General features: G+C 43.3%; 1 protein-coding gene across 1 annotated transcript; it reads left to right on the top strand.

The window, feature by feature from the left end:
• The first annotated feature begins 37,258 nt into the window (after nucleotides 1-37,258).
• Nucleotides 37,259-118,947, top strand: KLF12 (Kruppel like factor 12). Its single transcript, XM_026044520.1, has 5 exons — nucleotides 37,259-37,270; nucleotides 42,882-43,431; nucleotides 55,643-55,778; nucleotides 102,209-102,366; nucleotides 118,756-118,947. The coding sequence occupies exons 1-5, from the start codon at nucleotides 37,259-37,261 to the stop codon at nucleotides 118,935-118,937; spliced, it is 1,038 nt and encodes a 345-aa protein (XP_025900305.1). The 3' UTR covers nucleotides 118,938-118,947.
• Nucleotides 118,948-144,179: the final 25,232 nt, after the last annotated feature.

Below are 144,179 nucleotides of genomic sequence, written 5' to 3'. Positions count from 1 at the left end.
AGTGTTTCCAACTGGGAGAGTGTGACCAAAGACTGAAGAATAAAACAGCAGGTTTATCCAAAAGTTTGCTATGTTTAAATAAATGGCTTGTGGAAAAGCACTCTTAACTTCTTAAACATTGACATGGGTAAGTTCTGGTCTGCAAACCTTAAGTTAAAATGAACAGTGCTCAGAATAAAATAAATCCAAGCTACAGTGGCGGAGTGTGAAATGCATCTGGTCCACAGTGGAGCCAGGCTGTGCACTTGGCTTTGAAAGGTACTGGATAATCAAAGTGCAGATCAGCAGAGAACAGAAGCACCTGCTTAATATTTAAGACCAGAAGGAGTGTTGTTACATAATTATGGCATCTGTCTGGTGCCAGAGCATCATCTAGGACTGGACCATAAATCTATACAAAGTGCTGCTATAATCTTGAGGGCTACTGAAGGGTATGGAAGTCTTTAAAGAATTGGAAGAAATCAACTAGATCAGGTTTTCTGGCTTTTTAAGGCAAAATATTGTAATACATATCAGATGTGATGTTTATCCTTGAATTTCTTTTAAATCTACTATTAAAACTTAATCTATTTCCCTTAAATCTTTATCAAGAGATTTCTGTGAAGGAGAGGAGAATTTTAAAAACACTCCATGGGCTAATTTTTAATCCTAGTGTTGAGAATGTTATGAAATGTGTATGAGTCAAGGTGTATCCTTGGCCCCGGACCATGACTTTTTAATCTTTCTTGATTCCATCTAAATGATATCTAGAATAGAAATAGAATCTCTAAAATATGACAGAATCTCTAAAAAACAGAGAGTGCAAGTTAGATCCCCCAATGTGCTTTATTGAAGCACATGCCCCGCTCAAGTTTAACTTTCTGTTGAAAAACTGTGCCTGTAATGGACTTGCCTTCTGTGTTGGTATTTAAAGAGGAGGAATGTCCTTCTCCAAGAGTTAGTTTTCACCTCAGAGTTGGATCTCCAGCACGCGGGCGCCAAACGCCCTGTAACAAAAACCTCGGATGAGGGACCGGGCAGTGGACGGTGATGGCGGGACGGGGTAGGGGGGATCCATGGCATTCCCAGGTTTCAGCACCTGACGGGAGGCTCACGGAGAGGTTGGAGTGGGAAGGTGCCTCCATGCCAATGGAGTAATCCTGCTAGCGGCAGGAAATGGGTGATGAATAACAGCTGAGTGGGAATTTTAAGGAAAAGAATATGCCCTGTGTAAAACATTAAAGGGTTACGTTGTTTTTAATGATGGACCATCCCTGTCTCCCTGTGAGTGTCGGTGCAGGGAATGTCACTGTGGGTGCATTCCACTCTCATTAACACATCCGGCTGTGTGCATCCTGGGAAGGGGTGTTGGGTGCCAGCACCCAATGCACAGAAACACCCGGATGAGAACGGGGCACCCACCCGCCGGGAGCGACCCGGGCAGGCCAGGCGAGAACGGCTCCTTTTCCCGCAATGAGCATTTGGAGCCTTCCCTTTAAACAAGCAACCAGCGTATTTGCTTTCCATCTTTCCTGTCTCTGCTAACACAGTGTGAAAGCACTGAGAAGACTTTTAACTCTGACACTGGTTACAACAAGGTCTTTCTAAACCCTGTTGAGCCGGGTGCCCTGCAAGCCGGGCTTTTGGGCTGTAGCTCTGTAAAACCTCCTACCTTAAAAAAATAAACAGCACAGCTTTATCTGAAATCCCGTATTTTTGCCTGCGGATTGCAGGAGGAATCAGCAGTGCGGGGCAGTCCCTCGCTCAACTGCTGTGTCCTGTGCTCCATTGGGACGCATGCATTTTCGGGAAGTGGCCCCGCTGCTGCGTGCGGGCCCTGCCTGGAGCTCCGTGCTCCTCTCACGCTCTCTCCTCAGCCTGGCCTGTTCCCTCTTCTCCTGCCCGGCCTGTTCCCTCTTCTCCGCCCGACCTGTTCCCTCCTCCCCAGGCCCGGCCTGTTCCCTCTTCTCCTGCCCAGCCTGTTCCCTCCTCCCCGGGCCCGGCCTGTTCCCTCTTCCCCTGCCCAGCCTGTTCCCTCTTCCCCCGTCCGCGCTGGAGGAAGGGCAACACGGGCGCTCACCCGGCGTTATAGCATTTAATGCTCCTCATGGTAACGATCTTGCAGTTAATTTTAGTGGAAGCTGGGTCACGCACGGAGCGACAAGGGTTGGAAAAGACTCTCCTGCTCTTTCCTTTCTTTTTCCCTCTGCCTTCCTGGCCTCCTTTAATGTCACCCCTGGCCTAGAACTGTCATTTGTGTGACTCCATTGGCGGAGTGGGAAGCTCATCCTGGCAGGGCTGAGCAAAAACAATGGCATGGGATTCACGGTGTTTATCCCGACGGCCAGCTGATTATCCTGGCACATTGCGGGAAGCCGAGGTTTTGGGAGCCTTTTGTTTTGCGTAGCTTCAAAGATGGGATGGAGGAGGGAGACTTAATCCACACCACGTTTCCTTCTTCAGGATACTCCAGCGATGGAATGCGTTCAGCTGGGAGGCAGGGAGACTGTTAGCAGGAATGGCTGCTCCTCCTCGTTCTTGTTTGCTGTTGTAAAACTGGGCAGTGTCCTTGATGAGATCGCTTGCAAGCTTACCCTGAAGAAGCATGATGACTGATTTTCTTCCTTACAAATGGGGAGAAAATTCAAACTCCAAACAATACATTCCTTTTCTTCAGAATGTAAAGAATCAGCTGTTACTGCTCTCTGCAGGAACAACAGGAGAATCTGGAGCTCAAGGTCTAGATGTGATTCAAGATGTAATATCACTTAGTCAATAGTGATTGACTAAGTCAATATATATCTGTCTCACAGTTCATTTTACATGTATGTACTTCATTATTAGTGAATAATATTGCAGTGTTAATATGATTTCAATGGGCACCTTAGGACCTTGAAAGGAATTTGAAGAAACTCGCTTTCTTTGTAGGAAGCTTGGTAACCTGGAAGTGATGCAGCAAGCACAAAATTATAGTGCATTAAAGCTGGTTAGAACCCAGCTGGGTGCCAGCAGTAAGGCTTAAAATTGGAGGTCATCAACTAATTGCAGGAGCAACTTGATCAGATCTGCTTTAAAAATTAATTATCAATTTGAATAAGGAAGTTACTAATTGACCATTGATACTGCTTCACACTACATAAATCCTGTGGGTTTTGAACATCTGAATTTGTTTAATCCGGAGTCCAGAGATGAGCTTCAATATGAATAAAAATACTGTTTCATTATGCATTCCTGTTCTCAGTGTTTTGTATATCTGTTGCACACTAGTGTTTTCGTATAGACATCTCCTCCAGACACATGGAGGAGAAGAAGGTGCTCAGGAGTAGCCAGCATGGATTCACCAAGGCGAAATCCTGCTTGACTACCCTGATCACCTTCTACGAAGGAATATCTAGCTGGATAGATGAGGGCAGAGCGGTAGATGTGGTTTATCTGGATTTGAGCAAGGCTTTTGACACTGTCCCTCACAGCATCCTCCTGGGCAAGCTCCAAAGGTGTGGGATAGATGTGTGGACAGGGAGGTGGATTAGGAATTGGCTCGATGGCAGGGTGCAGAGAGTGGTTGTCAATGGTGCAGAGTCCAGCTGGAGGCCTGTACTTAGTGGTGTCCCCCAGGGGTCAGTTCCCGGTCCGGTCCTGTTCAACTTATTCATTAACGACCTGGATGAAGGGCTGGAGTGCTCCCTCAGCAAGTTTGCTGACGATACCAAACTGGGTGGAGTAGCTGATAGCCCTGAGGGCTGTGCTGCCATCCAGAGGGACCTGGACAGACTGGAGGACTGGGCGGTGAGAAACCTCATGAGGTTCAACAGGGGCAAGTGCAGGGTCCTGCACTTGGGGAGGAATAACCCTGGACACCAGTACAGATTAGGGGTGGACCTGCTGGAGAGCAGTCCCGCAGAGAGGGACCTAGGTGTCATGGTGGACGACAAGTTGACCATGAGGCAGCAGTGTGCCCTGGTGGCCAAGAAGGCCAACGGGATCCTGGGGTGCATTAAGAAAAGCGTCTCCAGCAGGTCGAGGCAGGTGATCATCCCCCTCTACTCAGCCCTGGTGAGGCCACATCTGGAGCACTGCGTCCAGTTCTGGGCTCCCCAGTACAAGAGGGATGTGGAGCTGCTGGAGAGAGTCCAGCGCAGGGCTACCAGGATGATCAGAGGCCTGGAACATCTGCCCTATGAGCAAAGGCTGAGGGAGCTGGGTCTGTTCAGCCTGGAGAAGAGGAGGCTGAGGGGGGACCTGATCAGCGTGTATAAATACCTCAAGGGAGGCAGTGAGGAGGAGGGGGGCGGCCTCTTTTCAGTGGTGGGCAGGGATAGGACTAGAGGAAATGGCTTCAAACTGAAGCATCGGAAGTTCCATAGGAACTTAAGGAAGCATTTCTTCACTGTGCGGGTGACAAAGCACTGGAACAGGCTGCCCAGAGAGGTTGTGGAGTCTCCTTCTCTGGAGATCTTTAAAACCCGCTTGGACGCAGCCCTGTGCCACATGCTCTAGGTGACCCTGTGTGAGCAGGGGGGTTGGACTCGATGACCTCTGAGGTCCCTTCCAACCTTGGGCATTCTATGATTCTATGATTCTATGATCTTATAGAATTCACTTACGAGTTTGCCCTAGGGCAAGAAGTGTCCAATCTGAAGCTTTATAAAAGTCACCTGCCTGTGTGATATGGGTAAGTGTGTTCGCTATGATCCTGCTTCCGTTCAGGCTCAGTCTGATTTGGCATTCAGAATGTGTCTCCTCCCCAGTAAATGACTTTTTAGTTCGCTGTTACCTTGAGGGAATAAAAGAACTTTTTGTCACTGGAGCCTCCCTTGTGCTTGGCATGGGATTGGGCCCTGCCTGGTCCACGAAGATGCCCTGGTCACAAACACTCCCAACGCTTTAATCTCCTCAGCGTTCAGCTGGAAAACCTTATCTGAGTTCCATTGTCAAGGAGGAACACATGGAAGAAAGTGCATCGAGGTTAACCAGCCTGTGAGTCGACAGAGAGCTCATAGGCAGCAAACAACGGCTTCCATTGCACCCTCATAGGGACGCAAAGCAGTGTTCGAGTTAACTTTATGATCCTAATAGGAAAACTAGCTCTAAATCTAATCCTGTGGAGTCTTATTGTTACTGTGTTGCACTGCCTCTGTGCCTTGTTGCCTCCATCTGAAAATGAAAACTTGCTTAAGGCCCAGCCATCAACCCTGCAGACTTCAGCCCTGGTCTTAAATCCAGGTACAGTTCTTGCCTTTCAGTGCTCCAGCTCCGGAATAACAATTCTGCAAGGCTCTGTTATCATGAGGGTGCCCGAGTAGCTTCTCCAGCAGGTATCCGATCGCCTCAGGCCTGGACAGCCTCCAAATTCCTCTTATTTTTATTTAACATTGAATCCTAAGCCATCGAAAAGAGCCCTCCTTCAGCGTGTGGAGGCACAGAGAAGTGGCCCTTGCTCTCACAGTGCTGGGGAAAAACAGACAGCTGCACCAAGGAAAGAGCCTGCTGCATTCCCTACTTCTTTTATTTTTTCTTTATCTTTTTCTTCTTTATCTTTTATCTTATTTTATTCTTAATAAAACCATGCACATCCCTTGCATGGTTTTAATATCTGAAAAGATGGCAATGAGAATGCTTTGGTTAGATGCGCAGCCGAAAGGCATTTAACTGAATACCAGGTGTATTATTTAGTGATGCAACCCTCAGAATAACTAAATTCACACTTAACCAAAAAGAAAAAAAAGAAAACTTTGCATGTAGGTGTCGGAACAGTTTATGGTCCCCGGATGTCTCTAGGGAATGGGATGGGAGTTAGCCATTTAGTGCATAGCTGCTCTCTCGAGTCAAGCCAAAGGCCCTGCAGCCACATGCACCAATTGGAGGTCTCCAATAGGTGAGGAAAGGGAAGATTAAAAAAAACAACTGGCAAATGTTGTGTCATTCTTCCCTGGTTAAAACTTCGGTCAGTCAGCAGATTTTAGGTCATTTTTAAGTTCACTGTTGTATTTGGGCTATTGCATTTAATAGCCACAGATGAACCAGTGACCACCTGGTTAATCTGTTTTTGGCTTATACTTTGCATTTCCAGAATGGCTATTCCTATGGCAAGAAATTCAGTAGATGGAGATCTTACATAAAACCCCACTTGTTTTCCCTTACTTTACAGCTATTGTCTGCTATATGAACTCATTCCTAGGCGCTGAGAAACAGTTAACATCTCAGTCAGGGTTTTTATGACATTTATCATAAGGCCTCCGTCACCTTTTTTCCCAAGCTGAAGTGTATTTATGTAAATGCTTTATATCTCCTTGGATGGAAGCTGTTTATTTTTCAGATTATCCTTTCCACCTTTTGATTTCTTTTCACTTCTTCCATAACTTATAAAGTAACGGATGTGGGATTCCTCTTCACTAAAACAGCTATTTAAACGTGAGCTATCGAGGTCTGAACTAACGGCCCCATGTGTCTAAGACAGACAAAGACAAATTAGCAGCTGCTGCTCTGGTTTCCCTCTGTTGACAGGATGGGTGCACGGTGACCACCGCAGACTGAGGGTCAAGTGCGTAGCAGGAGTCAGAGGGGTTGGGTTCCTCAGAGGGAACGGGACCTACGTAGTGTGACTGGGACCTACTCAGTGTTTTCTGCTGTGTTCCTCTGTACTAATTCCCTGTGTGGTAACGCAGCCCAGCGTGGTTGAGCTGATGCTCTCAGACAGCTGCTCTCGGTGGTTTCAAGGTCTCTGCAGACATTACTGTTATCATCCATTATATATTTACAGTTTACAGGCTTTAAATTGCAGTTGGCTTAAAACAAAAGCGTTACCTAAAAACAACCAACTGCCTGCCCAGAATATGAAGACAACTTAATCAAAGTCCTCAGTGTAACTAAAATTCATTCTTGGCAAATAGACCAGCTCTTACCCTTTCTGACTTCCCCGTGTGTGACTCCTATTCAGTGTTTCAAAGAATGCGTTAACAAATTTTTCCCTATAACCCAGCATCTTCCTTTAAAGATGGGTTTGTTTTATTTTCTGAACAGAATGCTGGGATACAACCCATTGCCCCAGTATGGGCACCGGAACAGCCACATTTAGCCCTGGCACAGGCTGCCCAGGGAGGCTGTGGAGTCTCCTTCTCTGGAGATCTTCCCAACCCTCCTGGATGCCGCCCTGTGCCCCGTGCTCTGGGTGTCCCTGCTGGAGCAGGAGGGTTGGACTGGATGGTCTCTAGAGGTCCCTTCCAACCTCAACCCTTCTGGAATTCTAGGATTTATGTATGTGGCCAGTTTACAGGCCCCCGCCGTGCACGTACGGTAAGGATCAGTTTTACCACACGCATTACATGTTGTTGCCCTTTCACAGCACTGCAAAACCCTTCTGCAGCTCCTCGTGGACCAAAATCTGATGAAAAGAACAGAAGCAGAGTCTATGAAATTTTACTCAAAAAGTGCCATATGTTAAGTGTTCTTCAAAGGCCAAGAATATAGCATATTAAATAACGTGGCCTTTTGTGGCAATCTCTTGATTTAATTGCCATCAGTCTGCTCAATTACACCACTGTCAAGTGGCAGGCTCTTTTCCAGTGCAAAACTGTGGAATGTGGAGCTCTTGTGCCCAGGAAGCGGCGTTCTGTTAATGCAGTTTTTGTTGTGGTTATCTACTTCCACCTTTTCACCGCTTCAAGGCTTGATTAAATGGGAAGTATAATGCTTTAGAAATTCCTATGTGTGCTTTGAAATTAAAAAAATAAAACAAAAGATCCCCAAAAACTCACAAATCACAGGAATATATTTTTTATATGTGTAGTGCACCAGTGGGATTATGGATGGCTTCTTTAAAAAGGTGTGTTATTCTTGGCAAATGCAGTTGTTGTGAAGCCAGCAGTGCTATCAGAGATCATTTACTGTGCAGCTAAATGCTCCTAGATTGTTTGTCATTATCTCATTGATCGTAATGAGCTGCATTGAAGTTAAGATATGCAGAGATTTTTGTTTCCCTTTTTTAATTAAAAAATAGCGTTCCTTCTTCTAATCCGCTCATTGTGTCTGCTGTTCATCAGGCATCACCCTTATGTAACGCAGCTTAAATTAAACTTTGTGATTGACTTCCCCCCTCTTACAGAGTTGTTTGTCTTTAACGTCTTCAGCTTATGAAATGTGGAGGATGTTTACTGTTTATCTCCCTCTTCCTCCTTTTCTCCCACGCTGTTTACCAGGCATTATTGAAGAATCTGCTTTAATCCAAAACACTGACTTTGGGTCTACTTTGTTCAGTTTTTGCAATTCTTTTTCCTGTTTTTTCTTTCTTCCTCCCTCTATGGAGCCTCCCTCTTGGGACCCTTCCTTGCTGGAGAGGGTTTCTGGAGAGTGAGGCTGGAAGGAGAAATAGTCCGGATGCTCCGTGCGCTGCAGGGCACAGAAATGGAGCTCAGGAAGATGCAGTTGGTGGCGTCCCCGCTGCCCCCATCCTGCAGGGTCGCCACTTTGCAGAATCACAGAATGGTTGAGGTTGGAAGGGACCTCTAGAGATCATCTAGTCCAACCTCCGGCTCCAGCAGGGACACCCAGAGCACAGGGCACAGGGCGGCATCCAGGCGGGTTGGGAAGATCTCCAGAGAAGGAGACTCCACAGCCTCCCTGGGCAGCCTGTGCCAGGGCTCTGGCACCCTCACAGTGAAGAAGTTCTTCCTCAGCACCAGGGCTCACCTGGTGGGTCTAGAGATGGGGAATTCAGCCAAGCTTCAACTCGGATTGCGTTTTCCAGGGACAGAATGAGAGAGCTTTAATAGCGCACGGAGCGGCTGAATGGTGTTTTCTGGACACGGCAGAGCATCCAGAAGCCCAGCGTGAGGGCAGAATTACAAATATAGACCGTTAACGTGATCATATGAAACACAGAAAGAGCTCAGTGTTAGTGGGACAAGCTGCGAGGGCTTCAGGGCAGGACTGCTGCCGGGAAGCCCTGTCGTGGTTCTTCCGTCTTGCGTTACCTTGTGGGACCTTCTAGTGCCCTGTGAGAAGAACTGACGGGTGTTAAAAACACATAATGCCCTTGTGAGGGGAAGAAAGAGAGTTATGGTTGAGGGGAAGAAAGAGCGTTATGGTTGATTCTGCAGTCCCCTGGTGCATCTTCTACACCAGCATGAGGGGGAAGCCACTGGGATAAGGGAAACAGCCAAGACAGGTGGGACTGTGGCCCTTGTCCCTGCAAGAATTGCCGTGGTGATGATTTAATTCCTTATCTGAGACCTTGCATGTCTGCTATTGTTATTAGCCGGCCCACTCCTTGTTATGTTAAGATTTTCCTCCCACTGGCCTGTTTTCAGATATTTTTAGTCTTATGGTTAGTCAGCCTAAAACTGCATCCTTTTGCGTAGTGAGGGAGAGATTTTTTTTCTTCCAAGGGATAAGATGGAAAACAACATACAGACTGAAGGAAGGACATGAGCAAGAAGGAAAGGACTCCTGTCATTCTGAGAATGGAAGTTTTAAACTGTTGGTTGAATTTTGTTAGTCCTGAGCAAAAATCACACTTTTTTCCTGGGGCCTTTGAGTGGATTTCTGTGAGCTTTACTTGGGTCAGCATTTCAAAACTAGATCCTAAGTCTCTGCTCACACCCTGGGTAGTCTGGTGAAAAAATCTTTTTTTATGGCAGAATTATAAGGTATTAGAAAATGCTCTGTACCTATATACAGGTTTTTTTTTTTTTTAATTGTAGATAATGTTGTTACTGTTTTCTTTAACTGAGAAACTTCACTAACAGCCTTTTTGGTATCAGATGCAATTCTTAATAGGTATGCACCAGCAGCCTTATCTTAGTATGTCCTGGCATTCATTTCATAACTTCCTTCATATTAAGTCATTCAGTTTCTGATATGATGTTCCTTTGCCTTGTAGAGAGGCTTTAATGGTTGTATTTGAAAGTCCCTCATCAAATATTTGTTGGAAAAGATGTAAAGTGTTACAGTTCAAGCCACTAGGGAAAATTCTTCTGATTGATTTTCTATTTAAAAGTTATTGACAATGTAGGATATGCTTTTACCAAGGAACATTTTCAATTATGTCCTATTTGATTTTACAAAAGCAGTCAGAATGTCATGGTTAATTATGAGAAATCTCATTTTCAGACTTGAAACCCTCAATTTTCTTGAGACCAATAGTTCATATCCCAGCAGAGGTTAAATTCTTTCTTCATTAATATGAAATGAGTAAATGGAGTACCATGCACTTGCCTGTGTGGGTGTGTTTTGGACGAGATCAAAAGAAGGGAGATCCTGTTTATTCTGTGTGGGTGTTAAAGATCCTACGGTTATGCTATCTGATGCTTGCAAGTTGCTTAATGCTTTCTACCCTTTGAGATAACTACATTTCAATGGCAGTGCATATAGTTGCAAAATATTTTTTCAATGTCAGAATTAAAGGTTCTCAGTGCAAGACAGACTATCTCTTGTACGTAATTATTGTGCCTATCAGTCTTGTGATATTGTGCCTGTATTGGCTAAGCTCTAGGCCATTTATTATTGCTATTTATTGTGCTCATGATTATTACTATATTAATCTGGTAGTCTTGAAAGTGATCAGTGAATGCTGGAGGCCGGAAGGCATCTCTGGAGATCACCTAGTCCAACACCCTGCTCACGCAGGGTCACCCAGAGCACGGGGCGCAGTATCGTTTCCAGTAGGTTTGGGTATCCAGGGTAGGAAACTCCAGAGTCTCTCTGCACAACCTGATCCAGTGTTCTCTAACCGTCACAAAAAGTTGTTCCTGATGCTCAGATGGAGTGTCTTGTGTTTCAGTTTTTGCCCATTGCCTCTTGTCCTAGTGTTGAGCAACACTAAGGTTCTAAGCTCATCCTCTCTACCCTCTGCTGGAAGGCATCAATGTATACAAAGAGATCTCCTCTCAGACTTCTCTTCTCCAGGAGGCCAAAGTTTGCTCTCCTGAAGTCCAAAGTCATGATCCTTACATCCTGCCCTGTTACCTCCTCAAAGGGCTCTGAACTTCATCATCTCATGGGCACTGCAGCCAAAGCTGCCCCCATCCTTCACATATTTAACCAGCTCTTCTTGATTTGTTAGTATAAGGTCCAGTAGCACTCCTCTCTGTGTTGGCTTACCCACCACCACCTGTATCAAAAAGTTACCATCCATGCTCTTTGGGAAGCTCCGGGACTACTTGTGCCTCTCTGTGTTGTCTTCCCAGCGGACATCCAGGAGATTTCCCAGGAGGATTCAAGATGACCCTCCATGTTCACACCCTGTGTGTACTTCCCCAGCTGTACGTACCCGCTGGAGGCATCCCGACTCGAGCTGAGTTTTGGTGACTGCTCTGTCTTTAAATCCTTCTCCTTCTGCCATCCTTTGTAGTTTAAAGTCCTCCTTACCCGGCTGGGCAACCCGCTCTCAAAGACACATGTGCCCCTCTTAGTAAGGTGCATCCTGTATTTCCTCATCAGCTGTCAAACTTTCAAACACAGTCCCATAGTAGTGGGAACCAAAACCCTCTTGCCAACACCAGCAGTGCAGCCAGTTGTTGAACCTCTTCCTCAGGTACAAGTCTGCAGGAGGAGTGAGAGCCTTTCTGCACCCACGAGAAGCCAACAGTTTCCAGCCTCTTCCTGCAATTCGTGGTGAAGTTTCACACAGCGCAGAGCCCTCTGGCAGCTCCACCGCAGTGAGGGGCTGGGATTCCCAGAGCTGTGTGATCTTTGAGACCTGTTTATCTCGTGCTCCATGATCCACGATCCATGGATCTAGGAGAGCCTACTGCTAGGATTGAAACAAGATGCCTTCTTGGGCCCTTCTGCACAAGCTGCTGTGTCTGCGTGAGCTGTTGTGGCTCGGTTCAGTGCTGGGAGCCCAAACTTTCCAAGCTGGCAGTGGAAGCTGAAAATGTTCATAACCTCAGGGAGGAACGTCTCTGCAAGGTCAGGACAGCGTTCAGCTTGTCAGTAATTAAAGAAAGCCACTCAGTTGTGCAGCATTTGTTTCTTCTTATTCTTGCTTAAGAGTCAGACTTAATATTTATAAGAAACCGTTTGGGGTGGGTTAGTCCATTATTTCTATTAATATCCAAAGAAAAGCATAATAGTAGGTTAATATGAAGGTAATGTTTACAGCTGAAGACAGCTTGGCCTGAAGATATTTCCATGGCAACAGAAGGATCCCTACAGATGTCTTCCTTCCAAACTTGATGCTGTTTATTAAAGGCTGTCTGTAGTACAATCTGTAATTATCATTAGGTAAAGAAAGGTTGTGAACGTGGGTGGACTGCTTGGCTGGTGCTCTCTGACTGATTTGTTTAGTGCAGCTTTGAAATACAGTTGCAAAAGAGTATTAGGAACCTGAGATCATGTAGCTGTTTCTCTCAGTAAGCTCAGACTTAGTTCTAAAGCATTGGCTAATAAGACCAAAGGATCTGAACAACAGTATAGACATGGTGGGGGAAAAGGTTTTTAAATGTTTTCGGCATGGTGACTATTAAAGATAAGGATAAGGACTATTAAAGATGCTTAGCACAATTGCAGCTAACAGCCAAGTTCTAGGATCACAGGCAGAGAACAGGTTAAAAGGACTTTTTCTTAAGTTAGATGCATTCAAGTTAGCAGGCTTAGGATGGATTTTACTGAGGACTAACCAAGAAACTAATTGAAGCAGTATTGAAGCCAGGAGCAATCACGAAAAACTCGGAAGAGGTGACATCCTATCCCTTTGGAAGAGTATATAGAAACATATCTTACAGTGGAGGGACAAGAAGGATCATAAAATTGTAGACCAGGCAGCCTAATCTCGGCATCATGAAAGATGATCAAACACATAACTAACCAAAAGCAAGTGGCCATGGATGAGCGTAAGCTACAGTTTCTAAAACCATTTTGTAACAGAGCATGTTGTAGGTTTTAAGTCTTATGGTTAAAGTACTGAGGACAAAAACTATTTTAAAGATAGAGCTCCCTGAGTTTGTAAAAGGAACCTTATAAAACATTGTCTGACACAGAGTACCTTGGTGACCCTTGAAGGTTGGCTTCACGAAGGGGAACACTGTGAGTACTCTTCTTGACTTTAGTCATGCTTTGGCTGCAATCATATATGACATCTCAGAAACAGTCTGGAGATTTAGAGTGTATGTGAAACTATTACTGTGTAGGTGACTGCAAATGTACACCTGGAGCGTGATGGATAATGGTATGTCCTCTGGCAGAAGTGTACATATAGTTGGGATATCAGCTCTTGGATGATATCCCAAAGAATATCATCCACAGAGGGTATCCACAGAACCACAAAATGACAGAACATTTGACGTTGGATGGGGCCTCTGGAGATCATCTGGTTCAACCTTCTGCTCAGGCAGGTTGCTCAGGGCTCTGTCTGTTTGGGTTTTGAACATGTCAAAATGGTAATGGGACCCCAGAACCTCTCTGGGCAATTTGTTCCGGTGTTTGACCACCCTAAGAATTTTCTTTTCTTACGTTTAAATGGATTTCCTGTATTTCAATTGGTGTTCCTTGCCTCTTGTCCCCTCCCTGAGCTCTACTTAAAGTTTGACTTTTTCTTCTTCCTTCCTCCTTCCTTATCTTCTTCCTTCCTGCCTTCACCATCAGATATCAGATACATATTGATGAGCTCACACAACCCTTCTATTCTCCAGGCTAAAGAAAGCTTACAAATTCCAATTTTGTAAGCTTTCTGCAAGCAAAGTTCTGAGTGACTGCAAGCACTTCAGAAGACAGGATTAAAATCATTAAAATAGAAAGGAGATTCAGAATCATTAAGATGAAGATCAGTAAGTGAAAGTGACAATTTTAGGATAGAAAATCAAGGTAATGAAAGTTTGATATGAAATAACTGACAAGAACAAGCATTGAGAGATTAGCTCTTTGTCTAGAAAGGAAAATAGTGTTCAAATTCATAAACAATTGTTCTTCATATCACAGAGGCTATGATGAAAAATAATACCTTTGATGATAAGAAAAAAATTTACCTTTAGTTGTAGTTACCCATTTTAATAGGCCTCCTCCTGAGGTTATAAAACTCTAGTTAAAGAAGATGGGGCCAAACTCTTCTCAGTGTCTTACAGGACAAGGGGTAATGGGTACACACTGAAACACAGGCAGTTCCATCTCCATGTGAAGAAGAACTTCTTTCCTGTGAGGGTGACAGAGCTCTGGAACAGGCTGCCCAGGGAGGCTGTGGAGACTCCTTCTCTGGAGATCTTCCAGATCCTTCTCTGGAGATGTTCTGCCCTGTGCCCCATGCTCTAGGTGTCCCTGCTGGAGCAGGGGGTTGGACTAGATGATCTCTAGAGGTCCCTTCTGACCTCAACCATTCTGTAATTCTGTGTTTATTGAAGGCTGTAACAATAAGTTGGAAAAACATCCCCCAAATCTGTCTGATTACACTTTTAGATGAATAAGATGAGGTGACTTCTGTCTTATTACCATGTACAACTTTACATTTCTGCAGTTCCATGGTCTCCTGGAAAGGCCATTTTCTTCATCCAGGGAGATGACACATCCTTTGAAAATGCTTAGTGTTCCGTCATCGTTACGGAATATGTTTCTTTAATGTTGTGTTCCATTTTCAATTAAGAACTGCCACAAATGTGAAAACCTGCATCTGCTGGCAGAACCTGGGTGATCTGGTTACACTGCGTATTACAGCTCTGATTAGAGCCCCCTCTGTGTCACCACCAGAGCCAAAAGATTAGCAGCAGTCCCTTCTGCAGTGTTCATAAATGATGGGCTTGCGAGTTTTAGTCACTTATTTGCCTGGAACTGACATTTTAAATTGGATTTCAGTCAGAAGATGTGTGTTGATATTCTTGATTAGGTCCATCTCTGCATTTGAAAAACAGTGACTTAGGCAGCTTAGTAAAGAAAGAGCTACTAAGAGTGGAGGAAAAATGTAGCAAATGGACCTGGAAAAAATATTTTTCTTGATAATATACTGTATGAATAATGTGCTACAGTGCTCTTATGTTCATATTAGTAGTTAGGCATTGTGCATATCGCTGAGCTTTGCCAATCCTAACTAGTATATCTAAAAGTTCATGAAAATTAAAAAGCATCATTAACTTCTGCAGTATTTTATGTAAGTCTAAAAGGACATAGAAGGCAGGTAGAAAGTTCATGCAGATGAGACAATCCATAACTTTGGTTCCACATTTACCTAGGCACCCTTAAAGAGAGGAAAATCCCCCAACTCCTGCAACAAACTGGATTTTCTCACGGCTCACTGCCTTAAACAGATTTTTTTCTTAATTTGAAGGAATTTGATGGACCTTGCTAAGGAACTTCCCTATTGCTATCAGTTTTACTTGGAATGCATTCAGGGAACATGGTAAGATAAATAGCAAATATAAAACTCTGTGTTGCAGAGAAAGACACTGCTCAGTGAGAGTATGGCCAGTAGTTCTGAGCTTTGCTTGTGGCACGTTTCGTATTTGTGTTCATTTTGCATCCTCCAAAATTCAAAACAACAGACACGGAGATTTGGGACTTAGTTATTCATGCAGTGAAGACTGTAAACAACGCTTGGAAGAGCGTCACTGATAGCAGTCGCTGCTCTAAAGTTAATCCCTAAATGTATTTGGGTTAGTATCGAAGGAGAGAGGAGACATAAAGCAGAAAGTGGCCTTACAGCTGCTTGAGGTTGTTCTTGGAGCCCTTTCAACATATGCGTTTTATTGCATTGGGTATTGCTTTGCCCAAGAGTTACAAATGTGCTTTTGTGCTTCCCGGCAGCTTACGATAACTATAAGAAGATTCCTGGGAGTCTGTTTTATTTAAAGTAGACAGTGATGATTACCTATGCTAGGAACGGAAAAGATAGGTGCGGAGAAACCTGTTCAAGGCTGGTCAGTCTCCACCTGAGTGCTAAGCTTAGACATTTATTTTTTAATAGTGAATACACTTTATTAGTACTGTAAGAGCTGAGTCATTTGCTTTTTTTTTTTTCAAAGAGACTTGTTTGCAGAGTACACAGAGAAGGGAAAGGAAATCTCTATGCTGTAAGCATGTGTGAGTAAATAAAAGGTGCTGCTATAACTTCTGGCATCCCTAGGTGAGGTGAGTCCAGTCACTCATTCAATCCTTCTTCTCCCGCCGTTGTTCAAATTTCCTGTTGTATTTTCCTCCTGTAGATTAAAGAATGCAAAAACGTGCTTGTCCTCTTTGAGATTGTGCTTTGTACTTCACTCTCAAAAATGTTTGGACCTGTGTTTATTTATACTCCCCATAGCTACCCACCGTCAGGCAGAGAACAGTGTAGGGGAGCTTTCCTGAAAGACCCTGGTGTCTCGAAGTCAGTTGTGGCCAAAACAAAGCATCTAAATGCAATATCACCTTATATTCCTCCCTTGTCCACTTACATTTCCTGTTTTGAGAAATGCAATTGTTTTTAGTGCCTTATGAGTAGGTAATTCCAGACCAAAAGAAAACAAAGAGTAATGATACTGTCAGTGTACTTGTTAATGTCTGCGTCGACCTGTCAGCCCAGAGCTGTGTAGGAGTCACAAACAGGCAGTGCTGCTGCTGGAATGGTGATGAAATAAACTAGGAGAGCCCAGTGAATATTTGTGAGCACAGGAGGGTCTTCTTAGGGAGCGAAAATACTGAGAGGCTGCTGCTTTCACTGACCTTGTCCTGTCCTGTGCTCTGCTACTGTGTTGGAGATGCTGGAGCAATGTGAGCGCTGCAGGAGCCTCAAAAAGTACATTTTTCTTCCCGATCCCTTTTCTTGCCTTCAGTCTTTTCCTCCATCTCTGCCCCTGTCTGTGCATGCACAGTTCAGAGAGCTAAGACTTGAAATCTTCCTTTTTAGCTGGGTCAGTTAAGATAACTACTTGGCTTCAAGTGGTGCAAAGAAAATGAGCTTCGTGCACTCGTGTTTGAAAGCGTCCCTAGTTTCAAAGTCTGCTGGAAACTTGCGTTGCACTTGAAGATATTTTCTTGTAGTGTTATTACTCTACAACTCTGAACACGGTGTCAAGCTGTAAGGCTGAAAGATTTGTGTTTATTACTGCTGGAAAGCAGTAGTAAAAAGGACTTAACTCTGAAATGAAAACACAGGCTTAGTTTACAAAGCAACAGAGCTGGAAGCGCCTGAATGGTGACTGGTACTCTGGAAAAATGCAGTTCTTAAAAGAGATCCAGGGAGATAAGAGGAGAAAGATAACAGGTCAGCAGGCTCTGCTGTAACATGCTCTTGTGTAGGTAATCCACGTTTTGAAAGGATGCCAATCTCAAAAGCAGGAGGTATCAGTGTCAAAACTCAAATATACCTGTTTGCAGGATTATTGCCGTACTGTGATGAGTATTTGGTTTATTAGTAGTAAAAAAAATGGAATGAAAGGGAATGTTAGGGAAGCACTCAAACAGTATGCTTCACTTAAAGGGCAACTACCTGTGTAAGCTTGCGGTGCTGTGGCAGGGAAAAAGGTAAAAAAAGACTTAAGAGAATAAAACTAAGCAGCAAGTGGCATTGCATTTTATGTTGTGTTTCGCATTAGAAGGAACTGTGCTTGCTTGTATGTATGGACATTTTCTCTAGACATTTTTGTTCATTTGCTTGTTTCTTAATTCTTCTTCTTCCGGACAGTATCTCTTTTTCCAAACTTATCTCTACTCCTGAAGATGCTGTTACATGAAGTTCAGGGCTAGTCCAGGAACAGTTTTGGGTTGGGATTGTCTTTTCAGACAAGCTTTGAGTTTCTTGATGCCTAAGCTTGGTTGGATCCACCAGAAGATATCTGAAGACGTTGGTTGTTGATTGTTTTTTCTTTACCTTGTATATTTAAAAATTTAAATATGGGAATTCATTATGATAATCTCCTGACCATGGTCGATGACAGAGCATTTGATTTTGTATCCAAAATCCATCAAGAATGTGTCCTTTAGTTTTTGTAAAATTTTCCATTTCAAACTAACACTTATTTCTCTTAGCTGTGACTTTAGTTGAGATCAGATTGAAACTTTCTGGCCCATAGAACATTGGCAGTGACTGAGTAAAAACAGCTCCTATATCTTTTAAAGGTTTATTCTTTGTGGAGAAGTTCTGCTATCGAGTTTAATTTCCCTCTTGCTGTTCCAGTGATCAGACTAGCATGTCCGGGCAGAAAGTCAAAGTAAGTTTTGCACACATTGTATGACAGCATAAACCAGCAATTCCGTAAGAGGAGGTAATTGGAGAGGGAGGAGATGGGAAGTAACCAAAAGATACTTTTCTTTTACTGCTTTTTGATACAGAGCACAAAGGAGAGTTTGGGATGTGTCCCCTGGGCTCTGTGGGTGGCAGGAGATCATGTTCAATATGTGAGAATGGCTTTTAGGGACACTTTGTCAGCAGGCTCTCTAATTTAACAGGAAAAATGAGAGTGTAGTCCTCCAAGATACCTTGCAATAGTCTGTCATGCTTCAGAATGGTCCTCAGTTGTGCTTGAGGAGCAGCAAGGCTGCAGAGCAGCCTTTAGCTGCTGTTTTCAATGACGTATGCATTGTCACAGAGGTGCAGATCTCGTTACCTCTCTCCTCCCCATGGTCACTGTGTCCCCAGGTGCCTTTCTGCGTCCTGTCCTGGGAATGCAGAGCCCAGCCTCTCTTTAACTGCAAGCCAGAAGGAAGCAGCTGTTGGTCAAGGACGGGAACGATGCTTGCTCCTCAAGCCTTGTGTACCTTTCCTCAAAACAAATTAAATGCGGCACTTACTTCTGGAAATTTCAAATTAGATTTTTAGTATCAAGTTGGATAGTACAGAGGAACTGTAATGTCAATAAAATAGTCCATGTCATGAAATGCACAATTTGGATTAGGTCATTAAAAAGTAAAGACAGTGCAGGTCCCTGCAGAAGGACCTCTAAATTAGCGCTTAAAAATGAATGACAATTTACTAGAGAACCATGGTCCCAGTTCTTCTAAGTAGATGATGATTCTGCTAGATGACACAGCTGTGGACCCACCTTTTGGGAAGAGTATGTGAGTGTGCTCAGCTACATCAAACATCAAACAGACTTGCATTAGTTACTGACGCTTTCTTTCTGAAGAACACCAGCATAGCCAAGGAGCAAAGTCTTGCATGTTGCATGATATAAAATTCCTGTTGGCATTTAGCCATCCATTGCTAGTAAGAAAAGTGAGTCTTTTCCTGCTAGAACTGTAAACTCATTGAATTATGAATGATATCCTGCCCCAGGGAACAAATGTGAGCCTGTGGGCTCACATCAAGGAGCAACACAGCAGCAGTTATCTCACAGGAGACTTTGCCCTATCACACATTTGTTTGATGAATTTTAGGAAAACCCTGCGTGTATTGTCTTGCATGTGCATATTATAAGAAGAATGATTAAAGAAATTTGCAAGTATAGAGGTTTTTGCAAACCACCATGTTTTGTTCCAAGAGCTTTTTTTTTGCTTAAATCTTCAACTGCTCTGTTTTCACTGTGTGTTTCTAGGGGATAAATCAATGATGGAATCAAACCACTGAAAAATGGGATTAGTAATTTTTTGACCTGTCTTGAAGACTGAGACTACATACACCTTGTTAGGTTTCTTCTGTTTATACACATATCCCTATTACTGTTTTTGTACATAATATTTTTATTTTTTTAAATTTATTATGATAAATCTTGTGCCCAGAGGTCAGACAAGCTCTATAGGATGTGAGACTAGTTGCATGCTGTAGATTTAAGACTTCTCCCTGGAAATGCAGGCAATGGAAACCTCTGAAGATTTATCTAAGATGGACCTTGTTTCAACATAGAAGCTTGTCAAAAATACTTTTTTTTTGATTTCAGGTCTTTTGAGCCTTTGAGAAATCTGGGCAGGGATGTGCTCGGGGTTAGCTGGATGTGCAATGAGATTTTATGTGTGGAAATCAGAAGAATGGGAAACAGGGGCTTGGTTTGGGAGGAGCGGTTTTCCTTAATGAAAATTCTCTTGAACCTTATGGAGTCTGTGAATTCGGTCTGGGCCATGTGCACAGGTTCCAGCAAATACCTCTTTGCCCAAGCCAGTTAACTCATCCTCAGTGCAAACCATCTGCAAATGTTGCCTGGGAAGCGTGTGGGTCTGAATCTGTTTTTCCCCGCTCTGTAATTTATGCTGCAGCAGTTGGGAGGCTCAAGCAGTTCCCTAGTTAACTGACAGAGAAGAAAGAAATGGAAGGAACCATTATTTTCCTGTCAAGATTTCCCTGAAACAAAGAGGTGCAGAATTATGCATGCTGAGGGGTGTCTTTGCTCCTTTGATTAACAGCAGAGGCCCAATTTCGCCATCAAAAGCATTCTTAATTACAAGCCCTGTTGAAAAGGCTGCCTTGAATGCTGGAGAAATGATATTGCAGGGGCACGTCTCTCTCGGCTTAGGTGATCTGCAGACATTTCACAGAGATCTCTTTACTAATATAACTTAAAACCGTAATATCCAAGAAGATCTGAAGTGTGGTTTTTTTAATTGTTTCGGTTTAATAGCAATAAAAAGCACTGCCTCAAAATAACAAAAAAGCAACTCCGCATAGCCACCCATTGCCCACCTTAGTGAGCCCTGATCTCCCCTGCTGCAGCTGGTGACATAATGTGTATCACAAGGTCTTCTTCGCATAAAAGGCATCTGTCTTGGTTATTTTATGACTCTGCTGATTAAAGAGATTTTATTATAATCACTGTGACAAAAAGGCCACGCCAGGAGATGGAAATGTTAATTCCCAAGCTGCTTGCTGACCAAGTGTCGTGCGGCAATGGAGTGGGACCGACCGGCGTTTGCAAAGGGACCTGAGTTTTGGGAGCTGCTAATTGGGAGCAGCAGCTGAAGGGGCCGCGAGTCCGTTTGGAAAGGGGGGCCCTGGCTGCCGGGCCTGGCACTGTGGCCATTGCTCCCGTGACAGGTTGTGTGAGGAGAGGCCGTGTGTGCGTTTGGAAAGGGGGGCCCTGGCTGCCGGGCCTGGCGCTGTGGCCATTGCTCCCGTGACGGGTTGTGTGAGGAGAGGCTGCGAATGCGTTTGGAAAGGGAGGCCATGGCGTCCAGGCCTGGCGCTGTGGCCCTGGCTCCTGTCATGGGTTGTGTGAGGAGAGGCCGCGAGTGCGTTTGGAAAGGGAGGCCATGGCGGCCAGGCCTGGCGCTGTGGCCATTGCTCCCGTGACAGGTTGTGTGGGAGCAGTGGCCTTCGTTGCTGGACCCCGGCACCGCAGCCCTCACTCCTGTCACGGGTTCTGTGGGATCTGTCGCCTTTGCTGTCGCAATAGCGGCAAGGAGAGACGTGGTCAGGAAAGACCGGGAAGGAGCGGAGAGGCAGATGGATGGAACTTGAAGGCAAAGCTCCCCTTTGGACACCGCGGACTTCATTCCAGACCGCAACGGCACTGGTGTCTCTAATTTCCAATTAAATAAAGGGGATTTAGGCACCTAATAAGATACCTAGAGCTGTCTCAATAGCCCTCAGGCCACTGAGGACATGCATGCAGTCACAGATGTCGTTAATGCATAAAAACAAGCTTTACATTTCTCCGGAGGTAACCTTGGCCCTGCTCTTCCTTTCAGAGGGTTTACAGCCCAGGATGGAGAGTGTCAAGCACCTTCAGCAGTGGTGGCAACAGCCATGAAGGAGCTTCGCAGGTGTGGGTGCAGGAGCTGCAAGCACTAGTAGTGCTGACAGTCTGAAAGCGTTGAAAAGGGGACTTCATGTTTCTGTGGAAATCCTGAGAGTGTATTTAGTAGCAGAGAGAGAATTCCTTCTGAAATCCCCCATCTTTGAGTAAATGTCGCATTAAAAAGATTGTCTTTGAGCGTAGACTTTGAAAATAGCATCTGCAAACTTTTATTTCTCTTCTCATGCATGTTTCTAAAACCTCCTATATGAAATCATTTATATACAACACTGCTTAGACTTGTTAAGAGCTTTTGATAGGTCACAATGCAGAAACTCGACTTGTAACTGTCCTTAGCTAGCAGTAGTATAGGGAAAGAGAAATGATTGCCTCAAGTCTTCTTTGGAAAGTGATAATATTTTATTGAAACGATTGTTTGCAGTATGCAACTTCTGACTGGTTTTTATTCTGTATTGTGTCTTTGCAATAAGGATCTTCTGCATTAGCCATACTAAACACATCAGGGTACCTCGTCGCATCATGGAGAACATAGCTTTGAGTTTTTTGAAAAAAATACTAGTTATGTGCAATAAATTGGAGAAGAACTCAAATTCAGATTCATTATCATTAGAAAACAGACTACTGCGTAGACCTTATTGCTTTACAGGCAAGTCATGTATGACTAAATGCTGTGGTTTCCTTTAAATAATATCTGACTTACAGATGTTCAGTGACAGTTCTGCTCCAAAGGTGGCAATGGAAATGAGAGGTAGAAATAGCTTTGTGTCTTTATATCTGCTTTACCTACTGATGCCTTGCATGTTAGAAGTAACAGGTTTGTATGCACTATATATTAGACATCTTTTTCTGGACATTAGTAACAACAATATGTTGGATAGAAACTGTAAAAATATTTGTTGCTGAGTGACGCAAGTGACTATGAATTTCTGAATGAGAAGCCACAACTGATAAAGGGATTTTCATGGTTGGCCCCAGGGAATAAATTCACAAGCACTCCTTGAAATCTGATGGAAAATGCCGTGCAGTGAAATGTTGTTTTCATTAGGATTTTCCCTGTTTTCTTTAGATCTTTTGCAGTTGCAGTTGTTGTGATTGCAAATCAGCTCTAATAAGTAGAACTGAATTGGAAAATGCAAAAATAAAATGTTCATTAGGATATTGAGTGGAACTTAGTAAAAACTGAATGACTAAGAGGAGTGGCTGCATATATGCATGTACATATGTAGTTACATAGCTGTACCTTGGTTATTCCACTTTTCTTGATGCATCCCAAAATGAATGGATTTGGGGTGGCTTGTCAGTATAGACGGCTGCATCCTTACAGCTGAGTTCATGTAAAAGTCTTGGCACTTCTTGTGCCAAGTGTAAAGGTAGAAGGCAGAGGATAGAATTGCTCAGCTGATAAGATACAGGTAATACCAAAGAAGGAATGTGAAACACAAGATGCCTGGTAAGTGGTGGCTAAGGGAAACCCTCCACTGAGTTTTAGGGGATTCTTGTCCCTACTAAAGTTAATGCTAAGCCAGAAGCACAGCTCTGACCCGTTAGCTACCCTGAAAGCTGTAGGATCCACCCCTTGACTTTGCCAGAGCTCTCAGGTTGAGACAGAGCACCAGGGATCTGTCATTCCGCTACTGTTCATGAAGGAAGAATGCAGGGAAGAAGGGGACAAGCTCTTCTTACTGGTGGCCAGCGATAGGACAAGGGGTAATGGCCATAAGCTGAAACACAGGAAGTTCCATCTCCAGGTGAGGAGGAACTTCTTCACTGTGAGGGTGACAGAGCAGTGGAACAGGCTGCCCAGGGAGGTTGTGGAGTCTCCTTCTCTGGAGGTCTTCAAAACCCGCCTGGATGCCACCCTGTGCCACATGCTGTAGGTGTGCCCGCTTGAGCGGAAAGGTTGGACTAGATGATCTCTAGAGGTTCCTTCCAACCTTGAATATTCTGTGATTCTGTGATTCTGTGATCCTGTGATGTCACCTGTGACACAGCTGGAGTGCCCTGGAAAGCAGTGACTGCCTCGCACGGACCCATACGGAAACTATGAGCTCTGCTGCAGCTCTGTGTTCAGGAGATGGTGAGGACATAGTGGAAACTAGGTTTGGCCTTGAGCTAATCCCCAATTTTGAACAGGAGGCGAGGAGGAGAAGGGGAAATATCTCTTGAAAACCTATGTAGCTGTTAAGGAGCACTTGCGGCATGTTTTCCGTAAAGTTCATTGCTTTGCTGTCGTGGTGATGAATTTTGATGGTAGTCCCAGTGAAAGCCCCAGTCCACCTCGAAATCAGGTACAACTCCTGGCTCCCATCCCCGGCTCCCACGCTAAAAGCTGAATTGCAGAGGTTCAACTGGGAATACCAAAATGTTGCTTAGACGATTTTTAAAAAATTTCTGTTTATCCAGCCTTGCTTCTGATCTTTGCAAGTTCATTCAAGATTTTGACACAACTGGAAATGTTATTGCTGTGATGTGGCAGAGCAACAGAACCAGGCTGGGTGGGAGCGGGTCTTACTTGAGGCTTGGTCACGATCCATCTGCTGTCATTGGATCTCACTGATCTTGGAGTAATCTCACCACCTGTGAAATGGAAAAGGTGACTGAGTGTGAGCATGCTCTTTGGGATCTGCAAATAGCCCCAAACTCTACTCAGAATGTGTAAGAAAGAGCTCCGTGTGGCTGCCAAGTGATTGTAAGCAGCATTGCCTTATAGTGTCGGATTTTCCATTTAGTCCCAAATAGTCCTTATTTTCCAGTTAGTCCAAAATAACCTCTTGACACGACTCTAGCAAGAGAGGTTGGTTGTTGCCTGGCCACCGAAGCCATCTGGAAAAGAGTTTTTTCTGCAAAGTGAATGTGCCAGCACTGCGAGGCTGGATAAAAGTGGTGATTCATCACCCAAAATAAGGGCTGCCACGTACTTAGTCATCAGTTTCCTCCCTGTTAAACATTTACCACCTTTCTGGCTGCTCTCTGAGCAGATGGTGTAGGGGAGAGTTAACCATTGATGGAGTTGGTTATCCTGGAGTCTAGGGACAGTCTTCCAACTGTCCAAGGCATTAGGAACATGTGAGGACAGTTCTGTCATTCTCGTATATCCCAGCCTCTTTTTCAGTGGTGGCCACTGATAGGACTAGAGAAAATGGCCACAAACTGAACCACCAAAAGTTCCACAGGAACTTAAGGGAGAATTTCTTGACAGTGAGGGTGCCAGAGCCCTGGCACAGGCTGCCCAGGGAGGCTGTGGAGTCTCCTTCCCTGGAGATCTTCCCAACCCGCCTGGATGCCGCGCTGTGCCCCGTGCTCTGGATGTCCCTGCTGGAGCAGGGGGTTGGACTGGATGATCTCTAGGGGTCCCTTCCAACCTCAACCAGTCTGTGATTCTGTGATTCTGACCATATGCCTTTGACCAAAGGTCAATCTGGACAAAACATAGGGGATATTGATAGGCTCAGGAAATAAACCACAAGTTCTGAGTAAGACTATCACTTCTCGTGAGGTGCTTTGCCTCCCTTTTTCATTACCTCCCCATTTTGCAACTTGGAAGTTCCCAGTTATAAATCAGAAAAAACAGGGTATACAGCACCCTACCAGATTTCTTTTTTATCCTTTGAAAGTTTTAACTATGGCAAGAATAACCTCGTTTCATTGCAAAACTGGAATATTAGAAAACGACTCTGTGATGTGTTTTGTCACCTTGGTTTGGCTCATTTCAATATGCTTGTATATAGCCCAGTATTTAAATCTGGTTAATAACTAGAAAGTCTTGCTGCTTAATGACTAGAAAGTCTTAGTACTGTTGGGGGGCCCTGGTCACTTGTAAGTCTTGGTTGGAACTGCTGCTGTTTCAGTTTTGGCCGATGCAGCCTACGTTTGTCTTGGATGCAGCTGCCTTCAACTTCCTATTATCAGAGAGAGAAAGGCAGAAAGGCAGATTGGGGCAGCAAGGCCAGAGCTTCTCCCTTGCCCGTGCAGTGTGTCCAACTGCCACAAAGATGCAGCATCTCTCCCTGCTTTGACAGCCCCACGAGCTCCTTTCTGCCTTGCAGGAAGCTCTCGAAGCTCTGTTGACTCTACTGACTATAATGGAAAATTAGACTCCTGGCTCATGTGGAGATGTTTGCATCTGAACACAGGAGTGGGGAACACTCCTGTATCAGCTCTGCTCACAGCCTGTTTGTGGCAGGACTGTACCATGGTGTACCTATCTATATCTCAGTGCTTTTTTAGATACCTAGAATACACTTTCTTAAATTGTCTGCAAGGACTGCTTAAGCCCAACACAGGTTTTTTTTGTGGCTTTGTTTTCTTTAAAAAAAAATCTTGAGAGTTGTTCCCCCCCTTTCTTAGTCAATAAATTTGCTGAGTTGTATTGTTTTCTAATGTGTGTAATCAGGTTTTGTTCATCAGCTGGCACCGTGGTATGTTATCTATTTGGTGATGTGTTACTTAAGTTGCTGTTAACTGAAAGTCAGCTGTCTGGACTCAAAGCAAGATTGCAGAGACGTACTGACCTATAAGTAGAGTAATATTTGGTTGTTAAGTGCCTCTGAGATTTCATAAAATACCTGTCTATTCAGGGAGAGGACCTTTGTCTAGGTTAAGTAATTGATACAAGTAAAATATCACATATATCATATTATGACATTCTCAACGGATGACAAATTCTGCCTTTTAAAGAGTTGTATTCTGCCTTAAAAGTATTTATTTATTTAAATAAATCTTTTTGTTTGAGGAATAAGTCTAAGGGCAGCCAAGGTTTTGAGATCGTGCAGCCCAGTGATGTCTCCCTGTCTCTGCACATCCCTGTGCCCTAGAAATACAAACTGTGCGGGCTAACTCAGACCTGCTCACAGAGAGCAGCCTTTTCCTATTGATCTTTCACAGACCCCTTGGGAATGACTCTAAGGTTAACTAACTGGGCTGACCTGTGTGTCTGTGTGGTTTGTTTCGCACTCGTTTTGTGGCCTTCTTCTTTCAGTTTGTGGTGTAGGATGTCACCAAAAATGCGTGGTGGGAAGTTGTGAGGGAAATGACCGGCCAACTCCTTGGTATTTAATATACCCAGGATTTGGCCTTAACAATTCTGTGATCCTATGATATTTGTTGTTGTTCTGCTATACAATTGCTATTGCAAGTCCTGTATTCTTTTCCTAAGATGTGTTTCCGTATCCTTAAAGATTTATAGGGTAAACTCATTTGCCAGAGACAACTGGCTTAATCTCCAAAGGAGAAACATGTCCCTCTGTGACCCCAGGCTGTTACTTCAGACTGTAATGAAGTTGTGGTTTCAAAGGCCAGGCTTCCTGCCTGCAGTCAATATTTCCATGATGAACTGTATCATATGCATTAATATTGTCCTTCATACTGTGAAATCCTTTGAGACAGGTAAGCTGAAATGAAAGCGTGAATTACCTTTCACTTGCCAAATTTCTCATTTCTCCCAATTTCATATCTTACCTAATACTATGGAAATACGGTTGTTCTTTCATGTTAAGGCTTTTTAATCATCCATATTTTTCTGTGTTGAGGTCAGACTTTTGAGATGACATTGATGCTGGAATTAGTCTGCAAAACACAAATATTCTTTTGAAATACTGGATATGAATCAATTGCCTGACAATTCCTCACATTCAACGATCTGTTTGACAGTCAGGTGGCACTAGATGTGCTGTTGATTTGTGGTTGTAATAGTCAGAATGGATAAATTGATACAGCAGTTTTTGTGGCCACCTGAAAACCCGTCCCTCCTAGGAGGGGTCATTAGTTGGTTCAGCAGCAGCCCTGGTCTCCGTGAGCCATTGCTGCATCCCAGGGGCTGCCACCTGGCCTACGTAACATCTAATATTTCTGCTGAAAACATATTGAACTGTAAAAAAAGCAAACAAAAAAGTGAGCGAATACTAGAATGCAATTCATTCTACTGTAACAGCTAAGATTCAGGAGGCAAAATCTGCCGCCCTTGGTTTGCAGGGGTGTTGGCCCCGACCCTGTTGTGCCCGCTCCCCATAGTGCAGCTGCTGCGTTTAGTCCTTAGGCTACTTCAGCCGCCTTGCCGAGTGCAGGGGATGCCCTTTCAGTGTGAGTGCCAGCAGACTTTGCGTTTCATAAAACTGCAGTATCTGGCACAGGCAGAAAAGTATAGAGGTTATTTGCCTTCTGCATAAGAACTCTATTAAAAAAAAAAAAAAATGATAAAGGCTGTCCTTACATTTCAGGATAATAAAGCAATAAAACTATCAATTATGTCCTATGCGGGGCCTGGATTAGTTATTAGCTGGACATAAATTGCTGTCTGAGCCGTAGAGTCATTGGGTGTGAAGTTAAACAGGTTCCTCGAAGTGCAGCTGAAGAGGAGGCTTCTTCATTGAAGTGTATCGAGGCTGCTGGCACCAGGTGATGTTATGAAGCACCTCAGCTGTCTGTGAGGACCCCCTGGGTTCATATTCACTGCGAGCCAGTCTATTACAGCGGGTGAGAGGATGCTAAGCAGCCCTTTCGCAGCGCTGCCCTCCTGCCAAATGATGCCCAGTCTCGCTCATCGTTTGGACACCTAGTCCTGCACAAGTAAGAACCTGACTTCCCTTTTCTCTCCTGAAAAAGCCCCGATCCTCTACACTAAAAAGTAAATGGGCATTTAGCATCAGCTGAAGTTGAAAGGCTATGGGGATTTAGGGGTCAAAATTCAAAACTGGAAACCTTAAACCTTTGACCATATAAAAATTGGAGGACTGTGAATTTTTTTTGATGTCCCATTTTTTTTTTTATCTTGCATTTCTTAGGACTTTTTTTTTTTTAATGTGTTTGTAGTGTTCTGAAAAGGGCAAGGAAGCTCAGTGATGTCTGTGTCTAATCAGGACTAGTAAAACAGGTGTTCTCTGTGTATCTCCTGTTGAGATGAGCTGACCTGGCAGGTGGGAGATTAAAACCGTAACTGCACGGACTCAGGATGTGTTTGAAATGCCTTGAAACCTTGTATTTTAAAATACAGAAATAGCAGGTAACATCCGTGACCTCTTTTCACCCAGAAGAATGGATTACTTAATCATTAACGATTTGGGAGACCTGGATGGAGTTGGTACCAGCACCTGAAGAGGTTTGAATCTGTACCTCATACTTCCAAGGAAAGCTTTATTTATGGAGCTTTTTATGGCTTATAAGGTCCTGTTATGAGGTTCTTCTGTGATGGGATCCTTTGGATGTGTCCTACAGATGATCCTGCAGTGGCATGCTGGTTCCCTGGGGGGTATGCAGGTGATTTTGGTGTCTACTTGGTGCTTCAGGCTCTCCCCACTCCACCCGGTGCCATCTCAGACACGCAGGCCAGAGGCTGCTGAAGGCTGCGTTAGAGCAAGGCACGAAGGCACCAGGGCTCTCCAGCACTGCTTACAAAATACTCTTTACTTGTATTTTAGCTGATGATTGTCCAAAGTGAAATGGGACCAGAATTTATGACTCCCTCCATCCAGCAAGCCTCAAGTTAGGTGTCTCCTCACTGAGGGCTAATCTGCATATTCCTATAAAACTGTGAAGCACAGGAGGGTGTAGGACACGTCCCCCCAACTGCTAGTCTTGATTTTAGAAGGGACTTGTTTTCAAAAGACGCTTCCAGTTCTGGAATTTAGAGTGGAAGATTGTGAAGTTGCTAAACCACCAAGCGTCAGCGTGGACAGGTATTGGACGTTCCACTGTTCTTAGGAATCGCTTCTGTGGGGGCTAAGTTAGGTGGTTTTCTGTTCAGTGCCCTGGGTTTTATTTATCTTTTGGTTTCTAAGGTATAAAAATCTCATCTGAAGTATTCAACTGCCCCTAGTCTGTAACCAATGAGGTTACAAGAACCTCCTGGTTGAAATTTTCTGGCCACACAGTTGCCCATCTCCATCTCTATCCCAGTCCAGTGTCGGAAATCTGAACTGCTCAGGGTTGGAGAGGGAAGCGTCGGGGGAAGACCAGCACCCGCTGCCCTTTGCTGCTACCGCCATGGCCGTGGAGCAGATCTGCCCTGGTAAAACAGTAGCAAAATAGGGAGCAAAGAAACTGCTGAGGCAGGAAAGGGCGTCCTGGAGCATCTCTCGTATGAGGAGAGACAGAGTGAGTTGGAGAAGAGAAGGCTGAGAGGGGATCTGATTAACATGTATAAGTTCATGAAGGGAGAATGTAGGGAGGAAGGAGCCAAGCTCTTCTCAGTGGTGGCCAGTGACAGGACAAGGGGTAATGGGTGCAAGTTGAAACACAGGCAGTTCCATCTCCACGTGAGGAAGAACTTCTTCACTGTGAGGGTGCCAGAGCCCTGGCACAGGCTGCCCAGGGAGGCTGTGGAGTCTCCTTCTCTGGAGATCTTCCAAACCTGCCTGGATGCCGCCCTGTGCCCCGTGCTCTGGGTGTCCCTGCTGGAGCAGGGGGTTGGACTGGATGATCTCTAGGGGTCCCTTCTAACCTCAACCATTCTGGGATTCTGTGATCCTGTGAAATGCCGCTGGGATGACTGCGTGTGCTGCTGGAGAGTGGTTTTCACCTGTGCTCTTGCAATGCCTCTGAAATGTCACTCAGGATATTTCATATTTGAGGAGAGAGTGATTGGCTTCTGCGTAAACCCACTGAGATAGCCCCTGTCCGCCACGTTTCCTTATAAAGAGCTGTGAATTCCTGAAGCTCGGGAGGCACCCCGCCGTTTGTGTCACAGCTGCGCTGACAGCATCGGGATGTCCTGCCTTACGCTTTCAAGGTGATACCCTGCATTTATGTGCCTGCTAGAGATGGATATAATCTTCTTAATTCAGTGGGAAAAAGACCAAATTTAAATGGGAATTCTCCCATTTAATCAGTAATATATTAAGGCTTGGCAGTGCTAATTACTGCCATAAAATAGCTTAAACACTGGACCCACATGTCAAAGGGAGAAATAGTGCCTGTGTCTCAGCAGAAGCAGGAACTTGAGTCTGCTTGCTTGGAGAAATGCTTGATGCACTTCCTTTTTTTGTTCATAGAAATGATAGTTCATGGATAAATAAAACTATTTAATTTCTACTCTTTTCAAAGTTAGCCTGTACTCCCCAAACACTAAATAAGCTCAGGAGCTTTCAGTGTCACTCAGGTCTCCTTTGTGAGCTGGAACAGCAAAGCAGAACATAGGCAGGAGTGCATCAACTTGTGCATCTTAAACCTGGGGGCTCCTCGAAATCATTGGGAAATGCGGAATATAAATGGTTCCTTCATGTAAGCCCTGGCTTTTGCCTGCAGCGAGTTGCATGTATCTACGTGCGTATCTGCAAATGCAGCAATAAAGGCCCAGAGAGAGTGTAAACACATGAGCTGAAGACCCTCTTACTTCAACCCTAGCAGGTATTTGGGTTCAGAGTGACTGATGTGGCAAAGCGTGGGCTCCCCTTCCAGTACCGGGTACATCAGAACCAGTGAGCAAGGACACGTGGCTCTGCCTGTACCTGTCACTGTGCCCAAGGATGGGCAGCGTGTTTCCTTTTTTACTGATATAATGAGATAGAGCAGGAAGTTAAGGAAGCACTTCTTTCCTGTGAGGGTACCAGAGCCCTGGCACAGGCTGCCCAGAGAGGCTGTGGAGTCTCCTTCTCTGGAGATCTTCCCAACCCGCCTGGATGCCGCCCTGTGCCCTGTGCTCTGGGTGTCCCTGCTGGAGCAGGGGGTTGGACTAGGTGATCTCTAGAGGTCCCTTCCAACCTCAGCCATTCTGGGATTCTGGGATTCTTCAGGCATTGGCAGTTTTAGGGACAATTCCCTAGCTTATTAAAATAAGTAAAAGAATAACAAAAAGATCAAAAATAACAGGAGTATATTTTGACCACGTAAGCAGTGGGTCAGTACTATCAAGTGGGTTAATGTATGTCTTCAATGACAGTCCTGTCTGAAATTTGCGTTGATTCTTTGCAGTCTTCTGAAGAGCTAGAAAATGAAATACAAATTCTCGTTGTTGAAAAACAGATGTGGAGCAGCCCAAAGCATTATTTTCTCCATTTTCATTTCTTCCACTTTTCACTCTGGACAAGTAGGGGGAATAGTTTGTGCCTCGTTGTACTTGACACTGCGGGGAGCATATAAGAATTTCCCATTGAATTAAGATATATACATCTTAAGGAGACTCAAGGGAATCATTTTACCTACAGTTTAGCTTCAGGTGCCTAATCCAGTAATTTTTATGTATTACTTGTTGTCAATATTTCTCTAACAAAATTTCGCTTTAGAGAGTGTCATATATTCTGATCAGTAGCATTATGCTAAGCTTAGGCGTTATTAATTTGCAGTTATGAAGACCTTTCCTGAAAATTGATGTTTACTCTACTAAAAACAATTAGCCCTCTGGAACGAATTTACACTGTTGTCATCCATGACTAATAATATAGTGATCTTATTAGTTCTGTATTACTCTCCTCTGAGGAAAACTAATAAACGCCCAATTTCTCCTGCTGTGTAATAAAAATCCCTGTGATATTATTAACTATTTAAAATATATCTATGTTAATTTTAGTTCGGTCGCTGTGATATATATTGTTCCTAGGCATAAAGATATTAAGAAATTTAAGAATATGAGTGTGTACAGTATTCTCAGATTTCAAATATGATAATTTCATATAATCAAAGATCTGTTATAGATACCCAGTGTAGGCTTTACTTTATAATATGAAAATAATTAAACATGAATAACAGTGGATTTTATTCCATGCTGGAGTACTCCATTCAGTACTCTTTAAAAAATCAGAAAGAGTAAGGTAATATAAGTATGGCTTAGTGGTTAGAATCCATTTAGCTTTTTATTCTGTATTGCAGTGTTGAAGTTTCAGTTCTGAATAGTGATATTCTAGTGCTGGAAAAATACTTGCTATTCTCCTTCCAGGTTTTCCTTTCAGTAGAATGGAAGCAGTACGTATTATCCCCATATAAGAGAGATTCCTGAAAAGTGATCAATTTGCAGTACTCAGTAAGTAGCTATTATTGCTGCAGGATCAAAGCTGAAACAACAAAGGTCTCTGCAGTCACTCCTGCAGCGTCGTGTGCAGGGGTGTGTGGCCGAGTCTCTCTCTGCTCTCCCAAGTACCGTATCAGGAGAGTGTCCATCTCAATACGTAGCCTGTCTTTGTTTTGCCTTTATCTAGGGCTTTTGTAATATATATATAAAATCTCAAAAAAGGTGCACACATAGGTTTTTATTCATATTTTTTTTCTCTCTCCAGCAAGAAGTACTATGACATATAAGGTCAATGAGAGGAAGTCATAATGCATTCCAAATGCATTAAAAACTCATTTGTCAAATGTGTATGTTTTATACCAGAATGCATTCATGTCTGGGGAAATAATGGTTGAGAATAACCATCCTAATCTTCCTCTCCAAAAAAAACAAGCCTGTTGAAAAACCAGCAGCATGCCTGAATGAGCCTTTGGGGACTGCTAGAATGGGGGTTGCTTTTCCAGCTTGATTCAGACGCTGTCGAGGGCAACTATCTCAGATGCTCTTTTACATTGTTGGGGTTTTTTTTTTTGCACAGCAGTATTGCCAAGGGATAGGATGTTTCAGCAGTGCTTTTGCGGGATATCTGCTGACAGTAGATGCATGTCAGCAATTTTGGGTCCCACTCCCGAAGCTGGCAGAGCATTTTGCTTTATTTGGCACAAGTTCTTTTGTCTGTACACCCTAAATGTGACCCTCTGCTCCCTTTTAGACTGGGTCATGGACACTCTTCCTCTCCATGCCTTCATTTAGACTTCCCAGACGAGATGCTGGTTCAAATGAAACCTATTTTGTCTCTCCCAGTTGGACCCCTATCACCCTCTGAAAGACTTCATTTCAGTCAGGTCTAACTGTAGTAGGCTCTATTGAAGAACCCAAGATAGGTTGGGTTCTCTCAGATTTGACAGTAGATGCATGAGAAAATTGAGAAGCAGTCTTATTTGGGAGGTTGGAAAAACTCAGCATAGACTTCAGAATTACGGTGAATGGACAGAAGAATGAGGTTCATTTGAGAAAGAAGGAATCTATTTGGTGGGAATTTAAAAGGAATAAAGACATATAGAGAGATGCAGAAAGGGAAAAAAGGAAACAGTTTTTCCCTGTTCTGGATAACGTATCAAGTGCGAGCTTCAGGTATGGCACCTCCATGTCTACCACTCCAGATATATTTATTGGCTACTGAAAACTCGTTGCAACTCCGTGTGTAACATGGATACTCCATGTGTTTCCTCGGTATTTCAGTACTAGAGAGAACCTGCAAAAGGACTGTGTAGTGAGGAGTGATTAAAAGCTCTAAGAACAGCCCCGTTTTGCTTCCCTCTTCCGTGTCAGCTGGCACAAAGAGCTTTGCTGAGGTACCTGCCACTGCTTGCTCCAGGAGGAACAACTTGGATGTGTAAGGTCAGCTTGGGAGTGTTGAGTTCCCAGGCTGACAAGAGCCATCACTAGGTTTGAGTTGCAGCTGCGTGGCAGCCTGCAGATAGCTAAAGGGGACGCCCGAAAGCTTCATGAATTATTTGTCATTATAGTCCTTCTTTATTGACATTTATGAATAGTCTATGACCACAAATTTTAACTTGTGGCTCTTTGGCAAATGTTTGCTGTAAAGAACAACTTTGCTGTGAGGGTGCCAGAGCCCTGGCACAGGCTGCCCAGGGAGGCTGTGGAGTCTCCTTCTCCGGAGATCTTCCCAATCCGCCTGGATGCCGCCCTGTGCCCCGTGCTCTGGGTATCCCTCCTGGAGCAGGGGGTTGGACTAGGTGATCTCTAGGGGTCCTTTCCGACCTCAACCACTATGTGATTCTTCAGGCATTGATTGTTCTAGGGTTAAGCTGGCTTGCTCGGAAACACTGAATGCCATTAATTCAGAAATTATTCTTTAATTTCTGAAATTCCTTAATAATTTAAACTGGATTATCACAAAAGTATTAATCTGGTATTAATGTTCTTTTTACACTTAAATCATATTACAAACAATATCTTACGTCTTACATTCCTGTAGCTCTATACCTTTGTAATATCCTTGTTTCTCCTGAAGAACAACATCTTACCAAACCTTATAAATTAATTTATAAATTAATTTCTTTCAACAGATTCTTCCTTTGATAACATACTGGTGACAGTGCTCAAATATAAGTAATACAGCTGTGCTGAACACCTGGTTTTCTGAGTGTATTAATGATTGAGGGCTGGAGGGAAAGGAATTTCTTCTGAAATGCTGAGGATTTGGTTTCTTGTTCAAGAAATGTATCATTTTTACATTTCATGTACCAGGTAATACAGGCACAGAGGTTGATTAGTTTCTTGGGCTCTTGAGGAAGCCATGAGAGAAATCCTTTGGTAAATCCTCTGTCAGTTTGGGGAAGAGAGAGGAAAGTAATGAGGAGCTGAATGCTTCCCCTGCCTTTGGACAAGGATTATTTAAAAATAAGTCATTTCACACTAAATATGTTTGTTCTCATTGATAAATGTGTTTAAAAAATAATGCTGTTTGGATAGGGATCTCTTCCTTTCTAAGCACACTGCCCAGTCCCCAATTGGAGCTGCTGCAAAAGGGTGATGTGTACGGCACCTTTCTTTCTCTGTTTCTTTGTTTCTCTGTTTCTCTGTTTCTCTGTTTCTTTTTTCTCTCTCTCTTTTTCTCTCTCTCTTTCTCTCTCTCTTTCTTTCTCTCTTTCTCTTTTTCTCTTTCTCTCTCTTTCTCTCTTTCTTTCTTTCTCTCTCTCTCTCTCCTTCCTTCCTTCCTTCCTTCCTTCCTTCCTTGGGCCGCTGTAGAATACCTCCTCAAGGAGTATGAAAATACCGTAGTGTGGCTATTCAGAAAAAGTTAAAAGAGTGTCTTCACAGCCTTGGAAACTTGAAGTTCTTCTGCTTATGAATGGTCAGTTTGAATTCTGTCTCCCCAGTTCACAGTCACTCTCTTTTACTTTAGATCCGTTTTCTGCAGGTTCTGTTGATATAAAAACCCTCCTGAAACAGGGGTTGTGAGCCCCTCATATCATGAGCTGGGGCTCTTTTTGCCTCTTTAGAACTATAATAAGAACAAAAATTTTATCTTTAGACATTCAGAGTTGGAAATATCTGCCTTGAGATCAACCCTCCAAGAATTACACTGAGATGATGATGCATTTAAGTGAATCATGAGTACTTTAAAGTGGGTATCTTCCAGTCTTCCCTGTCGAAGCACATCCAGTTCGTACAAATGCATTTGCTGGGAGCCTTTATTTGTTTTACTAACCCCTGGACTCTCCCCTCTGTGTCTCTCAGTGCCCAGTGATGTTCTTTAGAGCAGCTGCAATGGGAATTGCTGTAACACAGTCTGACTCAATCTTGTTTGGGAGTGCGGGGGGCTCTGGACTTGGGATCACAAACTTCACCTTCACCCCAAGCAGCCCTTCCTTGGAAACTGATAGTGAGGAAGGCCCTTTTTAGCTTGTGTTTCCAGTAAAAAAAAAATAAAATAAAATAAAAAATAAAGAGGCAAAAGGGGCAGCTGTCTTCTGTTTTCTCCCTCTTCAATGTGACCTCCCTCCCACATTTACCTGATGGATCCCGAGCGAGTGGTTCTGTCAGCACAGGAAGGAGCCGCCTCGAGCACAGAGACACACGCACGTGTTCACTCCATGCTCTTGCATTTGGAAACAATTTTTTTTTAATATTTTACTTGATTTTAGTGTTCGGCTGTCTGCCTGTTCGCCTCTCTGCCTGCCGCCTCTGCTCTGGCCCTCACACAGACTAACAGCAGTGGCTGTATCTGAAAGGGAGCGTGTTGGAGCCTCACACATTCCTGGCTTCCAGGCGGGGTTGGAGTAGAGGTTGTTCAGTTCATTTTCTTTTTCAGGTTGTATTACTTCTCTCTTCTTTAAATGGGCTAATTGCAGAATATTTTTTTCTGGTTCAGTCGATGTAGAGGTATTTGGGTAGAGGTGTGTGAGACACGTAAATGTAATCGCTCGTGAGGGGAAGGGGCTTTCAAAGACACCTCTTAATTTTAAAGCAAGTCAGCTCTGGATTAAAGATAGGAAACAAAACCACATCTGTGAGCATGAGCTGGGAGCTGTCCTCCTTGGGCCGAGCTTGCCGGGCTGTGTGAGGCGCCCAAGGCCCTGCTTCCCACACGTGCTGGGCACCGGCCTCTCCCGCTCCGCAGGTGCCGCCTCAGGGCACGGCAGCATGGGAGCTGGTGGGAAGATGATCTCATGGCAGGCGGCTGCAGAGCTGCGGGCAGCGTGGGCATTCGGTGGGATGAGCTTGCAGGAAGGATTGGGAAAAATAGCCGGTTTTAATTATGAAGGAACAGAGAAGGGGAGAGCGGCGCTTCGAACCCAATCCACCCGGCTGCCGCTTGTGTGGCGGGACTGTTTCAAACACGTCTTGTCCAGAAGCAAAAGTATTTCTGCCTTAGCAGGTGCTGTTTGTCATTTCAAATCAGACCTGTGTTTCTTTTCTGTTTTTCTGGGAAGTGTTTGAAATTCAGTAATCTGGCGTATTCCTGGTTATTTGGATTTCACCCAGCACATTCCCTAACCGGAGCTGAGAGCTGTTCTGGCACTGCCTGGGCTACAGCAGGGGCACCTGCATGGCTCACATCTGGGTGGATCTTTCTTTCCCTTTCTTTTTTATTTTTTGGGAATTAATATTATTAATGTTATTCACTCCCTGTCCTTCAACTCTGGCGAAACAAAATCACCTTGCTTCGGATTTCCTCTGGGATGGGGCAGTCGCGATGGGCTTTTGGGTGAGCTGCCTCCTTGAAGAGTTAAATGTTCACAACTTATTTTGTAACTTCCCGTCCCCGAAGCCAGTTTATTTTACAAACTCTAAATTTAGTCTGTTTGGTTTCCGTCATCAAGGACGGCTTTTCTGGTTTGCTTCCTTACAAACGGTTTGACCTTGAGGGAAGGCTGCCGGGAAGAAGGAATGGTCTGAAAGCTGACAGCTGATTGTTGGGGACTTCCAAAGTCTGTGTGGAGTCTCCAACTGCACCAAGGTGCACAGGGAAGCTTGGGAATGTGAGGAGATTCCCGAACTGCAGGGCATCGGGACGAGCTGCTAAATAAATAAAAAAACTGATTTGTTTTGTGCTGGTTTTAACTTGTTATATGCTGTGATAAGCTCACTGTGGCTTGATTATGAATGGGAAATAATGTTAAAGGAATATTGTCAGGAGTGAGATGGGGGAGTGGGAAGGAACCTGCCGTTACTGTTCAGTAACCCCATTAGTAAATGTATAGGCTATAATAGATACTGGGCTATAGTCAGGTGAGAGGAGCTCGAGCTGAGGGAGCTGGTGTGACACAGCAGATCCCTGCAGGGGTTCCGAATCCTGCAGATCCTTGTAGGGATTCGTGATCCCACAGAACCCTGCAGGGATTCGTGGTCCCACAGATCCCTGCAGGGCTTCCTGATCCCACAGATCCCTGCAGGGCTTCCTGATCCCACAGAACCCTGCAGGGATTCGTGATCCCACAGATCCCTGCAGGAGTTCGTGATCCCACAGATCCCTGCAGGGATTCGTGGTCCTGCAGATCCCTGCATGGATTCGTGATCCCGCAGATCCCCGCAGCGGATGACACATTCTCACTCGTGTACGTGCCAGGCTTTGCCAGATGTCTTTGGGTTAGTTGTGGGGTTCGTGGGCTCCTTTTCCATAGAGGATGGGGAAGCTAACAATAAGGAATGTTTTTTTATACAGCCAAAAAAAGGCCCACCATGTGTCCTGGCAGGAATTTGTTACCGGCAAGCTAATGAAATGGAGCATAACCAAGAACACAGTGTTAGAGGGCACACACACAAAGCCAAGAGCACTGGCCAGGAGAGGCTGCGGCCTCTACATTGAAAGAGCCTCTTCTAATAGGGATCCAGCTTGAGGTGCCTTCCAGTCCTGCTGCAGCCTGGATCTCAGCCGGTGAGGAGCAGCCCAGGCCTGCACGTGTCGGGACGCGGTGGGGATGCAGTGGGGACATGGTGGGGACGTGGTGCAGAGGCCCTGCTGGGTCCCAGCTGGAAGTGGAGGCTGAAGCCGTTCGGCTCCTCCACAGCAAAGCAGAGGAGCAGTGAGGGAAGCTGCGTGAAGCTGGATCAGGAGCAGTGAGGGAAACTGCGTGCTGTGTGAAGCTGTGTCCTCACATCCCATTTCTGTGGCCTGGACTAGTGTCCAGCCAGCCGCTGCTTTACAGGGACCTCCAGCTGAACCCTTCCTAACCCTGCAGCCTCCCTGGGAGCACTCAGCGAGAGGACTTGCACCCGGAGAGCCCAAAGGAAGCTGGAAAAACCAACACAGCCATTTCGGGGCAGCTAGATGGGGCAAAACCTCAAATCTAGCAGTCATCTGTGCCCACAGCGCCACGAGAACCCCAGTTCATTAGATAAGGATGAAAAGACAAGGAAAAAACTAACTTGTTTTTCACTCTATTGACTTCATGAGGAGAAAGAGAGTCTGAAGTTATATTGCTGAATGTCCCAGAGATGCTGTTGTCATCCTCTGCACTGGAAAGGAAGTGGTATTGTTAAATAAAAAGAACATCAATGTTCATTGTCCAGGGAACTGAGCAGTATTAATTCTCAGTTAATAACACTAGGGAGATACTAAGAAATAACGCTCCAAGAAAGTAGTTTTCTTTTTGGCTTTGTTCGTGTTCTTGTTCAGACAAGTTCCTACTTGTAGTTTGACAGGCAATGGTGGAAAAAATTTCTTTTTCCAGAAAATAATGCTAATTTAAGGTATAGAATTTTGATATAAGTACAATTTAAATACAGCTTTGGCAGGCTGGTTTAAAATCTGAGATTTTGGAGAAACACATATACTAGCCGGTTACTGCTATGCGGTGAATTGTTGGTGTAAATCACTCCCACAGAACAAAGTGTAGCATGTCTGTGCAAAGTTTGTATGAGGAACACTTGTTACATGATACTTTTCTCTGTTCTTTTTTTTTCTTTTTTTTTTTTTTTTTTCCCAAGTGGCTTGGTCTAATTACTACAATAAAATGGAAATGGGATCTGAAAAAAGAAATGTAACTCTGTGATGATAAATGATGTACAGTTTGTCTTAAAGATGCAGAAAGGAGTTGACTGGCAAGAAGTCTCTTAAAAAAGATGCCCAGAACATTGCTAGAATGGAGACCAGTCTTTAAAGCTGGGTTTTGAGGTTTGAAGGGGGAAGTTGAGTCTCACATCTTCACGCAATGTGGATACATCATGTGCATCCACCCATCTCCCTACGATGTGCATCCATCAGGTGCATCCACATATCTCCATGTGATGTGCATCCATCACGTGCATCCACAGAGCTGCCCCAGGGAGGGCACGTTGTGCTGCTTTCCTGCCAGGGCATCTCTGGAACTACATTGGGATCCCTCAAATAGCTTTTCTGAGGGAAACCTGAAGTCCTAACCCATGCTGACAGCTCCAACCAGAACAGATTTATTTTCTGTATTGCTGGAGAATTAGTTCACATGGCATTCATCTGTCACGTCTGCTCTTCTAGTATTGGCACCGTCCACATAAGATAATTTGGGGTCTTTCCTTGCAAGGTCATCATGGCTCTTGCTGTAAAAGGCCTCATGCTACTTGCTGCAGAGGCAGGTGGGGCTTTTAAGGGGCTTTTGGGAAGGTCAGAGAAGACTTCCTCTGGACATCTTCAATACCCGCTCTGTGCCCCGTGCTCTGGGTGTCCCTACTGGAGCAGAGGGGTTGGACTGGATGATCTGTAGAGGTCCCTTCTGACCTCAACTACTCTGTGACTCTGGGATTTTGGATGAGGCTGAGCTCAGTTTCTGGCCTGCTTCCAGGGTCCGTGTGGGTCCATGTTCCCAGTTTGAGAAGTGTCCCAGAGTCCATGAAGCTGCTGGGAGCTTCACGTTTACTTGGAGTTTCCCGCACGGCAAGTTCATCTGCCCTGGGGACAGAGCCAGCAGTGTGAACGGCTTCTAGATGCCCTCGCGCAGCCCCGTGTGCCAGCGGACACAGGGACACTCTTGTCTCCCTATCCTGTGAGCGGATCCCATCCGGCTCCCCTCCCTCAGCCCGAGGATGGAAGATGTTGCCTTGGCCCTGAGGACATCTCGTGCACCTTCCCTGAGGGCACCCAGTGCGGCAGAGCCCGCGCTGCCTCTCGCACGCAGGGGACCTGCCGGCTGCCCCAGCAGCTCCGTACAGAATAACCCCCGTACAGAATAACCCCCAGGCTGTCTATGCTGCTGCCTTGGCATTCCCACCGCACGTCCAGGCAGAATCCCGTGGCTGACAACAGTCAGGATAGCTTCTTCTGGAGGATGTTATAGGAAACTATCACTAGCAATTAGAGTTTTTTTTCAAGAGTGGATTTTCCTATCCTTGTCAGTCATAACTTGCTTTATGCGCCTTGAAAATTGACTTGTTCTTTATTTTTTTAAGCAGTAGAGTTTCCCGTTATCTGCATAAAGGAATTTTCGCTTTTATTATTTGTGTTGCAACAGAGCAGCGAGGCTCCAGGGAGCGGATGAATTGGGATCCCTTTGTTTTAGGTTGATTTGTGCATGAATAGAGCCAGAGACTCCCTGTCCCAAAGATGTTCTTGTTTCAAGGCGGGGGAAATGTCAGGCCAAGGAACACGTCTGAATCAGCTAAATAGCTGGGATCTACTGGAACAGACTGTCTTTAAGCATGCCAGGGATAATAGTCACTTAGGCTGTTAAAATTTACAATTTTAATGTTAATTTTTCTGTTTTCCTTTTGCAATAGAACTCTGCTTGGTAATGAAACTTGACTCTGACTCAATAACGGAAGAAGTCACAATAAAATATTAGTTATAAACGTTAGTTTATACGTATAGTTAGTTAAACGTATAATTAGTTAGTTATAAATGTCCCAAAGTGATTTCACAGGTGGTTTTCTTGCTAGCCTAATAGAGGGTTTGAAATACTTCCGGCTTATTTTTTTTGAGACAATTAATAAATACTATAAACTAGAGATTGGAGGAATGAATTTTAAGGTGTTCAGATACAGTAAAAGAAATTAAAAAAATACTATCTATGCAGAGAAGCACTGTTTTGGATCGAGTGAAGTCTGAAGTGGCTTTGCAAGTGGTTTTTGGCCAAGTTGGTTTAAATGCTACAACACAGAATCCACATTTCTTTCTAATGGTAGAGCTCAGAGAGAATATTCCTGCAGTTCTCTACCATGGAAGTATTTAGTAAAGTAGCTCAAAAGTGTGTTTTGTATCGTTGTGGATTTATAGGTATTTTCTTCCTTACTATTTTTATTGAAAATTGCCTGAAAAAAGATGTTTAATAAGCAGTTATTAATGGACTCTTGTCAATAAGGAAAGATGGATCAGATTGACTTCCTCGTGGATCTGTCTTTGGCCTTGTGTTATTCAAAAATCCTATTAACAACTTTGATGTTTGAAGTAAGGAGTGAAGATGTAAAGATAACAGATGACAACAGTCTAGAATACAGTCTAGACTTGAGACCAGCTTTGAAAGAGTTGGTCTAAAGCATAGACTCATTTTGAAAAGTTGGGAAAAGTGCTCATAAAAATCAAGAAATTGTGACGATGTCACAGAAAGCCTAATGGACTAATCCAGAGCAGGAACTAGCTGGAACCATTGTTACCTGTATCAGGCAGCCCTGCAGATGTGGGTTATATGCTGATGTGCAAAGCCATCAGCTGGATAAAATGTACCAGGTCACACTTCTTGAGCATCTGCTCTTCTTGGCACCACCTAATGAGAGGGGGTGTGGAATTGCAAAGGCTGCTGCAGAGAGCACATGAGCACCAAGGCTTGCCTTTTTAAAGCTGAATTACAGCAAAGACATGAAGGAAAGTCTGCTTAGTCTAGAAGCAGATAAATAAGTAGGGGAATAAATAGGTAGGGGAAGCAGATAAATAAGTAGGGTATTGTCTTCGAGTGTGCTGAAATCTTTTAGGAAGATAGTAGTGACTGTTTTGTCTTTGTGTTGGAGGGGTCACAAGAGAGTAATAATGTGGATTAAGGTTAGATGTTGGTTAGGGAAAAAAAAGGTTCTGTAATAAATAGTAGTTATGTACTGGAGGAGATGAAAACATTTTGCTGCAGAGTAGTGAGGAGAAACTTCTGAGATGGATGATATTGTGCAGTTTAATTCTGCCACCCAAACATGCTTTTAATAGTCTGAAATGTGTCTTAGTAGTCTGTATTCATAGACTTAATGTCTGTAATTTGTATCATGATTTGTCCTTCAAACCATGAACTGACACAAGCAGCAGCAAAAGGAATCCTGTGGCTTTCAGAGCCACCTTGCATGATCAGCGTGTGTCAGCAGTGAGCGTGTAGGTGTTCTCCAGTCACATCACAAACTAAAAATACTTTCTTTTGTCTTCCCAACAGTCTCCAAACGTCCACAACTACCCAGATATGGAAGCTGTACCCTTGCTGCTAAATAACATGAAGGCAGACCCTCCAGAGGATTCCTTGTCTACAGACCACTTCCAAACACAGACTGAACCAGTGGACTTGTCAATAAACAAAGCCAGGTCGTCCCCTACAGCAGCTTCATCTTCCCCAGTCTCCATAACAGCATCAGCCTCCTCCCCTTCTTCTACTTCTACTTCTTCTTCTTCTTCCTCCAGTCGTCCAGCTTCATCCCCCACAGTAATAACGTCGGTGTCTTCGGCGGCCTCTGTACCGTCAGTATTAACTCCAGGTCCCCTTGTGGCCTCTGCATCTGGTGTTGGAGGTCAGCAGTTTTTGCACATTATCCACCCCGTACCACCTTCGAGCCCCATGAACTTACAGTCCAACAAGATGAGTCACGTGCACCGTATACCAGTGGTGGTACAGTCGGTGCCTGTTGTCTACACGGCTGTGAGATCACCCGGGAACATGAACAACACCATAGTAGTACCACTGTTGGAGGATGGGAGAAGCCACGTCAAAGGTAAGGTGGGGTTGGGTTTGTTTGTCTTTCTTTAGTGTCTCTAAAACCACACTTGTATGAAGCAAAGGTAATTTGCTTGTAATGCTGTTAATTTACCAACTTGTTATTTCATTTGCTGAAAATACAGCTGATCTTCACTGTTGCAAATAGCCTTTAAAAATCTTGTCCCAGATGCTCTTTAAAAGAAAAAAAAACTCAAAGATTTCAGCATGTTCAGACCACCAAGGGCAAATCTTGTCCTGAGATGAACAGTTCCTCTCCAGAAGCTGAAAACATAGGAGAACAGAATAACGATAATATATTAAGGTCCATAGGTGAACATGGAAAACTCACAAGGTGGTAGAGATTTCCAAAGAAGAGACAGAGAAAGGGAAGAAGGAGTCAGAGAAATGGATTCCACACAAGAGCCAGTACTCGCTGGACTGCAGGAATATGAACTGCAGGAAAAGGCTTTCTGAACCAAGAGGGGTAGCAGCTGTGCAGAATTAGGGCTCATGAAGCGCAAGGAGTGGCAGTGAGATGGTTTGAATTAGGCTGCTGCTTCCAGCTTAAACGGCAGCAGGGAAGGAAGGCACACAGAGTGCGTGTGGTGGAAATGAGTTTTGCAGTCACCGAACCTGGAAGGCCACGGAGGTGCGAAGGGAGGCAGCAAGTAGGTGCCAGAAGGACAGATATGCTCCTGGGGAGGAGTCCAAGGAACACAGAAAATGGGTGGGTAGCAAGAAGAAGTGAAAAAACATTAACTTTGCCAGCTACCAACAGAGCAAAACATGGTTAGAGATGGTGACATGACGGGTGGAGGATGAAAAGAGGAAACAGATGTGCCAGAGAGTTTGAAAAATGCTGCTTTATAAAGGAGACCTTAGTGAAAGGATGAATAAATATGGATGAATAAATTGCAGTTATTCCTCTCACAAAATGAGTTGTTGCTGGTGGGCAGGGAGGGCACTGCCAGAAAACCTCACTTTTGGGCCTTGTGAGACTACAAGGTGTCCCGACATCTCTTGTGTACCTTCTTGTGCAATCAATAGACCTCTACAGCTAAAAGACTTTTTTCTTCAGCTCTCCTGTCTGAGTTTGGTATGACGGTATTTAACTACAGGGATGAATCATTCTGGAGTTTAATAGCATCGTGTGGTCCATAAATCCTTGGTTGCCCCCCTCCCATTCCCTGGGTAGCCCGGCCTGCGTATGGAGTGTGTCCTCCCGACAGGCTGAGGCCCTAGGAAGCTGACCACAGCCTATCTGGGTTTTGCTTTCAGGCTCGAAGTGATGGCTTAAGGCATTTTATTACACTTCACACAGTGACATAACTGCAGGACCTTGTGCCATGGCAGTAAAAATCACAAAGGAAAGCAGGGTGGTGCTCCATGTTGTTTGAGAGGGAGCAAGGGAAAAGTTTGGGTCTCTGTTTTGATTTTGCAGCTTTGGGCTGCACCCAACTTGGAGCTCATCAGGAATTTTTCTTTTCAAAGGTGCTAGGTGGCTTTGGCACTAGTCTTCTCTATGGGAAATACCTCCCGAGCTCACAAAACTGGAAATTCACTCCCCTGGTTTCATCAACAAAATTCCAGAATTTAATGTGCCGCGGGGATTGCAGCCCCCGAGCTTCAGGCTTCCTGAGCTGCCCTGACAGCCTCTCCTTTGTGCTATTATTGGCAGAGATCATTAACCAGCCCTGCTGCACCTATTAATGTACAGCCACAGAAAGAGAAGGGATTAGGCTTTCTTTTAATTTTTTTGTCTAATCAGTTGTACCCATTTTGCTATCACTAATGTTTTTGATCCAAATGTTCAGGTTAATTTGAATAAATATAATAGAAGAATAACAGGCAAAAATTCATTCTGGGTACTCGCCCTTTGTTAGCTTTTTACTGGCGTGTGTTTCACCCTTTTTAATATAAAACCATATAAATAATAAAATGCAGGGACGTTGCATAAATTAACCGATTAAAGACATTTCATACGTGCACAAACTAACCTCCATTCAGCGATTAGCTAAAAAGCTGAAAACAAGAAATAAATTTACAGGCATGGTAACAGGAGCCTGCGGTCAAATTGAATTGGTTGCTGATCCTCCAGGCAGCTGAAGGAGAAACGCAGCTTCAGGAGTAGGTGAAGTCCCTCCTTTCAACTCCTGCATTAATGTCGATCATTTGCAGGGAGGAGCAAATAAACATGCTGAGGCACAGTCAGTGCCCAGCGCCACTTGTCCTGTAATCCCCGTCTTAGTTCTGCTTTAGGTCTAAGTCAAACACCCCGTTAATAGTAGAGAGGGCTGCTTGGGAAGCTTTTAAGCTTACCTAAGGTAAGGCTCCACCTAAAGTCCTTTTGAAGTGAATGAGATAGACGTATTTTCCCACACAGAGATGCTTTCAGTGCTAAAATTAGTCGGATCAGGTTAGACCAGAGGTCAGAACTGTTTTTTGGTGCTTCCAGTAGCAAGTACTCATAGAATAGTGCAAGAAAGGGGAGATATATAGGAGATTCCCCCCCCTGTTACTCCCTCCCCTTTCTCAGTTTTTATCTTCCTCATGCTTAATTTTCTTCTTCCTTCCAGGTTGCAAACATTTCATTTTTACTTTTACTGCAGAAACTTCTTCACAGGCCACCTCCATCTCCCTCCTTCTTCCTGTCTTTTTAGAGGATCCCAGTCCTTCCCAAGGGCCCACAATCCATATTCCCTCTTCAGCAAAATAGCTCTCCTGATGGCTGCTTTCTGGAGAGTTTGAGCAAATATTTATTTTCATCATCTGTTTGAACTCTCTCTTACCCCTCCACACAGAAGATCATTATCTCCTCCTGTGTTTCCTTCATCTTTTTCTCTACTTTCTGCTCCTTCCCACCTTGTCGACTGTTCTTTGGAGTTTCACTTTCAGCAGCTCTGCTCCTCTCTCTCTCCTTAGTTACGAGTATTTCTATCTTGCCCTGTCATCTCCTGCTTTGCCATGGCCCTTCCCTCTCCATGGCACCGTTCAGGCCGTCGCTTCCAGTTGCTGTTTCTTTTGGTTGAGTCTCGGATCTGCTTTGCAGCCTCCCAACATGGTGCTCGTTTCTGCTCTCTGCCCTGCCTTCTCTCTCATATATTTTACTTGGAACTTTTCCCGTTAAATCAAACTGAAAACCAGATGGGCTTGCAAAGAGTTAGCCTCTGTATCCATGAGCTCTGGCAATATCCCATCGGATCGGATGCCTCATGCTGTCCACCAGGCTCCAACAGGGGCATCTAGAGGGGCACCTTGGTGGTGCTATAAAAGCACCATTTTGTTTGGGTGAAGCCTGTGGCAAGGCACAAGCCTCTCCAAACACTTAACCTAAACCAAAATCAGGATCAAAGCGGTATAGGAATTTATTAACAGCACATAATTACCTGGTGGTCATTAAACTATAGGCTCAGGATACAACACCGGCCGTTCACAAAGTGTTACCTGCGCATTTCTAGACGCCTTCCTGTAGCTCGTGCCGAGAGGTTACGCTCCCCAGTGCTGCTCAGCCCCCTTGTCCTGCGCCGTGTGGGTCCCTGCGGGGTGCCCTGCACTGCTCCCAGTGCCCGGAGCACTCGGATCCCACGGAAAGCTCCTTCCCCTCCTTCTCAGCCCCTGGGCAGCAGTGCTGTGTCCTCCTAAAAGGTGTGTGATTGCAGACACAGCAGGCAGCAACGCCGAGAGGAAAGGGTGCCTCACAGTTTCCATTAAAACCTCATTTCAGTTGCTCAGAGTTTGTCTATATGCTAACTATTTAAGCTGACTTTTTCCATTTCCAGTGACTGCCTCGGGTTCCTTCTTATTTATTTATTTATTTATTTATTTATTTACAAGGAAAGTTTTGGGGAGTTCTCTTCCTCACGGTGAGAACAGAAGAAAAAGCACCATTTTCCATGATGAAATACTTATTCCAGCTTTTTTTTTTTTTTTTTTTTTTTTTTTTTTTTTTTTTTTTGGTGCAAAACTCTAGAAGCTCAGTGCTTTGCCACCATGAACCTCAGATCTGGTTCTGAGGTTCTTGGGGCCATTGTCTTCTTTATTTTTAACCTTCTGCATTTGCAGAAGCTTGGCCAACATTGGAGGTCTGCAGAAAGTCAGAATCTGCTTAAGAGGAAGGAAGTAAAGGGTAAAGCCTGAAAATCCTCCATGGAGAAAGGCAATGAGAAGCTCGCTGAGGAGGTGGGAATGGGGCGGGCAGTGGGGAGAGCAGGAAGGGTGAATACGGGATGAAAGGGAAGGAGACCAAGGGCAGAAGTTGTGAGGAACATTTGTGAATGTGAACACGTTCAGAAGGAAAAGCAGGAAAGGAGGCAGGAATGGTGAAAGAGAAGAATGTCAAGGGGAACATAGGAAAGAGACTGAGGCAGAAATTTTTGGATAACAGAGCAAGGAGACTTGTACAGACAAAAGCAGAAAGACCTGGCGTGGGAGGAACAAGTTCCCCTATTAGCTCTGGTCCCGATATCCCGGGTTTTTCTCTTGCTTTGCTCTCAGATGATATCCGTGAATCCATGCAAATCACGTCCCTCTAGTGGCAGATTTTGTAAGGGATAATGGCCCCAGCAGTTGTCCTCTCTAGCTCCGAGCTGCTATTAAATGAAGGATGTTTTAGAAACTCCACCCTGATGATGGCAGACCAAGGACTTGTGCAATTTGGGTATTTCTGTTTTTTGGGGGAGGTTGGGGGTTTTCTTTCAGTATTACATATTTTTAATGTTCTTTTTTTAAGTGTTCAGAAAATAAAAACAGTTGGAAATCAAGAAATGAGAACATTATAGATTAAAATTTACCAAGTGGACTTCAGTTTGCTTCCCAGGATCATAAGCATTGCAATACTGTATATAATATCATCAGGGACTATTTTCAAGTTACCCTTTTTGCACATTTACACAGCAGGAATGCCTGGATTGCATCTTTTTACAGTTGGTGCATTCCATATTCCTAATTGTGGATATATATTAATGAGTTGTAAATGCAGCACTCAGACACTTAAGACAGATATTCCTAGTAGATGAAGTTACCCACTGCTGTACTTTTCAAACATGGATTTTATTTCTGTCTGCTGTAATGCGTGTTTATTCCGTAGAAGTAAATGTAATTTGTAGCACAAAGCTAAAAATTTAAGAACCAATCCATATGTTTGAAGATCAGATTTTATGGTCTGTTTGGATAAATTATGTTTATGAAAGAAAGGCTTAATTAAAACCAGTACTACTGCTTTTTCACTTCATGTGAAATGATTAGCCCTTCTACATTTTGGTAAGTCATCTTGGATTAAATTCCATTAGGATGGAGAGTCTCTAGTTCAGCTGTAATTTTTGGCTCCTCCCCACCAAGATCTGTGCATATTCCAACCCATCTACCTACCCCTTAAAATGCTTTTAAGTCGATTCCTCTCCCTCTGTTCCCTCAGTTTGACTGGAGGAAATGCAAGTGGTTCTTGGAAAGGAGAAACAGGCCAGCAGTGAGAAACGAGCAAAAGAGACTTGTGCTTAGGGGCAGCCTGTGTTGCTAGAGATAGTCCTGTGTTTATGAACTGATGAGAATAGGAATTTTTACCAGGATGGAGAGTTAAAATACAGGCTGGAGATACTTCGCTTCCTGAAATTGAGAAAAAGGTTTTTTAAAACTAAATAACTGGGAGTGAGTGTGAGGAGTCTCCATAAACAATGGAATAAGTCCCTTAGTTTCACCTCCAGAAAAGTCACTTTTGACTTATCTGTCAAGTTACTTGGTGACTTATTAATGTCAAGTTTTGGTTTCTCTTCATGTTTACTGATTCATTATAGAAGAAGACACTCTTCTAACATTTATTGACAACAGATTAATCATCATATAAGTTGTTAACTGGCAACAGTCTTGGGGAAGGAAATCAACTCTTACAGCTGTATTTTGAAGCCAAACCTAAGGAGGATTAGGGAGGCCGTTTCAACATCTTGGATCCCTTCACCTGTAGGAAGGTGTTGATTCCTTGTCTTCCACACCAATGTAATACATGCACTCAGCAGCATTTAGCCTTGATCCAACAGCATTTAGCTTTGATCTTTTTGCTTATCGTACAAATTTGGATCCAGCTGCACGCATACGTAAAACTTCTCTTTTATTTTATCCCTGTGTTGGCGTTTGTTGCGACTCAAACCAATCTATTGAAAACTTTCTGATGTATAAAATACCTCTCGACTGTTGAAATTTGTTAGTTATGACCTCTCAGTGTTTTGTAGTGACTACATAATATTTTATTTAATATTTAATGCATTCTGTCCTTATTCTTTTTCATTGTGCTTGGTGATGTAGCATGTGTATATTGAATGCCCAGGGAGATTTAAATCTCAATAGTTTCAGTAGTTCAGGATTTGTGTAGATGAGACCATGGTTTTTAGGTAGTTTAGAGTGAGAAAAGTCCTTTGTTTTGAAAAAATGATGTTGCATATTTAGGTACAGAGATAATTAAACATGTGCATTTGTTTTATCCACGCAGTCACTTCACATCTATTCTTATTATGGGTTTATGGCAAATTATTTGACTGATGAAATAATTTTAAATATTGCCTTTGATTGGATCATAGCAATTAATATTCTCTGGTAGGTGAGTTAGACTGCATTCGATGCCAATTCCCATTCCCTATGAACCACAGCTATACTGGGTGCAGTTAACTGTTCTGGCCATATAGTCCCATAAAATCTCAATAAAACCTGAAAACTGTGGAGTGTGGCTAATCTTGCTATAAATTGTAATAAAAATTACCTCTGTAGACTCTATATTCCAGCCATTAATTTCATAGATATTGCTGATTTGTACATAAAGTTTTATGAAATAATCGACCAATTCAGCTGCCCCTACCAGACACCGAGTTCTTTCGATTGCAAATCTGGTAGGGGAACTCAGAGCTTTTTTCCAAAGCATAAAGTGCTTATAATGAACTTTAAATGGGAAGCAAAGTGCCGTATATCTGCTTCATACAGTAAGTATCTGCTCACGAGGAGAAAATCACCCACGCCATAATTTCCCCAATGATACATGTGTCCCTTCAGGAAAGCACGGATTGGGTTTCCCAGAACAGCTCTCTAAAGTATGTTAAATAAACCCGAGTCCAATCCTTAATCTCAGAGGGCTCCCTTTGAAATAGTTGATGTACATCTGCATCCAAGGAGTTGCTTCCACTGCTGGAAATACCCAGGAGTGTTGGTTGGTGCCGCTCTCCTGGATCCACTTGGGTTTATTCTTTTTTATCAGGGTGTTTAAAACAGGACTATGTAAAGAAAGAAGTCCCTGTTGACCAGCAGCTCCCAACTTGCAGTGTTTCAAGTACTCCATCTGTCAGATGCTGAATGGAGGGAGCCAAGTTATGTAGGGAGCCATGTTGGGCACTGCCCTATGATGTCCCTTCCTAAATCATTGGGTTTAATGATGTTTGCTTTGTCCTCCTGTCTCCCACATTTGCCCATCGGGACCCAAAAATGGTGATCTTCAGCCTTATGGCTGCTCAGCATGAAGTCCCTTTTGCACTGAATGTGTGGTGAAGGGAGACAGCGCGAGAGCGGGCAAGGCTTTCCTCCACCAGGCACTTAGTGGCCTCCAGAAATTCTTGCTTCTTTCCCCCCAAATTAGGGCACAGCTGACACACACACCGAGGAGAGCCGCTCTCCTCCCTTTCCTCTTCTTCCTCCTCCTCCTCCTCTTCCTCTTCTTACCCAGTCCCCAAGGAGCAGAGGTGCCTGTGCAGCCTCATCTCCCACTGGCTCACGTTGACGAAGAGGCTCCCGGGGCCAGCGCTCCCCGTACAGAGGGAGCTATAGATAGACCTCCTAGATGAGGCTGTGAACCCTTCCCGGGGGCCCCATGGGAAGCGTAGGGCACTCTCATTTTCCAGAGAGGTGCCTGAGCATGTTATGTTTCATTAGCTTCAAGCCACTTCTTTCCCAGTACTTCCAGCCCCATCAAACTCTGGTGTGCTGTGTTAAAGCCTGGGTGCTCCATCATTTTCCTAAGAGTGTTTTCCAGTGCTGGTGTTGTGGGAGTTTGGCAGCAAATGTCCCTTTGTCCCCTTTGTGCCCCTTCTCCACACATGCACCCATGAACAGCAGTGACGATGACATTTCCATACATCTAAATATTGGGGGGTGGAGAATGGGAGATAATGGGGGATAGTGCAAAAAGACCATTATTTACAGTGAGAGAGACGTTATACTTTGAGACATTTCTTCTTACGTGCCAGAGGCTTCAGCTTTTCAGGATGCTGAACTTTTATTTGATTGCAGATCAGCAAGCATTGCCCCATACTGACTCACTGTTAACCCTACATTAGCTATCTATATTAGCTTAGCTATAGAAGGAGGCAAAGCTACTCGTGATTGCCTAGTTTTCTCCTGCTCTTAAATATTTCCTTTGTGTTACAACAAAGGAACTTGGCTTTGCTTTAAATGCAAGATAGTGTGTTGATGTGAAATGAAGACTGGCGAACCTATTGATGGGCTGAATTTTCATCAGTTTCGTGAAATTTCATTTGGAAAGAAAATCTGGGGTGTGAGAACTGAAACCACCAGTGGTCATGATGTGCTGTGCTGGCCCATGGCCCTCTTCACCTTCAAGAGGGCCCAGATTCAAGCCGCCTATTGCAGACACCAACTGCAGGGGTCTCGGTGGTGCCTTGTCCTTAACCAGACAGCCCAGAGCACTTGAGCCGGGTCTCTCTAAGTGATCCTTAAATAAGCAAAGGGATGAGGAAGTTGCAGAGAGGAACTGGCCTCTATTATTTCTGTTTGGATCTCAGGCCAGTTCATTGCTCCTGAATGCTGATGGGAAACCAAAGGCATGTCAGCATGCCCAGTGTGTTTCCCAACCCAAAATTTCCAGTGTCATTTTGTGACAAGGGCACAGAGCGCCATGCGATGGTCAATCCAGGTCCATGCCAGGAATCACGGAGCTCTTTGACAGGGCACCTGGAATGAGGCAGTGCCCCTTAGGAGCTTGTTGTGCTGCTTTAAATTAGGAAGGGGCAATTCTGTCCCAAGGAGCTGGATCAGATATTGCCTGGCTGCCACAGGCAGCATAAATTGTAAAGCCAAAAACCAGCTACCTTGTGCTGAGGCTATTGAAACAGAAATAGCAGCAAGCTTATATCCGATCCAGGTCGGATTTTTACTGCTGGCAAGTGATGCAGTTGGCAGCTGCAGCATTACTGGGGGTAGACCAAGTTGTGGAGCACTTAAAGGCTTGCCTGCATTGTAACACAAGAACCTTTTTGCACATTTTGGCCCGAAAAATTGTTCAAGGAGTGACCTCCCTTGCACACCTTGAGCAGAACATTGAGGTAGAGCGAGTGTTTTTTGTGGGTATGTGGGTATGCACTTGTGTGAGGAGCAGCCCTCTGTGATCCTCAGCGAGAAGGGGCACTGCCTCCTGCAGCCCTCTACCCTTGCACACCTCCCTAAATCATCCCCCTGGCTCGCCAGCCCTTCCAGCATGGAGCCTACTCCTCTCATCCTTTGGGATGAGAGCGTTTTGGTCCCACCAAGGCTGTCTCCAATTGGTTTCTCGCTGCTTGCCTCACCCTACTTTCACAAAACCTCTAAATATCTCTGTGTCACACAAATCTTGCTGTCAAAAGGGAGTAGCAAGGGCAAGAAAGGCAGCTCGTCTTAAGGCTGGTCATTATTAACTAATAGGATTACAATATCTATCTGCCCATGATAGGAGGAGCCTGGATTCAGTGACGCAGCCACATCCCTTCCTGTCCTTTGGTCCTACCTTCAAGGAGAGGCTAGGGAAGTCACCAGGGCAAATCATGGTGCAAAGTGAGGCTGAAAGGCACAGGTAGATTTTGTGGGTGCCCCTCCACCTCACTTGTCTGCCGTTGTGCATTTGCCCCCCACTTTTCTCCTATCTCATCTGCAGAATTATCTCTGACCTACCTCTCTAATGCAGGATTGTGAGATGGCAGAGACTGAGCAGGAGGAGAGGTCATAAGTGGAAGGGAGGGAAAAAATGTATGTACGGACTGACAATAAACATTATGGAATAACCCCTGGTTCATTCTCCAGGATATTTCTCATCTTTAAAGAACTTCATTGCAAACACATAGCAAAAAGTGCCCTTGAATTCCCTGCCTTTGGATTCCTCCCACAAGGTGTTTTTGCTTTTACCCTTCTGTTCCTACATGCTCAGGTGCCTCGACACCTCTCAGTGTCCTCAGCCGTGGGCTCGCAGAGCGGCAGGTGGTGACAACCCCACCAAATTACCTGTAGCTGCAAGAGCACAACCCTCTGGACAACTTTGGGACTACGTTAGGACTATGCAGAGTGGAATTATCCCACGGAGTATAAACAAGAAAGGTGGGATGGTAAACCTCAAAAACTATGAGGTTTACAGTGAGATAAACTGTGAGGCAGAGCCTAGAATGATAAAGTTTGTGTTTCTGTGCAAAAAAACACAATATATATATATATTTATCTTTCGGGTTTTGAGTCTCCAGGACATTTTTCTGTGGCATTTTCAAGTACCTGCATCGCTCCGTCTAAAACCAACTTATTTTAACATATCTGAGAAATTTCAGCTTATCACATTCCTCAAAAAAAGACCAACAAATATCACAGGATTCTCCATAATATCTGAAGAGCTGGTAATCTGTAATAGTAATGACGTGTCTTATAGGAACAAGGAAGGTAAATGCACATTTACAACAGCTCTTTTTATGTAGGCGTATTCGTGGTTAAGTGATCAAAATTGGTGTATAATAACTGTATTATGAACTAAATTATTTAACAACTTTTTCTACTTTAAATTATGCTTCAGTTTGAACACTGAGAAAGTTTCTGACCTAACTAATTAAAACTTTTACCATAGTGCAGATCAGATGAAGCTGCTGAATATCACCTACACATTTCTTATTAAAATTTTATTTTTTAATGCAAATAGTACCTTTTGGAAAAAAAATCACTTCAAGCAGCATTTAAATATTAGGTAGATAGAATTGTATAATTTCTTGTAACAAGATTCACTCTAAGAAAAAATGCACAAGTAGCAAAATAATTAATAATTATCTCATATATAAAGTTGCTCTTAACAAATCAGCATCATTTGGGGTTAAGGTGTCCTCAAAAGTAGCACTTCTTTGCAGTAGTTTTCTCTGTACGTAATTAAGCTGAATAGCTTTTCAGCTGCTTTAAAATTCAATACTAGACCTGCAGTGTATGCTGTCCTATGCAAGTTGTGGTTTTAAGAATCACGATGGGAATGGTGCTTGTTCTACCTAAAAGAACTAAGAGTTTTAGTACTTTCTGTGTTGCCACATGTGTCGCAGTGCAGTAGTGCTTGTCCAGAATCTTTGCTATGTTAAGGTGCTTTTTTAACAAGCATGAAATAAAAATTAAGGTGGCCTGCATTGCTGGGGTACCTAAGCTGCATGAATGGGAAGCTGGTGGAGGAAATACTGTATTTCTGTGAATGTACTGTGCTTTCAGCTGGGTTGCTGCATTTGCTTATTAAATGGACGATATTTTCAATTTTCACTCATCACACATTTCTTGATCTTCAGCTGTTTGTAAGAGCTGAGGCTGCCTGGCTTTTACAAGACTTCTCACAGAAAAGGAAGGCACTAAGTTCACTCAGCATGAGTCACCCCAAAATTAGTTGTCTCTTTGAAGACAACTTCAGAGATTGTAGAGATTTTATTACATGTAATACGCAGGAAAGGCGTCTTCTGAGATCAACACTGGTGTTGGACTGAGTCGGGAGTCAAGACAAGTGACCTGTTTCAGATGCCTAACTTCTGTGCTACTGAAATCAGTCAATGCCAACCTGCTACCTCCAGATCTACAGCCAAAATCAAAGATTACACTTGAAATTTAACTGTAAAATTTACCCTTTAAAGCGGATGCTCCCCATCCTGTCTTCTTGCCTTTGTAAGACAGCCAAAATAATGAACTCAAGAGTATAATGGGTTTTTGATAAATGCTGTATATGTAGTTTTATTTTAGTGTTTTGGTGGTCCGCAGAATGCATTTATATAGTGTGTGCGATATTCACCCTTTTGCATGCAGTTGAAAATGTTTGTGTAGCCCTGTAGTACCACGAGATGACTTTGCAAATCCATCATCTGCTTTGTGAGCCTAGGAGAAAACTGTGCCACCCTGTGTGCGCGAATAGATGTGTTGTACACCCTAATATTGTTCTGGGACAAGATTAATTTCAGCACACTCATATTAATCCATTATATGTCTCTTTCCAGCACAAATGGACCCCCGAGGCCTATCTCCCAGACAAATTAAAAGTGACAGTGATGATGACGACCTGCCAAATGTGACCTTAGATAGTGTTAATGAAACTGGATCTACAGCGCTCTCCATAGCCAGAGCAGTACAAGAGTAAGTATCACATTCTCAGAGCGAGATGAGTATTGCCGAGGTGTCCACTGGCTGATGGAAGCGCCAGCTGCTCTGCAGAGGTGTCACCCCATCCACCAGCAGCTCCTCTGCTCAGCTTCATTCCCTTTGGGAAGAGGCCCTCTCCCCTCTCGTGCTCTTCCAATGCCTTTCTCTGCCCTATAATCAGTAGCTGAAGTTTCAGAGAAAAGTCAGCTCTTCCCCTTTCTTTACTGGCAAATTTTGCAGGGTTTATGCTTTCCACAAAGGGAGGTTGTGTTAGGCTTTTTGCTGGAAAAAAAATGAAGCTTTTTCCTGACTGAGAGCAACAGCAGGAAGTTTCTTCAAGTTGCTGTCAAGTAGGAGCTCCCCACATTTCTCCTAAAGAGTAGCATAATTGAAAGGAAATTAGTAAGGGACTTTGTACGGTTTTTCTATTGCTGTTATTTTTCTCTGCACTTACTCTCCAACACATTATTACCTTGGCTTCACTATTATTTCTTTTTCAAAAAAAGGAAAAACATTGTGAACATTAGTAATTCTGTAGATGCATAAGTTTACCCAGTCGCTGTAGCAGCTGGAAGGGTACCAACTGTGAAGTAAATAAGTATTAATATCGTCATTTTGTAGGTGAGGAAAATGAGGTTATGTGTAAAGGTCACCCTGGAAGTCTGAAGTAGAGCTGGAAATAGATGTAGAGCCTAGAGGCATAAAGCGTGTGCTAGGCTCACAAAACATACATTTATGTGAGTGGTTCAAAATCTAGACATTCTGGACACTTTATTAGAAGGGAAGAGATATAAAAAAAAAATCAGAGATTGTTACTATGTAACTTATTATAAATGCATTTTACATGTCTTCACCTGATACCTTAAAGTATTTACTGTTTGGCTTTCTTTTCCTGGCTACAGTGGCCAAGAGCACTGATGTTTTCGTAGTGGTGCTGTTTGCTGAGAGGGAACTAAGCTGCATTTGAGGGAAAACTACTCTTTTCACACTGGCTAGGCAGCTGGAACACATCTAGTGCATTGTCTTCCTGAGCAGCTTCTCACGATGCACATTTCCCACCCCTTCAGAAATGGAAGAATCCCAGAATGACAGACTGGTTGAGGTTGGAAGGGACCTCTAGAGATCATTCAGTCCAACTCCCTGCTCCAACAGGGACACCCAGAGCACGGGGCACAGGGCGGCATCCAGGCGGGTTGGGAAGATCTCCAGAGAAGGAGACTCCACAGCCTCCCGGGGCAGCCTGTGCCAGGGCTCTGGCACCCTCACAGGAAAGAAGTTCTTCCTCACATGGAGAGGGAACTGACTGTGTTGCAACTTACACCCATTGCCCCATACACCCAGCACCGAAATGATGAGCACCAAACATGAATTCCACCTCGGCAGAGAGGGGCTCTTTGCGGGCAAGCCACAAGAGGCGGCTCTCGCACTTCATTAGGGCTGTGGCCAAGGATGGAGAAGGTTTTTCACCAGTGGCGGCACTGCTTCAGTGACAGGCCTAGCAGATGTTATAAAATTGCTAGTTACAACACCAGGACCTAAAGTGCTCAGTATTATCATTCTCAGTTTGTACCACACACAGTAAGACAGAAAAAAAAAAAAAAAAGTGATTTTGAACTGCATAATTCTACCTAATTAATGAGAAGAGGAGGCACAGGGAGCTAGCTGATACTTTTAATGCATGACTATATATAAAATAGTATATAAGATGTATATTATTTTCTGTGATTGATATTTCTTGAATATTTACAGAATTGGTTAAAGCATGAAGCGTTTCTTTGTAGTAATGCATTCCACAGTTTGTGAAGGAAAATGTGCCAAATATCACTTGGCTGGCTCTGGAGTTTAAGAATTAAGTTAAAAGAAATTTAATAATCTAACATCAACTCATCCGTGCTACAGGTTTTATTTAAACAGTAATCTGTTAGTTTATTTCAAAAGCCTCATTAGAAAAATCTAATTTGACTCTGATCTGTGATTTGTCTTTATGCTCAGTCACAGATACTCCACGTACAGCTGAACAGAGCTGAAAAGAAACATTAGCACCTTGTACCAACCCTGCTCAATCCATTGCATTCCTGGACTGTAATATCACAGAACCACAGAGTGTTTGAGGCTGGAAGGGACCTCTAGAGATCATCCAGTCCAACCCCCAGCTCCCGTGGGGACATCCAGAGCACGGGGCACATTCTGTTCATTTTAGGGCTCCATTCTGTTCATTTTAGGTTTCTAATATGTACCCTAAGACTAACTATTTAGCTAAAATAACGATATGCGTTCCAAAGACAGTGCCCACAGAGAGGGAAGTGCACTTGGAGCCTTAAGCATCTAAACTTGGCAGAGAGGAATTCCCTCAAAAGACACTGAAATGCATGTACTGCTGTATTGAATATTCGGACAGTGTAGGAGCAGGCACGAAAGGACAGCTTTAGTAGACAATAAATCTTGGGTGTAAACTAAGAGTCCAGGCTGGGCAGGCTGGACCTCACAATCTCTAAGACTGTCCCATCTGATCTGCTCTTTCTTGAGCGAGCTTGTAAATTTTTCCTTGTGAACAGTTATGAGATTAATAACAAAAAAACCCAACCTCCTCCTGAAAAGGAGTCTTCTCTTCCTGAGAAGTAAGGGCTTGGAGGGAGAGCAGAGCGTGGCAGCTGCCGAGGCCGGGCAGGATCCCCTGCTGCTGCGGCCGCCTTTGCTCCGGGAGCGCCCGAGAGCTGGAGGCCGCAGGGCCGGCGCTGCCCGCGGGCCGCTCCGCTCCGCGCAGCCCCAGAGCAGCCCTGGGCCTTGGCCTGCGCCTGCCCAGGCCTTCCCGTGCGCTCCCGCCCGCGGGGTTGGTCCTGGATGGGGCTGGGGGCTCCCCTTGCCATAGGGACCCGTGAGGCGAGGGTCCCTGCAGCCGCCCACGGGCTCAGCCCGCAGCAGCTGCCCTGAGCGGGGCTGCTTCCCGGGACCTTTCCTAGCTGGCTTGGAGAGAGCGTCGAGCCCACGAGCACCTTTTCCTCGCCACTGAGTGCAGGTGATGGAGACGGCTGTCCGAGCCAGCGTGTCAGCGCTTGGCTCTCCCTGTTAGGTGAGACGGATCATCCTTTGGGATTCCTCTCCAGGAGGCCGCATGCCTAAAAGCTGAGACCAGTAGGTGTACGCTGGCTTACAAATCTGCTAAACAGGGTTGGCAACATCAAAGGTTTAACAGTCAGGTAAAGAAACTAACCGGTCACTAGTTCCTTACTTACTTATTTATTTATTTATTTATTTATTTATTTACTTGCTTATTTATTTATTTATTAGTATATGAGTATTTTAGACTTCTTGTCTTGGAAGTTACCCTTACGTGGTTGGGTCACAGTTTGGAATGCCTGTGTGAAAACAACGTTTTGCATGTCCCCTAAAAATGAAAGTATCTTCCTGTCTTGCTGCTTTGTTTTGGGTTCAGTATTGTCTTGCATGAAAAGAAGTCTTACCCCTGATAATTAACTAAATCAAATAGCAAAAGTTGTATCTCTAGTATTAGTTCATATTTACTTGAGTGGAATAGAATTTGCTTGCGTATTGGTGAAGTAACCAAGTATGGCTGTTTTCTCATGCCTTCTTGTATTGACTGAGCATCCAGGCTTTCTAGTACTTCTTTTGGATAGATCTTTGGATAGTCATTTTTTTAGTTACAGCAAACTCGCTCAATGTTATAAAGCTATAAATAAAGTGATTTTTGGGAAAAAAAAAAACATGCTTCAGTGAAATTTCTTTAAATGAAAGTGTTGCTTTATGGCAATTACTATTCATTGCTGTATTATGGACTAAGAATAATATATTAATGTCTGATACTTGGCTCTGACTGCTAATAAATTTTGTAGCACTGCACAACTTCTCCTGGGCTGTGAGCAGTGAGCAGCATCCCCTCTGCCACCCCCTTGTAGCGTGTTCTACAAACCTGTTCTGACATGAACCCTGACAAAGCAGATTTGCCTCTGCGTGTGTGAGGGCACCGCTGCTCATTGCACAGCCACAGCAGCAGCCTGTGCTCAGGGCCAGATCCCAGGTGTGCTTTGCAAGGGGGTCTTTGTGAAATCATGGGAAGAGAAGCAACAGCTGAGCCTGGGGAGACCAGTAAAACTTTGCAAGGTCCCTTGGAGATGGGATGTCCTGAGCCTGGCAGCCATCCCACCCCTAGGCAGCTCCCATTCCAGGCAGTGGGAATGCAGCTTTCACTGCACAGGAATGCAAACCCTGAGCGAGGTATTCGTCCCATTACTTGGCACAATAAAATGGCTTTATTTTACAGTGTGCATCTCTGTTCCCCCTGAAAACACACAATATACATGGAATCTCCTACCTGCTGAGGCTCAGCACAGGATTGGGATTATTAGTATGAGCTTGGGATCAGTGCCTTGGTAAAATCCAAAGAGACAGAAGCTCCTCTTTCTTTCTAAACCCTTTTCTATTTAGGAAATGCAGGCAATCTTACAAAGAACTAAAGAGAGCAGGGAACCCCTTTGATGAAGCTTTGATGAAGCAAAGAGAAAATGGAGCGTGCGTGTAAGCTGATGATGCTTGAGGTAGCTCGTTGGGTTTCTGGGATGATGGAGTGGCAGAGAATTCCCTGAGGAAATCCTTGTCGTTATAGGCACAGTGAAGTCCTAGCAGGCTGACCTGGTGTTTGGATGTGGCTGTGTGGGCTCTTCCTCACGCTGGGCTGGTGCCGCCGGGTGCTTAGGTGGGTGCAAAGGAGCCCAGGGGCTTCGTCTCCAGCCACATCCATCTCTTTGGATATGTTACGGGATTGACATAATGGTGCTAACATGATCACCTTATTTTTTAAATATTTCTGGTTTTTATTACTGTAATACAGTGAAGGATACATTTTGCTACTATACTAGTTAGAAATTCCACAGCTGATGATAGATGGCATAGCTACAGCACCAGCTTAATATTAACCTGGCATGTGGTTTCCACGTCTGATTTTTTCTCCTCATTTCTCTTTTCTTCTGTCTCTTTGTCTCCGATTTAAATCAATTTCTGCAGCTGATTTTTCTCTCTTGTAGTTTGTAGCTGTGTTCCCATCAGATATGCATTTTCTGCACTTATATCGACCATTTTCCTGCTTCAGTGGCAACTGTTCCTACCATCATAGAGAACTTTCACCTCTGTTTCTTTTTTTTTCCCCTGGTTACAGACAAAATACTTAGTCCTGAGTCTCTGAGAAACATAAGTGAGAGCGTTTGGCAGGATTTTTGTGAACTTTGCTTCTCATTCCTCTGTATCCAGCTTCTGTGAACACAAGTGTTCATTTTAAAACTTGGCACGTGGTTGAACAGTGATTTTACAGATGGAAAATGGAGTTGTGGTGGTCCAGAATTTCTCAATAAAAATCCTTTTTTCTTTTTTTTTTTTTTTTTTTTTTTTTTATTTTTGGAAAATGCAGATCCATCAAAAGCAAAATCAGGGAAATGTATGAGTTCCATTTAAATCTTTGTCACAAAAATTTCCAATCTTGGGATGTGTTTTCTTGATCAGCAGAAGTCAGAGACGTAATAAAAGAAGGTAGCATGGGTGTTACATCAGCCATAGGAGACTTATACCCCATGCATGAGAAAGATAGAACTGGGAGGTGCCCACCCTCCCAGGAGTATTTGTCATGGCACAGTTGGTCCATGTCTGCTCCACAGACTTGCAGGGTCACCAGACAACCTGCATTGACTGGCTTCAGCTTTAAGGGAGAGAAGGGGACTGCACTGCAATGGGGATGTCCCCATTGTGTGGTTATTTCAAGGGTGCTCTTTGCTCTTTGTTTTGTATTCATTTTCATTAAAAAAAGAAAATGTTACAGATGTCTATGCTGTGGCAGAAGAGAAGGGGATTGCGCACTGAAAAATACTCTAGGTTTAAAGATAGCTAGTTATCCAAGAGCACCTTCAAGTCATTTAGGGAACCTTTGGCCAGTGTCAGATTGTGCAGTTTGGACATCCCCTTCCAACAGCATTTACCTCTCACATTTTAAACCATCTAAAAGTTAGACTCGAGTCTTCTGAACTTATAGGTCTAATCACCTTTTCAGCTGTGACCATCTACCTTCTGTAGGTGTCTGTTTTTACTCAGAAAAAAATAGCTAGAGGAGAATTATCTAAGATGCTGAAGTTGCAGATGAAAAATCCCACTGTATGTGATTGTATTTTAGGGCCACACTGAATGTCTGGCCTCAGAAAGGAACCAAACCCCTCACACCTAAACCTTGGGCCTGTGCCACTCCTGCAGTGTATGATACCTTGTGCTGTCAGGTACAAGTTCAGGTGCAGCTCAGGTTCTGACTACTGTATTTATATGATAATTTAGAAACTTCCTTCTGAAAGGACTGGGTTTCTTGGACTCCTCTATCTATGTATAAAAATGAAAATGCCTGAAGCAGTACAAAAGGCCTCTATTACAAGAGCATGAAAACCCTGTGTGTCTTTTCAGAATGGCTCTTTAGGCACCATGAATCTTAAGTTCCAGTAATCCAAATGGGCATCTATAGCATTGTAAGAAGGTTTTTTTTTTTTCTTTCTATATTTTCTACATTATTTTTCTACATTTTACAAGCCAAAATGAGTGTAATAGTCTGTCAGAGTGGGCAGTGCAATGAAAGGGTGTCCTTCTGTGCCTGGTTGCAGGGGTCTGGCGTGGAAACGCGCCTGCGTTTCGCAGAGCACCTTGCCAGGATAACAGGTTCCCCATGAGGCAGCGACAGCTCCGAGCGCTGCCAGGTGAGCTGGAATCGTAAATCAGAAGCAGCTTGTGTGAAGCAATGGACACAAGTGCCTGTTTTGCAGGGACAGGATTGCTTAAATTGCAGTGTGTTGGGAAATTGGGGCTTTGTCAAATGGTTCCCCAAAGAAAGCTGGTTTTAAAAATAAAAATGCTTTTAGCATCGTCTACACAAAATTATTTTTTCCTATCACTGGATGTAGCAGTAAATTACTAGTGACTGTTGAATAGATTAGGCTGGAGCAGGGGGACATTTCCATTTAGAGGATCTCTTCTGTTCTCTTGAATCACTTGGAAGGGCTCAGCGCTACAGTTCAACACATGTTTTACCTTATCATTACCCAGAGTAAAAAGAAAGGAATTTCCTTTTAAGAAAAATATTTAAATTAAGTGTGAAATAAGATGGAAGAACCCAGGAGTCCTGGCTCTGTTAAAATCCATAGGAGTTTTGCCATTAACTTCATCAAGTCCAACAGTTAACCCTGACTCTGTAACAGAAGTCTGGATGCTCAAAACTAAGCACTCTGGATGCTCAAAACTAAAGCAGGAGTTGAAACGGAAACCAAACACTTAGGTGACTTCAGGAACCCATATGGAGCAGTAAGAGGTGTCTGTAACACGTATGATTTCACAGATGTCTTTCTCTATGTCTCATTTATTAGTTTTATCCATTGCAGACAACCTAAGCCTTCAAAGATGTTGCTTCCCAGCTTCAACTCAGTATCTATCTAAGTGTAATTGTCTTTTGTAATTATCTTTTCAAATGTAGGCTAGATCCATTAATTGCTTTTGTTGTAATCTTAACAAATGCCAGTCATTTCAGGTTAGTTATCAAACTCGGCCATTGTTACTTTAATTTACCTTAGTTATTAAACATGTTCGCACAAATGCACCTTGGATAAAATCCCCCAAAACAATAGAGTGTGATCTGTGATTCCTGTAACACTTTTCAGACTGCTTTGCAAATGGTACCTAATGAATTAGTATGGACCCTTGCGTGTCCAAAAACCACAAGTATTGCCTTGCTCAAGGCTACACAGCAGAGCGGTGGGTGGGATGGGATGAGGAGCCTAATCCCGGGCCTAATCCTGAGCCTAATCCCAAACCTAATCCCATGCCTAATCCTGAGCCTAATCCCAGGCCCAACTCTGGCGTGCTGCGGAGCGATGCTGGAGTCGCTGGTATCTCCATAGGGGCGCTGCATTTCATCTACAGGGTGCGGGGCCTTGCGCCCTTGCTGTAAATAACAGGACACGTTGCAGCTACGAGGGGGCAGCCTGGGCCCCTGCTAGGCAGAGCTGTGCCCAGGGAGTCCTTATTCAGCTTCTTCTGTGTTTTACAGAATCCAGAATGGCTGAGGGTGGAAGGGACTTCTAGAGATCATCCAGCCCAACCCCCTGCTCCAGCAGGGACACCCAGAGCACGGGGCACAGGGCGGCATCCAGGCGGGTTGGGAAGATCTCCAGAGAAGGAGACTCCACAGCCTCCCCGGGCAGCCTGTTCCTGGGCTATGTTTCAGGGTTTTGTCTCTGGATAGGCGCAGAAAGCAGCACCAGGGCTGCTTGCACTGAGGAGTTCAGAGCAGTGGCGAGCACACACTGGCCTGGATTAGAGAGCAGGACCCCGCCAGGAAAAGCCACAATAAACCCAGCCCTTTGCTCTGCTACCTTGACTTACTGATAAGAAAAAGAAAGAGCATTGTCCTCTGCTGCCACTCGAGCCAGAATTGCTTCTTTTTTTTTTTTTTTTTTTTTTTTTTCATTATCGAGATCAGATAAGTTTTTGTCTTTCCTTTTCCATAAGGCAGTTCCCGTGATTCTGGGAGAGACAAACACGCAGCACAGTTAGTTCTCAATAGCAGGGCTTATACTGATCTATGGAAAAATGTTTCCTGATTCTTGAGATCAGCACGTGAAAAACAAAAACGTGTAGGCCACAAATACATAAAATGCATGTAAAGGAGAGCACCAGTAAGAGGGGGATACTGCTTACTGAGTTAGCATTGACTGAGCATGTGAATACAAGGGTGCAAAAAAAAAAACCATGTTTTTTTCTATTCTTCCTTTTCCTGCATAAGAAATAAATATTGTCCTGGGTGTTCTCCTGTGTTGTTTCACTAACAGTGATGCTACCATAGCCTCTTCTCTCACAGCAAATTCTCTGCAGGCTGCAGATGAAGTGAAAGGAGTGGAAGGACTTGCCGGGATGGTAGATATGGAAGAGATTTTTCTGCTGAGCCCTAATGACAGCGGGGTGTCATTCTCCATGTGGATGAGGCTGTGAACACGGGCAGTAATATTTTGGATACATTAAAAGAGGGATAATTTGGACTTAAAGAAACCACACCGAAGGTGTGATAGTGTGGAGCGGGTTTACTGGAGCTGAGATCAACTCTGTTCCATGAAACTGTTCCTCCTGAGCCCCGCTTGTGGGGTCTGCTTCAGGCAGACATATCCGGGCTGCAAACAGAGTACAAAAATGAAATAATCTGGAAATGAGTAGGAGCTGCAAGCAGGCTGCAAGCTGCAAGCACAGAAGGGCTTGTATTTATGGGCTCCTTGAAAGTCAGCGGGGGTTTTGATCCTGTCAAAATATCTCCCTCGAGAATTTGCCTTGAAAATCCTGTATTTAACAGGGCCCTGGGATAGTGCTTGGTAAATCAGAGGCACATGCTGCTGTCAGATGGACAGCTGCCTCCCTGCAGAAGTCAGCCTGGCTTTCTGGGGAGAACTGATAGCCCCGGCATCCCCTTGTGATCCATTGCCTACCAAGCCAAAGAGCCAAGCCATTCATAAAGCGGTTAGCAGGAAGAACAGAAATAATGGCAAAACACATGGAATTCTCAATCGTAAGTGTTTCAAAATCACAGTAACATGATGATGTTTCATAAGAAATGGTTTGCTGAGGGTGTTTTATTCTGAAGCGGGTGATCCCCTTTGCACTCAGCTTTTCCCCTTCCTCGCTGCTGGCTGGCTGCGTCACCGCGTCGTTCCGCCGAGATCCTAAACCACTACTGACACAGTCAAAATAAAACGTGGTTTTCTACTTGCTCAAGAATGTGTTCAGGTCCTACTAGTGCTCCCTAGCCAGCACGCACAGTTCTGTAAAGGATAAATACGTATTAGTATAGTCTATGGCAAAGAGATAGTGCTGTGCACTTATGCTAATGCCATGCTTGTATGCAAGCAGAAGGAAGGCACAGAGTGAACCAACAAATGATGATAAACTAAATGACATGGGGGTGAATAATTAGTACTGTGGCTTCCAGTTGTCATTTTTCCAGTGCATATTGATTTCAGTTAAAGCTAATGGGGCCTGGGAGGTTTTTGTCCACATGTTCCTTGGCCATAGCCTGGTGCTGCTCTGAAATAAAACCCACGTCATGGGACACTTACCTGGGCTGTGTCCTTAAGAACAGAGAGACTCTACAGTAATGGGAAAAAGGTGGGGAAAAAAGGCAATGTCGTGGATGTAATGGGCTTCATTATGGATGTAACTTAGACTGCGTTATGAAAATTGGTTATGTTCTGTTGACTTAATAGTAGATTTCTGTCATCATCAGGATTTTATCACTTAATGAAGGCAAAATCAAACAGGAGAAAAGAAGAATGCTTACTGTGTATTTCTGACGAGAAAGCTTGAGAGGTTCTAAAGATGTGATGCAAAATAATGGAAAAAATAGATTATTTTTAAATATTGCTATTTAAAATTTTGGTTTCCAAGGGCCAAAGCAAAGTACAATTAGATAAATCATTAAAAATTACTTTGAAAATTTCCTTTCTGCTTCAATAATTGCTGTCTTGACCTGCGTATTTTGATACATTCCTATAAAGGATCTTGCAAGTTTTCAGTACACGTGCATTCAAATGCTAGTGCACTAGCACACTTACATACACCATATATATGTATTGTGATTTATATTATTATTATTATTATTATTATTATTATTATTACTATTACTATTACTATTACTATTATATTATACTAGAATCTTAGGCATTGGCTTTGGACTAATTTCATGGCACATGTGAGGTCTAAACCCCAGAGGGAAGGACTGAAGGGGGTTATTCATGAGCTTGGCTCTCTCTTTTTTCATTTTTTTTCCAACGTGGTGGGATTATTTCAGGAAGCCAGATGTAGGATGCTCCTCTGTGGAGCACATGTGGATCAGAATCTGTCAGTGAAATGGAATACTGCGTGTATTCCAAGTGACGACATAGGAGTTTATATAGCTGTTATATAGTGTAATGGTTATGTTTAATATTGCAAATAATCTTCTAAAAGATGACATGGTTTCCCTGGAGCCTTGATTTTAAAGGAAAAGAAACATTACTGGCTAGGTTTTTCAGTGGTATGTAGGGAATAATATTGCTTAAGCAGCAGAATGCTGAGAGTGGAAGTTCACCCCAGGTTTTATGCCCTCTCTGTGCAGTTTGCACGGAGCTGCCTGCTCCAAATTCTAGTTATCATTTTCTTCTTGGTCGATGATTATTTTTTAATGGGAAAATATGAGCCACCGTGATCCAGAATTACCACCAAGTGACACCTGAACTCTTAAGCCTTCACTCTGCCCCCATGCAAATTAATGGCAGAACTCCCAACGATTTACTTAGTATTATTTGGGCCCTCTGCAGAATAATTTGGGTTTAAGAAGGAATTTTAAGTGAGTGGGAAGATTTGTGAAGTGCTTTCTGTATTGAGGCTGTGTGCGTGCGTGGCAGTAAGTGCTCCTCGAGCTTGTGCGAGTCCCCTGCAGTTGTTTGGGGTAACTTAAAATTCCTAATTGTCTGTGTTCAATTTCCAGAGAGAGCATGTGGGGCTGTGCCAGGTCAGCTGTTAACCCTTTTCGTTTTTTCAACTCCAGGTATGAAGCCTTTTATTGTGTATTATGTATAATGCTCTGTTTTATTGAACAACGTCTAGTAGCAGTTCCTTTGAGCTTTCTTTCCCTCTGTGTCCATAACTGGGGATGGGCAAAGTCTGAGTGTGATCTGGGGGGCTGGCTGGGTGGTGGTGTGTACTATGGGAAAACTCCCACGTCCTCATCAATAAAATATGAGAACAGAAAGAAAAATCTGTCGGAGATTTGATAATGCAGTTAGAAATGTCTAGAAGAGCCCACTGACATTAAATGTATGTCTCATTTTACACGAGGCTTACAAAATTAGCACTGCTCAGCACAGTTTGTGTTATAATGAGCTGTCAAATACAGGAAACAGTATTTGCAAATATCTCCTTGCTTTTGGTCTTTTTCCAAGGAGGCCAAAATTTCAAAAACGCCCTATGCAATGTGCCTAATAGGTGCCCCCAGCAGGGCAGTATCTCACATTCAAGTCAAGGTCAGCATCACTAGAAGTCCGAGATGTCTCTCCCTCCCTTGCACGGGTAGAAATGGTGACAGAAACAACACTGATAGGACTGCTGTTCTCGTTGGATTAACTGCTCTTGGTTGATTGGTTTTTAAACCGGTGTACAGTGAAATGGGAACTCTCAGTGTCTGCTTGTTGGCTTCTTTGTCCTTCCCTCTGCCTTGGTTTGTTTGATGGACCCCAAAAAAGATTCCTTTGGGGTTGTGTTCAGTGCTTCATATGTGTGAGCCCAACAGTTCCTGGCTTTACTTATTTTTAGTAATCCATGGACCCTTAATCTCTGGAGTACAAAAGTGAAAACGACTCCATCTGTTCTGTATAACCACATAAAAATTCTTCAAAAAAATCTACTTCTTCATTTGTATAAGTAGATCTACGTTTCATTAGAAAATTAAGAAGGTGAAACGTTTAAAAGCAATTGCACTTTCGAATTGCCTAAGGAGCAGCCAAATACGGAAGTCATTCCTCAAATCTACTATATCTTCAATTTGCAGTTAATTGTGTTGTAACAGAGATATTTATATTAAAAATTTGCAGAACCTTGTTACTCAGATATTTCCCAAGCAGCAACAGAAACTTTTCTAGTAACTTTTGTGTAGTAATGAAAGTCTCACATTATTAAAGGTATCAGAGAATTTGATGCAGTGAGGATATATATTAAAAAAAAATCTTTAGAATTTTCTTTGATCTAATTGAAAAGATCGATTTTATTTATTTATTTATCAATTTTATAAGTGATTCTTTCTTTGAAAAGATCTCACTAATTTTCCAAAGCTCCGTGTTTCCAAAATAGATGTATTTCTGATACATTTTTTTGATGGAGGCTCCTTTGACTGTGATTAAAAATAATATTTGCTGTAATCAGCAATTCTATTAAATTCTATTGTTTAGGAGAACTTCTATGAGGGAGTTGTCAATTAAATGTTGTCATCAAATAAAAAAAAAGTTGCCAATTAAAAAAATAAAATGTTTATGAATCTCCTCTCATCATTTTGATGTTGTAGCTTGTGCATTAGTGAATACGCAGACCTGGTCCATAGCAGTGAATGGGAAATTCTGCTAATAGCAGAATTTCTGAACAGCAGCAGCGTGTGGGGGTTATATGTAGATATATATGTAGGCACAATCCATTTTCTGGACTGCTAATGCAAAACTAGGCATTTGTGGCTCTGGCCAGAGTGAGCTGAGGCTGTAATGCAGTATTTTTCATGAAGAAAATAATTGCTAATACAACCAGAAAGTATAGGGGCATCTATATCTTTATAAACTGAGGAACCAGATACTGTTCAAGAGTGTCACATCTGGCAAACCTCACTTAGGCCATGAGGACTTAGACTGTAGAGTATAAGGTGGAAATGATGCCAGTGAGATAAATATGTAAGTCAGTGTATCATTGGAAATTATAAATTCATATGCTTCACTTAAAGCTGTTTCCACTGCTAAGAGAATTTATCCCAGCTGGTCTTAGTTCTCGGAATAGGGAGCTATTCTGGTTTAGGAACAATAGCTGCTTGTCAGAAATGAGTTCCTTTCTGTTACAGTTAAATGCAGATCTCTGTATATATTTCATTTGAATGATATTTCAGGCATCCCCAGTTTGGGTTTCTTCAATTTTATTTAAGTTATATTTTTCCCTTAAATTATGCTTACAATTATGGAATTTTACATACAAAAGTATTTGATTTTCTTTATGATGAGGGAAGGACAGATCACAGATAAGACAGAGTGGATCACAACATCTTAGAGAAATATTTTTGCAGGGCGCCTTCCACCTCATTGCTGTGCCCGTGAAACCTACTGAGGGCTGCAAGTTTTCCTCAAATTAATCCTTCTATTATGTAATTCAGTGGAAGCAAACATATTAGTCTCATTCAATACGAAAAATGCTTTTATTCACATTACAAGCTAGTCACCAAGGATAGGATCCAGCTGATAGGGATTAGTGTATTAATCCCACCCGCATCATCTGCCTCTGCTGCCAGGGGCCGGGGCTGTTGCTCTGGTTCATACCTGTCGGCTGCTCTTTTCCTGTAAAACGTTGAGTGTTTCACATGTTGTCTATGGGGCCTCTCCCAATCCAAAAGTATTTCAGTGGCAAAGAAGGGATATTATGTGTGAGGCTCAGAGGTTGGCGCTCACAACCTGCTCCTTCCCCACTGGTCTCTTGCAGGCAGTACTGCTTTTCCTCTCATTTAACTTATCCCTGTTCTTCTTTTTAACACTTCATTCCAGAAATTTGGCCAGATGGGAGATGTTTGGCAGCTGGAGGACTCACATGCCAAATTCTGGAATATAGTTTTTCTGCACTGGCATGTGGGTTCCTTGCTGGCTTTTTGGCTCACACCTCTGCTAACGTCTTGGCTACATCCCTAGCTGGCAGTGGTAGCCCTGTCGCTGTCCTAGCTTTGGGTCAAGCTGCTATGGAGCTGGATGCCTTTCCTGGCTGGAATCACCCCACCGGACACCATTTTCACCGTAGTTTTCAGTGACTTCTCTGCTATTCCAAGACAAGCATTTGCAGTTTCCCGTTTTATTCCTATCATTGTAAGAGGACCTAGAGGTTGTAGTTGTCATTTGTCACGAGTGTAAAAGCAAATAAAAGCACTGGAAATTACACAGTTTCACGGGTTAGGATTCCCATTAAGTCTTTAGGAATGCAAGGCCTTGCAGCTCAAGTTCAGCACCAAATTCTGACTACAGAACACAGAGTTTGAAAAGAAAAATCCTCTTATGTGTAAACTTTAATTATATTTTCAACTGTGGGTCAATCTAGCTTCTGTGAAATAGAAAAACTGTATGTATTTGAGGAGACAATTTGGATCGTTTTTAAGGAAATATTATACAGAAAAAAAATGATGATAATAATAGGATGTTACTGGTAATAATTACAAGCACTGACAGAAGAAAATGCTCCATCTTCTTACTGCCTGATTGGGATGTCCTCATTACATACTTTTGTTGAACCTGAGTTTCTTTTTCTTTTCCCCCTAAATGAGATAATGAAAAATTAATGCATCTAGGACGCAATGCCAAAGCATTTGAAGTAATTCCCTAATCTGTGCCTTTTTATCCATGCAGCTCAGTGCATAAATATTACTTTTAATGGAGAAAACTGCAAAATCAGGAGCTAAGACTGCAGATACTTACAATAAAGTGCAGATTAGTCATACCTGCCCTGAAATGTTCCTTCCTGCACTGACTCACAGTTAGAGCACGTTGTGCTAGAGCTGAAGCAGGGCTATCTTTATTTCGTGATCATAAAACTTGGGGTGGAAAAAAGCGCAAACTTGAGCGAAAAGCACCATCCCTGATACTGACACCAGCAGGGCAAGGGAGGGGATCCTGCCCCTCTCCTCAGCTCTGGTGGGGCCGCACCTGGAGCATTGGGGGCAGTTCTGGGCTCCCCAGGACAAGAGGGACGTGGAGCTCCTAGAGAAGGTCCAGTGGAGAGCAACAGAGGTGATTAAGGGAGTGGAGCATCTGTCTTATGAGGAGAGACTTGTGTGCTGGGCCTGTTTTCCCTGGAGAAGAGAAGGTTGAGAGGGGATCTGATCAATATATACAAATATCTAACGGGAGACTGTAGAGAGGAAGCGGCCAAACTCTTCTCGGTGGTGACCAGTGACAGGACAAGGGGTAATGGGTCTAAGTTGCAACACAGGCAGTTCCCTCTCCATGTGAGGAGGAACTTCTTCACTGTGAGGGTGCCAGAGCCCTGGCACAGGCTGCCCAGGGAGGCTGTGGAGTCTCCTTCTCTGGAGATCTTCCCAACCCGCCTGGATGCCGCCCTGTGCCCCGTGCTCTGGGTGTCCCTGCTGGAGCAGGGGATGGGATTGGATGATCTCTAGAGGTCCCTTCCAACCTCAACCATTCTGTGATTCTATGAATACAGTCATTACACTGCGTAACTCTTTACTGACACTGTAGAAAGTCCAGAGGAAATAAAATGGATTTTTTTTTCTGGGTAATAATAGAGCAGGGATGATTCTCCTAAGAAACAAGCTGGTAGGAGCAGCAGCAGAACTCCCATCTTTTGCAGAAGAGCTTTGTAACTAGCTAGCCAGTAAAGTGTCCTGAGTTTTGGATTCTCAGCACAAGTGTCTCAGAAAAGTGGCACTGGCCTAATCATATCTGGTATTTTAGGAGCAGCAGAGTATCTCATCTCCTTCAAAACTGAAAATAGACCATCGCATCAGCAGGGACTCAGTTAATGTGAAAGCGAAAGCTGATAAAAGGAGCATGATTCCCACCTAAGCACCTTGCAGGCTCTGTTTTCTCAAGCAATATTAGAGTAGGAACAGCCCCAGATACTGGAACAGATCCTTTGCTCTTCCCCCAGCAGAGCTGAATGGGGAAGACACGACGCTGAGCCAGGATCTCCCTTTTCTGCTCAGTGTTTAGCCCTGTGGTGCCTGTTCGGCTGCTGCAGAGTAGCTCAGCTTCCACGGAAGGTGTGCCAACAGCCCCAATGGCTAGAGAGACAAAGGGGACTGCAGCCTCTCTTGTGTGAGGAAACACTGAGCGAGCTGGGCCTCCTTAGTCTGGAGAAGAGAAGGCTGAGAGGGGATCTGATCAACATGTACAAATACCCGAGGGGAGGATGTAGGGAGGAAGGGGCTAAGCTCTTGGTGGTGGCCAGTGACAGCACAGGAGATAACGGATGTAAATTAAAACACAACAAGTTCCATTCTTTTTGATGGGGAATCTATATGTGCTGTTTAAAAAAGAAAAAAAAAAAAAGAAAGAAAAAAAAGTAAGAAGTTAAACAGCTGTATTTTTTTTTTCTTTCTTTTGCACTTCGGGTAAATCCTGTAACCCATTTACTGAGTTTTTGTTTTTGCTGTTTTACTTTTTAATTGTACATACTGTCAAGTGATCGCTGTAAAACAAGTGTAAGTTCTTCTCAAAAGGCCAATGTGACCACAAGGCATGAAAAAGATGAGAGAGCAGACGCAAAATCCTGTGTTTACCTTGTCATCTTTAGCAGCAACTTTCTTTGCCACATGGCAGATATTTGGAGAGAGAGAATCTGTTTACTTGTATGAAAGAGGGCTTAGGGTTTGCTAGATCCCAAGGCAAAAAAAGAAGGCGTAGTTTCCAACTTGCAAACTGTTTGCTGTGTGATGAAAAGTCATTTGTGGATTTGTGTGTTGCGTTTTGACGTGATTAAATGTTTTAATTCTATTGATTTCATGCTGAGGATTAATGATGCTGAATGAAAGAGCATCAAAGACTAAAACGTGTTTACATGCCCGATTAAAATACCTTTAAAAAGAGCCAGAGAACTTGTTATTGGATAGGAGTGATAGAGCAGCAGCATAGAAGCAGTCACACATTCTGCAACGAAAGGAAGCTGAATTAACATTTTTAGGCTCAGAAGGATGAAGAGGGGAGGTTTGATAAGGATTGACTGTACCCGTCCGAATACCTATCCCTTGTGTTTGACTCCTGCTTTTGGAGCAGGGGATTAAAGAGGCTTCATTATCAGGTACTGCAGATCTGTTTTACTGAACTAATCAAAGCGTGATGCTTAACTGCCTGTGATTAATGAGACTATCTTTAAACTGAAGAACTTGCTGGGGAGGGCATGTTAACAGAGGTCAAGACCCAAAGATGCTCAGGGTGAGGATGGACAGGAGATGCAGTAAAGATAGAGGCAATCTGTGCTTTGCATTTCCATGATATTTTCAGGTCTGTTTGCATGTTAACTCAAACTATCTCTCAGTAATCTTGAAATGCTAATTTATTTGCATCTGCTGCCTGCAAATGTTCTTTAGCACTTCTAGATTTGTGGGTTGTGTTTGGATTTAAGGTTAGGTGTCACTTACGGATTACCAAGATCATAGCAAATAAACATGGGAAAGACCCGTTTGCTTATTAAATCCATCCTGCTAAAAGCCTAGGATAGAATCATCCCGTAGTATTAAACCGTTCATACCCTGGCTTCTAGAGACGGTCCGGCGGAGAGCGACAAAGATGATTAAGAGATTGGAGCATTTCTCGTATGAGAGACTGAGTGAGCAGGGCCTGTTTAGCTTGGAGAAGAGAAGGCTGAGAAGGATCTTATCAATGTGTATAAATACGTGAAGGGCAAATGTAGGGAGAAAAGGGCCACACTCTTCTCAGTGGTGGCCAGTGATAGGACAAGGGGCAATGGGTACAAGTTGCAACACAGGAAGCTCCATCTCCAGGTGAGGAGGAACTTCTTTCCTGTGAGGGTGCCAGAGCCCTGGCACAGGCTGCCCAGGGAGGCTGTGGAGTCTCCTTCTCTGGAGATCTTCCCAACCCACCTGGATGCCGCCCTGTGCCCCGTGCTCTGGGTGTCCCTGCTGGAGCTGGGGGTTGGACTAGATGGTCTCTAGAGGTCCCTTCCACCCTCAACCATCCTGTGATTTTTTTTTTTTTCTTTGCCAGAGGCAACTTCTAAAACACTTTTTTTGTGTGTTTTTTTTTTTATTTGAAAACAATGTTATATTCAGAAGGTGACAGGGGCTGAACAAAACTAGTTTCAAACATTATTCACAAGCTTAGGTTTATCACCCCTTGGTGAAAAACTAAACCGTAAACCATAGCGTAAGATGATGTGTCCCTAGAAATCCTAGCAGCATCTCTGTATTTTCAACCCAAGTTGATGCCTTAAGGTAGATCCTTAGGATCCTCAATCCTCTGCAGAATAGATGGCATCTCGCATCCTTTCCAGGCTGTACACAGGGAAGCCAAATGGCATCTCCTACATGGTGAGGTCGGAATTTGCAGCACGCACTCTGTGGGCTGCCGGCATACAAGGTATACATTTCCCATGGCAGGGAACATTTCCCATGGCAGTTTCCCATTGCGTTTGGCTCTGTGTCACAGTACCCAGCAGGAGAAGCCGGCGCCACTACAGGCCACAGCAGCAGGAGGCCCCTGTGGCGCCCGTGGCCCGGACCTGCTCTGCGCCCACTGCGCGGAGGGGAGCCCGGCCGTGACACGCTGCACGTCTAGCCACGGCTCCAGCCGCCGGCGGCCCGCAGTCCTGCCCTCCAGTCCCAGAGTCTGAGATTCCACCTCTGTACCGAGATGGTCTGCAGCTTGGCAGGGAGAGACCTCGCTTGGGAGCGACACATCCCAGGGGAGAGGGCGCAGGGGGAGCCTGAAGGAGATCCCAGACCTGAGCTGCACCCGGTGTTTCCTGAGGACACCCTCCCTCACCTTGGGCTTGTCTCTCGCTGATAAACTGTGCACAGGGACACAAGCATCCCTCAAGTTTCTTTTTCCCCTTGTGCCCCTTTCATTCTCACTGTTAGCTGATGTATTCCTTTTAAAACTCACTCAGTCAGGGACTGAGGCAGTGCCCCTCAACCAGTCCTGATGTTTTCTGTGCTCCTCCTCAACCAGTCCTAATGTTTTCTGTGCTCCTCTCCACACGTGGTGAGACCATCCTGTGTTTAACCAGTGCATCCAGAGTGAGCCTGGATAATCCCACAGGGGCCTCTGCCACCGCTCTTGCTTCCCTCAGCTTACATGGCCGATTGGGCCAGTTTCCTTCTCGGGATGTGTGGGGCAGCAGCGGGCTGACAGATCCACATGGAGGGCACTGGCTACAATGACCCACGAGGGCCATACGGTTCCCTAAACAGTGAATCCCAGAAGTTCAAGTAAGACCAACTAAGAGAAACAAGTCGATCACAAATTCTTCTGACACACAGAGTTGAGCATGCAGAGCCCCACAGTGTGATCTGTTGGTGCACGACGTGCTGTGTAGGAGAGGAAGCAGCTTCTGCGTGTTCAGCATGGTCTGTCTTGGCCCAAAGTCCTAGGCTTTATCCTTCCATCACTGCGAGATCAGTGAAAGCTGCACAAGCTGTGGCTGTTATTTGTTGAACTGTAAATCCTTAATAGTCCTATTTGCTTTGGAACTGATAAGTCTTCCAAATATATATACTCTCAGACTGCAAAAAAAAAGTGAGTGAGGTAAGGCACAGTTTAGCATTCAAGTGAACGTGTGCCTTGGGCAAGAAGAGTGGATGTGGAAAGTGTGTTAACACAACGTGCACAGTTGCAGGGATTCCTCCGAACACGTGAAATGAGAAGGATGGGTAAAGTGTCCTGAGCCTCCCGTCGCCCGGATTAGTGACCGCTTGGTGTTGGTCCTGCGACCAATTCGCTTCCCCTTGCTGCGCCGCCACCTCCTGCTTTTCCACTCCTGATGCTTCTACTGTTTCACTGAATAGCAGCTCACTGGGCCACATAGTTTGTCTTTTTAACTACTCTGTGAAGTACCTAGTGCTCTTTTGGGTGCAATAGAAGTAATAATAATAATAATAATAATAATAATAATAATAATAATAATAATAATAATAATAATAATAATTTGCCAGGTGCACTGTGTCAAGCTTTTCCTGCATTATTTGCAACTCAAGCCCAAGTAAGGGGCACTGCTGAGTGTTGATGATTCTGTCATAAGGTGAGTCTCCAAAGCAGGACAGAATCTGGTTTATTTGTGGATACACTCAGAAATGATGTCTGCCTTCCAGCATTCCCACCCACACCTTCTCCAGGACTGCACATTTTACTCATATGCAGCATCACCCAAGGTCAGTAATAATCAGGGCTAAATAGCTTACAACACAAAGGTAATGAAACACTCGCATTACACCCATCATCATTTCCCAAGTTAATTCAGTGTTAGCTGAATTAGCTAACCCTGGCTTTAGCTTCTCACTGGTTTTGTCCATTCCAACGTGGCAGCAGGCAGCCAGACTGGGCCGGCTGCTGCCTGAAAGGTCCGAAAGGCGACGCAAAGAGAACTGACCGACTGCAGGGGCCGTGTGAGGAACAGGCCTTGCTTGCAACAGAGGTACCTGGAGGGCAGCACAAACTGGCTTCAGGTCTCTAGCAGACCTGTGGGTATTAAGGCTGTGCCTGCAGCAGCTCAGAAAATGCACTCGGAGTCCGGTCAGGCTCACCTCACATTCCCTCGGCTTTCTTATTGCTGCTGAGTTTGTTTTCAGGCAGGGCAATGTTGAGGAATTCCCTGGCTTTTACACTTCATGTTAAATATGTAATTGGGTGGAGAATTAATGTAAATTTAAAATAATGCAGTTTCACAGCCATTATACTCTTTAGCTTTAAATTATTTAGCTTTGTGTCTCCAGTATCTCCCCACAGCCCTGCCATTGCTGATGATCCGGCTCTCTTTATTAGTTTGTATTTTTCCCTAAAAGCAAGGCCTCGTGTACAGTGTAATTATCCAGCAGCGCCGATTAACTGCATAATTCTCTTTTCCATAAAACTGCTGTGTAAATTCCTTTTCATTTCACAAAAATGACTAGTCGGGCAATTTTGTGGAGATTTATTTTTTGAGGTTTCCCTCTCCATCCCGCCCTCTCTGTCACTGTGTGGACTGATCCCAGCGAGAGATCATTAACCACGGTAATGTGTGATCTCAGTGCAAGCACCGAGCCCTACAGGGATGGCAGGGGAGACATGCAGAGTAGGTGCCATGCTCTGTTACCACCAAACCTGCTGAGCAAATATTCCTGAGAGATCAATAAATCAGTAAAAAGTAGAGATATTTTTAGAGAAAAATGTCTTAACACCAAGATCAGGGGTGCTTCTTTCCTCAAGTGAAATCTTGAAATCCCAGCACTTCCTCGCTTTTCAGACTGCCTGTTGCTGCCCTGTGGATGCTGCAGCCTTCATGTCCTGTTTTCCTTTGATACTGACACTCCCTCAAGCACAAATCCACATGCCCAGGAACTCCACCCATCCTCTCTCCATGCCCTTAGCTGTTTCTTCATGCTCCATACACCAGCTTCCTGGCCTAGAAGTTACTGCAAAGAAAGCATGTCTTTCCAAGCCTACAAAATAGTCACAGGTAGGAAGTGGCTCTACCCGCCTTGGCCCATTTTATGGATTGGACCAGAACAACGCAGTGGACAGTGTGGTGCAAAGCACTCTGCCGTGCTGGACAGAGGCATAACCTGGCTGTTAAAACCTGTTTTTTTAAAGCTGTCCTTTGTTGCACCTGCCCTACATTTGTGAATGTCTAGAACTGGGTAAAATTCTGTCGTTGTAGCCCTGCTGTCATAGGAGCCAGCTCTGGCTTGAATCTCCTTCCCTGCAGGTGGTATTTGGTTTCCAAGTGGTGTCTTTCACTAGCACATATGTAAAAGCAAGTAGCCAAAGATTAAAGGAACCTTCATATTGAGTGAGTCCAAGCAGATCCAGCAACCCATCTGTGACAGAAACATGTTTAATGAAAGAGTGCAAGAACCTGACTAGTGCAGAGTGCCTCTTCCTTCGGAGTACCTGCTTCCTCTTCTGCTATCATCTTCCAGAAAGTCTTGTGCACCCTCAGGCTCCCAGGTTATCTCTGGACCTTCATTTTGAATATCCATATACAGTCCTCACCTTTATGAACTTATCTAATCCATCTTCAATGCCGTTTATGCTTTTGCCCCTTGCGCTATGCTGAGGCAACGAGCTCCAGGTATGAGCTGTGTGAAAAAAGCTCCTTCCCTCTCTTCACTTTTACCCTCCAGTTCTTGGGAAAAGCAGTCACTTCCTATCAAACATTCCTGGCAGTGCAGAGTTCCACTATCTGCCTCGATTATCTCGCAAATACGGCCTTCCCAGGGTAATGTATTTGTGGCTCAGCTGTCAAAGACGTGGCTGTAATAATTTTCATAGGGGGAGTTTTAGCTCTGCTCTCCTTCTTGAGGAAACCAAATTAATTCCAGAGCTGTCATCACTTGAATCTGTTAGGAAGAATAGGATAAATTAAAGAGACATGCTGCTTGCTCCTCATACACAGCTCTCCGATCACTCTTTACATTCAGAACATCACTACAAATCATTTTTTTCATGGCTTCCAAATAGTTTGGAAGCTTAAAGCTGCTGAAGTGCCAGTTGTTTAACTGCTCTCACCATTTGCTTCTAATGATCAGCCCACTATTTTCTAGGTATGACAAAATGATACATGTTGCTGCTTTGCTGCTTGGGATAGTGGCATTTCCCTGCAGAACTCCCCTCTGTAACATCAGAAAGAACTAGGAATATTGTATCAATTGTTCCAGTTGTCTCCAGATTTCTCTCTAGCCTGTATTTCTGGTGCTAATTTGTCGTCTTTTTTTTTTTTTTTAATTGTTTTAAATCTTTGTTTTATTTTATTCCACGCACCTGTGCTTTTAGACTACATGTTTTTCTGCTAATGTTTCGTGATGCTGTAAATTACAGCAGTGAGCAGATGGTGTCAGACAAATAAGTATTTTCTACAATTAAAGAAAAAGGTGATTTAATGCATCTAAAAATGCAAATATATATTTAGCAAGTTTTAATGTCAGATCCTGAGTTTTAGGCTTTAATTGCTGTGCTTAAAATGATCCTGACATAGTTATTTCTCTGGTTCTTCTGCTCTCAGTGACCTTAACATCCAATGTTTTTGTTGACACATGGCTTGGCAAGGCTGAAACAGTAAGTGGACTCTCCTCTTTGATGTATTTCATAACTCTTTTTCCACTGGGCGTTTGGAACCCTGTGTTTTAAATGTCTGATCATACTCAAGGTATTTAGAAAGCTGTTGTGTATGTCTGGCTTTGAGGGGAGAGAGGTGTCCGCCCCAGCACGCTCCTCTTTTCCACTTCCACTGCAGTGTCATTCCCGAGCATATACTCTCCTATTAATTACTTGATTATCAAGGTGTGGGAATAGCTGTCTCCACATCTCCATAGGCCTTCCCTAAAAGCAGTTGATAAAAATAAAGACTTTTGAGGGAAGTTAGGAAGCATCACTGCTCTCAGTACCCTGAGCCCCCCTCATTTTCCCCTCTCGTGCTCCAGCAGTGCACCTCTATACCACAGGAAGGATTTTTACCCATATGCAATATAAAACAGTAAAAGAATAGCTGCCCGACATCAGCAGTCCGTTCCCTACCAGTGGGAAAAAGGGCTAAAAATGTGTTGTTTTGCTGCAAGGATTTGCTTAATTGTAACAGGGGTCGGGCTGTAAAACACGCCAAGTCATAAAGGTCACGGCGCCCCTGAGAAGTTTCTCTATTAATAGTCTGTAAGTATTTTGTTTCTGCTAAGCTAGTGCACAGACCAAATTAGTCGCTCATTCCGAGTCTGATGCATTAAAGTGAAGGTATCAACACGCCTGGGTTGCCTCCAGACACCCTCTGTGCTCCCCTGCTCAGACTGCATTTTTATATGTGCATGAGTACAGCAAATGCGAGTAGACAAGTGACTAAGCGATTTGTTGAGCAATCAAACAGTCTGCAAAACAAATGAGTCTCCTTTTCTCTCTCTCTTTTCATTTTTTCTCCTCTCTCAAAAGTAATTCCCAACCTACCTGCTTTTTGTCAGCTGTGGAGAAAGAGTTGCCTTCATTTCTCAGTGTTAGCTGCCATTTTCAATGTAACAGCTGAGGATATTCCATGGATTCCATGTTTCTCACCGTACAGTCCCTCCCCACTCAGTAATGTAGCCTTTTTTGGGTTCATTTTGTATTTAATGGAGTGAGATGGACAGCTTCATGTTAAGATGTATGACTCAGATCCATGAGGCAATGCCATTTTCTCCTTCTGTCTTTCCACAAGCCACCGAAGGAGTCGAAGCAAGCCAGCCAAGACACCGTATCAGAGGGAAAAGCCCTTCTTTACAAAGTGATTTGTGAATTCTAATCCTAAAAGCCACAAAAAACTACTGGGTGACATCCAGGGAGGTGGCATTCAAAGTTACCTGGAATCACATACACATCTCTACTCACTGGGACCATCACTTGGAATTCTTGATCTGCCATATGCCTCCCTGTTATGGTAAATTATTGATGTTTAAGGATGCCCCAATCACCCATATTTTCCATGGCAGATTGTACCTATCGTATAAATAAATAAATACATAGAAGCCAGGCAGTTAATTACGCTCTCTGTCATTCCTCTGTCTAGAAACGGGTAATGATATTGTCCATCAGCCTCTCTTGAGCATGGTGAGAATAAACTCATTAATCTGGACTCTCTTCAGATGTTATGTAGGTTCACCTAGTAAAGCCTATGAATTATAGATATCCTGGATAATAATTGAGAAGAGATTGTGCAGGGAGGCTTACTGCTTTATTTGCTCTCCTCTTGCTCGCTCTACCAGTACAGAAATGTATTGTGCATTGTTATAGTCCTAAGGTTGAGACTACGGGTGACTTTTGATGTTCTCACAAATTGTATTGAGCCTTTGAAATGCATCTTTTAAACTGGTTATGTTTCCTGTGTCATCTCCAAATAGTGATTGTGCTAGGCACCCCATAAGTCAAGGTTTTGGCCCGCATGGTGCACAAGTGCCCTTGTGCAGGCCACCCTTTGCATCCTCGGGGTGCACCTGCAACATCTGTGGGCTCCCACACTGACATGGGTTCAGCCATCTGGATCCACCTGGGGGATTTAAATTTCAGAGCTCCTGATTTCAGGTCACTACCCGTAGGCACAGGGTGTTAGTTTCGTATTTATAAACTGTTTTTCTCCAGGATGCTTCAGTTCTGAAAGAAAGTTAATTTTCAGAGCACGTACAGGTGGCAGTTTTCATTTGTGGACAAAGTTCTTAATTTCTTTAACAATGACTTGTTCGTATTGGTTATTTTTCCAAAGTAACTAGTATAATTTGTATCGGTGTAGGGTCAGTCATGGTCTCCGGTCGCTGTTCCTTGCCATGGCCTTTGGCCTTCCCTTGGGTGTTGAGCTGATGACAATGTGCGACACTTCAGGGAGCAACAGTGGCCCATTCGCTCCCTAACCTGCCTCTCCACGAGGCTGCAGGAGTGCCAGTGGGTCAGGCACCTATGGCTTGGGATGGAGGGGGAAGGAAGCAAAACTACAGCCCTCCACCACCTCTGGATTTCAGGCATCGTAGAATCATCTGATCTTACAGTGCAGTGAGTCAAGGTTAGCTTAAGAAGTTAAACTTGGTATTGTTTCTTACATGTTTGCATATTTCCTACAGTGTTTTATGCCATTCTTAAATCTTCATTTCCCAGAAACCATATATCTCTTGAGTGTGATAGGAGGGACTGTAGATGAAAATACTTTGTAGAGCCTTCTGTATTTTTTGAGCCAATGTCATTCCAGAAGACCGTGTGCATGCCTCACAGCAAGACTAGCTAGATGCACTATTCTTAACTTTAGCTTCACATGTCCCAGGATATTTGGGCCCCCCAAGTGCCATTCTGAACACTGAACTGTGTATTTTCTTCTCTTTCACAAATATAAGTCTGTGAGTTGTGAAAATAGTGCAACTATAACTCTGGAGTACAACACTAAAATGCTCTTGTGTTTGAAAATAGTAAAATGCTCTTGTGTTTGAATATCACATTAGGTTCCTCTCAGCAGTATCTAGACCAAAAGGCAGGTTCTTAAGTGAGCTCCAGTGTTCCAAAATATCCCTACCAGTATAAGATGATGGCAATGGTTGTATATTGAAATTTTGAATGCAAACAGTAAATGTGAACTTGAAGTCTAACACCTTTATTCTGATAACACTTTTAGGAGAGACTTCTGAGGGGACTGACCTAGCAGAACTGGGATTGTTCACCTGAACAATGTTGCTTCGTGTGCCTCGGGGGTTCACAGAATAACCTCTAATTGCAGCAGTTTAAGGAATTTTACATGCATGGATATTTCAAAATCCTTGTTGAAAATCTTTTTCTTTCCATTTGATTCTCATGAAAGCAAAAAGTGAGATCATGTCAAAGAGTTCGAGAAACAGTAAAGTGGCCGGAGAAGTAGTACCCTCCCCAATACCCTTAAGGAGGGAAAACACTGGAAAAGAGGAGGGGGGAGGACACACAGCAGAGAAAAATATACAGACTTACCAAGAATGACGGGGGAATGGTAAAATCAAATGCCAGTATTAGGCGGAGGAAGAAAGGAGTGGTGTGTGGATGAGATGTTTTAGCTGGAGCGTTAGGTCTCCTGTCTCCTGGAGCAGTAACATGGAAGCAGCTTTGGCTCATCTGATAAGCTCGAGCGGTGTCATGTCAGTACATTGTGCCTGAAGAGAGAGAATTGTGAGACTGTGCAGTGCTTTAAACCCCTATTCTTTAGGTAGGCTTTCTTCCTGGTTCAAAGTCATTATGGAATAGCACCTTTTTGTTCCATTCCGTCTGTGTCTCCTTTTCTCCGTCCTTTGCCCCCTCCATTTTTATTTGAGGGGCTGTCTTTAAAGGGGAAAAAAGCACTGTTTTGCTATCATTTCACCAGGTGACTGATACAGGAACAGGGAGGAGGAAAAGTCTTCCTTTCATTTTATTTTTTATTTCCTCTTCAGACCTCTATTGTATTGTGTGCTTTGAAGATCCCTGTAGTTTAACTGCAGGAATGGCCTGATTCCTTCCAGTGAAAATGCCTTGCAGTGATCCCCTGACTGCTTAGAGCACCCAAGGCTTTATTTTGGGGTAAGAGAAGGAAGTGCAGAATTATTCGGAGGGCTATGGAACAAAGAGACAGGGAAATTCGGGAATATGAAAACTAAGAACTAAAGGAGGCTGCTGCCATCTAGAGTCAGGACTCCACATACAGTGTTGATTATGTTTTCAGGAGTGACATTCAGTCTCCAATTAATGCATTTATGGGAAAAAAATAGTATAACAAAACCTTTCAGAATGACAGAATTGCTTTATTTGCTTTTCTTTTAAGTGAAAATATTTTTTTAAATTTAAATTCTTTTGGATTTATCACAAGTGTCTTTTGTGCATGGATATTTTGGGTGTGTTAAACCTGATTCAAGTCTTCTAATCATGTGTAAAAGTTACAAATAGTAGAATAGATAGATCAGAAAGAAAGACAATGATTTATAATTAAATATATATTCATAGGAAGCAGCTGATAATTATGACCAAACTGGATATTGATAACTGATACTGAAAACATTACCTTCAATACTGCAGCTAATACAATGCAATTTCCATTGATACCTGGAATACATCTAGGGTTTCCTGTAATGTAAGGTAAGAGCACGAAAGCTTTAATTAATTGATCCTTTAAAGATTTTTTAATTATTATTTTAACATAATATTATTTAATCCCAAATTCCATCTCATAGTTTTGTTGCAGGAGGTGGTTGAAGGAGAGATATTCTGATTAATTTGGGGGATAAGCAGTGCAGCATGAAAATCAGCCTGCAGAAGTGTGTGGTGAGAAGCCAGCTAAGCAGGTTGGCAACTAAGCTCCAGAGAAGAAGCGAGAAAAGGTACTCGCTCCTCCTCAGCCCAAACCTTGGAGAAATTCACAAGGAGCACAAAAAAACCACAAACTGAATAAAGATACTGCTCAAATTCTCCATTTATATAGCCTGAGATGTTACCTTTTCAAGGCTTGTCCCGTTTTCCTTCTCTTTCCCAACCACTGTGTTTGTGTCAGTGTCTAAATACCTCAAGGGAGGGACTGAGGAGGATGGAGCGGCCTCTTTCAGTGGTGGCCACTGGTAGGACTAGGGGAAACGGCCACAAACTGAGGCACCAAAAGTTCCACAGGAGCTTAAGGAAGAATTTCTTAATAGTGAGGGTGCCAGAGCCCTGGCACAGGCTGCCCAGGTAGGCTGTGGAGTCTCCTCCTCTGGAGATCTTTAAAACCCGCTTGGATGCTGCTCTGTGCCACGTGCTCTAGGCGGTCCCTTCCACCTTAAGCATTCTATGATTCTATGATTCTGTGAAGGGCAGCCCGGTGGCACCACCTCGGCAGACGGGGCAGGAGAAGCAGGAGAACTAGGCAGCTGAGCGGAGCTGTGACTTGTTATTTGGTGCTGCGTGTATTTAGAATACAAACCTATTCACTCCTCAGTATCCATATGTTTTGCACCACTGGCACATATGTAATTCCAGAGCCATGAGATGCCCTTTCCTTAATTGGCAAAAGCATTTTCAGTACAGTAAGTTTGCATGTTGCGTTCTACACATACAAGACTCTGCTTCAGTTATCCTTCTTTTCACTTCAGTGCCATCTGATATTAATTTTATTTTCAGCTGTCAAAATATGTTGCCCTAGGGAATTAAGTGTGTAAAAACACTTGGTGTTTGGGAATTGCCCTTTAGGTACCTACGTATCAACATGGGCTTCTGCGCATGCAGCCCTCCCTGGTTCAGCATTGGAAGGTTCCTTTATCCTTTTCTTTGGCTCAGGCTGCGGTTCTCTGACCTCTCAGCAGAAAGGAGGATGATTCTGTTTTCATGGAAGTTCAGCTGAGGATCAAACGTTTCATACACTTTGATAAATCGGCTTGGTCACCTTTTTAAAAAGAATCCTGACAAAAAAGTGCTGTAGAGTTTTGTTCTTTCTTTTTGTTCTCCGTTCTTTGAATTATCCTGTTCTGACTTTGTTAATAATTTTGTCCTTTTTCATTTTCTCTTACTATGCTCTTGTCCTGTTATTGCAGCCTAGACACAACTATTAAGAAGAGCTCAAATTCACATAGTACCTGAGCTCTTTTTATCTTTCAGCTCCTTTGAACTGCTTGATCTTTGTATTTAATTTTAAGGCCTAAAATGAGACCCTGGGACCATGTTTTTTTCCTCTGCTATGTTCAATTCTCTCGCAGTTCTGCGAGCAGAATGACAGATTTACTGACTTTATTTATTTATTTATTTATTTATTTATTTATGGGAATAGTCATCTACTGCTGGCTGGTCTAACATACTATCACTTCTTACAACATCTTTTTCCTTCCTCTGGTTTAACAATATTTTAAACTTAAACTTTTATTTTCTGTTTTTACACACAGTGTAGCATGATTAGATTACACATACAACATGGAATCATAGAATCATTATGATATTGGAAAGGACCTTGAAGATCATCGAGTCCAATTGGTGTGTGGGTCTATTCCTGCAGATGCTGTTTCACTGCCTTTTGGCTGAAACCATAACATCATTGTAGCATGCTGTGCTGATAATGATATATTCACAACTCTAAGGACAGATTAAAAGAGTCAAAATGATGTATCTTTGACTAAAGAAGACTTATAGGGAGTGTAGAAACATTTTAGAAATTAGAGAAGTAATGATAGTATAAAAATTAAGATTGTACATGAAAGCATTAGGTAAAAGCAATAGGACATTAATATTGTCTGTTTAACCTATAGATGAAAAAAAAACCTTTCCTTTGCATGCAGAGATTCGTTTTAATGAACCAAAAGACCCAAGAGGCCTTTATGGGTGGGAAGCAGAAGAAAGGAGCACTTTACAGCAGTGGGCTCTATATTCTGAGCTTGCTGGGCAATACATGTTGGGGACCTCCTTGTCCTATTGTAAGGAGTACGTTGCATGTCCACCTCCCTCTACAGATGATTTATCCTTCCTCCTCCTTTCTCCTGTGAGCAAATCCTAGAGGACCCTTGTTTTTATCAGCAGTGTCCCTGCTCACTTGCCTCAAGGAGGCAGGAGGAGGTGTCAGGTGAAGCAATATGCAATTCAATATTGTGCCTTGTTGCAACTTGTGCTGCTGTACAGGGAAGAGGAGCGCGGCCCACGCTGGTCTCGCATCTCTTCCTCCTGTCCCAATAGTACCTGTTACTTAATCAGCTGGCAGGAGGATAATCTGGGTACTGTTATTTGGAGACTTACTTAACCTCACTAAGATGTACAAAAAGAGGAGAGTGGGACAGATGAAGTTGTGATCCTATAACCATATGGAAATCAGTGGGTGGTTTCTAGTCAATGTGACTGAAATTTGCTCCCAAAAGAGGATATAGTACTTATCCTCTTTTTTTTTTTTTTTTTTAGTTGGCCTTTCTACTACTTAGAATCATAGAATGCTTAAGGTTGGAATGGACCTCCAGGGATCATCTAATCCAACCCCTCTGCACATGCAGGGACACCTAGAGCACGGGGCACAGGGCTACATCCAAACAGGTTTTAAAGATCTCCAGAGAAAGAGATTTTTTTATTTGAACCATTAGAAATTTTGTTATTTTTAAAATAACATATTTTTAATTTTCAGATTGCTACTGAACTACTCTGCACTAAAACTCCTCTGGTTCTTGGTTCTTGGTTAGCTCAAGGAAAAAAAAATATATTTATTTTACCGTGTCTCCACTTAAACAGGCACTACTGTCCTTGAAATGTCAACTATAATATGACATGTCAATTACTGTATGTCAAGCACATGATATATTTCAGCCTCTGTTGATTTAGATTGGACTTGATGTGTGTTTGATGTATGATAATGGTGCTTCTTCAGTTCAGTGGATGTCTTAAAAACAACATTGAATGGCACATAAATCACCTTTTGCGAGGGTATTTGCCAGAATATGAGGTAGTGATTTTATGTTCTGTTAGTGCTTGGTCTATAGTGATTCTCTTGTTATGGATTTGGAAACTTGTCGTTTCTGGCAGGTTTGCCACCAGGGCAGAAGCAGAGCCTGATTGCGAACCTGTTTTACTCAATGATTTTTCTTTTTATCATACCTTTGCAAAGGAACATCCAATACTTTCTAAGAGATCTGCCATAAATCACATACCACAGTCTGGCTCGTATTTCATCTAGCAATTTGTATACAGTATGGCAGCATGAGTAAGGATTTCTTCCCACCCATATCCACCTAAAATATGCACCTAACGTGAGGATGAAGTACTTTCTAAACACCATTGCAAACAGTGAATAACATTTGCTAATTGCTAACGTGGTCAGAAATGAGGAGAGATTATGTTTGGATCCTTTATATTGCATACTTTATAATTTGTTTGTTCTACTTAACATTAACTTTTAGTGTTTTGCTTGAAAAACAAGGTGAGGTTGGAGCACCCTTGTTCTAAGCCTTGTTGACCTTGTTGTGAGCCCTTGTTCTGGACTGATAGTGCTTGAGAGAAAAAAATAATAATAATATCTGTGTCAGGAACTGAAACCCAACAGGATAAGGAAGAGGCCTAAGTTTACACTGGAAAGCAGTCGCATCGCTGTGGAGTCCCAAGCCATATTATCCATCTTTCCTGATCCTTGCTAGTGATCCAATGTAAATTGTCAACCCACTAATGCATTAATGAGAAGTTGTGCATTTAATTTGACTGCACTTTCCAATTGTATTAGTAATAGTATTGGCCTGAAGTAATGTGAGACTTTGTAATAGCCTTGTTCTTCCAAACGGGTTTTAAATCCAGTACTTTTAGAAGGGAAAAGTTAGGCTGTGGCATTTCAGGAACAAAAGCTCACCCAAGACACATAGGAAAACCACGTCTTTGCTCTTTGAACTCCAGAGGCTGGAAGGAAAGCAGCCTGTCACAAAAATAGACTAATGCTGGGTCCTTTTTGTCGTTGCTCAGTTTTTTGTCCCCAGAATGAGTTGGTGGCATTTAACCTCCCGATGCTCAAAGGAGCAGCGCAGCGAACGGCCCCGGCGTGGCCGCCGTTCTTTCCATGTGTTTTTACGTCCTGGTACCCTGCCTGCTTTGCCTCCTTCCCAGAAGAGGTTTGTCAGGTTCGCAGTGTGAAGAGACATGAGTGACCTGCCAGCCAGGCCGCAGGCCACCGCAGAGGTTAAAGATGGGCCGAAAGTGACTGCCATCGACCGAGCACAAAACACGCTGAGATGCTGACATCTCGCTTTTCTGGGCCAGATCATAACAAGGGCAGGGAATGAGAGAGCCGTGAGCGCGGCATTTGGGTGCCCTTGGCTGTGCCTTTGGCTTTGGCCTTCGGCTGTGGTGCGTGCGGCAGCCGGAGTGCCGCGGCCTGGCCGTACCAGGCCTGGCCTGGCTGTGCCTGGCCTGGCCGTGCCTGGCCTGGCGCCTCGTGTAGCCCCGCTCACATGCTGCCCCTGCCCCGGCCACCGCCCGGCTGGGGTTTACTGTGACACATGATGCTTATGCGGAGTATTTAATGGAGGTTTTCACTAAAAAGAATCTGTAACATCAATATTCAGTACCTCCGTTTGCGTAACAAGGTAGGTAGATAGAATTTGAGTTGACCGCTTGTGCAAATTCTTAGATGAGAAATTACACAGAAATTACAGAATTTACACAGGCAGTTCCATGTCCATGTGAGGAAGAACTTCTTCACTGTGAGGGTGCCAGAGCCCTGGAACAGGCTGCCCAGGGAGGCTGTGCAGTTTCCTTCTCTGGAGATCTTCCCAACCCACCTGGATGCCGCCCTGTGCCCCGTGCTCTGGGTGTCCCTGCTGGAGCAGGAGGTTGGACTGGATGAGCTCTAGAGGTCCCTGCCAACCTCAGCCATTCTGTGATTCTGTGAAATGAGGTTTTGTGGCTGACGTTACAGCTAGTAAAACATGTTTAGCTGGTGGCTTTTCATTCAGGCAGACGAGGCAGTGATGAATTTGAAAACTGTAATTTCCATATAAGATGTAGAGGTGTTATTGAAGTGCTTGATATGTGCACTAAAGCAATATTCTTGCCAAAAAAAAAACAGATAGACTTATAAAGCTGGGCTTTGTACCTCCAACTTGCCATCTTGCATCATACTCAGCCAGATCATGAGGAAACCCACATGTAGCTGTCAAACTGCAGGAGAGCGCTCCCTCTATGCACATGGAAATCCCGGTGCTTCTCAATTTAGAAAAGGTGGGTGATCTGTTCCTAGCGTGGTGCTAAGTGAATATGGAAATATAAGTCCTCCCTGCTTTTCTCATTGCTCTACTTTTCTGCATTATTACTCTGTATTTCCCTGATTTTGGCCAAGGAGGCTGTCAGTCCGTGGGAGCTGTTCCCAGAGATGCTGCACCAGGGACCTAGGAGAGGTTCCTCCGTGTGGCAACAGCTCCATATATGTTATATGTCCGTATATATGTCCTATACTAGACAGTCCTCCTGTCTAGTCCAAGCAGCCGCCTCCAATGATCAAGATTGTCTTTTCTGACCTTATGCTGGACACTCCTTTGATTCCCTCACCTCCGTCATACTCTGCTTTTATTTATCACAGTTTCCTCAGTATGTCTGCTTTGCTGCAAGTTGTTGAGTTTGTTTTCCTCTTTTCTGTTCCTCTTCCAAATGAGCAATTGTGACAGCAATATGCCAGGGTAAATTTCCATTTTTGCTGTATACTACAGCCTCGAATGTTTTAAGAAATTATGGGTTTCTTTGATCTTTAAAGTTCTGCTATGTTCCATCCCATTTAACAAAACAAAACAAAACAACATATGCGCAGGGTTGAGTTGTGCTAGATTTTTAACAGGCTGATTTTTGCAGTAAAAGCTTCAGTACATGCACGTTGGCTGCTCTTAATTACTATGTTGGCAGTATTAGTTGGTGCTTTACTTGGTGACTGATACTGTGTGTAAAATTAGTAAAAAAGCAAACACTGTAGTAGATTTAGGAGGGAAAATTATCCAGCAATACATGGAGGGGATTTCTTTTCATGAAAAATACACTTAAAGAAAACCTTAATGGATTAAAGAAAATACTGGATTAAAGAAAACCTTAATGGAAATCATAAATATCCATAATGGATTTTTCTATGTGGCAAAGTTTTGTAAAAAAAATCCTAAGAGCAGTTGTGCAGTCATTCATTTTATTGTGTTTTGCTGGTGTGTTTTGCAGTGAAGTTTTCAGAGCTGCCTCTCATATGGAGGGCAAATAATTTGGTTATTGACATAGGATTTAAGCTATCAAGCCAAACATCCTGTTGGTGGAAGTTTAGGAGGTGGTTCTTTCCGTGAAGGAGTAGAAGTTTCAGAGATGAATGAACGGGAAGCTGATATATGTAGGAAACCTGTGGCATAGCAAGGAACCCTGAACTCCAAACCAATCCTTCGGAGTGTGAGTTTAAGATGCTTTGACGTCAACAACAGTCTGTTCCAGGCGCTCAGATTTTTTCGCCTACTTTTGGAACTTAGAAACTACATTTGGACAAAACCCTCTGAGGAGCGTTCATGGGCAACGTGCATAAATTGGCAAGGTTAACAGCATGGCCCATTATCATCATGCATTTATTCTACACAGAAATATGTGATTCTCAGCATTGTAGGGGACTCAGCACAGGGGGATGCACTCACTTCAGAGAGAGCAGCTAGACAGAGAGGCTTCATTTCTTTGCACATTTGTCTTCATAATGTGCTTTAAAGTGTGTGAAAATGAACCGTAGTGATGGTAATGTGAGAAATAAATATGCCAAATAATAACACGGCCACAGAAATATGTTTTAACGCTAAATAGGACAAGTAGCATTGTGTTGATGAAAGAGGTCTGATGTGCATTTCTCAGGGAGCTTCTGCAAGAACCCAGCTGGTGAGCAGGTTATATTTCTGAATGCATGGGAGCTGATTTCCTTCTTCCTCCCTGGGATACTTTGGAAATGAAGGAAAAGGTGTACTAATCTGAAAATGGGGGCTTCCTAACCCCCCTGTGAAATAGTGTTCATTTAACTTCAGTAATATATGAAATGGCCATGAAATTTCTCTCTCCTCCCCTTATAACTTTAACTTTGGGCACCATCGTTCCTAAATACTTACCTAAATTGTTCTTGTGGGATAAAGCAAAATAAAACTTCTTTCACAGAGCCTATAAACATGTAGTCTTGCCTGTTACTAGCATTTAGGGAAGGGCTGGGTTGAATGTCTCTAAAATTACAAGGCTCGCTCAACTTTGTATATTTTTGTCATTTTCTGAACAAAGCGTTCAATGTCTGTTGGAAATAACAGAATAATTTGCATCAAATAATTGAATAGTTGACGTCCCAAAGGGACACATACGCCCTTCAGCCAGTGGGAAAACAGTTCTTATCAGGAAAACACATTGTGTTTTATTTCAAAAAAACTGAAGAGGCAGCACCATATAAATCTTACCCAATTTAAATCCTCACTTAGGAACTTGCTTGTAAACTCACATAGAAAGTCACAGTTAATGCAACAAGCCAAATCCTGAGTCAGATTTTGCCTTAGCGGGGTTGGGGCACCCATAAGGGCAGATCTTGACCCTTCTCTTGACAGCAGGAAGGCACTGGGGTTTTGTCCATGTCGTTTTGGAAGAGTATTCCCATCCTAAAGGCTCCTGCAGCTTCTCCCGGTCGGAGTAGAGCCGCACTGAAGGTTCAAGAGTTGTCTGAGCAGAGGAGCACGACAAGAAGCCTGCTCAGCTGCTGCCCTATCGAGCCCCCATCCGCAAGGCTCCTTGGCTAGCAGCCTGATTGCCACTCCTGGAGAAACGTTACAGCATATTTATCATGAAGGGGAGAGACGCCGTGCATTTCGCCTGGGTGTAAACAAAGCAATTCCTGATGTGACTAGAAGGTCTGTTAAAGATGTGCTTTGATTTCTTAGAACAAAACCTGCCTTATGGCTGCATGCGGTCCACCTACAGAAATAGTTTTCTTCTTAATCAAATTTCACCCCTCCCTTGAGCACCTGACATAGCAAAGGCAGTGCTGTTAGAGTCTTTAGGGAACCGATTTGCACAAGCCCTGGTTTCCTGCCTGAGAGGCTGTTTGACTTGTTGAAGGCAGTGACTTGCTTGGGGTCAGCATCCAATCTGGTGTCTGTGGGACTGCTGGTTTGATGTAGTGGAAAACAAGGATCTGGTGAAATACACTTCTTTTTGGTAGAAATTATTTGGACTAGTAGTTTCTATAACTTCTAGGAATATCTTCTGTCCCAAAGTGCAGCTGAAGCCAGCAGGAGTCTTTCTGCTTCCTCACCAGCAGAGCAAAACTGTGAATGTATAAAGTCATATCAGTGTGATATGGTAGTGAGTGTCAAAACTGAGTGACAGAACCTGCCGGTGGTTCTCTAAGAGTGGTAGTTCCCACTGGGAATGGCGGCCAAGCTGGGAAAGAGGAGAAGAAATAATGAGTGGGTGAAGGAAGGAAGGAAGTGGCAGTCCCAAGGAAAGGAGGCTGGGGAGGTGGAACTAGGGGACCCAGAGATTAACCCCTCTTCTTTAGGGAAGAGATGCACGAGTCAAAGTAAAAAAGTAAACAAAAGTAAAAAAGAAAAAAGTAAACAAAGTTTAAAAGTCAACAAAGTAAAACTCAAACTTTAATCATCAGGAGAGAGTTTTAGAAAAAGAAATCCTAATCACCAAAGCATGATTTTATGCTACTGTTTTGTCTCAAAATGAATTAAATCGCTAAGCACCTTTGTTTTATCCAAAACAAACATAACTATTTACCTCTGCAGTAGATTTGTTCTTTGCAATACATATACACATATACAGTAGCACTGTAAGGTCTGTGGAGCATATGAAATTGTTTTTGAGATGACATATTATGCTGGTGTTGGCAGGCTATTTTTACACATATACACGTATGTGTATATAGATATACACTATATACACATATGTGTATATAATAGATACACTATTTAGTAGTTATCAAAATCTGCTTGACAACACGGAATATGACAGATTACTACCCATAACTGCATTACACATTGGTATCCTCAGGGTAATCGGATATTTAACATACTGGTAATCATAACCCTCGTGAACAGGACGAAAAGGTCACTCATATGAGCATCTCGATGTAATGTCACAAACCTGGCAAGACATTATGTGACAGTTTTGTCAGCTCAGGATGCACAAGAAGGAATTTGTAGACACTGGTGAGGTGGTCACCAGAAGAATGGTGGTCACCATTTCTTTCACTAAGAAATGGTGCCCATTTCTGAACTCTATCCATCAAGAGGAGGAGGTTCGTGCTGAAGTGAGCGCAGAGGCAAGGACTGAACAGGCCCTCGCTGCAGAGGCATCAAGGCCTGACCAGCCAGTGGGGAAGGAATAGGGAAAGTAGAAAAGGCTGAATTTGAAGGGTTGAGTTGTCCAGTTTTCTGAAATAAAAAGGAAAGAACCAACCCAGTGTGGATATGGACTCCCTCTGCAATGGATGTTAGGACTGCTGGAGGGTAAGTGCCTGTGAATGAACCAGCTTTCCCGGTAGCTCGGAAAGGAAGAGACCACAGAGATGTTCTTTCTCTTCCAGCTCAGCCTCAGCTCCCTAGCAGAGCCTGGGCAGTATTTAAGGAGCTATTCCTGTTTTCAAGAAGGTGAAGAAGACTTTTTCTTCAGATCCAAAGAGCAGACCTTTGCCCACGAACTAAATTGCACATGCAAGTTCAGCATGATGATGTTTCCCTGCTGCTTCAGATTTCCCTGTTTTAATGGGTTTTCACTTCAGCTCATATGAATGTTTTGTCTAAAGCAAACTAAGTTAATTAAAAAGAGAATTCAGGCTTGCTGTAGTTAATGGTCAGTCTGCTATCTTTCTTTATAATGGGTAGGTATATGAATTTACAAATAAAAACATTTATGTAGGAACTGTTGAGAAAAAAAGGTATGTTGATTAAAAGCTCTCTTTATAAGGAATAAATGACACTGCTTGTGATCAAGTGCTAGAACATGCTGCACAGAGATGCAGCTTTTCTGTTTTTGGAAGATTTTCAGGATGAGATCTAGTTCAACAAGTGCCTTCACACTTGAGTTATTGTAGTATTTAAGATAATAAATCTTAATAAATAATTTATTAATAAATAATCTAGTAATAAATAATCTATTTTCTCTTATTCTGTATTCCACAGCAGTGTGGCATGTTACAGAAGCTGGGGTGTGTGTGGCAGGGGTATTCAGTATTCAGAGCAATCTTTGAACTTGTTCAGTCATCCTAAAGAGCGGGAATTCTGGATCATACTGCCATGCATTTAAGTTGAATGTGTTAAAAAATATATGTTTAAAACAGATTTATACAACTGTAGTTATTTCATTTCTCAAAAGCTATGAGGCCAAGTGTCTTATCTAATGTGTGTCCAAACCAGGAGCGGGGAGAGAGAGCAATAAAGAGAGTTACCATTATGTTTAAAAGTACTGGAAGTATCCTGTCTATATGTAAAATATTATAGCTTTACTGGATAATTTCTCTAAAACTTTTAGGACTGGAAGCAGGCTGCGTACATCCTAACATAGGTAGGAGAAATGTGACTTTCTTCTTCTTCGTTATGCAGCAGCTCAAGCTCTAGGGTGTCTCAGTAGAGCTGTCGCTGTTCCACGAGTTGCTCCTGCTCGTGCTTGGTTGTGAGCAGAGGTGGTTCTGGGGAAGGAGGTTTGTCTGGGCTTAATGGCTGGCCCAGGTTCTGGTTCGTAGGGTGAGATCTGTAGACAGTGCAGGTTGTCCTACTGGAGTTAATTTACTGTTTCACAGGGCCAGGAATTCATGTTTAAATAATGTAGGCAACGCTAAGCGCAGCAGAGTTAACTGATACAATTCTGGGGCTCTTCTATTTTTCTTAGTTAATGACCAGTGTAAGCCAAATGAAAAGGGTTTTTTATTATATGGGCATGTTAGAGCTCATTGTAGGCTTTAACTGTAGGCTTTCTGTGTCCTGTGGGGCAATATGTGCATTGTGGTCCTGGGCCTACAGTCCTCCAATATGAAGGATACACTCATCATATTTGCTCATATCTGAAAATATCTGAGTCGATGTTTTCTGGCCCAGTTTCCTTCCCTTGGGAACGCAGCACAGTGAAATGGGGTGACAGAGGAGAACATCGTGTGTGCTTGGATCTCACCCCAGCACCAATCCAGGATACACCCAAAGGAGAACACGGTTTTGGGAGCTGGAAAGCACTCCCACATCCTGCAGCTAAGGAGAACAGCTAGGGAGAAACATCAGACTTGTGCTCCTGTCCCACATGAACAAAGCTCGTGGCTCCGATGATAGATACCTTTGATAGGACATGCCCAGTTCTGCTTGCTGGCTGACACTGGTGCTTCCCTAGCGCTGAAAGCTCTTTCCCAGTGCCCGGAGCTTGTTCTTCGGAGGAGCCACACGTTCAGTCCCAGCGCTGCCAGAGGGATGTTGTAACACGCTCTGCTGTTACAGGGCAGCTCAGCAACCCCAGCAACGGTGCTTCAATAAATACTGTGGATCAAGTCACGGTCACAGATACGTGGGGTGTTTTTGTTTGCTGTCCACGCTGAGGAGCAATGTGAGATGCAAGAGGGGCCGCACCAAGGGTGTCTCTTTCCCCAGGGCTCTGTCTCCAGCAGCGGCCGCGAGCGGATCCCTCGAAGAAAATACAAACGGACAAACTGACTGGGCTTCTATCCCCATCTGCTCCTGCCCTAGTTTACCACCCGTTCCAGCTCAGAGCCTTTCTGAACCAAATGCATTCAAATCGTTCCATATCTATGTATTGTTTACCCGTGTAATTTTCCTGTTTAATATGTGCTGTTTGCACACACAGACAAATTTCTCCTTTCTTTCTTAACAAAACGTGCAATTTCCAGTGTAAAATAACCTTAAAAAGTACTAATTTACATTACCACTGCTAATAAAATGAGTAGTGCGTATTTTCTTTTTATGATCATCTTAAGTACTGCTTGATATGTTTTAATGCCTAACATTCCTAAGGCAGATGTTTGCTGTTCATGAAACATTAATTAGAACCTAAGAATTAGAGAGGAGAAAAAGAAAATCATTTGTATAGATGCATGTGCATCTGTTTTCCTTATGAAAATGACACATTCAAAGCTCTGTATTCAAAAGAAAAGATAATAAGTAAATATTCCAACAGACTACTTCAACAGGAGATTACACCCAAACCTTTTAAACAAACTAAAGTAGCAAAAAAAAAATGCGTTTGCGAAATCAAAGTTTAATACATACATATTTTCTGGAGTTATTTTCACTAATTGTTAGAGCTATCAGAAAGGTAAATTATGTTATGTGAAAAACTACTGGGAGGAGGAGTTATCCTGGAAAGGGATACACCTGAGAAAGCTGGGCATGCATTTCGGTTTCCCTTTTTCATCAAAAGGATGCCGGGGTATCCACATCTTACCTGTTATTTTTGAAACCTTAAGGTCCTGGCAGAAAAAGGGCACTTTGTGTCTGGAGAAGTTAGCTCCATGAATGAGCTATGTGATTCACTTGGCTCCTACCTGTACCAGAGGCTTCCAACAAACTCAGTTGTCTCTACTGGAAGCTTTTTCCCTGCTTCGGGCTGTCTCCACTTCTACCATAGGGTCCAAAGGCCAAGGTTTTCAACAATAATGCAGAAAATTCCGCTCTGAAACCCGCAGATACCCACTTAAAAGCAGCCCAGGACCCCTCTGAATTATCAGTGTGTGCTAGAGATCCAAGGATTTCCTTCAGCTGCTCATTGCAGTGTTGAAAGGAGGCATCTGATACTGGAATTTTTGCATTTATTTCATTTGCATGCTTTCTTTGTGAGTATGCCTGAAAGGCTGGTCCAAAAGGTAGGCACATCTCATAGATTAGTGATTAGCACTGCTAAATCTATATAGCATTTAACTATTGAAACGTTATATATTTAAATCTTTTTATTTTCATTTTTGAAAAAAAAGAAAAACTGTAAATATCTGGTTTTTCAAATTATTAATGGGGGTGAGATATTAATGTTGCTTAATGCTTTTATCGTCTATCGACAAAGCACATTATCACCTTCTAAGAATTTCAACAGTTATAATATCTCTCCGTTTCATTATCTTATCTCTTCTTGCGCTTCTTTGTGCGGGAGGTTTCTGCATGCACAGGAATGGCAAGAAGGGCTTCGCGGGGGGGCAGAGGGAGGGTTTTCTCTGCACAGGTGATGTCTCTCCTGGAAGTTGCGGCAGTTGCAGCGGAGCCACCCGTTGGGCTGGCGGCGCTGCCTCCGCCGTGGCCGTAGCTCCCGTCCTCGTCTAAGCATCCCTGTTATTCCAGGAGCTAACGCAGCACAAGCGAGCGAGCTGTTGGTGGGGTTTTTTTTTGCAGGATTGAGTTTTCCTCCCTGTAGATCCTTTGCAGAGCTGTCTCGCCGCAGGATGGGGCACGTGGCAGGGCCGGCACAGGGCAGGTCCTGGAGCGGGACGGGGCCATGAGGGGAGTGGGACAAGGCCTTGCAGGGAGCAAGCTGTGCTCTCAGCCACATCCCTTCCCTCTTCCCAGCCGCATCCCTTCCCTCCTCCAGGGCAGCCCGGCCCCAGCGGTTGGGCTTCCCGTGCTTCGGGGGGCACCGTGCGGCCTGCTGAGATCCTGACACCAGTCACATCCCAGGCCGCACTTCCTCCTGCGGGAAGCAGGAGAGGATGCTGGATCGCCGCGTGCCCGGGCTCTCCTCAGGACCAGCTCAGCATCTGGCTCCGCCACAGCCCAGAAACCTTCTTGGTGGCTCTTTCTGGCCATGGCCAAGGCAGCCTTGTGTGGCCCTGGGGACACGTGAGGCGGGAGGTGACACTGCCTCGCAGCCGGCCTCGTTAGCCAGGACCTGGAGACACCGGGATGCCAGTAGGCCGGGGGGAAAGGGAAGCCCCGCGTCTTTGCCGTGGAGCACGGGGACACGGTGTCTGCAGGGTGTGCAGCCACGTGTCGCCGAGCAGCGAGGTGGCGGTGGCGTGTGCAGGGCAGCGCGTGGCACGGGAGCCCATGGAGCTTCCAGTGCACCGCCACCACACATGGGTTAGGGGGTTTCCACGGAGTGTGGAGGAGAGTGGAAGCAAAACACACAGGAAGCAGTCATAGGCAGCATTAGGAGGAAGGAGAAATGATTTCCCATTGCTGGGCTTGATCAGATCCCTGTTGCATCAAGACAAACCATGTTCTGGAGAACTTGAAGGCCATCTACTGGTGAAGTCTAACTTTTCTTTTTTCCTATTGCAGATTTTTTTTTTTTTTTTGCATCAGGGAAAAGCACGTAGCCAAGTGTGAGCTGCAGAGATGCATGTGTTCAGTTCTAGGTGGAAATACCACAGGTGACGTTTTGCAGATGACCCTAAATGCTCACAGCCAGACAATGATGGTTTCATTCATTTCACCACACGGGCTATAGGTGTTGCTAATGCATAGTGGAGAAGGCAGGCAGTCTTCTAGGGTTTACACTAGGGTAATGGTTTCTATAATAGTACAGAAATTGCACTGTTCTAGACCTTCCTATTTGTTAATTTTAATCCCTCAAGTCTGATGGCTCCGTAGTGATTTGATACATTCTGTAGTTTCCCTGGGATGTGGTGCGAGATGTCAGTTCTGTAGCTAAATCCCACCTTGAGCCTGAGCTCGTGGGCAGTAACCTGGGAATGGGGAACTGGCAGCTCCTCCTCTGGGCAGCCCCACAGCTCCTGCCTGCTCGTTTGCTTCCTCTGGGCAGTCTGGAAGGGGCACTTAAAATCAAGATACCACAATATGTGGAGGTTTTGTTTGTTTGTTCTGTTGTTTTAATTTCATTTTGCATGATTTTAAAACCGCATTAAAAACAAAACCTTTATGAAAATAAAAACCTATGAATAAATACTGGCTTGTTTCCGTTCTTGAATATTATGGCTTGTTTGTCTGGTAGATCCCATATGGCAACATGTTCTGGAGCTTTGTACTGAGCAGAGCCAACTGGTAGAACCCCCTGGTGCTTTCAAAGGTACAAAGCACCGTTTAGAGGCCTTTATTTATTTTATGTGTCTCTATGCTGTTGAGGAGGTTGTCATTTAGAGTCACTTGGACAGTGCGAGGCCAAACCAGAGCTTTTATTCTCTGCTGGGGTTTGGGTCTTTTTCTGCCAGTAACTGGTTTTCCCCCAGCATCACAGCTGCCGCTCCGGCTCCCAAGCTCCGGGGACGGAGGAGGCTCACCTTGGAGGCGGCTCTCAGCTATCATATAAAACATATATAAAACAAATGTGTGAGTTTCTTGTGCTGGGTAGTACGTTATTTAGTGCACACTGCTGAAGTGGGAAGTACGAGGCCACCTTTTCCTAGCCAACGGCCACCGTTCTCCTCAGTGCCCCAACGGTGAAGCTCACGATGCAGTAGCTTGCCATGGAAGATGGCCCTGCCTGCACTTTCTGCTGCTCCCTGTGCCCTTTCCCTAGCTTGGAAGAGATTAGCCTGGCGCTTCCATGAGGAGGGAGTGATGGGATGCAAGAGCAGCAATGTTGTTTCCTTTACTCCATCCTTGCCTACACAAACACCAGGGCTGCTCTGAGCAGCAAGGCCACTCTCCTGAACGTGACAAATAGCATTTTATGAGGTGCTGGTGGCTTCCAGGCTCCTTCTGCTCAGTGCTGGAAGCTGAGGCAGCTTCGCCATCTTCATCCTCCTCCCATCTAAACAAGCCCAGCTCTCCAGGGCCTGAATGGCCAATTGCAAAATAAGCTTTTAAGACAGCTCATAAATCATGTTCGGCAAAACAATGAAGCACAAATATTTGGTTTTTAAGATAGAAGTTTTCTGGACCTGTGCTCTGGCTTAGGTATCTTCAGGGTTGCGCATGAAGATTTGATTTCCGTGTTTACTTTTTATTTACTTGGTGGGATGTTAAAAAAAAAAATCTGGAGTGGTGAGACTTATCTTAGTGAATCATCTAAAGCAAGTCTCTTATTTGCCCTGAGATTGCAGATGCTTAAACGGGACAGCCAAGCCATTTCCATGACAGCAAAACGTGGCTGTATTGCTGTCACCTAGGGAAAGTGACAGTCATCTTGCTCTCTTGGAGACTACTTGGACCCTGGTTAGTTAATGTTGGTATTATAGACCTCTCTCCAGTCTTTCCTCTGTCTCAGAGATTCCCTGCTTGCCAAATTAAATGCATCATATTGTAATAATAAAAAATAATAAGAAACAAACTGAAAATTTCTCAACTGAAGATGAAGTGTAAATGCATTTCAAGTGTTAAGAGAAAAAGAGGGCTCTCAGAGAGTAATCCAATATTCTTTTTTTTTATACCTAGTTTTTTGTTTTTTTTTTTAACTAGGGTTGTATTATGAAAATATTCAAACGAAGGGAGAAATGGGCTACCATTTGGACTATCATAAATTTAAGGCTTAAAGATTTGTCATGTAGCAGATCAGAGTGTGAGGAAAGTTACTCTGCTGATGCTGTGAAAGCTCAGGTGCCAAGTTCTAACCCAGTATAAATTGTCATCACCAAATTTCAGAAAATACTGAAAATGAAGTTACTGCCAGAATAGCTATAGCTGTGACAGCACTGACTGGTGCAACAGAAGGCTGAATATTAATGTTAACATGGGAACTTCTCAGAAGATACATCAATATATTTCTTTCAAATGCCATTCTTAGTATTTTAGCTTCCCCAAAGGTACATGCCTGTTTCTCATCATGAGCACATTCAGGCTCCTGTTATATCACTTATTTGCATTTGGCAATCACGAATTATTTCAGGTTCTGAGAACTTGAATCTTAGGAGGGTAAAGGAGCTCACTGAGGAATCTCTTGATCATTTACCTTGAGTATCAATGAACCTGGGAATGTCATGGAAGTCCCAGAAAACTTGAGGAAGGCTGATGTTGTCTCAGTATTTAAAATAGGTGTAACAAGTGAACAGAGAAAACATCATGCTGGTGCTTTAACTATAGGTGAACATGAGTTCTGCACAATATAACCATAATGGAGCTGATAAGAAGATCAACCGATAATGATTTATAGCTGAATCATATAATTAATTAATAGGAGTCAATGAAGATTTTTTAAAAAAGGATCCTCACATACCACCTGGATAACATTTTATGACACAAGTTTATCTAACCACGGCTAGTGTATTGTCATAGTTAACTTATTTCACACTTAACTTTTAACATTTAATTTAGACCTATTCAACATTGTATGCACTGTATTTGAAACTCAAAAAATAAGTTTCAACATTGCAGTTTTAGTTATAATGGTAATTACAATTTTAACTACAAATTTAATTGCAATTGTAGTTGTAACTAATTTTAATTAATCCCAGCTTTATTTGGGATAACTGACAGGTCCATTACTATATTGAATATCTTGAATGATCACATGCATTTCCACAGGGATTTTTTCTTAGCTCCATGATGTTAAACTTTCTGATTAATTGGTGTCCTGGAAGGAAATGACATTAAATAGTTTGCAGGTGACAGACTGAGAATTGTTAAAAAAAGCAGTGGAAAAATCATGGATACGGGGTGATTTGGATACCTTAGTAATCTGTGTGCAAGCAAATGATGTGTTTGCTCCAACAGGGGCAGTCCAGATCTGGGTACTAGAAATATCTTTTAGCAAAAGGTTTCAAGATTAAAGTTATGAAAGAGCAATTATGAAGTCATGTGTAAAGTTCTGAACAAAACACAGGTTAGTGAATTTGGGGTTGGACACATGTAAAATAGAAATGAAGCTCAGATAAAGAGATAGTTGATTTTCAGAGGATTATTCCAAATGATCATGGTGATTTTTTCTGTCAATAAACATTTCTAAATCAATTATTTTGGACTGTAAAACATACTGTATTCAAACAGGAACTATTTTAAAGAAGTGCTGTCATCTGTGGTGCGGAAAAAGAAATACTCAAGCAATCATTAAGGTCTCTTCTGACACAGTGATCTGTTTTGGCGAGCCCAAGAGATACATCATGCTCTTGATTCATTTTTTTTTTTTTTTGCTTCTGTTGTTCTGCAGTTCCATTTCACCGTTCAGTATTGAGAGCACAAGACGTCAGAGAAGGTCTGAGTCTCCCGACTCCAGGAAGCGGCGCATCCACCGGTGTGACTTTGAGGGATGCAACAAAGTATATACGAAAAGTTCTCACCTGAAGGCCCACCGAAGGACACACACAGGTAAGACATCACTGGCACTGTGTTCTGGGGTTGAAGGAGGTCATTTTTGGCTACTTTAGGACACGCTGAACTTGTCATCTGTCTTACACAAAGAGTCAAAGTTCTCTGTATAACCAACCAATGAAGGTGTCTGTGGTTGCATCAATATTTTCCTGCAGAAACTATTGCAATATTTTCCTGCAGATCAAGAGCATGCTTTAGAACTGAATTTCTCTGTCATCCCTACTTCCTGTGCTTTGCTTTGGAGTACAAGAGCAGTCTTGGCACAAACTGGCCTCCTTTCAGATGAAATTGAACAGAAAAGTGTCCCATCGGACACATCTAATGGACTTCTACCAGCAATGGGTAGTCAGGGCATAGGACTGACCAAAGCTAGTCCAAAGAAAACCATGAAGAACAGCATATAGTGTGGGCATGGCTCTTTGACACCATTTGACTCCACAAATGTGCTCTTTTTTGAGCTACTGCTCTCCTTTGTAGACATAGACTTTGAATGGTAGATGCTGCTAAATGCCTTCAGCTCAATCCAAGTCTAAACCTAGGAGTGCAGGATTTCTTTCTGGAGGCCTTCAGCGCTAACTGGCAAATACTGCAAAGGGAACTCAGTCAGTTTATGAGGATGAAGAACATGACATCCCTGTAGTAGAGGTACAAGAGAGGTACCCACGTTACATGAGCTAGTTCCCATTTAATGTTGCTTAATATTTGCTTGATACTTGGTGTTCTCCATGAATTTATGGGCTGTTGCTAGTCCGTATGACATACATGTGAGGGTAGCTGAAACAGTGATGTGTAAATATTGTATTTTATTGTGGATAAACTCTAAAACAGCTGCTTGAAGTCATTAAGAACCAAAAGAAAGAATAAACATAGCTAAAAAGGCAGTAGACTGAGCACTGTGCTTCAGTGCTGTTTCTAGCTCTGCTATTGAAATTAAATTCATTGGTCCTTCTGCTCTTGTTGCACTTCACCCTTTTTGTAGCTCCTTGGAGAGAAGGTGGTGTTTGCCCAGCATGTCACACAATGGTAGTTTTTTGAGAACTGCTGGTGCTTTCTGTGGTGTGACATACTCTAAAGAGTATGAGACCTTACTTAGAAAATACAATGAGGGCCTTTCTATTGCAAATGAGGCCCTGTCTCCATCACGCTTTCCAATATGTCTTTTGATTGTTAGGACTTTTGTTGGGAGGAATAGTGAACAAGGCTCCATCCTAATACCTCATATAAACCAATTTCTGTAAGGTAAGAGTCCCTTCTTTAAATGGCAGAACTATTCTGGTGATCTAGGAATGCAGTTAGGTTTTCCTCCAGGTCAGTTTTTCTGGTTTCTTCACATCCTCCCAATACTGCTTGTGTTGCTTTCTTTCTCTTAATTTGTATTGTCTTAATGTTCTTTTTTTTTTTCTGTTTTCCTTCTTTTTTGGGTTTTTTTTTTTTTCATTTTCAAACTGGTATTTTGTCCCTTTCTTACCCTGGTATCTATTTTGTCTACCGTCTACCTTAGCCCTGTTCTCTGCCATTCTTGTTTTCCTTCCAGTTTTACCCTAGTCTAACCCCTTTTCTTCCCCTTGTCCTGCTTCCTAAATAATTTCCTCAATTGTTGCCTATCTTGGCCTTTGAGCGTTTGAGTATGTGGCAGATTAGAAGGCAGAGAGCCAAGCAGAGTAGGCTTTGGGGGTTGGAAATGGCTTGTATCCCAGGGAAGTTAAGATGTTCGAGGCTGTAAAACTGGTGACCAGCCCAAGAGGATAGAAAAACATAATGGAAGAACCTGGATTATAGAAGAACTGGAAGAACCTCAAAGATGTCACTGATGTGTTAGCACAGAAGTATGAAGCACTGTAAGTTAAATCCTAGCAGACACTGGGAGCTGGTGGTGCCACTGACTCCCCTCCGGGCTTTTCTGGGAGCCTCTATTAGACGCGCGACCTCCGGACGGGCTCACTCCCATGCTCCGCGCATCCCGGCGTGCGTTAGAGGCTCTGCACCCTGCAGCTCAGCGAGGCCCTGGGGCGCTCCAAGCTGGGCACCAGCAGCTCCACACGGTGCCAGGACTGCAGCCCGGGCAGCCGCCACTGTCCCACAGCGCCAGGGGAGCATCCGTGCCCGCGCTATCCGCGCGCCTCCCCTCGCGCCGCCGCTCGCCCGCGAGGTGTCTGCGCTCAGCTATCTGTCTGGGATCTCTCCTCGGCGGGCAACACTGGCATTGGCAACGCTGGCATTGGCAACACGGGGATTGGCACCTCTGGGGCACGTTCTTCCCTCTGCAGGGAGACAGGGTGAGAGAACCGGCGTGCCAAGGTGCTGTTCCTGCAGCACTGAGTGCATGGGAAGGCTGGTCGCCTACCTGTTCGCTGGGCGAGATGCGTCCCCACCCCAACAGGCTGCAGCCTAAAGCACTTCGTAGTAATGCTGCTTTATTCCTTCAGGGGGAAAAGAAAACCTAGCAGGAGAAATAATAGCACCGAATGAAAAACCTTCATAAAGTGCTTCCCTGTTCACCGCTTTATGTTGTCGTGGCTTCATGCCTGCTGCTGGGGAAGAAATTACAAGTAGGCTTGAGAGAAGGTGAATGCCGAATTTAGCCAGGAGATCCAATGAGAAAATCTATACTGTGCTGTTAGGGGGAAATGTGTTTCACAGAGCACTTTTTAGGTCTTGATAAATGATGTAGCACTGACCATAAATATACCCTATGTATTAACCTCATCTTATTTTTTTTTATCTTAACCTTTACTTTTGCTTTAGGCAAAACGAGTTAATTATTCACGTATGACCCACGGTAATTAGTGTGCAGTTTTGGATAAGTATAAATGAATTATGACAGCTATGCACGCAAGGGTGAACAAGTTTGAATAGGAAACTTTCTGAGAAAAGATCACAGAAACTCAGCATTGCATAATCTGGATTTTTTTTAAGCAGGCTGATCTTGCTAACAATTGTCTAGCTAAGCAGGATGTTGCTGAAAATAAGGTGGTTTTTTTTTCCCATTTAATGTATATACACAGCCAATAAAACATTCACAGTCATTTGGGTAGAGTGAAAAGAATCACGGTGACTTCGACAGGACAAACAACACTGTTGGTTGGAAAGTTGACTTCTTTTGAACTTAATTAAAAAATCAAAACGGAATTTTAAAGACAGTAAGTATAACATCAACTCCTCTTTGTGTGACCTCTGTTTTTTTTAAGTATGTCATCAGCTACCCCTCCCTCAAATACTTTAAAACTTGGTCTAGTTTTAGGTCTAGTCAACTTAGTGTAAAAGTGTAGGCATCTTCCACAGGGGGGAGTGCTTGAACTACAGATGGGTTTGGAAACTAGAAAAAGGGGAAATGAAACCTCCAATTGCGCCATCAATAAATCACAAGCACTTGCTATGGAATTTCTCTTTTGAGTATCACCAGTTTTGTAGCTGTTTTGCCAAATTGCCAGATGTGGCTGTGGGGAGGCACTGGGCGTCATGGAGCAGCCCTCGGGGCTCGCGGGCGATGCTGCAGCTCAGGTTTATCGGCTCTCGGCGAGGAGAAACGTGAGAAATTGGTGAGAACTTGGCTCGCCCGAGTTGTGCTGAGCTAGTTTCGACTTCAGTACACATCAAGAAAATTACTAATGTGTGACTGCTCAAAGGAGCAGCCTGTGCAAGTCAGAAAACAAGGAATCCTGCGTTTTATTCCTAGTCTGTGTCTATGTAGATAGGTGAATAGTTGAGAATTTGAACGCACCCCTGACCCCCGTGTGACTGATGTTCTTCACTTTGCTGCTTTTCTATGGATTTTAAAGGCTATTGGGGAACAAACAGTATTACTCTCTGATGCATAAATTCCATCTCGCTTCCTTCAGGTGGCATTAAAATGGCCAGTGAATGGCCACCACTTCCACTGGGGCCACCAAGCGTTTTAAACTAAGTAATTTTAGTTCTTTCCACAGTGCTTTTTTTTTTTTTTTAATCAAAATTTCCTTCTAAAACTACCTAAATTTAGCTTAATGAATTATTGTTTCCTGCAATTCCTTGTTTGTGCAAGATCTACAGGCTTTCTCTCTTTTGTACAGAGAGATGATGAAATTCTGATATGTCTTATGTAAACTGAAGAGGTAAATCATGCCTTCTTTTGAGAGACTGACATGGGTTATAAAAACTAGACTTTAATAACTGATCTGAGAAGGTGAGGAAACTGAAAGTATTTGGTCTAAAAAAATGTAAATCTGGCAGTAAATGTAAAGTATTTCATTAATTAAATCATTTCATTAATGTAAAGTATTTCATTAAAAAAAAAGATATTTGCACACCAAGTATTTTTGAGTCCGCCTCTTGACCTCCCTAGTTGACTGAACATTTCAGAAATGTCAATGAAAAGCTGCAAAATGATCAAAAATATTTTGCAGTTTACCTGCAGATCTTCCCAGATGCAATTTTATATATATATATATATACATATATATATATATACACACACACACACACATATATAAATATAGCCTCAATCACTGTAATACTTGTGGATGAAGGGGATGTGTGGAAAGACTGAAGGGTACAGGAGAGCTTGATGTAGGGAGAAGGGAGAGGGCAAAGAAGACCAGATACCCTGGACCCTTTGGGCCAGCTGCTGTAACGGTGCAAAGGAGGAGTTAAAACATTTCAACACCTTGTGCAAAGATAACAGGGATCACATGAAAAACACACATTTTGTTCATGATAATTGCAGCTCTCTTTTCACCAGGAGAATCGAGCAGGGCACAACATGAATAGCAAAGGGTTTAGCTCTTTGTAGGCTCTGACTGCTTGCAGTGAGGGTGCAAGGAAGGCCTCTGTGCCTTGGCACGTGGCCCAGCACCCAGTGCTGCACAAACTGGCCCACTGGCCCATGAGGCAGCTAAAGGCAACTTCCATTTTGATCCAGAGGCTGTGTAAACTAGAAATTCTAGGGCACAATATTCTGTTTTAATCCACATCACTGGGCCACTTGCCCCAGGGCCAACCTTTGTATGTCACATCCTGGTTCTCTTAGGCATCCCCTATCTCCTTTTAAATAGGGAGAGTGTGTAAATTTGGGGTGTATTATTTAGATTAGAGAGAAAATTATGCTGTGTGAGAAGGCCTGATGAAGAACACAGACTTAAAGCAAGCATATTACATGCAGAAGTAATCTGAACGCTGCCCTTCCTTCCTCAGTATGCAGAATTCAGTGTGTGCTGTGAATGTATCGCAGCCAAAGGGGTGCCCAGCATGGGTAGGATGACCTGAGAGCTCTAACCTGCTAACTGCGTAGTCATGAAGAGGGAAATCTGATTTGTGGTGGATTTCACATCTGAAGTTGCTCAAAGCCAAGTCTGTTTCGAACTTATTGTGGCTACCCCTTCAGCATATAGAAAAGCCCAAGATGTTTAAAACACTTGAAGAAGTTAATAGAGAAATAAGATGCCTACTCTAACATTACCTAGGCAATATAACTTTGGAAGGTTGAACCAGAGTGACTGATCTCTCTGTTAGGTCCATCACATTTGCTTTAAAGCGGTGGCTACAGTGAATAATCGCTGTCCTCTATCTCCGTGTCACCGTTTCAGTTATCACTGCTGGTTTCTGGAGGAATGAGTCACTGTCGCTTCTTGGAACCAACAACCTGATTTACTCTCCACGTATAGGATGTCATGTAGCCACAAGTGTTCCTTGACAAGCCCAAATCCCTCTTTGTTGGGGCTGGTGCCACAGAGGTGGTGGCATCCTGTTTGGACACTTACTTACAGAAACAGGCTGCATGTGGCCTCCAGGCCAAGCAGCTCTCGCAGAGTCAGGGGCTTTGTCCTTGATCATTCAGGGTCATTCCTGAGATAGGAGAGCAAATACCTTGGCCACAGACATAATGAAGGTAATTTGTCAGTGTCAGGGGATCTTCACCAGTGCTACACGGAGGCAAGAAACAGCTCAGAAAGGTGGTTTTGTACCTGAGAAAATGACCGTGTGTCCCGTCAGAGAAGTTCCTTTTTAGCTGGGATGGGACATCACCCTAGAGGAGAGGGCTCCTGAGTACCTGGGTGTTTTATTTGGTCTGTGCTTTTTCAAACATTGCATTCCTCTCGCTCACGGTTGCTCCGTATTTTTTTTAATAGGAAAAGGCCCTTGTCATTAGTCTTTGTTCACATTTTCCTTTCAGCAATTTCCAAGCAGACCAAAGAAGTATGAGGCACCAGAAAAAGCTATTCTTGCTCTGTAGGTTTTAAAACTCCATTCATTACCTGTTGTTTTCTTAGTCTGTTGAATGCCTTTTACCAGCTCTGTGTTCCAGAGAGATAGTTAGTAGTTTGTAATCCCTTCTTTAGACCAATACTAGGAGGAAACAGCATTTTCTAAATAAGCCTCTCAGCTTTAACTTGAACTTTGTAGATTTTTTTGCCTACTTAAGAGCTCTTTGTCACCTGCCCTCCAGGCTCTCTCTCCTAAAGCCTGGCTTTCCTTTCCCGTGTCCTATATGCCCCATAGAGCCCCATCCCAGAGCTCTTCCTCCTGCACGTAAATCTGTCGAGTGAAAAAAGCTGCAGCAGCAGGTTCACATGCCGTTCCAGAACCTGGGAATTTCAATAAACAAAGCCACTTTAAAAATTAATTTGCCTTCAGTAAAATAGGAGGTCTGTTTGTATTGGGCGATGCTTTTATTTTTTAAGAAATACTTTCTTTCAGTGTTTAAAATTTACTGCCAGATGCAATAAACAGCAGAGCTTTCCAATGTGGAAATGAGTGTATTTCATGAATGTCTTCACTTGTAGCTTTCCTGCTCTTTCTTCAGACTGCTTCAGTTTGGAAGACAGATTATTTAACACAGAGGGGTTTATTGTTTATTATTTAATGTACAGGGCTTATAAAGCCTCAGTCCATTCCCATTGACGTTATTCAGTTGAACATCTCAGAGAGAGAACTCACAACATGTTTAAAACAGGTTATCTGCTGGTAGAGTATGTGGCAGGCCATAAAGACATGGGCAGGTTCGCCAGGGCCACCACATCCCAGTAAGGAGATGTACAAAAATGCTAAGCTCTCCTCACTGCCTGGCTGCAGTGAGATATTTCTCTGCATCCAGTTACTCTTGGGCAGGTGTCCATCCCACAAGAAGCTTGTACATCCAGTTCTCATCCAATAGGCACTGGGTGGAAAGCTAAACGCTTTCCTTCCTGGCGCTTCTTGGGAGCTCTGGATTCACCTCATACCTAGGGAATCGCTCCTCTGCATTGCAGGCCTGATGCCGTGCCGAGATGGACAAGTGCCCACGTGCCTGTTCCAAGACACTTTGATGGGAAAGCAACTCAAACTGTGTCTGCGATTGCTTTCAGTCTCTAGGTTATGAAAAATATTTGCAACATTGCCCCTTGACTTTGTAAATATGGGGTGCATATGTGTTTTGTCTGTGTGTGGCACGAGGGAATAATGATGATTTCATTATGCAGCCTTCTCTAAAAGTCAGTCGTTTGGTACTCAGTGCTCTGCCTCCAAAGACCCGCAGTTCACCCGAGGTCTGAGGCACGGCTGTGGCCTGCCCTCAGCAGCGCCGCGAGGGCGAGCAGCACCTCTCTGCTCCCATTCCCGTCAAAACGCTCTCCCAGATGTTGCTCCCAGACCCAAGGGCCTAAGCGAGCATTCCAGGCTTTCCAAGCACGTTAGTTCTTGCTGAGGTGCAGAGAGAAGGGGTGTCATACTCGTGATACCAACAATACCACTTGCCTTTCTTGAAGCGCTTCTAGAACGGCTCGTGCCTGTAGCACAAGCTGTAGATGCTGTGCTGTACCTTGTGTATGTTGTATGTTGATGCACTGTTGTATGGCCACATTAATGATCTTTTCTGAGTGTCTTTTTCCTCCTCGTGCCTGTTTTTGTCAGTTAATAGTATTCTTTACTGTCACCTCATATATTTATTCTGCGCTTTGGGATGGTGACAGTCAGTATCTGTTCACTTGAGGAGTTTAGCTGCATTCACAGCTCCTTTACTTGAAGAGGAAGGTTTCTGAGGGAGGTCTGTGTCTGTGTGCTGCACACCAGGCTCCTGGCCTCTGCCTGAGCCTCAGTTCTCACATGGTGCAAACAACAAATAGTCGGTTGTGCTGGACTGAGTGAGACGAGGCTCGTCCCGTGGAGCCTCTCTGTTGTTTTCTTTGCTTGTTCAGGGCGGTCTTCTTGTTTTCTTTAGAAACAGTGGAAGGTTAAACTGAGAAATGTGCCTTCTTCTTGCTGAACATGGAACGATTCCTAGAGCAATCCCAGGAGCAGTGGCAGTAGCAGAATCGAAGGCACCGTTGTTACACATGCTACGAAATATATTAAATACATGTACACACATAAATAAATACTTGTGTGTGTGTATAAAGTATGTATGTAAATACAAGGACTATGCTTTGCAGCAGAAAAAGCTCAGGAAGGCCAGTGCTACACTGCTTGTCATCTCGTCTGAGGAGAGGCTGTTGTATGAGAACAGAGTGAGTGAGTTGGGGCTGTTTTCTCTGGAGAAGAGAAGGCTGAGAGAGGATCTGATCAATATCTATAAGTACCTGAAGGGGGAATGTAGGGAGGAAGAGGTCAAACTCTTCTCAGTGGTGGCCAGTGACAGGACAAGGGGCAATGGATGTAAGCTGCAACATAGGTAGTTCCATCTCCCCGTGAGGAAGAACTTCTTTCCTGTGAGGGTGCCAGAGCCCTGGCACAGGCTGCCCAGGGAGGCTGTGGAGTCTCCTTCTCTGGAGATCTTCCAAACCGGCCTGGATGCCGCCCTGTGCCCCGTGCTCTGGGTTTCCCTGCTGGAGCAGGGAGTTGGACCAGATGATCTCTAGAGGTCCCTTCCAGCTTCAGCCATTCTGTGATTCTGTGATTCCTGCCAGCATTTTCCTGTGGGAACAGACTTTGGGTCTTGGTCTGGCTCCTGGATTCAGTGCACAGGAAAAGGCCTCTTACATTTCCAGAGATCTTATTTTTCTTGCTATTATGGGAATTGGCTGTTATCATTCACATCAGCAATGACAAAACTTTGTCCCAGGATGTTCATTCGTTCATGCCCTAAGTAGTACTAGGTATGTCACAACAAGAGACAAAGCTGCTGTGAAGAAGCCTAAGAGGTAAGAATGGGGAAGTGGTAGACTTTCTTTCACTTCTGCTTTTCTCTTCTGTGTGATGGACAGGGCTGAAACTATTGATGTGATGAATTTGTCTTCTGAAGTTATGGAGAAATGAATTCTCATGAGTCTGGCCACAAAGTTTTTTGTTTTTATTGGGACTCCTATTAAAATAGTGGTATACTGAGTCTATTACATGAGTAGTGTGCAACAATACACAGAAGCTAGAAGTAAGAGAAGGAAGTAGAGGAGGTTCCTGATCAAGCACTGGTCATGCAGAAAAAGTAGCAGAAGGGCTAGGGTGACATACAAGACCCAATTATATGACTTAGACATGAATTATCAGAAGCAGAGCATATACATAGTAGGTTTGTATAGTACGATGGCTTTCTGTTTGGTGCCTTGGAGTGCATGTTGTCATTAAATTTTTGAATTGAGAATTCTTTTTTCACTCAACTTTCACATAAAAAAAAAATTTGCCTTAATCAAAGTGAGAACAAGGAATGAAAAAACCTGAATTTCGAGACACATGTCAGTCAGCACGGTAGGTTCCTGTTCTGCTCGCAGAAATTATTTTCCCAGACTTGCCCAACTGATACGAAACTTTAGCTTCTTCCCAGAAGGATCTTTTATTTGCATATTTTAACAACACTGAAACATGAAAGTCAAATTCATTATGTTCACCAAAGAAACAGAGTGAAGCAGTAACAGACCCAGAGATCTAAATCACCGTTTTGAGAAATGTGCTAGACACCTGAACATTTGAATTGGACTTCTCATGAAAATGCTGCAATAATATAGCAATCTTTTAAAGGGATACAACTGAGATGAGTGTTTTCATTTCAGAACGTAAAATACTTCTGATATTTAAGTCATAATATTGCTGTTCACTTTCTCTCTAGTTTTGGGAAGGTCACTTATGTTTGCTGGGTTGGTTTCTCTACCTGCAAAATGATGATCATGTTTGTTACACTGTGCTATTAGGAAGGCAGACTATTAAGTATTAATATTTCTTTTAAAGATAGTTTTATAAAGCACTTTCCATCTTCAAAGTGCTTGATAAGTGCTCTTATGTTTTTTTCATTACAAAATTATACTAATAAAAAAAATCACACCAAACATAACACTTGTCATTTCCCTTTCCTGTGTCTAAAAGCTAAGCTGCCTTCTTCCTCTGGGAGTGCCTTCATTGTAACATGGTGTTTTTGCTGTAAAAAGAATCTCTTCTTTTTAAAAGAGGGTATTTTTATATAAAATGCTGAAAATAATTATCTGTCTTTTGGGATTGTGTATTTAGGATTTACACTCCGAGTCCTATCAGTATGGGAGCAGTGTGGCTGCGCTGTTTCAGAGTGTTTCTGGTGTTTAGGTAGGAGGTGAACCCAGCTGACATAAATGCTACACATATTTTACATATTTCGCATAATATCCTCTAGCAGAAACTTCCAAATCAGAGGAATCACTCTGAGGTGTTCCTAACACCACAGAGCGGTAGACCTGTCGAATTCAAGCAGAATATTTAATAGCATCAAACATAGGCAGAGGCTTGCTTTGCACTAGGCATTGATTTCTTTTTTTTCCACTTGTTACGGGTTGAGTCCCTAGGGCCTCACTCAGTTATGTGGATAATCACAGAATCCCAGAATGGTTGAGGTTGGCAGGGACCTCTAGAGATCATCCAGTCCAACCTCCTGCTCCAGCAGGGAAACCCAGAGCACGGGGCACAGGGCGGCATCCAGGCGGGTTGGGAAGATCTCCAGAGAAGGAGACTCCACAGCCTCTCTGGGCAGCCTGTTCCAGGGCTCTGGCACCCTCACAGGAAAGAAGTAAAGAGTAATGGTAGTAGAAGCTGAGTAAGGAGGTATAAGTTGTGGCTGTAGGTAGCATGGTTGGGCAGGTAGCATCTATTAAACTGTTTAAGTTTCAGTCAAGACAGTACTCAAGACAATTGCAGTTCATGAACAGGATGAGACAACTTCTGGCCTTTGCTCCCACTATCTCAAATCAGAAACACTATGGAAAATCTATAAGGCAAGGTTATTTTCCAAGGGTTTGCTTTATTTTTTTTTTTCCATATCAAAAACAGAGTTTGTCATTTGTCACTTTCACAAAAAAAAAAAAAAAATGAGAGCTTAAATGCAGAAGAATCTGGTTAGATGGCAAAGCCTAAATACTGGCTTATGTGCTTTTTCTAGTTGAGTCTTACTTGGATTATAAGTGTTGTTAGGGCTTCAAAATGATAAATACCATTGCAGAAAGGAGCTGCAGAGAAGTGATGAAATAATTGTGAATCGAGGTAAGAGTTACATACATAAAAACAGAACAGATGGGAATATTTGAAGAGGGCCCAGGTAAGGAGGGACGTGACTCTCGTGTAATAACAGAGAGAGACAAGTTTATGCCAGACAAAGACGTGTGTTTAAAACTTGATCACTGGGGTATTTTCTGTCCTGAGAGCAGTCTGAGTTACCTTACCTCATTGCCACTCGATAACATGGTTGTCAAGAGCTTGATAGACTGATGAATAAATGAAACTTGAACAATACACAAATGAAAGGAATTGTAAGTGTACAGTGAGTACATAGGGTATCTACAATTACAGTAAATAAAATTTCTCGCCTAGGCAACATAAGCCAGCTCTTGTTTCCTGGAGTGCCAGATAAATTTCCCTGCTGGCATAATACTCCGTAGCAATTTATATAGGGCTTTTGTTGCACCTTTCTTTGTAATATCTGTCATCAAATACTGTGATACCAGCAGCAGGGCAAAACAGCAGAGGGACATACTGCGTGTGAAATCCTGCTAAGTGTAAAACTGACCCTGGTCCCCTCGTCTCTTACGTGGCACTGATACCAACACACAAAACTATTTTAGAATATTTTATAATGCCACAGGGTTGTAAAAGCCAGTGAGATTTATTTCTCTAGGTGTTTGGTCTTCTAGAAAGTAGATTACACCAATATGGGAAAATGCATGCGGGCTTATATAGAGGGTGGAAAAATTTTAAAGAATTGACTGAATATTGGTCATTATTCAGTATTATTAATTTGTTATTTGCTTGATTTTAGGGAGATTCAATGAGTAATCATTATAACTATGTTCTTAAAAGCTTAAGTGAGAGGAGTCATGGTAGGGTAGGAAAAATAATATGGTAAAAGTAATTAAATTAATTTGGATTGTGGCATCTGGACTGGAAAAGGCAATGTTTTGGAGGGCTGTTAGAAACAGATGTTTTGTTAACAGAAGATTAAAAAATGACTAGTTCCATTTGCAGCATTGAGTCATACCTATAAAACTTTATAATTAACTTTCCCAAACAATAGAAAATACTTGTTTTCTACAGAGAACTGTCTAGAATAATATTTTTCATGCTCCAGGGTCCCACTCGATCCATGTAAATTACTGACATGGAACATTGTTTAATGTCCATGTACTGCAAGACAGAACTGTGAAATAAGATCAGAATACAATTTTTGTGTGACTTGGGATCTTTTTTTGTCAGGTTTTGGGGCAAAACAATAGTGCTTGCAAAGACAGGCCAGAGAGTAGAGCAACAGCTCCAGTGAAAATGTTCACAACTTTAGGCCTATTTTTTTAAAAGAAAAAAAAAAAAAAAAGAGAGAAAGAAAGAAAAATGGTGAATTCTGTGACTCCATAAAAACTTACAGATTCAGATTAAACTAACTGACAGTAAGGGTTTTTTATCTTTTTCCTTATTTGTCCTCTCTGTATGTTAATTCCTGCAGGTTCTTCCTCTGCCTTGGCCAAACCTCCTTTTTTATTGCGTTGTTTTATCTACTCTTCTGTCTTCTCCTTCATTCCTGTGTTTCCTGCAGCCTGGGCAAGATTCACGGTATCTGATTTGGCTGCCTGGGACTGAATGGGAATTTGAGTATCCCCATGGGCAGCTCCTGGCCATGTGAGGAGCTGAAGTGCGAGAGACGCCCGCGCTCTGAACCCAGGAGCTTCTCGGGCACGAGAAGTCAAGGGCTGCCACAAAGGCAGAAGTGTCTCTATCCAAACTGTTGAGTGTTTGACTTCTTCACTCCCACTCTACTGGCAGCTTGGCCTGACGTTTCAGTATACGGATATTACACCTGTGTTCTGGAGGGCTCTGGTCCACTCCAGAGCCTCTGAGGACACGTAGTCCTGCTTACCTCCCTGCTCCTGCTTGGCCAGAAGCATCTAAGTCTAAATAAGTAGTGGGCCACATTTTTCCTGTTAAGTGGTTTTATCCAACTCAAGCACTTTCTGCATCTCCATGCTGAACTTTTCTTTGTCGGTTGTACTGGTATTTCAGGTGTAAATTAATCGGCCAAAGCTGAGGCTCAAAATCTGATACCAGGTGCCCATCCTTTATCAGTTCCGTTCCTGATATTCCTTATTTATTTATTTATTTATTTATTTATTTATTTATTTATTTATTTTATCTTTTTAAGTTCTATATATCCCATATTTTAATATAGTTCTTAGTAATCAGTGCTCAGTCTTTCTGTATCCTTCCCCTGCAGGAAGGACACAGGTATAATTTGGTATTGCCAACCGAAGAGTTAACAGCTCATATAGTACTGTTTTTTTGTGTTGTTTTTTTTTTCCACAGATAATGTAGCTGTTTAGTAGAAGTTCTTTCATCAAAAGTTAGGTTTATGTAAAGTGTAGTTGATTAATCTTCATGAAAAATTGTATCTTTGAGAATTTTCTTCTTGGTGTTATTTTTAAGGTGCATACTACTTGATGTCTTCAGCATAACGCTTCTTTATCCATTTTTCTCCTTATACTATATGCATATATTTGAAAATAAGGGAAGGTCTCCTTAGGCTGAGCTTGTAAGAAAGCTTTTTCCCTCCGTGGTGTAAATAGCTCGAGAGGAATGTGGTTAATCCTGTCCCTGTCACATAGCTCTGTAAGGGCTGGGTACACAGGGCGCTCTCTGGTAGCAACACCTGGAGAGCTCCAGCCGAGTGACCCGGGAGCACGTCCTCCCGTCAGCTTCCCTTCATTCCTTACCCGCAGCGATACTATTTTAAGGGAAGAAGGACCTATTTCTGGCACTTGTCTTTCATGTTCCACCACTTCCCGCCTCAGGGTCTCCGTTTGCTTTTTACCAAGGGAAGGAAGATTTGGGGCTTTCTGAAGCAAAGAGGCCGTTCGCAGGGGAAGGATCTTTTAGGCTACAGAGAGACTTAGAATTTCAGATGCTTTTAAATACGGACCTGGAACTTGGGCAACATCTCCCTTCTTTCTCTGGAAGTCTCTGTAATCAGAGAAACCCATCAGGGCAGAAACGGGGGCCTGAATGAAGAGGGAGTTTCAGAGAGCGTGGAGGGTGGAGGTGGCAGCCGCTCGCGTTGCCCTTGGTGCACTGCAGCGTGGTCCCGGCTGCGGGCCCGCCAGGGCAGCGGGGAGGCCGCTGTGTTTCGGCGGCCGCTGCCCGGGGCAAGGGCAAGCAGACAGCTCCGCGGCAGACCCCAGCACGCTCGGCCGCGCTCGGCTGCGCTCGCTTGCTGGCAGCGGCACGTAGGCAGCCGCGTGTGGGGAGCTCCCGCGCCGCCGGCTGTGGGATTGCAGGAGGCCAGCGTGTAGGCCGCCACAGGCACTGACCAGCGCTCTGGGATCCTCTGAGGAGCGTGAAACTAGCTGGACCAAGTGCCTTTCCCCAGCCAGGCGCTGCGGTCCGGACACATCCGGCCTGTCACCTCAGAGCCGACGTTGCTGGATGGTCTTTCCAGCGGCTGCTTCCCACCCGGCTGTGACAGCAAGATGGCAGCGGAGCCCACATGGTGCCAGGGGGCATCACCCCAAGGAGCGTGAGCGCTGCCGACTGCCCCGGGGACGTCTGTGTTTGCACAGCCTCCGAAAACGCCTGGCAAAAACACCCCTGCCCTCCCAGCTGCGTTTTTAAGGCTGTTTGAAACTTTGTCATAATATTCTTATTCTTTTTTATTTTTATTTTTTTTTTTTTTTTGGCCACTGAAGGCTCCCAGCAAAGCATTTATTGACTTTCAAAGAGAACCTTGTGAGGGAAATGCTCCAAGTGTTGCGTCATGAGCTTATGTGATGCAGCATCTTGTAAGCTGGTCCTGATTCATAAACCTGAGCGAGATAATAAATGAGTGGGCAATGATTGTGGCTGCTGGAGGAAGCAGTTATTGCCGAGACGCTCGCTTGTTGTCCTGGTTGTGATTAGCTGCTTTAGGAAGGGAAGCCACGAGTTCATTTTTGATTCATCGAGGAAGGGTACGCAAGGACCTCACACAGTTTGAGTTCTTTGGATTTGATGCCTGCCTGACTGTGGCATCCAGGTAGCTGCAAGAGCTGCTGACGTGTAAACATGAAGGACAGAAATCACAAACAAGCCTTCAAAAAGCTGCAAAAATGAGGTTACATAGCAATTTATTCTTGAAAAGAGCAAAGTAAAGGTTGGCCACATTCATTTCCTGTGACATTACTTGACACTGAACCTGTGGGATGCATCGTGCTTACCTTTAAGTAAAAAAAAAAGGAAAATGAGGTTTTCTGAGAAAAAAAAATGTTTATATGTTTAACCCAAGTCTGATTTCACTGAAGTGAATTGCTAGTTCAGCAACAGCTCCATGCGAGTCGCATGGCTAAGTAATTCTCAAAATTCTGCAGCACTCCTGATGACATCCTATGTGCAAAATTAATTTTACCTAAAGTCAGTAAGTGCTGTAAAAAAAAAAAAAAAAAAAAAAGAGGACACACTGCAGATCTGCAGATGATTGAATTTTTATGTTTACTTGAGAAATTGCAGTTCGTTTTTACCATCTTGCTACAAAATTTCTTGCAAAATGTTTATAAAAAAATATGAACTTTGTATAAATAATAATAAGTCTTTGGCACCCTGCGATAAGTTGTTAAGAGTTGGTCATTGGTCGGGAGAGCGTAGCCTGATGAAACGAGGCTGGCAAAATCATCCTGCGAATAATCCCAGAGCCCTCTGCCCGTGTGCTGATCCCCAGAGCGGCCCTGCAAGGTAGGATCTGTGCGGCTGCCTTAATCCTGTTGATTTCCTTAGTCATGCAGATGCCGAGGGATGACGAAGCCGAGGACCCTTTTGCTGGATTCAGCATCTTCGGATTAGCCGCTGAATTGGGGCACAGTGGCCCCAAGGAGCCCCCAGGCAGAGGATGTCTCTGGAAAGTGTGCAGAAGGGCTCGCAGGGATTCCCGGCAGCGAGCAGAAAGCCACCACCTGCTCCTTAATGTCCTTTTTTTATTATTATTTTTTTCCTTGTTTTCCCCCCTCCGATCCTTTCTTCCTTTTGTCTCCCCCCTCCCAGGAGAAAAACCGTACAAGTGCACGTGGGAAGGCTGCACCTGGAAGTTTGCTCGCTCCGACGAACTGACGAGGCACTACCGCAAGCACACGGGAGTGAAGCCATTCAAGTGCGCGGACTGTGACCGCAGCTTCTCCCGCTCGGATCACCTGGCGCTGCACCGCCGCAGGCACATGCTGGTGTGAGAAACGCTCCCCGGTCCCGGCCGCCGTCCAGAGCTGGCTCTCTCAACTCCCCCGGGGGAACGGGTTCAGCAGGGCTGAATCCCCCCTCCTACAGTGTTAGCACGCAGGGCATTCCGTGGTGTCCCTCTCTCTCAAAAAAAAAATAATAATAATAAAAAGGAAAAAAATAATAAAAAAGCGGGAAAAGAAGTGCCACTCTTCTCCTTGCCCTCCGAAGCCCACCCCGTCCGCCCCTCAGCATGGCCACCCCTCGAAGGCGTCATCGCAGTCACCTGGGAAATAGCCGAAACGCTACAGGAATGGGCATTATTTTACATGCTGTGTCCTTTGGGGGAAAACAAAACAACAACAACAAAAAAATGTTTATAGCTTGTATGTTTTCTCAGCTGTCGGACGTTTTGTTCCTGCAAGTTACTGCCGGTTGGAGGATTAGATCCCGCGAGCCGATGCTGACGATGCTGACGATGGCGAGGAGGAGAGCAAGAGCGCTAGGCCGTTGCTGCGCCCTCCTTCCCCCTTTTCTCGAGTACCACGTGGCCGGGTCGGCGTCCCGGGCTGCGCTTGAGCCACACGCGTGCGCAGGAGAAGACGCTCCCGCTGGAGAGGTCCCACGGTCTGAGGTGAAGGGTCGCTGGAGCAGACTGTTGTTGCCATAGTGTTGGTGGCATTTTACTCTTTTACCACAGTTTTGTCAATGAAAGACACCAAGCATTTAGCCGCCTTCTTTTATCTTTATTTTTTTTTCTCTCCTTCCTTTCGTTTTGTTGTTGAAGCCTGTAAAATAAACAAGGGGCAGCAGCATTTCTGCTGGAAGTACAATATTAAGTATCTGTATTTTACCATGGATGTGTTTGGAACCATTGCCTGATTTGTGTAGAGAGCGCCCATCTAAAACCTACTGCCCATTCTCAAAGTGAATTTTCCTTTCCTATAGGCATCCACCTCCCCAAGACCAGTATTTGGACACAAGGCAGTAGTCAAAGAGCTCTTATACTCACTGGTACCAAGGTTAAAAGTGTAGCCCTCCACAAAAGGGAATTGAGCGTACCAACAAAACAGGGAAGACATGGCTGCATCTCTTGCAGAGAAAAAGCAATAATGAATAAAATGGCTTTCAAGACAATAACTTCCTCCACACCAACAGAAAGGGAGATAGGTGGAAATGGCATGTGGGAACGCCTAAGTTAATTCTTCTGAAGGTTTTTACTGATAGGTACCACAATTTAGTACTTTCTGCCAGTGTGATACTCACTTGTGCCTGGAGGGCCAGTGGGAAAGAGGAGGGAGCTGACCGCTGAGGAGTGGATGAAGAGCAAGTAGGAAGGAGAACCTGCTTGGAACTGGCGCTCTGCAGGACAGGAGGTTTGTCCCTGGGAGTTAGGGAATTGCAAGATTTTGCCAGCTGTCTAGTATGATGTAAATGGCCCTTTATACGGGCCTCAGTGGCTGCCTCTGCTGGGATTTTCAATCCAAGCCTTTTCATATTAAACAAAAGGAAATTCCTGATCATTCCCATACAGCCGTGTAATTGTGCATCAATTTCTATTAATTGAATTATGTAGGAAAGAGAGAAACTCCTGGTCATCAGTTGTTCTGGAAAACAGAAAATGGTGTTTTGCTGTTTTCTTTCCTCGCAAGGCTCTGCCTTGTACAGCTAAATGTGACAAAGAGGAGGTTTGGCAAGAATTTTTTATGTGTTGAGATTTTTATAGCACAGAGATAAAAAATATATACGTGAAGGTCATTTGCAATACATTTAATTACGAATAGTTGGTTCCGGGGATTGCACAGTTTTAACTTGTGGTCCAACTCATTCATTTTTAAATGTTTAACTAGTCCAAATAATTAACTTCTGATTCCTGCGATACTGAGAGTAATGTTGGAGGGATTCTGAAATAAAGATAATCTTAAAAATAAATAAATAAATAAATAAATACAGCACATGACACCCTTACACACACTAAAAATGATTGCAGTTAATTGTGGATTCATATGACTGGAATAATACCTTATAATTGAGTTTGCAGACCATTGTTAGGTTGTCCTGGGATTCATTCTCCACGTGCCCCGGTAGTAGATAATTTCTCAGTTTTCATAAAGTCTCCTCTGTTGAGTGGTCAAATATAGAAATACCAGAAAATAGTCAAGAAAAAGTTGTGGAAGAAACTCTCTGGCATTCCCCAGGGACCAGGTCGGTAATTGACATCCCCAAAAATCAGCAGCTTTTGGCTGATGTGCCCTGTCCTGGTTAGAGTTGTCTGGGAGTGATCATGGACGTTTTAACAGGCTGAAACAAATCAGGGCTTCTGCACAGGCCAGAAGGAGCAACAGGTCTGAGGTTTTACCTACGGCGTTACTCCTGTCAGTTAAAAACCTAATGGCCAGTGTTGTGCTGAGATTGCTGATGGATATCGTTTGAGGTCTATCTTCTATGTACTTCAGTATTGTCTCTTTAAATGAATTGGTCCTTCTGAACATCTAAGGACAGAAGTCAGGAACAAGTTAATTTATACTTTTCTTTTCCTGTCCAGTAATATTTTACCCACTGAAGAGCAGTAATTGAATGGAAGAACCTGGGGCACACAGAATTCCTTCAGAAACTAGGATTTTTTTCCCATGACAAATCAAGTTTATTTGACCAGAAACAAAAGGCTGGTCTGTTAGCTTTCAAAAGGAGTGGTGAGAGAAGTGATCTCTAATGTTATTCCCAAAGGCTAAATATCACTGGGAGAGACTAGTATCTTCTCCAGGCTTCACCTGTAGTCCATGGAGAGAGGAAAACTCCTCTGAGGGCAATTGAGAGTCCTTAAATTTCCTGAATTGCCCCTAGGCAATCTCTCTGTGCTGACTCTATAGAGAGCCCAAAGAGGTTCTTCTCCCCGTGTCAAAGTCAACCCCTTGCTTCTCGGGTGGTGGCCTGTTGCTTTATACATTTGAAACACCACAACAGAAACAGGGTCTGATTTCAGTCAAGGAATTCCATCGGGATAAAGCCACACACATCAGGACACATAGGCCTGCTCCAAGCTTGTGAGCAGGAACAGAATGAAGCTGAGAGATAAAGCAGTATATACTAGAGATAAAGCAGTATATACTGCATTCTTATTTAACAGGCAGGAAACATATGCTGAGCATTTCAAGCACAAACGAGCTCTTCCTGCAAGAGCTTTTCATGTTGCCTTTCCCTCTGGACAGCTTTCACGACCAGCAATCATCTGCTATTGGGTTCACTGAGGCACGTGGGAGGTTCCTCACTCATACCAGAGCCCACAGGCTTTGGCTGCAGTTGTTCTGAGGGGTTGTTTGTCATCTTTTCCCTTCAGAAAATATTTTGAGAGCTGTTTTGTGGAAAGGAAGTGTTGCAAGTCCTTTTGTGGAAAGGAAGCTCCATGCGGAGCTCAAGCCCCCCAAATTCTCAGGGTTCCCCCATATTCTTCCATCAATGGCAGCAGTTCAGACCTGCCAATTTTTCGCACGAAGGCTGACGGAGAATTGCTCCATACCACTCTTGCCGCTGCAGCTCTGTGATTTTTTTTGTCCTACAAAAAAACCCTACATCAGACGCAGCACGCAGAAATACCCAATCTCATCTCGAGGCAGCGCCCTGGCCCTCGTAGGAGCACTTGAGAAATCCAAATGTGCCCTGTCCCTTTCTTTCGGGAGAGATTTGTGCTTTTAAGTCTGAATAAATGATGGGTAAAATTTACTGTACCCATGCCACACGCTGTCAGATTTCGAATGCCTCTAAAAGGATGATCCCAGATTTGTGAGGAAATCTCAGTACCATCACTGTATAATAAAGCGGAGGCAGCTTTGGTACAGAACTTTTTAAAATTATCTTTCTTTTTTGAGCACCTGCTTTATTCATCATTGTAAAACTGACTTTTGCAACAGCAGTTTATGCCGAGGATGAAGATGCAGTATTCCTTATTCTCTATCATGCTTACACAATTAATATGAAATAGAGTTAGAACTGACCTGTATATATGAGTATTTGCTGGAATAATTAATTTTAGCAAAATTAGAAGTGTTAAATGTCATCAGAGATGTCGACATTTGGGTAAAGTCACAGTGCAGAGCATGGACAGGTAGCTGGACAGCCTTTCTCACCTTTTAGTACTGAGAATAACAATGATCATAACTCACATTTCCACTAGCCATATTGAAAATGTACTAGTTGCCATTTACAAATTTATCTTCTGATAATAAATGCTCTTCAATGGAAAAAATCTCTTTCTCCTTTATTGAAGGTGTGTGCCTCAAAATTGAAGTTATACCATTAATATCCTGCTATTAATACCATTAATTGATGGTCCAATTAATACCATTAATTGGACCTTCAGTTTGAAAGGGCCAGTTTAAGAAAAGGTATCTTCCAGAGCAGACGGCATCATGTAGTGAATCTCCCTTTCCCCACATCCTCAGCCATCCACCCTTGCATACAAAACCCAGCATTTCCACGTGCCTCACCCTACGTGCAGTCAGAGACAAACGATTTACTTTGATTTGAGGGAAAAAAACACAAATGAAGAACCAGAACTAAGTATTGTAGAATAAATAACACCTTTTAAGAAACAAGCCTGTATTACTGTTTGATACTTTTGCCTGTGATTTTTAACTGAACGTCTGCATAAAGAAGTTCAATGATTGCTATATTTCCAGTTTCATAACAGCAGTTATTGGGTTACACACACTTAATAACTTCTGCACGTTGATACCTGAAACATTTAAATTCTTATTAAGCTCAGCATCAAGTAAGTTTTAGATTTAAAAAAAAAAAAAAGTAAGTATAAGGATACTGCATCTTTAAAGATCAAAACACAACAGAAGTTTTTTACTATAAGTATTCTGTAGCATGTGTGGTAGTGGAAAGTAATTTTCAGATTCCCAGTTTTACATGGGGTGTAAGTAGATGAAAGGAAGTACATTTAAGAAAAATCTTCTAGATTTCATCATGAAAAAAATGTTTAGATAATACTTTGCAAGACAAAATGCAAGAACTGAATTATTATGTTTTGTCAGAGCAAATTTTCTCTGCAAAATGGAGCGGCCGCTTCTTTGCTTTTTTGCAAATGGTGTGTGATAGAGTGGAGACCTACACAGTCCTTCGATGTTGAAAAAGCAAAACACTCAATGTCTTTGACCATATGAAAGGAAGAAAAAAAAAACACAAAATCAAACTGATGAAAAACATATGAAAAGTGGGTTTTTCTATTCCGCCTTCTGGCAATTCACAGTGAATTGCAGATATAGTAACAGCCAATTCTCATTTGATTTTATTTGTCCTTAAATTTCCCCAACTACAGTATTTCTTGCATGAGGTTTGCAGAGCTGAAATAGGCAGCTTCTCTTTGCTGATTCCAGGGGAGTTTAGCTTTTTAGGTACAATTGCATGTCAGCAAAATCAGCTGTGGCAGAACAATTGTAACATGTAAAATTGCACATACACTTGCAGCAAAATAACCTAAAACCTATTTTAAAAGACGAAACAGAAACTGAAAGTGCCTGTTATTAGAACTGATGGGATGTTCCTATACTTTTACACAGCAATAACTTACAGGATTCTAATATCAGTAATACAAAAATAAAATTACGCTTGGAGAACAAGAAATGCAGCACAGAAACAAAACACAAAGTGCCATTTGTATTTTCACATGTTGAGGTATTGTGTTAGAGGTTTTAGTTTTTTCTCAGATAAGGTCTGTCATGTACTTGTGAGAAGAAAATGGGTTTTAGTTTACAAATGACTCATACCCGTATTGATTCTAAATAGGTGTAAGTGGAGGTCATTGTCGAGCAGTGTTTTAGGGGATTTCTTCCTAATTTATGTCTGATTTGCCCCTGTACCCAGGGTATTCTTTAGTGATATAATTAAATAAAAGCAAAGCCAGCAATAAGACCAGTTGGACTTTTATAGGGTAAATGCTAGAATGAGGATTCCCTTGGGAAAAATAAAAAAGTCTCTGCATTTAGCTCTGGAAACACAGAAATCACCTTTTGTCTCCTTTTTGTGCTTTGTGTGTTTTTTTTAGTATTTAATATCATTTTAGAACTGGTTGACTTCAGGGGTGGACAAATCTGCCACGTTTTCTTCTTTTGAAAAAAAGTGAGTGGAAAATTGGGGACTGGCAGTTAGAAACTATCTGGATAACAAACAAGAAGCTGATATTCCTAAAATAAAGTAAGGAGCTTTTTCCATGGAGCAGCCTAAACCATTGCATCAATAGGCTAATTGATCTCACTAAAAATGGCTAGCTCTTCCACTCTTTTTTTAATTTGGTAGATTTCTGTCAAAAAAAATATTAAGTGATGCTAATGGATTCTTAAAATAGTGACATAGCGCCGTCCCTCGTGCTTCTTCTGTTTCTTAAAGTGAATCTCTCGGAGATCAAAGTGTCACTGGGTGTCCTAATGCACTGGCCAAGTGAATCACAGGAAGGTTCCTTTCCGTGCTCTAAATTTGTGCCTGTCATTTACCCCTGCAGAATTGTGTGCTTGCAAAATTCTCTGAGATGAGATACTGTGTGAACGAAGACATGCAGGAGAAAAACAAAATTGCAAGTGGAAAAAAAGCCCCCGTGGATCTGCGTGCAAAACCTCGGTGTTTGTGCATGTCAGGTAGTCACATGGCCCAGCCACTAGTTTAGCAACAACTTATTTTTAAAACTCTTGGCCATCGGTGGAAATGATCACATCAGAACATGCATATACTTATTCCATCATCCTGAGCTTAATCTCCAGATATTAAGCACATAAAAGACCTCAATTCACACGGGGGATTTTAGGAGAGCGCCAGGGAATGTGTCATCAGGACAAAAGAAACTTCAGTTTCTTCTTTAGTCCATGGGCTGTTTTTGGAGAAGAGCATTTTTTGTGTTTTTTTCCCTTTGTTCTGAAGCAGCAGTGCTCCAAAGAGACACCTTTAGAAACCTGTAGTGTTAAGAGGTTTAGCAGACTCCAGCATGGGGTGTGTTAGCTCTTGCACTGGAAAGGGCCTCATCTTCATCATCCCCAAAGAAGCCATGGGTTTTTTTGCTTTGTCCTGACAAAAAATAACGATGCTTTTATCTTAGTTTTGTTGATTTACCAGCATACCTCTATTAGCAGCTTGTGTTTACCGAGTTTGAATTAGGAAATAAACTGAATTGCTCCTGTAGTGCCTGTTAGCATTTTTAGTACTCACTCATTCAGTCCTCTGCACAAGCAAAAAGTTGTCAAGGACCTTGGCTATTATGAAAATAACAGCAGTAAAGATTATTTGGGGTCTGGATGGGTGACCTGCAGCATCTTCCCCAGCTCAGTCTCAAAATTTTCAGTGAGCCAAAATGGCAGTAGTGAAGGGACACATGGGTGTTGTTTCACACGTTGACCTGCTTTGTGCTATCAAACCTTGCTTCATGGTGCGAATGCTGCATTTGCAAAGTAATAATAATGTCTGCTAAGGGGACACATTCCAGTATGTGTTGGCTTTAATGAGTTGTCATAACCATGGAGTGCAGAAATAGGTTCAAATGCTGCTTTTCTCCCTGCTGCTGCCTTGCAGATGTAAGGAGTGCTTGTGGAAGAACAGTTTGAGCCATAATCTTTGCATCAGAAGTGATCTTGTTTCAAGATTCAAAATTTATTTTCTCATTTCTAGTTTCAGACTACTCTTTATTGCTATATTAATGTCTTCTTCTTAATAAAAGAGCACAGTTTATTTCTTTCCCAGTTGTGCTATACGTTGCTTCGTTGTTAATCCACGTTCTCTGGTGAACACCTACACATGAAGCTCATTTGACCTGGTGTCTGTCCCTAAAATGTTAGATCTCCCATTGCACTTAGAACATGCACAGAGAGAGTAATGAATTAATTCAGTTTCATGCACCACCAGCCTTAAAACCTTCAACCCCCACACACAGAAACACTCAAACACTTCAAGTGAAAGAGCGAGCTGGACACTGCTGTCAATATGTGAGGTCAAAAACAGCATTAAATTGGAGACTTCTTTCAGCTGCGTTTAGGAAGAAACAAGAAAATAATGAAAAATACCATTCTTGGCCAAGTCACTTCTGGATGAAAGAAATTCCCCTATGGCCTTAGTTAAATGTAATGAGAAGGATGGGGGTGCATTTGGCCCTAGTTTGTTCCTTCCAATCAGGTTGTTATTTTCCTATATACTAATGAGTGTTCATTTGATCCTCCTGTGTAAAAATACAAAAACATCCCTGAGTTTACAAAGTCATTAATTTGAGACTGAAGCTTCACAGCAATGGAATTAGTATGTACAGCACCTGATTCTCTTTCCTATGATAAGATGTGAAAGGGAGGGTCATTATCAGTAACCCCATAGAGATAATAGTGTCAATAGAGGTCCTATACTTAAAAGGATGAAAAATGCCAGTGCTAGCAAGCAAATATATTAGTTTCTAAAGTCTTTCTTTTGCCTTCTTTTCAAAGGATTTTAAATGCAAAAATTACTTTTCTTCAAAAATGAAATAAGTGATCATCTGAAGATCTAATTTTCCAATAGTTTCCTCTGCATTTATATGCTATGTAGTGTTTAGGCAACACCTATGTTATAAGTTTATTAATATTATGTAAGTGTTGTTCTTGTATTTATGTATAGTGTATGTATTGTAAATATACTCAGAGCTTTTTTTCCTTTACTGTAAAATGGTGATTTTTGCCCTATGATAATGTAAAGGGAGTCCCCTAATGAAATTCTGTCAGAGGATGATTATTCCAGTCTATTCTCAAAGATTTAAATGAACAAGTGTTATCGTTTTTAATGGTGTCTCAGACATATTTTGTTGGTGCATTGCTTTTCTGTATTCAACTTTCCTATGAATTGAGCTGTGAATTGAAATAGAGTTTAAACCTTTAAATGTATGCATTTGTATAATTATCTGAATGGAGGCATGAAGGTTAAATAAAGCATTTTGTATGGAACAAAACCCCTAATTATTACTGTGGATGACTCAAACCTTCTGGAATACCCAGTTACTAACTTTTTTAATTAAACCTTTGTTAAAAAAATCTTTTCTATAAACATATAGTCATTTTTTTAACGGAATGTTTTCTTAAGAAATGGATTTTACTTGCTTTTCTAGTTTTTAAAAGGCATCTTATAAGAGCAGACATTCCTTCTCCTTTCTCCGTGTTTGTGCATCTGTGGCAAAGCTGGAACAAATAAAATAGCACTCAGCAGTATAAACAAAAATGTCCTGGGATGATATAAAAATATTTTTGCATTACTATATAATCTAGGTTTACTAAGTAAGTAAAAACGGAATCATGTGTCTGTCTGCTTCATTCCCTCTTCTTTCTTTTTCCAGTTTGTAGAGAAACTAGCTGAATTAATGAATGTATAACGTTCTTTAGATACCAGTGCACTTGAGAGTTGATGCATTTGTTGTGCATGTGTAAGTTAAAGAGCAAATCACTGAATGAAGGCTATGATGTATTGGAAAGAGCAGTTTCATACTTAGGTTAAACTGGGTGCTGCTTGTGGCCATTCCTAGCAGAGATTCATGGGCTTCTCCTTCACGACTGACCGTCCCACCACAGAGCTATCTCTGTGTTTAAGCCAGCTTAAGGACAGCTGTGGATACCAGGCCAGAAGCTTTCAGCCACTCTTTACCCTCAACGGTGAAATCTCTCCTAAATGCATGTTTTCCCTTTCCTTTGCATTTCCGCTCATTTGCTCGTAAGGGAGATAATCGTTTGTTTAATAAAAAGCACAGCTTGGCATGGTTCAGGCGGAGGAACAAATAAAGAGCGTGATTTGATTTAGAGTCTGCGGAGCCTCATCCTGAGGGGAGGCTAAACCTGCCGACCGGAGCCGCGCGTGACTCTCCAAAGCCGCTAATGAGCCCGAGGAGCAGCGAGGCCGGAGCCCTCCCGGAGCCCTTCTGCTTCCCGCACAATGAGCTGTTTGTTCCTCCTTGGTGTCCCGCCTGCCTTTAATATCTGCTTCTCCCAGCAGTGCCATCAGTCTGGAAGACATCACTTCCTGTTTAGTCTGCCGTCTCCAGCGAACGCCTACGCCCAACGCCGCCTCCACCTATTGTCTGTTCCTGAAAAGTTATTCCTTCCACTTGCAGAAACAAGGGCTCCATTGTCATCTAGTCCCTCCCCCGGCCCCCATTGCTTTTCCTTAGTTCAGCGTGCCCTTGGGAGCGGGACGTCCGCATGCGCTGCTCCGTACGCGACGTGCGACACGTGCGGCTCTCGGTGTGGTCAAGGACAGCCTCCAGTAGCCGCCTTCGACTTTGCCTGTGTGGCTGACAGAGCAGATAAGCGCGAGCCGCTTTCTCTGCCCTCAGAAATACCGCCAGCAACAGCCCTGGGCCTGGTGGCTTCTCACGCTGCTCGAGCGGAGCTCTGGCGACGTCCGCCCCTGTTTTCATGGTGCGATTCCCTATTGCGAACCTACACGCCGATGAGGAAGACTTGTCTGAGAAGCCGCCTAGATGCGCCCTGTCCTGCTGCGCTGCAAAGAGCATCATGTTTTGGTTGGGAATTAAAAGCACAAGGACAAGACTGGAGAGGCCATATTTCCATGATCACCAAGGATTTGATTTCCCCAGCCTCATAAATTAGGCAACCTTATACCCTTCTTACAGACGAGGAATCAAGGGCAACCAACTGGAGCTGGAGGGAGTCACTGGTTTAGGACGAACCAGTCCCTAAGGGTGTCAGGGCCCTGCTGCCTCGCTTAAGCCTTGGGGCAGGAGTGGGCCGGGAAGGTTTCGACCCAGTTCATAACTGGCCCCCCTTGGATATTTTCCCAAATAGCAGCAGTAGCCACAACCCTTCCTGTTGAAGCTCACTAACGAAGGCATTTACTGCCTCACGTATTTGTCTTAGCAAAAATATATAGCCCACAATAACTAGCACTGTCGCTTATGGAGGAATGAATAACCAGATTTAGCCAGTGAGCTCAAATATGTCAATATATTTTATCCTGCGTGTTTTTGTTTATATCTTTGCACAACCCCTCTCACAGGTGCACTGTGCCCTTTCCTCGTTATCTGTCTCACTCCCTGGGGATATTGATCTATAAAACCTCCTTGTAAAATATTGCAAATAAATTCTTTATTTTCTGGGGTGACTTTTCTTTTCATGTATTTTGGGACCTGTACAGAATATTAACAGACAGAAACTAACAATAAAGTCCAGAAATGACTAAGAAAGCAAACAGTGAAACTGAGACACTTGCAAAGCTCTATAAATCTCTGCTGAGCTAAGGTTGCTGTTTAATCTTTATATACAGGTACGTCTCAAGGTTATCTGCTCCTGTGGGGTTCACTGGAGGTTTTTGTGATTTGTCATCCGCTCAGCTCCTTATCAGTCAAAGGTATTTCCCCTTGTAACATTTATTATGGGCTCCCCTCTGCGTTTCTTACTAATGCTACGTCGGGAAGGGATTCTGGTATGCAATCTGTGAGGAGTTATTAAATTTCCCTCTCCCATGATCAACTGGATCATAAATGTGACACACTCAATGTAATATATGTGGCAGCACTGATGGGTGAAGCCTGTTGCTGTTCCCTGCTCTGATAACTTCATCTGGAATGAAAACAAGAGTTTTGCAGGTTTTCTGTCTCCTTCCAGCAGTCACAACTGGAACATAAGTATATAGTGCAATACATTTACAGTAAACCGGAATTTGTGTAGAAAACTACCATAAATAAGAGAATCATTATAGTACCTCACCTAACACACTGTCAGGTTGCTCTCTTGGGCATGATTTTCAAGCACAAAAATCTTAACCATTTACACCAACACATGTGTGACCATCATCCTCCCACGTCATTAGGAGCAGCAAACCCAGTCCTTGTTGGTGCAGCCTCAGGCTGTCGTGTCCGAGGAACCAGCAGACTTGAGAAAGGAGCACGATGAGGCTGCTTCATCATCTCACGGAGCAGAGCCCTTCCCTCTGTGCATGGCCAGGACAGGACTGTGGGAAACTCCCTTGGAAGCAGCTTTCTTTTCTGCCTCTCCAGCCTGGTTGAAACGTCTTGGAGAGATGGATACTGGAGGGGTTGATGGAGCTGCTCCTCAGCTTCTTCTTACCCACGAGACCAGGTGGCTTTTGTCCCTCGCTTGTGTTTAAATATGAGCTGTATCCTGTAGTCAGAGGTGGGACTGGAGTGCACACACTTGTGTAAGTACACATATAGGTATAGGTAGGCCCATGCACTATATATGTGTGGTGATTCACTCTTCGAAAATGTGGTTTGGGTATTTCCATGAATTCAGACCTCTGGGCACCTTTTGGGAGCTTTATTCCAAGTATGTTGGAATCAGGTGGCCGTGTGCTCATGTGAAAACCAGGAAGAGCTTTGAAGCTCTTTGGTTTTAGGCATTAGAACCTAAAAGCCAAAGGAAGGGAGTGTCAAATCTTTTTTATGCCTCTTCCCACACATCTCAGCTGGTGCCACTATGCGTGTCCTGAAGACCAGGGTGCTCCGCAGACCTTCCTGGCTCTCACTTCCCTCCAGGCACTCAGTTTGGGCTGGCGCTACAAAGTCCATCTCTCCTGGTTGGTGACGGCCCAGTCAAGGAGAAAGGGAGCCCAGAGGGTCTGGTCAGTCCTGTGTCACTGTCACCATGTCACTAGTCTGGTATGAATGGAGATAAACAAGGGCAACACAAAGCCCAAGGACTGCACATACATGAAGCAGGGGTGTTAACCTCAGCTGTGCTATTGACTCCTCTCACGTTTGGGCTTGTGGAGATTGTGCAAGTTAGTAATGTGAAGGAGAAACTCTGAGGCTACTCCTGAGCTGGGAACCGGGATCCTCTGCCTCGTCTACCCTGTTGCAAATAGAGGTTGGGTAAATCCTTCGAGGAGGTGCCATGTGTTCGGGGGGTAGGAGGGGAAGCTTCAGATATCAAGAACGTATAGTTAGCTGAAACGAAATCCATCTCTGTGCGTGCAAATTTGGAAAATGGCTATTTAAGCCAGATGCCATCTGTTCATGAGGCATCTTCCAAAAAAAAAAAAAAAAAAGAAAGAGAAAAGGCGGGTTTAGTGTTCATACTAGGCTTTCTGATTCCATTTCTTTATTTATTTGCAAGTGATCATTTCTACCATCTGGGGCTTTTCAGTGTAGTTGGGAGTAAACTCTGAGTCCCAGGGCTCTGCAAACGTGCCAAAAAGGGAACACTGCAAAGGCTCCTAGAGCAAATAAAACAAAGCTAGAAAAGCAGCCCGTTGTGACAAGAACGGGGGGGAGATGAATGCAGTGCCTGGGCCTTTTTCTTCCCTTCTTCTTCGAGTTGCTTTGTTTCCCATTCTGTTTGACATTTGTAATCAAAGCCTCAGCACCTTTGCTTTAGTTTTAATAACTCCGCTTTGGTTATTGCACGAGCCTCTGCAGATGTACACACAACACAAGGTTTTAGCCTCTGGCGCTGACCACTCCCCAGACAAGATGCTTGTTCCCGTACCACAGTACGTGTGATTCTGCAAGTCTCATTTATCACAAAGCAGCAGTACAGACACAAGAAAAGTACAGCGGGAGCCAGGGGCTCAAGATGAGGTTTGGCACATAGTACATCAACAGCAGAAAAGGCTTATTCCTTGAGCTTTCATCACTAGCAACATCTGGGAAGATGAATGTAACTCAGTCACGGTTGCTGCAAATTAAAATAAATGCATAACCTGCCAAGTGTGGGACAGAAGTGCTACATTCATTTTTTTTAAAAAAACTTTTTTTTTTTTTTTTTTTTTTGTGAGAAAACTAATGTGGCCCTTCGGGACTGTCAACTTTAGTTTGATTTACATGGATGGCTGTGTACCCACAATCTTTAAGGAGGATTCAAGGCTTAGAATTCTTTCCTGGGCTATCCTGGCAGAGGGGTTATTTGTAGAGGTGGTGTTGGTGATGGTCTCGAGCTCGAATGCAGCTCAGGACAGCAGCAACCCAAAGTTCGTTCACTGGCCGTAACTTGCAGGGTGGTGGTGACTTATCTAGTAGATAAGGTAGATGATAGTGGTAGTAGATAAGTAGTAGGTGATAACAGAAGGTCACAACTAGCTGTAGGAGACAGTAAGGAATTAATAAATGAAACCCATAGAGCCTCATGCCTCGAAGCTGCGATGAGGATTTCGTGTGTATTTCCCCGTGTCCAAAGCACCTGGAGCTGCAGCAGGGCTCTGCCACAGGCCATCCTGGTCCCGGTTGGCAGCGTGCAAGCGCAGGGAGGTTTTGCACGTCGGAGGTGTGGGGTGAGGACGTGTGGGGTAGAGCCTGGGGGCAGAGTGTGGGAGGGCTGCGGAGGCGGCCGACCTCCCTGCTCCGGTGCGTGCTCCTCCAAGCCGGCATTCCCAGTGGGAAGCATCCCCGAACCCAGGCTGACCTCTTTCCTGGAGAGAGAGCGAGCTGGGGAAGTACGGAGCTGAGCCAGGGAGTGAGATAAGCAGCGTGCTGGGTGGGTAATCGGGGCTTGGTGGTCACACTTGGTCTTGGCAGTGGAGATGTATCCATATTGGAAACTTGGATGAGCCGCGGTGAAGCTCCCACACGCGCTTCCACTGGAGACCGATTGCATTGCTGCAGGATTGACCACTGAACCTGCAGAGCAGAAATGGTGAGAGCGGCGGGAGACAGGACGGGCAGAAGCTGCAAAGCTGTGGTGGCACCGCACCCTCAAGGTGAATCTCTTCTAAAATGTGAGTTGCTAATTCCCAGTATTAGATAAATCCAGGGTTGTCCCCATACTTGTTGTACCCCTAACAAGGATCAAATTTCCTTCAAAATCAGATACATCCCATCCTAAAACGATCTACTTTAAGTGAATTCCATATTTGGAGCAGTTTGGCTCTCTTCATGCCAGAGCCAACAGTCAACAAAGGTACCTTGTTTCTCCCCACGTTAACATCTAAAATATATCTTATTTTCAGTATATATGAACTGCACTGACTATGGTAGCAGCACACTATAAGCTTAAGTAGTAGTGACAAAGCATTTGGAATTCCTTAAAAGTATTTAATAATTGTCACGTAGCACATTTAGCTATGATGATAATACCCTAGCCAGGATTCTGAGGTGGTGCTTTTAGACATGGGAGGAGCACATGCTGTTTAACATAGGATTTCTCAGCACCCTTTTGAGGATTTCTCAGCACCGTTCTGCAATGGGCTGCATTGCTCACCAATCCAAAAAACACACAGAGGTATTAGAAGTCACCAGTTCTTACCCTGTGTGGCAGGTCACGCAGTGTGCTTGCTAGCCCAATGTGCTTGCTAGCTTCATGTGGACCTGGCATGACAGGGAACCAGTTATGTAGGGGTTCTTTGGGATCGTGGCCTTTGATTCCCGGCGAGTACAGTCTGGCACAGGGACTGAGCGGCAGTGGTGGCGGGGCTCGGAGGAGAAAGAGTTCAGGGCAATATGAAGAGCTGGTAGGGCATTTGTATCACAGAATGACAGAATGGTTAAGGTTGGAAGGGACCTCTGGAGATCATCTAGTCCAACCCCCTGCTCCAGCAGGGACACCCAGAGCACGGGACACAGGGCTGCATCCAGGCGGGTTGGGAAGATCTCCAGAGAAGGAGACTCCACAGCCTCCCTGGGCAGCCTGTGCCAGGGCTCTGGCACCTTCACAGGAAAGAAGTTCTTCCTCACATGGAGATAGAGCTGCCTGTGTTTCAGCTTACACCCATTGCCCCTTGTCCTGTCACTGGCCACCACTGAGAAGAGTTTGGCCCTACATTTCCCCTTATACTTATAGATATTGATCAGACCCCCTCTCAGCCTTTTCTTCTGCAGAGAAAACAGCCCCAACTCACTCAGCCTGTTCTCATACAATAGCCCCTCTCAGCCTTCTCTTCTGCAAGCTAAACAGGCCCAACTCACTCAATCTCTGCTTATACGATAGATGCTCCAGTCCCTTGTAGCATGAACCAAGGACCGAGATAGGAGGAGATCAAGAGGCGAGGAGAAAGGGTGTGGGGCAGTATCAGCAACCCTGGTGCTGTGGTGAGGGTGACGTTTGGTTGTACATTGGTGCTAGCTGGCTGGGGGAGAGAAGGTAGTGGCCACTAAATCTCGAATATAGTTAGGCTGGGATGCACTGAACTAGATGGTGCTAAACATAGACATTTAGATCATTACACTTTTATTTAGGTTCACCACAAACCAGTTTTTAGGAATGTTTTTGCAAACTTTATAAAAACTATCTATTGATGCTGCATTTTTTTTCATCTCTTTTTCTTTTTTTTTTGTCCCCAGCTCCAAGATTTAGACTAAACAAATACAGAAAGACACATTTATTTCAAAACTTTTACAATCTTATCCAAAGTATTGTTTTATCAGATTTATTTCTCTATTTGTTAGAAAAAAAAAAGAGCAAACATTCTGCATATGATACGAAAAGCTAGGTCCTCCCATCTTTTTGTAATAATAGTAAAAAAAATTCTAATCCTGGTAGGCAGGACTGTGAACCATTGAACCATGGACATAGTGTTCAAGTCAACATCATGTGAGGTAAATACTGGCAGGCTGACATTCATTTCTTTTTATGGCAGGTGTTTTAAGTTTCTTAAGAGCTTGGAAGCTTGGCTAACTTTTGAAAAGCCTGTATGAAATGACTTTGAGTCCACAAGGAATGTTTTCATTTTGAAATTTCGTGCTAGTCCAGTTTTAAATCAAACTATAAATTTTAGACATTTCCAGTGGGCTGTAAGGAAGCTCCTTATGAGCTTTTCTTGTTCTCACTGCTAGCAGAAATGGGGAAAGTTAACAAGAATGTCTGTTCATTAAGAAGCTGCCAGGGATTCATAGAGTCCAAAGAATCAGCACAGACCCATTAGGGATCTAAAAAACTATGTGTGGCCATTAAGTATGTATTGAAATGTCTTGACTGGAAAAGTGGAGTTCAGCGAACCAGCAGAGTTTCAGAAGAAACTTTATTGTGTTGAAGAACCATTTACCAGTGCTCACCTTGATGTGAAAAAAATAGATTATGTAGCCCAAAACTGGCATATGAACAGGATTAGATTCAGCTTAACTTACACTTTTCCTCTCCAAGGAATCATTCCTATGTAAGACAAACAGATGCTGCAGACTGAACCTGCTTGATTGAGATGTATGTACTGTTTCTATTCTGTGTTTCCGCGTAGATGTATAGTTTCCTATTTTAAACAAGCAACACCAATAAAGTTTACAACAAAAAGGAAAACTGATGGCCCCAGTGTGAGACTGCAGCATGAGCTTGAACTCTGGTGGGCTTACCATGTCTGCTTAACCACAACACCAGTGACATGTCAGCAGTTTATGGAGTTGAAAACAAAGCAATTAAGCTCTTTTTGGCATTGTATTTCTCACAACAAAAAGAAAGTCTGAAGAAAGGGAGTTAAAAAATGTGTTTTACACTGGAGGCCCATTAGCTCTATTGGTTGGAGAAATGGCCTTGCAGCTTCCACCTGCGGTATTGTGTGTGAGGGATTTATTTTATGCTCTGTTCATCACAACAAACAGACCTCCCTGGTAGCAATGTGCATTCTTATATAAAAGATGATTTGGGGGCTCTGAAGACTTGAAAATCAAATTTGGTCATAACTATTAGAAGGTCAACTAGGAATTCTGGAGCAGTTTGTTTATCTTGATTTCAGCCTACTAGGTCCAAGAAAATACACTTAATTCAATCCAGGTGACTCTCCATTAAATATAATCTTGTCTTAATTGGTGCCACCTTGACCTCTACTTGTGAAGTCTGTTTTGTGGTGTACAAGTCTAGCTTTAAGTGCTCAAACACACATTTTTCCATCTGATTCCCCATGATTTCATTATGACAACAACGCACTTCATACCAGGCACTCCATGTGTGTGAGATGGAGAGAAGGTTTAGTAACAAGGCTGGGTTTAAGCTGTAGAGCAATTGATTCCTCAAACTCTGGGACACAATAGATTCTATTATTTGCACTGAGCTTGTCTAGGGCCAGGAGAGCCCAGAGGGATTGAGAACTTGCTCTCGGGCTGCCAGATCCATGCCCATGCTAATTACTCCAGCTAATCTACATAGCGGATATGTTATGACTGCTACTCCCTGTTGAAAAGCCTGAGCCTGGCAACTTGGGGGTAGCAGGAACTGGACTGAACTTCACTATTCTCCCCAACAGAGAGGTCTCAGTGACTCATTTCCGCAATGAAGAGGCAGTCTGATTGCACCCCCTGAGTTTCAACTTGCACCAGTGCACTTACTTTGTTCTTTGAGATAGTTCAGATAGTTCAAGTTTAGACCTTGACAGCCCTAAAACAGACTTGAATTTCTTCTAGCAGAGCAGTTTCCAGAAGACCTCAACCTCAGCTAATTATTTCACATTTAGGCAGCGGCTCTAATGGGGAGAGTACGAGGAAGGTTGATGTACTGCTGCAAAGTGATGGACCAAAGAGCGTTCAGAACTATGTTCAAAGCAGTGCATCAGATGCCTCCTCTTGGCTTTGTGGCTTTTAATCTCATCTGGCATCTCAGGCTGATGAAAAGATTGCTCTGAATTTCCATTTCTGACAGTGACAGAGAAACAGAAGCTCCATTATTCCACCAAGAATCGCAGTTTCCATTTTGGAAAGGAATATTGGCATTAAGCAGCCTATATCACAGGCAATAGCCAAAAGAAAACCTGTCATTTTTGATCAGTTCCTTGCAGTAGATTTTCTACGATATATGGTAAAAAAAGACACTCAACCACTGACATAAATTAATACACTAATGATATTAAACCTTGGCTCCAATGCTGACTGCTGCTTCAGAGGACTTGAAAACCTGGAGGCCTGAATTATGCACCGAACCCAAGCCACTGATTCATCTGGCAACGTTTACAAGTGTCATAGCACTGCTTTGCCAGCTAAGAATGAAGGGGAAATGCTGACAGATCGCAGCAAGCTTGAAATAGATAAAAATTGCATATAACTTTATGTGGAGTTCTTAAAACAAGTATAATCTGGATTGAGCTGTGGGCTAGCATGTCAGATACGTTACGTACACAAGATGTTTGACAGCTTTCGGGTAAATGAGATGAGAATCAGCACTATCCAAAAAAAAACCTGTACCATATAGCACAGGAAGCCAACCTCCATTTGACACAATTCACAAACATATTCATTGTCAAGATAATATAAAGTGTATTTTATAGAGAGTTTTGCATCTGCATTTTTCACAGTAGAGGACAGGTATTTTGATCTGTTTGCAAAGCCACAGGTACTGAAACCATGTAACATTGTGAGACTAATCTTACGTTTTAGATGGTGGCAGGAATTATCATTTTTTGGGCCACAGAGAAAATACAAAATTGAAATTGCCCAAGAACACAGAAAGCAAAGAGAAGGAACACATTTTTCCAACATTCTTGTATTAAACCATGTTCAAATTATGGATTCTAAAATGAAGATCTGTGCCTAGATACTGATAATCCCACTTGACATCTTGGGATAAGCTGAGTAATTATATGCATAACTTTATTACATAGAAGATTTCCATATCACTGCCCAAGAGCCACATGCACTTCATAAGGCAAAGTCTGCAGTCTTCAGCATCGCTGTGTTGTTGTGAGATTAAGCGTGCGCCACCTTTACGGAAGCTAAGTGGAATTTTATTACAGAAAAGGAAGACCTGATGTCAGAGATACATGGGAGAAATGTGAGACCTGCTAAATATTGTGAAAAAGAGCTTAAGAGAGATGGTAAGGTCCTAGAAGAAAGGCCTCCTGAGCAACAGTGGCGCAGGAGACCCTATTTTGAGGGTAGGTTTAAAGGAGTCTGTTCAGGAGGCAACCAATTGTGGCTGAATGGATGCTGTGATGTGACTTGGAATTTATTTTTTGAAAGATTAGATGGCAGGGAGTGGTGACGGGTAGAGAGAAAGGCTGAAGGGATGGGTCAAGACAGCCATGCACCACATTGACAAGACATGGCCAGACCTCCTCCAATGATTGTCTCTTTCTAGGAATGAGAGGACTTCTGTTTTTCAGCCTTGTGATGTTCCTACCATGCAGGTCTGGAGAGAGGGCTTATTTTCTGAAAATTTGAGACACATTCCCTGGCCTCTAACTCCAAAACTATGTGGCTCCTAGGTACAGATGGTGAAATGCTGAGCATCCATGACATTTGGGTTGAGCTTAGGGGGGTCTGTGGACCTCCCTTCCAGCACTACTGAAAAGCAGAGACCCTACTTGCTATATACTAATAGTCATCCTAGATGCCCACATTGCAATGGAGACATGCAAACTTTTAATCCCTCTTCATTCACAGCTTTGTGGCAATGATACTAAATGAGGATCAGGAGCCAGAGGGGGCCAGAGAGGATTCCCCTTTGGAGCAGGGTAAAAAAAAAGATGGTGATAAAAGCAGGCAGCTCAACAGAGTCTTCTTTTCTTTCTTCTGCCAGGCCCTATCTGACCATATGCTTATGTCACTGTGACCCCCAAGCTGCTCCAAAATCGCTTTAGCCAAGCTGAAATAACTAACCAACTATTGCTAAATTCCTCAAACACATTTTTTTTACCTTTTTGTATTCAGCTGACCATGGTTTGGAAAGCCCATTATGAGCACAGCAAAACATTGTTCCTTTTTTGTTTGGCATTTAATGGGCGTATTTCAAAAGGAGTTCACCTGGCTGGTGTTTTCTTTTGCAGCAGCTTTGGCTTCCATGCTCCTTTTCCAAGAAAGACATCTTTATTTGTGCTCTTAACTATCCGTGGTGTCAGCAAATTACTGGCAGCAGCAAGTATTAGTGTCTTCGTGAGAGCGAGGATTTATGATGTCACCACTAAATCCATCTGGGACATTGTATCCTTATAATTCAGAGCTGACTCGCTCATGAACATGAAAGGGGTGGCACTGTGCCAGCTAGCAAGGAATAATCATATTACTTACCTCAGCCATGATAATTTGCTTAAATAATAAAAATACACTGGTGCAACAAGGAAAAAATTAATGCACTGATAAACACAAAAGAGAAAAACAGGGAAGTACTGAGCAATATACAAACATCCATCTTTTTGGCAGCACCATTTTCAGTTTGTGATATTTTAAGTTGGTGGAAGCTTTGGTTGATATTTACACTTCACTCAGTCACAAGACACACAGCAGCATTATTTGAATATGATTTAACAACCAAAAAAAAAAAGAAAGTATATGATCAGTAAGTTGCAGTCATTCTGTATTTTTAATATACAGTTGATTGCATATGCCTTCTGAAAGATATTAACTGACTATTTCAGAAACCTAATTTTATCAAAGAATGAAGATAAACTCTCTGTATCTCACATAAGATATTCCTGGTTCACTCCTATGTAGATTTCTGAATTTTTCACTGTTCATGTGAGGCTCATCTTTTAAAAAAATATTTCCTCTGTAAAAGTAAAGATTCACAAATACATGAATGGTAGAACAGAAAACAGAATTTATTGCCCATAAAAATGTTATTATTATTACTATCAGTATTTTTATTATTGCAAAAGCCCAACTTTGTCTCCAAACAGCAAAATTTTGTCTGAAAAATATCATTTTCTTCATGGGAAAAGTGTCCAAGTGCTCTATGGATATTGCAATGGGAATGTTTCTACCAACTGAGCCACTGGACAATGTAATTTCTTTCTTGTTGAACTGCCTCATAGGCCACCTGGCCATTGCAAATGGTAGAAATGATAAGAATGATTGGCAGGAAATCATAGAGAGTCTAGTCATGAGGATATAATCAAAAATTTTAGCTGGATTCCAAAGCTATCTTAGGATCCTAATTTTTTTTTTATTTGGAAAGTATATGTTATTTCAACAAAATACAGCACCAGAAAAAAAAGGCTTTTCCTCCTCTTGCTCTACCCTCTCTTCAAAACCCACTTTAAAAAAACCTCAGAAAATCTTTTCTGAGTTTTTCAGTCAATTCAAATTAACACACTTTTGGTAAAACAGTCTTGAGATGCTCTTTTTCTTTAACAAACCAAGAAGAAGGCACATTTAGCAAAGGTATTTACCACATTCAGCCATATCTAATTTATTCGATGCTAGAAAGGGCTCTGCTGTCAAATAGCACCATTTTTCAAAATATTGCAGTTCAATTCAGAGGAAAGGGGTAAGAGGAGAGAAAGGAAGGGGAAGCCTCATATAAGAAATCATCTATACTCATACAAGAAATCATCTAGAGAAGCTGCCAGACAAAATATTAGTCTTATGTTAAATTACAGAGTGTGATACAGAAACACTTGCATTCCTCTCCTAGTTCCTGAAATGCAATGGAAGAGAAAAAAAATAGTGACAAAGAAACTCAACCTCAAAAGCCAAAGCCAAGGATGGTATTTTCTACGCCATGGTAATTTCTGGGCTTGCACCAGCTCCCAGCTTGATCCCAGTGCCAGGGGACAGTGAGCTGCAGTCATTGCATGGCCACTATCCCACAGCCTATGAATCAGAGACCTTGTGCTACCGCCGGGAAACAGGAACCTGTTGAAAGAGATGTGCTATGCAGCCTTAGCAGTCATCAAGAGGGTTACAGACTTTAACCACATTAGTGACTAAAGTAAAGCAAAGCAAACTGTCGACATAAGCATGTAAAGGGGAAAAATCCAGAGGGAAGCAAACTATTGCCGTGATGTTATTTCCATGGCTGTGTGAGGCTGGAGAACAGTACAAACCTTGTTGCGGGACATATGAAAGCAGCTGTGATTTGTGCTCATTACATTTTGAATGATGTTTACTAGGACAGATCATGTCATTAATGGTAAGAAAAGTTGCCCATACTTACTGCACTAAGATTGCCATGCAGATAACTCAGAGGTTTCCATTTTTTTTCTCCAAACCCCATGAAGTGCCTTTGCTCCAGCTGCTTCTATTAGCTAGCCAGAAATGTTGGTGTAACTCTACACCTGTAACTCTATTCTACAATATGTCATGGGTTACCTGGAATACCTGAGTCACTCTATATACTTTTAGTTTTTTGAGTGTTCAGTCTGAATGTTATCATGTTAAGATGTCACTACAGGGATTTATTACTATAAATATTTTTCTTATGACTCTTTCTCAATGCTTATTTGACAGTGATAAAAATCAAACAGACATGTGTCCATTGTGTGGTAATGCACTTAATCCATGCCTTGTCTCTTGAGTCTATAATCTGTAGGCTGCATTGCATAAAGGAATGGCTTTTACAATACTTCAATTTTTATAAAGTAAACAGTCATGGATTAAGGGTGCATTTCTCTACCGATACATGTTGGCGCACCTACTTCTAATTTCCACTGCAGAGGCCAAGAGAGATTTGGGTTGGCAAGAACATGTAGCTGTGCTGACATAGAGTAGTATATCAGCGCTATATCTTGAGGGTTACCTGAGGTCGTCCCCAAGCCAAATCCCTTCTTGACCATCTAGGAGGCCGCAAGAGTAGGTGCGATGGAAGACTTAATTCGGAGCATTTTAGTACTGTCTGTGTTCAGGCATGTTTAATGTGTTAGTAAGCTGCCTGTGTACCTTAAGGAGGTCAGGCCAGTTTTACCTGGACAGACAAGACTTTCATAGGCTGCACGTGAGGAGCTCACGTGGACAAGAGGTGGGGAGGTCTGCAAGCCTCTTGAGCATTCACAGCTGTGCCTGCCAATACAGCATCCCCTGCCCAAAGAATTCAGAGCACGCACTTACATGACTAACTGGGGAAAAAAGGCAAAAGCTGTGGCATCTTTATTTAAATAAAAATGACTTGTGGAATTGGAATTAAGTGAGGTCTTGCTCTCCAGGCATGCACCTACAGTCACAAAACATATTCATTCCAGCAGCTAAAGCAAACATCATACCTAGAGAAACATCTCCATCAAAGGCTAGTACTCTGGAAGCAGAAGTGACATAATATCAAGGTCTGACATGAATGGCTGAAAGATAACTCACTTGACCTGCTGTGTGGAAATGTGTGTGCTTATGAATAATCCTTTCCCAAAAATACGGCTTACACCAATCAATCCATCCTTAAGACCTCACTGTATCCGAAACTGTCATGAGTCTAACTTCTGGATTTGATTCAAATGTGGTCGGAAATACAAGTGGATGATTTCTCTCTTTGGAACTAAAATTTGTAACAGATCATATGTCAGCACCACTGAATGAAGCTGGGAACCCCTATGAACGCGCACATTTTGTATCCTGGGACAAACGTAATCTGCTCCCTCTCCCATGTCTCAGAGGTAGCACTTTCATACCTGAAGCTCTCTTTTGTTGTGAGACTTGAAAGAAGCCCCACAGTTTATGTAGTGCATAAAATAGCCTATGATCTTTAACAGGTCAGTTTAAGCAACAAATAAAAAGGCAGCGACTTCCTCATAATTCTGTGTGAGTAAAGAGGGTGGAGTCCATTTAAAAGGTGGAGGTGCCTTAGAGAGCCTTTCAGCAACCTATTCAGGAGCGATCCAGAGACAAGATCAAACCTGCAGATTTACAGGGCAAACGGTTCTTTCTTGTGACACATGCTGCAAGTGGGAGATTATTGCAGCAAAACGATGATGATCTCATCATCACTGAGCAGATGGTCTGCTTTTTTTGCATGTAGATCTAATTGCTGTCATCCTCATCCTATATGGACTAGATGGGATGCACACGGTATATGGGACTCTGAGTCAAGGGGACTGCAAACCTTTGGGGTAAAATGAGACAATGAGGGAATATGATACCTCACTGCCAGATGAAATTTAGTGTGGCAATCATCACATGAGCCACAAAGACCAGTTAGTCAGTACTGTCTTTCCCATGCCAGTAATGCTCTTTCAGAGAGCTTCAGCAATGGGGAAACCAGGAAGTTTGGGTGTAATCTTCTGGGGGACAGATAATTGCTACCTTAGCAGTTCTTCCTCCTGTCAGAAACACTCTTAAACCTGAGCTTACCCATGTTCAGCAAAGGACTGAAGACCCACCTCTTTGTTCAGGCTTTTTGCCAACTTGCCATTCTGATAATTATAACTAATAGGAAATGTGGAGTTCTTGGCAGGTTTGTAGCATACTGGCAAAAGTTTTTACTTGTTTTTCTTTCAAAGCTGAAGTACTTCAGGAGTTCAAAAAATGTTTCTTTCTAAAATCAGGGAATTGCATTGCTTCTTAGGTTAAGATCTGTGAGTGCTCCAAATATTCAGAACAATTAGAAAATAAAAGAGTAATGCCACTGTTTCTATTGAGGAATATACTTGATCCTGCAGTCTGCTTTCAATAGCAGGCCTATTGCCTGCTGCTATACCCTTTATAACTGTATTCCTGATCCTGCAGCAAGTCTATGCAT

Source organism: Nothoprocta perdicaria, unplaced genomic scaffold, assembly GCF_003342845.1.
Source record: "Nothoprocta perdicaria isolate Ctin4 unplaced genomic scaffold, notPer1 scaffold_37, whole genome shotgun sequence".
NCBI lineage: Eukaryota > Metazoa > Chordata > Aves > Tinamiformes > Tinamidae > Nothoprocta > Nothoprocta perdicaria.
The sequence above is the reverse complement of the archived record's forward strand: the minus strand, read 5'-3'. Positions and strand labels throughout refer to the sequence as shown.

Excerpts from the sequence above, each read along its gene's own strand:
- KLF12 (XM_026044520.1), top strand. Across the intron at positions 55,779-102,208 it reads ATAGCCAGAGCAGTACAAGA|TTCCATTTCACCGTTCAGTA; the intron begins GTAAGTATCACA and ends GTTGTTCTGCAG. Across the intron at positions 102,367-118,755 it reads CCACCGAAGGACACACACAG|GAGAAAAACCGTACAAGTGC; the intron begins GTAAGACATCAC and ends CCCCCCTCCCAG.